The sequence below is a fragment of the Panthera onca genome, chromosome A2 (genome assembly GCF_046562875.1).
Source record: "Panthera onca isolate mPanOnc1 chromosome A2, mPanOnc1 haplotype 2, whole genome shotgun sequence".
NCBI classification, from domain to species: domain Eukaryota; kingdom Metazoa; phylum Chordata; class Mammalia; order Carnivora; family Felidae; genus Panthera; species Panthera onca.
This window is the reverse complement of record NC_138340.1, coordinates 26,308,950-26,418,665: the sequence shown is the minus strand read 5'-3', so window position 1 is coordinate 26,418,665 and position 109,716 is coordinate 26,308,950. Positions and strand designations below refer to the sequence as shown.

General features: G+C 42.1%; 4 protein-coding genes across 16 annotated transcripts; 1 reads left to right on the top strand and 3 right to left on the bottom strand.

The window, feature by feature from the left end:
- The first annotated feature begins 8,900 nt into the window (after positions 1-8,900).
- Positions 8,901-14,683, top strand: PDHB (pyruvate dehydrogenase E1 subunit beta). Its single transcript, XM_060631423.3, has 10 exons — positions 8,901-9,025; positions 9,105-9,158; positions 10,610-10,717; positions 10,808-10,870; positions 10,974-11,009; positions 11,152-11,437; positions 12,257-12,367; positions 12,707-12,798; positions 13,703-13,844; positions 14,141-14,683. Exons 1-10 carry the CDS (start codon positions 8,984-8,986, stop codon positions 14,284-14,286), a joined length of 1,080 nt encoding a protein of 359 aa, XP_060487406.3. The 5' UTR covers positions 8,901-8,983; the 3' UTR covers positions 14,287-14,683.
- A 469-nt stretch (positions 14,684-15,152) lies between these two features.
- PXK (PX domain containing serine/threonine kinase like) lies at positions 15,153-89,454 on the bottom strand. Of its 11 annotated transcripts, none has more exons than XM_060631421.3 (19): positions 89,237-89,454; positions 64,537-64,587; positions 62,587-62,634; positions 54,011-54,197; positions 46,549-46,626; positions 45,944-46,017; positions 45,307-45,381; positions 42,253-42,357; positions 41,595-41,696; positions 39,967-40,128; positions 39,414-39,531; positions 38,077-38,155; positions 35,387-35,435; positions 30,018-30,095; positions 29,398-29,484; positions 28,878-28,947; positions 26,166-26,228; positions 17,686-17,722; positions 15,153-16,431 (listed from the first exon to the last, which is right to left on the bottom strand). In XM_060631421.3, the coding sequence occupies exons 1-19, from the start codon at positions 89,336-89,338 to the stop codon at positions 16,251-16,253; spliced, it is 1,746 nt and encodes a 581-aa protein (XP_060487404.3). In that variant the 5' UTR covers positions 89,339-89,454; the 3' UTR covers positions 15,153-16,250. The 11 variants fall into 11 exon arrangements, with proteins under 11 accessions (XP_060487404.3, XP_060487405.3, XP_060487392.1 ...); XM_060631422.3 differs by having other exon boundaries at positions 26,166-26,225; XM_060631412.3 differs by lacking the exon at positions 17,686-17,722 and adding an exon at positions 20,278-20,310 and having other exon boundaries at positions 16,326-16,431; positions 89,237-89,453.
- A 6,074-nt stretch (positions 89,455-95,528) lies between these two features.
- HTD2 (hydroxyacyl-thioester dehydratase type 2) lies at positions 95,529-99,166 on the bottom strand. Its single transcript, XM_060631404.3, has one exon. It carries the CDS (start codon positions 99,164-99,166, stop codon positions 98,660-98,662), a length of 507 nt encoding a protein of 168 aa, XP_060487387.1. The 3' UTR covers positions 95,529-98,659.
- Positions 99,167-99,231: 65 nt separating this feature from the next.
- Positions 99,232-107,685, bottom strand: RPP14 (ribonuclease P/MRP subunit p14). 3 transcript variants are annotated; one of them, XM_060631406.3, is made up of 6 exons: positions 107,524-107,685; positions 104,021-104,118; positions 103,844-103,928; positions 100,437-100,513; positions 99,800-99,878; positions 99,232-99,343 (listed from the first exon to the last, which is right to left on the bottom strand). In XM_060631406.3, the coding sequence occupies exons 2-6, from the start codon at positions 104,116-104,118 to the stop codon at positions 99,287-99,289; spliced, it is 396 nt and encodes a 131-aa protein (XP_060487389.1). In that variant the 5' UTR covers positions 107,524-107,685; the 3' UTR covers positions 99,232-99,286. The 3 variants fall into 3 exon arrangements, with proteins under 3 accessions (XP_060487389.1, XP_060487391.1, XP_060487388.1); XM_060631408.3 differs by lacking the exon at positions 107,524-107,685 and adding an exon at positions 107,368-107,486; XM_060631405.3 differs by lacking the exon at positions 107,524-107,685 and adding an exon at positions 107,216-107,361.
- Positions 107,686-109,716: the final 2,031 nt, after the last annotated feature.

The following is a 109,716-nucleotide window of genomic DNA, read 5'->3' as shown; positions in this document are numbered from 1 at the left end:
GTTGAGTGAAAGAAGCAGTCTCAAAAAGTTATATACTGTATGATTTCATTTATATAACATTCTGGAAAAGACAATAGTATGGCAATAGAAACAAAGATTAGTGGTTATCAGGGATGGAAGGAGGGAGTAGGCTTCATAAAGACAGTAGGAAGCACTTTTTGAGGTCATAGAATTGTTCTGTATCCTGATAGTGGTTGTCAGCTTCAAAACTCACAGAGCTGGACAGACACACACACACACACACACACACACACACACACACAATTTTACTGTATACTCACTTAAAAATATATTTTTTAAAAAAGCTAACTTTTGTGTAAAGAAAGGCAGATACAGACATACATGCTTATACACAAACAGTCCTCCTCTGTAAATACAGAGAAGAAATGAGTCATAGTGGCTGCTGAGGCAGGGAAAGGAGGCAAAGTGGGGTGAGGTGGGATGAGGGAAGGGCAATTACTTTATACCTTTTAGTACTTGAATTATTTTTCCTACAATGAAATAAATGTCCTACTCAAAAGTATTTTTAAAATTCAAAATAAAACATAAAACATAAGTGCATATGGATACATGGGGAAGGAACATGTAGAAATCATAAGCAATATTTCAATCACAATTGAGATTTATTATAAATCTTTCTTTTATTTTTTAATTTTTTTAATGTTTATTTATTTTTGAAACAGAAAGAGAGCATGAATGAGGGAGGGAAGGAAGGAGGGAGGGGCAGAGAGAGAGAGGGAGACACAGAATCTGAAACAGGCTCCAGGCTCTGAGCTGTCAGCACAGAGCCCGATGCAGGGCTCGAACCCACGAACAGTGAGATCATGACCTGAGCCGAAGTCAGACTCTCAACTGACTGAGCCACCCAGGCGTCCCTCTTTTATTTTTAAACCTCATGTTAGGCTACTACATTGTCCTTTCTAAGTATTTTTCTGTGCATATATAGTTTTAAATAAAATTAGGATTATATTTTAAACTATTTTTATCTGCTTTTTCACTTACTATTATTTTATAAACATTTTTGCATATTATTTGATATTCTTTAAAAATATAATTTGTTATGGGCGCCTGGGTGGCTCAGTCGGTTAAGCGGCTCAGGTCATGATCTCGTGGTCCGTGAGTTCGAGCCCCGCGTCAGGCTCTGTGCTGACAGCTCAGAGCCTGGAGCCTGTTTCAAATTCTGTGTCTCCCTCTCTCTGACCCTCCCCTGTTCATGCTCTGTCTCTCTTTGTCTCAAAAATAAATAAACGTTAAAAAAAAAATTAAAAAAATATATATAATTTGTTATTATGTAATATTTCAACATCTGGACATATCCTAATTTATCTAAATAGTTGACAATTTTTCCTACTATATATTATAGTAGGAATATATATAATATTATATATTATATATATTATATATTATATTTCACATAAGTTAATCAGTAACAACCAAGATTTAAGAGGATAAATCCCTACAAGTAGATAACTAGACCAAAGAAATATGTATATAATGTGTAAACACATTTATTTATATGTTTAAACCTATTTTTAAAGGTTCTTGAGATCTACCAACAAACTGCTTTCCAGAAACAATGGAACAATTAATACCATGTATGAGTGTCCATTTCCCTAAACCTTTACCAGTATTGAATGAACTTTGTTAAACTGTTAGTAATTGAAGGGCCAAGAAACAGGTCACATTGATGCTTTGATTTCTATTCCTTTGGATATGACTGAAGTCAGACATAGTACATGTTTGCTAGTCATTTCTACTATTTTGTGAAGTGTGTATTCACACTCTTTGTCCATTTTCCATTGGGATTTTAGAATTTTCTCATTACTCTTTAGAAATTCTTAATGTATTAAATATTTATATAAATATATTGCCATATTTGTGGTGAAGATTTCCCAGTATATTATTTGGCTTGTAATATTATAAGTTGTGTATGTTAATTAACAATCAATTAAAGAAATATATGCTAATTATAAAAAATCATACTACATAAAAGGTATAAAAAGAAAGGTAAAATGTTTCTTGACCTCTATTAGTCAAGTCTTACCCCTACACCATTTAGTCTTTGTTCACAGTTTCTTATGAATTCTCTCAAAACACTTCCTTATGAGTATATATATATATATATATTTTTTTTTTTTAACGTTTATTTATTTTTGAGACAGAGAGAGACAGAGCATGAACGGGGGAGGGTCAGAGAGAGGGAGACACAGAATCCGAAACAGGCTCCGGGCTCTGAGCTGTCAGCACAGAGCCCGACGCGGGGCTCGAACTCGCGGACCGCGAGATCGTGACCCGAGCCGAAGTCGGCTGCCCAACCGACTGAGCCACCCAGGCGCCCCTATATATTTATTTCTGCATGTTATTTACACAAATGGGATTCCGTTTTTTAGTTCATATCTCCCCTTGCTTGGAGATTGTTTCCAATAAGTACATATTGTATATGTGTGTGGATCTGTAAATGTAGATCTGCCTCACTCTCATATTTTTATTCTTTTAACAGAAGAATGACATTCCATGGAGGTGTAATATGCTTTGTTAAACCAGTTCCCAACTGATGGATATATGAATGCTTCCAGTTTTTCACTACTTCTGGTTTTTTTAAAACTTTCTTTATCCACTATTCATTTGTATATTATATTTTGGTATAGGGCTTCCCACTTTTTTGTAATGTGTGAGGAAGATAAAAATGTATTTGTAAGATACCATAGAAACTGGAGACATTGTTGTTGATAAAATAATTATTATGTCACCAGTCCCTGGAGAAAAAGCATGTCTTCTCTGCTTCTTCCTATAGGGAACAGAAGGAAAGCTTCATTACTGAGACTTTACATGAGAAGTTTGAATTCTGTCATGATCACTTTCTCAAAAGAAGTTGACAGACAATAAGCACATGGAAAGTGCTCAATGTGATTGATATTCAAGGAAATAAAAATTAAAACCACATGAAATATAAAAACACACCAAGCAGGATAGCAAAATTTTAAAAACTGGTATTACCAAATGTTGGTAAAGATCTGGAGCAACTGAAACTTGCTCATCTTGGCAGAAGGAAAATAAAACGGTATCACCACTTTGGAGAATTGTTCAGCATTTCTTGTAAAGTTAAACATATACCTGACCTATGACCCAGAATTTCACTCCAAGAGAAAGAGAAACATGGGTCTACATAATAACTTTTATATGTATATTCATAGCATCTTTATTCATAGTAGCCTCAAACTGGAAACAGTCCAGGTGCCAATAAGATGGGTGAACAACAACAAAAAGGAGTGAACTGCAGACAAACTGATTCTAAAATGTATGCAGTAAGGTAAAAGAACTAAAATAACGAAAATGATTTTGAAAAAGAATAATGTTATAGGAATGCCACTACCTGCTCTTAAGAATTACAATATAGCTACAGTTATCAAGACAAAATGGTATTGGAGGAGGAGGGACAGAGATATAGATCAATGAAACAGAATAGAGTACAGTAATACGTCTACACAACCCTGGCCAAATGATTTTTGACAAACATACAAAAACAATTCAATGGAGAAAGTAGTCTTCTCAACAAAAGGTATTGGAATAATTGGACATTCTTAAGGACAAAGCCCAAAACCTCAACCTAAAACTCATGTCCTACACAAAAATTAACTCCAATTGGATCATAGACTTAAGTGGAAAATATAAAACCATAACGCTTTTATTAAAAAGGAAAAAATCTTTGTATGCCAGTGTTAGGTGAAAATTTCTCAGATATGATAGCAAAAAGCATAATCCATAAAAGAAAAAATTGAAAGATTAGACTTTGTCAAAATTAAAAACTTGTGCTCTGTGAAATATCTTCACAGGATGAAAAGACAACCATAAACAGAAACATATTTGCAAATCACATAACTGACAAAAGACTTGCATACAGAATCCACAAACAGTGCTCTGAACACAACGTAAGAAAACAATCTCAACATGCACAAATCAATCAATGAAATACACGACATAAACTGAATGAAGGGAAAACTGCATGATCAATTCAATGGATACAGAAAAAGTATATGGAAAAATCCAATGCCCTTTCATGTTAAAAACATTTGACAAACTAGAATAGAAGGAAACAACCTCAACATAATAAAGGTTATATATGAAAAACCTACAATTAACATCAGCTGGCTCAATGGTGAAAAACTGAAAACTTTTCCTCTAAGTTCAGGAAGAAGACAAAGATGCCTGCTTTTACCACTTGTACTCAGCATAGTTTTGGAAGCTCTAGCCAGAGCAATTAGGCAAGAAAAAAAAAGGTGTCCAAATTGGGAAACGAAGATGTAAAATTATTTGTTTTTACAGATGGCATTATCTTATACATAGAAAATCCTAAAGATCACACACACACGCGCGCACACACACACACACACACACACACCTATTACAACTAGTAAATTCAGCAAATTTGTAGGATATGAAATCAGCACTCAAAAATCAGTTGCATGTCTATACATTGAGAATGGACAATCTGAAAAGGAAATTAAGAAAACCATTCCATTCATAATAGCATCAAAAAGAATAATTAGGAATTAACTTAACCAAGGAGGTTAAAGATTTAAACACTGAAAACTATAAGACATTGCTATAGATAATAAATGAAAAGATGTAAATAAATGAAAATAAATGAAAAAAAAGACAAAAATAAATAAAAAGACATCCTGTATTCATAAACTAGAAGGCTTAATACTGTTAAGATGTCAGTACCACCTGGAGCAACCTCCAGATCCAAAGCAGCCCCATCAAAATCCCAACAACAGTGTTTGCAGAATCAGTAAAACCCATCCTAAAATTCATATGGAATCTCAAAGAATCTCAAATAGCAAAAGCAACCTTGAAAAAGAATAACAGGGGTGGCTGTTTGACTCAGTCAGTAGAGCATCCAACTCTTGACCTCAGGGTTGTGAGTTAAAGCTCCACATTGGGCGTGCAGCCTACAAAGAAAAGGAAAGAATAACAAAGGTGAGGACTCAACTTCTGATTTCAAAACTTACTGCAAAACTACATTAATCAAAAACAGTGTGATACAGGCATAAATATAGACATGGAGATCAAGAAATAGACTAGAAAGCTCAAAAATGAACTCTCCCATATATGATCAAATGATTTTCAACAAGAGTGCCAAGACAGTCAACAAGTAAAGGATAGTCTTTTCAACAAATGATATTGGAATACCATTTGGATATCCACATGGAAAAGAATGAAACTGGACCCCTACTTTACACCACATATAAAAATTAACTCAAAATTTATCAAAGACCTAAACATAAGAGCTAATACTGTAAAACTCTTAGAAGAAAATATAGGAGAAATGCTTCATGGTATTAAATTTAACAATGATTTCTTAGATATGTTAAATCAGAAACAAACGGAGACCAACCTTAAAAATTTCCCAAACAGACAAAACCAGTTTAGTCGCACAAAGCTTAATTTAACTTACTTTGCAAGGCTAACTTGATCTGGATCATTTCTTACTTGTGGCCATAAAAATGAAAAGCAAAACCTGAACTGTTTCCTAAGGTTAACGTGAAGTAACCACTGAAAATTGTAACCAATCACTGCAAAGAATAAACTCACTGCTTTCTCACTATATAAACTGCTTTATAACAATATGCCCATGAGCCTCATTTCATGCTCTGGTTTGAGTGCTCCCGGTTTACAAATGGTCTTTTTGGTGTGTGCATAGTAAGTTTTTACTAATTACTACTTCAGTGATTAATTGGTGTTACTTGGGCTATCTTGAATCTTTGACATAGGATATAATACCAAAAGTACAGGCAATAAGAGAAAAAATAGATACATTGGACTTCAAAATTAAAAACTTTTATGTAACAAAGGACACTATCAACAGAGTGAGAAGGCAACCCAAGGAATGGGAGAAAATATTTGCAAATCGTATATCTGATAAGGGATTAATATCCAGGATATATACAGAACTCCCATGACTGGGGCACCTGGCTGGCTGAGTTGGAAGAGCATGCGATTCTTGATCTTAGGGTCATGAGTTTGAACCCCACGTTGGGTGCAGAAATTACTTAAATAAATTTTTAAAAAAGGAACTCCTATAACTCAACAACAACAATTCAGTTGAGAAATAGGCAAAAGACTTGAATAGCCATTTCTCTAAGAAAGACATACAGATGGACAATAAACACATGAAAAGACGATCAATATCACTAATCATTAAGGAAATGAAAATAAAAATCATGATGAGATACCACTTCATGCAGATGAGGATGGCTATTAGCAATAAGGCAAAAAAAATAATAAATGTTGGTGAGAACATGCAGAACCCTTGTGCATTGCCGGTGGGAATATAAACTGGTGTATCTACTATGGAAAACAGAATCGCCATTCCTCAAAAAATTAATCATGGAATTAACATATAATCCAGCAACACCACTTCTAGGTATATACCCCAAAGAATTGAAAGCAGGGACTCAAATAGGTATTTGTACACTAATGTTCATAGCGGCATCATTCACAAATCTAAAGGTTGAAAACAACCCAAATGTCCATCACAAGAATGGATAAACAAAATGTGGTACATGCATATAATGGAATATTACTTAGCCTTAGAAAGGAATGAAATTCTGATACATGCTACAGTATGGATGAGCCTTGAAGACATTATGCTAGCTGAAATCACACACACACACACACACACACACACACACACACACACACACACTGTCTGATTTCACTTACATGAGGTAGAGTAGTCCAATTTATAGGGATAGAATGGTAGTTGCCAGGAGCTAAGGGAAGACGGGAATGGAGAGTTACTCTTTAATGAATACAGAGTTTCCTTTTGGGAAAATGAAAAAGTTTTGGAGATTAACGGTGGTAGCGACTGAACAATACTTAAAATGGTAAATTTTATGTGATGCGTATTTTACCACAATAAAAAACAATCTAATTAGAATACGAGCAAAAGACTTGAACAGACATTTTACCAAGGATGGATGGCAAGTAAGCATGTGAAAAGATGTTCAATAATCATTAACCATTAAAGAAATGCAAATTTAAGTCATGAGGGACATTGCTACACATCTATTAGAATGGCTAAAATAGAAAATATGGATAATATCACACGCGGGCAAGGATCCAGAGCAACTGGATGTCTCATACCTTGTTGGAGGTAACATAAAATGGTATAGCCACTTTGGAAAAACATTTTGATATCCTTCTCAGTATTTACCTGAAGAAATGAAAACTAAGGTTCACACAAAAACCTATGAGCCAATGTTCATCGCAGCTTTACTGGTAATAGCTGAAAATGGATACAACCCAAAGGTCCTTCAAAGGGTGAATGGATAAACATACAACTACTGGGCAATAAAAGGGTTCAAAACGTTGACACGTGCAACAATTTGAATGGATCTCAAGAGCATTAGTCTGAGTGACAATAGTAACTCCAAGAGTTACATATTGTACAATTCAATGTACAAAACACTCTTGAAGTAACAAATTATAGTCACTGAGAACAGATTACTGGTTGCCAGTAGATAGGGGTGGAGGAAGGTGTGACTATGAGGTAACATAAAGAAGTTGCTTTGTGGTGATGGAATAATTCTGTATTGTGATAGTGGTGGCAGTTACATGAATCTGTACACGTGATGCAGTTCTACAGGATTATTATGCTTTCCCCAAGAACGCATATAAAAACTGATGAAAGCTGAATAAAATCTCTACCTGAGTTAACAGCATTGTACCAATGTCTGTTTGGGGAATCTGACAATGTACTATGGTTATACAAGATATCAGGCAAAGACAGGTGAGGGGTACATGGAAACTCTTTCTTGCGAGACTTAGTCTTTCAAAAACAACTGTAAGAAAGAAAAGATGAGGGGCACCTAGCTGGCTCCGTCAGAAGCACACGTGACTCTTGATTTTGAGGTTATGAATTTGAGCCCCACTGTTGGATGTAAAGATTACTTAAAAAAAAAAAAAAAAGGAATAAACTATCGATGCACTTAACATGGATGAATCTCAAAAACATTTTCTGAGCTAAAGAAGTCAGACACAACAGTACACTTTGTATAGTTCCCTTTTTTTTTTCAAATTCTAAAAAGGGCAAATTATCATGATGGAAATCGAAACTGTGATTGCCTATGGAGTGATGTATGGGGAATGATTGGGAGAAACATGAGGGAACTTTCTGAGGTGGTGGATATGTGCATTTTACTGTTTAAGTTACACCTAAAAAGGTGGGAGGGGGCCCTTTTTAATAAATCTCGCTTGAAATGACCAAAAAAAAAAAAAAAAAAAAAAAAAAAAAAAAGGTTGGTCAAGCCCACAGAGACTGAAAGGGTTGGATAAAGGACTTTTAGGACTTTCGATGACTGACAACCCAAAGTGACTTGAGGACAAAAAGGGATGGTAACAGTAATTACCTGAGAGGGTTCCTGTGAAAATTAAATGAGCTGTACAATTCTTACCATAATGAATGACACACAAGAGGCCGCTTAACGCACCTATGAAAGCTCTCGTTCGCGTTCTACGGGACAGCGCAGTCCAGGGAAGACCGAGCTCATTCACAAGGGAAAAAGTTCCTACACTAGACTGTGCGCAAGCGTTACTTGGTGCCCTAAGGTTTTCAGTGCCTCAAAGGCTGACCTAACTCTTAAGGTTCCTCCAGCCTTCAATTATGTTCCTCAGAGTCTGACTTTCGGTCCCGTGCTTCAAGGAGCACCACTTAGGGACGTGTCCCCGACGTGCGGCCAGCATGCCAGCAGCCGCCACTCCGGACGAAGTCGATTGGAGTCAGGCCCCAGAAAGAGCTGTAGAACCACCCCACGCGCCACTTTGGTCCCGCCCTTCGGCCCCTCACCCCAGGGGGGATGGGCGGGGCACGCAGGCGCGGCTCCCTGCCATTGGCTAGAGCTGGCGGGGGAGGCGGGGCCTGACAGGACTGCGGCCGCGCTGTGTTGTCATTTGGCGGCGGCTAGAGGACACGGTCAAGATGGCGGCTGTGTCTGGGCTGGTGCGGAGACCCCTTGAACAGGTAGGCAGCGGCACGGGTGCCTCCGCGCGATTCCTGCCCACCTTGCGCCCCCTCTCAGCGTGCTCTCTCTCCCCTCCAGGTCTCCGGGCTGCTGAGGAGGCGCTTCCACCGAACGGCGCCGGCGGCGCTGCAGGTAAGTCGCCTGGACGCTAGCCGGGGGAGGGAGGGGGTCCCTCAGTCCCGGGGAGGAGACCGGGGACGCGCCTGCGCTATGCAGTGAGGGGGGCGGCAGCCGGCCCTGTGGTCTGCGGGTTCCCACGTCCTGCGTGGGACTCGTGGTTCCTGTTTTGTGACCCATCGCCAAGCCCACCGGCATGTCACCCCCTCCAGGCTCATTGGAATCTGTGGGCGACCTGAGTAAACTAGACGCTTCTTCCCTCATCCCCCTTTAAAATTTTTTATTGTAATAAAATATACGTAACCAAATTTACCATCTTAAAGTGTATGTTCAGCGGCACTAAGTTCACTTACTATGTTGTGAGACCATCACCACCATCCGTGTTTAGAACTTTATCATCCTCACCAACTGACACTCTTTACCCCTTAAACACTAACTTCTCATTTCCCCCTAGCTCCTGGTAACCTCTATTGCACTTTCTGTGTCTGTGAATTTATCTATTTTTGGTACCTCCTGTAAGGAGAATCATACAATGGTTGTCCTTTTACGACTGGCTTATTTCACTTAGCATGATGTTTTCAAGGTTCATCCATGTTGTAGCATGTGTCAGAATTTCATTTCTTTTTTAAGGCTGAATAATATTCCATCTTATGCATATACCACCTCTTATTTATCCATGCATCTTTTGATGGACATGTGGGTGTTTTCACATGTGATTGTGAAATATGGATTTGTGAATGATGCTGCTAAGAACATTGGTGTGCGAGTATCTGAGTCCCTGCTTTTTTTTTTTTTTTTTCTTTTGAGCATATTTAGAAGTGGAATTGTTGGATCATTCCTCTTTGAGGAATTCCCCACCACCCCCCCCCCTTTTTTTTTTTACTAGAGGATTCTACCAAGCTGTTTAGTAAAATAACTTGTAGATTTTGAAGGTAGTGCCTGGCACCTAGTAAGTGCTCAAAACATAGTTTTATTTAGTCTTTCTTAATAGTTCTCTGCCCTACACTATACCAAATGTGGAAATAAAACAACCCAGTGTATTTTCTACTTAGGAAACTACCCATGAGCTGGTCTGGCCAGTAAACAGATTTTTAGAATTTTTTTAACTTTTATTTAAAAAATTTTTTTCATGTTTATTTTTGAGAGAGGGGGGCGGGGATGGGCAGAAAGAGAGAAAGGGAGACACAGATCCGAAGCAGGCTCCACGCTCTGAGCTCTCAGCAGAGAGCCTGACGTGGGACTCGAACTCACAAACCACAAGATCGTGACCTGAGCTGGAGCTGGATACTTCACTGACTGAGCCACCCACACACCCCAAGAATTTTTTGAACTTTTAAAGAGAAGCCTGTTCTAGTGATAGTTTTTATATTCTCTGCTGTATGCAGCCTACATAATTATAAGAGAATCTGAGTCGTATCCAGAATGATCCTATAGTTTATTAACTGTTTTTCCCATCCCTGTGACAGGTGACAGTTCGTGAAGCTATAAACCAAGGTATGGATGAGGAGCTGGAAAGAGATGAGAAGGTGTTTCTGCTTGGGGAAGAAGTTGCCCAGTATGATGGGGCATATAAGGTAATCAAGATACCTGAAATCAATATGAATTAAGGTAGCCATTTGCCCCCAGATACACTTAAAAGTAATGAAATCAATGTGTAATTTTAGGTTAGTCGAGGCCTGTGGAAGAAATACGGAGATAAGAGGATCATAGACACTCCCATATCTGAGGTAAGGCTTCCATCAGGAAGCAGACCTTTCAGGGCGTGTCTGTTCACGCGTACACTGTTCTAATTTTTATGGATTTTCACTTGTGTTTGTGTTTTACTTATAGATGGGCTTTGCTGGAATTGCCGTGGGTGCGGCCATGGTATGTGATCCTCTTTATGAATCTCATCCAAAGAAATTTCTTTTCACGTGACCTTTTGAAAACATTGTTTGAATTTTGGAGTGATTGCCACTCTTTACTGCTGTTTCTCATTTTTTTAAGATCTTTGTTTTTGATTTGACAGGCTGGGTTGAGGCCCATTTGTGAATTTATGACCTTCAATTTCTCAATGCAAGCCATTGACCAGGTTATAAACTCAGCTGCCAAGACCTACTACATGTCAGGGGGCTTTCAGTCTGTGCCCATAGTCTTCAGGGGGCCCAATGGCGCCTCAGCAGGCGTGGCTGCCCAGCACTCACAGTGCTTTGCTGCCTGGTATGGGCACTGCCCAGGCTTAAAGGTGGTCAGCCCCTGGAATTCAGAGGATGCAAAAGGACTTATTAAATCAGCCATTCGGGATAACAACCCAGGTTAGTAGAGTGACCCTTGGGTCTCTTTTGATCATTAAACAACTAAATTGAAATCTTTGCCTGGAAGGAACCCTTATAGGCTTCTAGTTAGGCTTAGATCATATAAAATGTTAATGATTTACAGAGACAATAAACACAATTTAAAAGTTGTTTTATTTTTGTTTTCCTGCTGTAAGGGAGCCTGTTAGGTACCTACAACACTGGTTTAATTGCAACAGGTAAAATTAGGATTGGCCAGACTGTAAATGCCAGTACCTAAACCATTCAGGGCTACTGGACATGACAGATATGAGGTCTCCTAATCAGCACAGTGAAACTTTTCACATAATGATTGTTAGTGTTGAAAATACATTTAGTCACGTAGTTACTTTTGTTAAATATCTGTATTTTGCATGGTGCCTGGATGCTCAGTGAATTGAGTGGTTGAGTTTCCAGCTCTTGATTTCAGCGCAGGTCATGATCGCACAGTCATGAGATTGAGCCCTGAGTCAGGCTCTGTGCTGAGTGTGGAGCCGCTTAAGATTCTCTCCTTCCATGGGGCACCTGGGTGGCTCAGTCAGTTAAGCGTCCAGCTCTTGGTTTTGGCTCAGGTCATGATCTCATGGTTCACGGGATCGAGCCCCGCATTGGGCTTTGCACTGATAGTGTGGAGCCTGCTTGGGATTCTCTCTCCTCCTCTCTCTGCCCGTACCCTACTGACACATGCTCTCTCTCTCAAAATAAACTTAAAAAAATTTTTTTTTTCCTCTCCCATTTCCTCTGTCTCTCCCTTCTTGTGCTTACTTTCTCTCTCTCTTTTTTTATTTTTGTATTTTGCAGTGGTGGTGCTAGAGAACGAACTGATGTATGGAGTTCCTTTTGAATTTCCCTCAGAAGCTCAATCAAAAGATTTTCTGATTCCCATTGGAAAGGCCAAAATAGAAAGGCAAGGTAAGAGAACTTAGTACATTTAAACATTATTTGTAATTCAGCCACTCTACTTATGTTGGTCAGATTCGGTCTTAAGTTATTGCTTTTTACTTTGATCAGGAAACTACAGGATGAGTTCAAGTTAAGAATGTGTCATGAGTTGCTCATACGCTTGTGCTTTCCTAAATCTCAGCCCAGTAGATTTGTATTTCATCTTTAGGGAGGCTACCACATTCCTCATCCCACTGGAATGGAGCGGAGCTGAAGATTTTACACGTGAACAAGAGCTGCCGTGGCCACAGAGCAGTACGGCAGCTTTCGTGCCAACCCGGCCTCTGATCTGTGACTGCTCTGTTTCAGGGACACACATAACTGTAGTTTCCCATTCAAGACCCGTGGGCCACTGCTTAGAAGCTGCAACGGTGCTATCCAAAGAAGGAATTGAATGTGAGGTATATGGACATTCATTTATTCTTAAAGAATCAGAAAGTTTCCTTTTAGTTTTAAGATCCAGAAATAGTTAGCCTACTACAGAATTCCAACTCCCCTAAGTGTAAAACTCTTGGTTTGTCACTCAGTTCTGCCTCTGCATGAAGCTGGGAACCCGCTTGCTTTTCAGATACCTAGCTTTTTACCACATAGGTTGGATCTTTTAGAAGAGTACCTGCTTTCTCAAGTGGGGAGCCAGCGTTGGAGCTGGAGGTTGGGAGAAGGGGAAACTTAGAAATCGGTGTCTTACCCTTTCACATCCAGGACCTACCACTTGCTAGTTCTACTTGAACAAGATACATACTCTGAATCTCAGCCCTGTCAGCGGTAAACTGAGGAGAGCACATTTACTGTCCCATCAGGGTGGTTGTGAGAATCACACTTAGTGTGGCGCCTGGCACATGGTGAGCAGTCAGTTGTTATTAGTTGTTTTGATGAGAAGGAAGTTAAAGTCCAGGAGGATAAGTGAATTTTTTTTTTAAGTTTATTTTGTGAGAGAGGGAGAGAGAGAGGGATAGGGGCAGAGAGGGAGAAAGAGAGAGAATCCCAAACAGACCAAACAGTGGTCAGCGGTGGCCTGATGCGGGGCTCGAACTCACAAACCGTGAGATCATGACCTGAACTGAAATCAAGAGTCGGAGGTTTAACCCAGGCACCCTGAGGGTAAGTGAATTCTTAACAGGGCTCCTTGTGGTAGAGAGAAAGACTTTCGTTTTAATTACAATTTATTTTTTACCATTTTGTTCTTGAGTAGGCAGATTAGATTTTCCTAGACCCCGAGATTAACAGGAAACCAAACAGGGAGTGCCATTATGGGAGTGAGACTATCTGTGGCACAGTGGCTCCATAAGGCGTATCTTTGTTTAGGTGATAAATATGCGAACCATCAGACCAATGGACGTTGAAACAATAGAAGCCAGTGTCATGAAGACCAATCATCTGATAACTGTGGAAGGAGGCTGGCCACAGTTTGGAGTAGGAGCTGAAATTTGTGCCAGGATCATGGAAGGTACTTACTTCAGAGAAACTGGTTCTAGAATGGTCCACCTGTTGACCAGAATAGTCAAGTGTGTACCTGGATACTGGATAGAGATCAGAGGCTAAGGGTGACCAAATGCCTCAACTTTCACCTTGTCACCTTGGCATTTTTCCTTTGGGTGAATGTTTAAAAAAACAAAGCCAGAAACAATCCCCGTAATTAGTATTCCTTTAGATTTTCTCTTCTTTGGAGAGCCACACTTCCTGTGCGAAGGTGTTGGTCCTCAGTGGCTTTTCTTCTCTCAGTTGAGCGTCCTTCTCTCCTAGGCCCTGCATTCAATTTCCTGGATGCTCCTGCAGTTCGCGTCACTGGTGCTGATGTCCCTATGCCTTATGCAAAGATTCTAGAAGACAACTCGGTACCTCAGGTTAAAGACATCATATTTGCAATAAAGAAAACATTAAATATCTAGTTTGGACTTGAATTTCAAGTCATTGGGATTTACTAAAGTACGTCCTGATACTTCACCTGGATTATACTGTAAGACCTTATGATTCATAAAGTTATGTCTAAAGCAACAACACAGATGTTTTTGTACTTGGAATAAGTTTAAATGTGCTTGTATGTGGAAAAACTCTTCTCTCCCACCCTAGACTCCAGGGTGGTTTTTTTTTGTGTTACAATTACCATGGTCTTTGAATAAGGCTGATGTAAAATTTCACCCTCTCACAAAGACAACGTATGAATGTGGCAGAGTTCTGCTGAAAGATGTATCCAAAAATGACAACTTGTATGTAAAAATAAAGGCATATTATGTACATTTGCCGTTAGGTTGTTTTGATAAGGAATAAAGGAATTCCTATGACTAATTATATTTTTATATTCTTGAAGTAATAAATGTGGGACAGGAAGAGTCTTAAAATTCTGGAACAAAATTAGCGATTCTAATCACCTAAACTGCCATCACACTTGCAACAGGGACTTGTCCACAGACTCTTCAAATGTCCGATTCTATTAGGGTTCCCATCAAAATTAAACCAAAATTCCTGTCAGGTATTCTTCCCATGGCCAAAAACCAGACATTTGCCATCTGCTGTCCTCTTTAGAAGTTGAGACAGAAAAGACAGGTTTAAGTTAGTTCTAGAAACATAGAAGTGGTGTCTAATTTAGATAGCAAGACAGGATTGTTAGCTTTTAGTAATTAAGAGGGAAAATAGCACACAAAAGAGACATAGGATAGGTGGGAAGGAAACTAGAAATACTGTGTGGATCTATGTTTCTAAAAGCTCCCACAAAAAATTCCCACTTACAATATCTAGCCAAGCTATAGACAACACATTTTCTTGACATAGTTTATTTTAATAAAAAATACAGCTGAACATTTGTCACAGATTAAATGAAACTATACACAATGACATTCTCTCTGCATAGTAACCAACACTGATGTGTGTATTTGAATTTTTAAATGGATTACTTATAATCCTTTAAAGTGCAATTTATTTAAGGGTTTAAGCAAATTGTAGGATAAAGGATCTAATGAGTAACATTAAAAAAATGATATATTTGGACAAATCTTTCAAAAATCAGAACTGATTTCTATGGATGCCAAATTTACTTTTGTTGTAATAGTAACCCCCTCCCCCCAAACCACAAACTTAACTTTATTGCTGAGGATTAAGAAGGTCCTCTAATTGGCAAGAGCTTTTCCTGATGTTAACATCTGTCTCAATACACTCAAACTCAAAGGAACCGTGAGTCAAGAGTGGTTGCCTTAGCAGCCCTGAGTTCTGTAACCACAGCAGTATTCCTGTTAGAACCTAGAGAATGTTATGGACTTGACTTGGCCCCGTCTATTTGAGTGGAAAATGAACTCAGTTGCTCCTCTGACTCCATGACGTAACTATGCTGTGGACTACGGTGTTAATGTCTAAGGAAATAAAGTAGCAAGAATGGGACTTAATCTAAGAAATAACCAGAAAATGCTTTATATAGAGAAATGAACTATGAGGGGAACATTTCTGGGAGTGTCTGATGGGATGGGAGGGATTGCAACACAAAGGTCATTCACTGCTGGCAGTGAATATTGTCATTGTTTTTCTGTCCATTTCCTTAAGTTGGTGCAAATGTTGACTCCAATATGCTGCTGCCCCCAAAAGATGCCCATTAGAGGATGAACAAGACTCCTTTAAAGTGGTAATAAAGGAGCGAATTATTTCTTAAGGCAGAAACGCCAGCCTGACTTTATTCTACTTGGATATTTCCCTCTTGAGAAGCCTCTTAGATGAGCATCTGCAAAACAGTATGTGGCTTTACTGGCTCAGCAATTGTTCATCCGGAAAGAGAGTGCTTTAGGGGCTGGAGGTGGGAGGAAAAAACAAAGAACTTTTCCCTCCAAGTGTAAACACGAATCTTCAGCCGATCTTAGGAGCACTGTGATCACAGGTTTCGGCTTTCCTCAAAGTTCCCTTTTGGAAATTCTGGATGGAGCTGAGTAAGGCCCCTCGGCTCACGCCATTCACAGCCTGGGGCGGGAGCTGTGTAGGCGCCTCTGTGCTCGCAGGAAGCAAGGGAGCTGCTGGTGGCGGAGGCGGAGGCGGTGGAGGTAATGTGGACATCCCTACGGAGGAAAGAACGCGCAGTCAGTATCATCTCCAAACACCCAGCACACAGGCTCCTGCTCGGTCCTGGGTGCAACGAGCTTTGAGGAGACTGCAAATGTTTCTCCCTCAGAGAGACCAAGATTACCCAGTGCTGTATGTTTTTTTTCAAATACCAAACAAGGAAGCTACAAGCATCAAAGGGGAAGTAATTAAAGGTTGCCGTTTCTCCCAGTAATAGTCATGTGGGAAAAGACTGAACAAATATCACAGATTGCACGAAACTCTGCAGAGTGACATTTTCTCTGGGTAGATGAGCCCTAACTCCATTTCCAAATTCTAGCAATGGTCCCAAGAGAAAAGCTCCATTAGCTACTTTAGCCAGGTCCTGGGCAGCACCACCTCTGAGCTAGCAAGTAAAGATAGACATTTGTATGCACAGAGTTGGGCTACCTGAGTAACAGTGACTAATAAAGGATGAACATTTCTTTAGCTGCGCCAGCACACACAATATTTGAAGGATGTGATTTAATGTAAAATGACAAACTGGATTCTCGGCAAGGAGGGGCTGAGTTATGGGCTCCCCAGGGCCATCTGTCTCCAATAGTCATTTCCTATTAGGCTGCATTAAAGAAATATAAAATGCGAGTAACCGTTAACAGTGAAGCAGGGGGCAGCGGGCTCTCTCCCTGGCAATGGTATTCTCAGGGAGGCAATCTTCCTCAGCCCCCTTCCTTCCACTGTGGCCTAACCCAGGGCCAGGATGGAGCTGCACTAACCCTACATCTTTGCTGAAGCAGCAGGAAAGACTCTACCCTAGTGGGCAAGGAGAAGGAAACTGGAAGCGTATCTGAAACTTCCCCTTAGCTTCCAAGCATGTGAACATTTGGCAGTTTAATTTTATAGTTTTGAATCAATGAATGAATTATTCTCCTAGGACAAAATAAAAACGGAGTACAGCCAAAGACCTTCCTTAAAGCACTTGCTTGTGCCACAGAGTTGGTTGCCCATTTCCTGTGACCCTTGCAGCTCTCGGTAACTCCACTATCTTTTTCTGGCCTTACCCTCAGCCCCTCCTAGGGCTACACCAGCCAGACATTCTGGTAGGTAGTTTTCCCCCCTAAGCTGCTACTGAGCTGTGATGGTAAATAAATATACCAATTGCCACTTGAATTTATATGGGTGAGTGTTTCAGGATCACCAATAAAATACTTGGGTAAGAGCATCCTTTTTACCAAATGTGACACATAACAAAGTATTTCATAGAAAACCACTTACCTTCCTTACATCTTTTACCCAAACCTAAGGCAGCTGAAATTAAAAGAATCACACAGATACACACATTCATGCTCTGCAATCTTAGAATTCTCAAATCATGAAAGTACAGCAATACAAATAAATATTAAATACAGACAAATGAACAAAATGTAATTCTCCTTGGTTCCATACAGTAACAACCTAATGAACGAAGTTCTATTATGTGCTCTGCCAGGGTGGATTGTGGACAAATGTTCCCAGCTCTATGTTACCGGGCTACAAAGATAAAAAGGACTTTAAACGCACAAATGATTGCTGAGGTGAGAAGAGCAGCGACGGTGTGTGACAGAAGCATTCCTCTGAAGGGGGTTTTTGGATAGTGGCTGATGAAATACCAGGAGGAGAGGAAATGGTCTCTGAAGGCTCTTGGAACTCAAATGCAGCACCGAGAGAGCCTGGAGGAGTCAGCTGGCAACAGTAACCCTCAGCACTACCCAATGACCGGCAAAGGGCGGCAGAATCTGGACTTGACATTCAGGGCCTGATGTCAAGGAGCTCCAGGGTTTCCGCCTGCCAGCTTTGTGCTTTAACCCTGGAGAAGAGTCACTGCAGGTTACAAGAAAGAAGGCAGGCTCTGGGCTGCGACAGCACTTGAGTTCTTTCTGCTAAAGGCATAGAGCTAGCCATCCAGAGACCAGTTACCCCTCTAGCCCAGGATTCTGGGAGGCTAGAGGCAGGCCTCAGCAGCTGGACTTGGATATGGGTTGCCTCTTGGCACAGAACAAATCTGCCTGGTCTTCACAAGGAGCCAACCCTTGACTTTGGCTTCATCACCAGGCACTCAAAATTAAAAGTGCAAATTCACTATCCCAGAGTTTGGGAGTTGCAGGTGATGTTCAGTACATGGATCTTCATTTTCCAAGTAAAGGCTGACATTGTTAGGACTTTAAATGAATCTCTCAGAATATGTAGGCAGCATAAATAAATACATAGTCCCAAGTGCCACAGAGTAACCCATGCTTGTAAAGCAAATGACCTACTCATCCAATGGTAAAGAGCAGGGTCATGGAGAGCCGGACCAATCCCAAAGGGCCTAATGTCCCACGAGACCCACTTTTCCTCACTGGGCCTGCAACAACCAGGGCAGATCTTGACATGTACTATCAGGGCAACGCCAGACCTCAACTTGCCAGCTCAGAACACTCTGGAAGTGGGGAGGAGGTCTGGGAGTCAGAAGGCCAACGCTGGAGGAAGCAGGAACACAGACCAGGGACTCAGTCTCTGACTGTAAGCCCTACCATGGTTTTTGGCTTTTTCTTTTTGCCTTCTCTATAGTTCACAAGCTTCCTTTAAAGGTTTGTTGGGGCTTAAGCTATAATACATTCTAACAATTAGCAGTATTAATAAGGGCCAAATTCAGAGTTGGCTATTTGGCCTGTGGCAAACCTGGGAACAACTGCCTAATGCCTGAATGCCACTGACTCCTCAGATGTGAACAAGCTCTCCCCACCACGGGTTATCTGATAGCCCTTATCCCCAGGCCATAGACAAGACCAGGCAGATTCCATGTTGGATTGCTTGCTAACTGAATTCACCAAGCGTTGAAAAATACTGGCTTGCAAAAACCCAGAATGAGGGATGCTCCAAAACAGCTGATCTATAATTATACCCAGTTCTCTCCTACCTTACCTACTCTTGGGCAAAAAGACCAAAAATCAACTACTCTATCCTCCCCAGAATCCTATCCACCAAACTAATGGGAACCCGGCAATCCAGCAGAGGCCCTGGAACAGGCCATGGACCGTTGCAGGAAGAGCATATGTTAGACCCAGGGAAGAATGTCTTGCCAGAAACATCCTCACCGGCCTCGTGGGAAGGACATCTGGGGATCCCCTTTCTTTGGGGTCAGTTTTAGCAGTGGGCAGTCTACAGGTCTTGGTAGGTCTGAAGTCCTTTGTGATCCACGAATAGAAGTGGGGAGGCCACGTGGCCACCAGACCAACACCACAGCTGCTGGCTACCCTCAAGAGAGAACAGACAGCAGTGACCCCCTGGAAGCAGGCAGCCCCCAGCTCTTGGCAACTGCCTTTGTCTTCTGCCTCAGATAGATGAGGAGGCTGCACTCGTGTCTCAACTCAAGAATTATTAGGGATGCTTAAAAAAGAACTTTTCCCTACTGCCAGTTATAAAAGCCAGTGAGTTGTCTTCCTGTAACCAAGAACTCAACCGGCTAACACTCTTTCCCTTCATCAGAGTGATAAGGAACCGATATTTTTGCTGCACAAGGACTTTGGGACCCTGCTTTGTGAAATTAAAATATGCCAAAACGCCATGCAGTTGATTTTTAGGTTTTAGGGCTGTGTTTTAAAACTACCATCAGAGGGGAAATGAAGATTTTGAAGGTCAGGGTGAAAATGAAATGAATAATGAAGTCACTTGGGTGCTTTTTAAAGATGCTGCATTTCATTTAAGTGTTCAGAGAAGGAAATCATCTCAAATCTGCTTTCCCATTTGTTCATCACTTCAGTGATCTAGATGCACTGGGTCCCATTTCATATCCAGAAACAGAGCATCTTTAAAGTTAGAGAAATCAGTATAGCTTACTTTACCGAAAATTCACGTTCAAAATGGTGCATGCTCTACTGAAAACAGCAAAGACAGAGACAGAGACAGAGACAGAGACAGAGAGAGAGAGAGAGGGACACAAGTCATTATTCAGCTTTTAGTGTCATTTAATCAAATAGTAAGAGACAGTAAAATATTAGTTTGAATCACATGCTTATTATTCTCACTGCCAAACTAGGCTATATTTAACTGCAAAACGCACTGGACTTTTTTAGAACATGGCAAACATGCTAATAGAGCAACCAGGGAGTCATTTTCCTCTTCATACTCTTTGTTCTGTTTTTCTGAGCCACTTAGGTGCTGTTTTTGTTTACAACACTCACTTCAGAAGACCTGTGAAGGTTCTACCCCGCCTGAAAAGTGGAATGGGTACTGGAAATGCAATTAGTTCTATTGCTAAATAAGGACAGTCTACCAAGAAGTCTATCACTTTTTTCCAATCAAGCCTTCCATAGTCTAAAATGGAGACCTGTCTTTTTAAAGTTGGGAAGAGCAGGAGCACAGGGCAGGTCTAAGGCGAGCTCCAGGCCAGGGATGAGAGGCCCCTCCCCGAAGGCAGCTGGGCTCTACAGGCTGAACTGGTCAGTGAGTGGCATTTGCTTACTTTAGGCCATGAAACCATTAAAAAGAAAAAAAGCAAGGCAAACGTTCTTGTCTTCCTTTTGACTGACTGGATTCCTGGCAAAATGTGAAGGATAATGCCTTCCTGACAGGGAATCCCAGAGTTCCTGATGAACCAATGTGCCCTAGTGTCCAGAGGAAAATCCCTTTGTCTGTGGAGGGGCTGAGAAATGAGGCCCATGAGGGGCTGGGCAGACTGACCACTCACGTGGGACAGCTCTGGGAGGATGCCAGGGATACTGCCCTGTGCCACTTCCACCCGAAACAGCCCACGGCTCAAGGGAGGAGCTTACACGCTTGGGCTGGGAAGTGGGGAAGGGAGACTAAGAGGGCGGGAGAGCAGAGCCAACACACTCTTCAGAGAAGCGCTGCAGGCAGAGCTGTTCATCCCAAAGATGGGAACTGCTTTGTGTATGTGTAGGTCTTTAGAAAAGGGGGCAATTCGTGGGGCGCCTGGGTGGCTCAGTCGGTTAAGCGTCTGACTTCGGCTCAGGTCATCATCTCACGGCTTGTGGGTTTGAGCCCTGCATCGGGCTCTGTGCCGACAGCTCGGAGCCTGGAGCCTGTTTCAGATTCTGTGTCTCCCTCTCTCTCTGCCCCTCCCTCACTCGCGCTCTGTCTCCCTCTGTCTCAAAAATAAATAAACATTTAAAAAATTTAAAAAAAAAAAAGGAAGAAAAGAAAAGGGGGCAATTCTTATGGCCAGAGACATGGATTCTGAGCCTAGATCGGGTTTCAGACTTTAACCTGGCTAGACAGGAAATGTTGGAAACTCCAACATTCTCAATAAATACATTTTTTGTGTGTGTGCCTCATTTATTCTTAACCATCCTTCCTATTATTTAAGCTTCTGGTCACTTTGTGCCCATAAGGCTCTGTTTTCCCTTCTTCAGATCTCCAGATATGAAACTTCTCTTTCCCCACTCTTTCTTACACACTGAGTTTTCTATAAATTGCCAACTCTCTCTTCAAAATTATTACATTAAATTATAAGCTGCAAGCATGAAGGGCTAGAATTCTCTTGCAGGGCATTTATAGCTTATGCTTGGTAGTACTTTACTGCTTATAAAGCTTTGTTTTTGCACGTTACCTAATACAGATTAGGAATTCCTTTAAAAGACAGCTTCAAAGAATGGAAATTACTTGTCCAAGGTCACAGCTGGGAAGTGGCAGACCCACAGCCAGGGTTTTCCGACTCCACTTTCAGGGTTCTTTTCCTGCCACTGGTCAATATTTAACAGCACCCTGCAGTGCACCCAAGGGAACAGGCACCTGATGAAAATTGGTAGGGGTAAAAGAGCAAAGACAGAAGCAAGTTTGGATCCTGGCTCTAGCACCCCCCGCTTGTGTGACCTTGGTCAAAGTCTGTCACCTCACTAGAGCCTCTGCTTCTGTGTCTTTAAAATGGAGCTATAGTAGAAACTACTCTCATTGGATAGGAAGGTATTCATAAGGATTAAAACAATGACTGTAAATCACTTAGAACAGTGCCTAGCACAAAATAAGTGCCTACAATATGTTAGATACAATTATTAAAAACAACAATAATGTAGGGTCTCCTGCTTTACTTAGCCTTCCCAAACCCGGTGTGTATGGAGATTTGGATCTTCTAAACCACTCATTTCTATGAATACAGAGTGTAAACACGAGTTGGTGATATTTACCATGAAAAAAGTCAGGATAAAGAATTTTAAAGCTCTTGAAAGAGTGACTGTCCAGAGGTAGGGAGCATAGCCTTTAGCAGAAAAGAAAGGAATGTTCTCACCGAAAATATAAGGATCCAACACAAGAGTTTTAGAGAATCCCACCCCTCCCAATGGAATCACCACCAAACTCAGGGACATATTTATCCCTCAAGAGGCTCCATAGCAGGCAGGTGCAGTAAGAAATGGGAGAGGCCCCATACTTACGCAATTGTTGGAAAGAGCTCATGAGGGTGACACTCCTTCACTTAGAAACATCTGTCACTTCTGCTCCATACTAAAAGTAACAGGGCTTAAGAATACCCTAAGCTGTCATGTATGTGCTTAAAACTGATACTTTCAGGAAGGAAGGCAATGCGGTCAAACTGAACTTGCCTACACTGACCTATTGTTGAGCACACAGGGCCCCCAGTAGATTTACACTATGCTTGATTAGAAGGGACTGTGAGATGGTCTCCTCTTAATTCCCACATTTTTTGCCTTTGACAGATGAGGTAAACAATACCTAGACATGGAAAATGACTCATCCAAGGCGTCCCAGTAAGGAACGGTGTACCGAGGGCTTACTATACACCCAGTGCTGTTCTAACCCCACACCCAGGAAATGCTCTGGAACTTTGTAATAACTCCCATAGGCAGGCACTGTCATTATCCTCACTGACACATGGGAACACCTGAAGTGCAGGGAGGCCAACAGTCTGGTTCAAGGTCCCAGAACTAGCAAGTGTTCGCCCTTGAGTTTAGGTTCCCCGGCCTGAGGTGTAGTTCTTTCCCAAGGGGCTCCCAGATTGTGTTTTTGAGATGCTACCTTGAGCAAGAATACTTTTTTTAATACTAGCCCTTGAAAGTGAAGATTTTTCCTTCCTTTCTTGAGAAAATTGCATTTGATCATAAAGCTAGAAGACCTATTCTTGACTTGGTTCCCAGGTAAGCATGCCATTTTTTTTTAACCATTACCTTAGCCTAGAAGTAAAGCCATAAATTAGAGCAAATGTGATTCCAGCAACAAGATAGTGCAGAGAGGCAACGAGAAAGATGAGCCCACTGGAGAAGCCTGGCCTCCTGTCCTGGAAGGAGGGGCCAGTCTAAGCAGGGGGCTGACCAGCCAGAAGATGCCACCCCTAGGCTGGGAGTCTGCTCTCTCCCAGCAGAGGCCCTGAAGGCAGAGCAAGCCCAAGCAAATCCAGCAACAAGGATTTACGGAGCATCAGCCATGGGCACAGCTGCATGAAGCTACTACGTGTTTGTGGCTCCCTCATGCCTCGCACAGCACAGAAGCTTGGGACGCTGCTTGCTGGAGGACTAGATTTTCGGGGGGAGATTCTCTGTTGAAGGAGGGTAAATATTGGGAGAAAAAAAAAGAAAATTACCATGGTTGGACCTCAAGGAAAGCATTTGCTTAATTATGTCTATCATTTTGGAGCTCTTGAGAGGCTCTAGAAATGCGACTCCACATGAGCTAGGTCCCTGTCTATTCGTCCCTGTAAGCCAGGGCCAACCACAGTGCCCAGCACATTTCAGCCTCTCACTAAATGCATCGTGAATAACTGAATGAATAAATTCATTGTTCAAGGCCAGAAATGCTGGGTTGACAGGCAAAGGCTAGTTCTCATTTTTAAGAGATGCATTACAATAAGTGCCCAGCAGAGGTCAGAGTACAGTCTTTAGGGCTGAGTTGCTAATTTCATCAACAAAACGTTAAAGGAGATAAAGGAAAGAAGGAGCCAGTATTTGCTGGGAACTTATCACTTGTGCCAGGCTTTGTGCTTGGGGCCTCACATATGTTTTCCCTCTCAATCCTCACAACTCCCTTTCAGAATAGGTATGATCAAAATTCACAGTAACGCCCCCTACCACTCCCACTCACCTCAAAGTTTTTCCAACATTGACTCTCATTACCAAAAATTCCCCCTTTTTCTTCTCTCCTTCTGAAAATTCCCTCGTCTCATGCAAACCTGCTACAGTATGAGATAGCTCCCATTCAAAACACAGGTAAATCAGAGGATTCATGAAAAAAAATCCATATAGATGGAGAATTCCCTGAGGCATTTAAAAATGAGAACTGGCAGTTAACTTCCCAGGACTATACCTAATGCATACAGTAGATGTTCAATATGATTAAAGAGACACCTTATATGTTAAAGGGTTTATGGGTTCTCACTATTCATTCTCTCCAATTTCCTTCAAATGTCTAAGGGGTATGAAATTAATATCCTTTCTTCCAGAAAATGGTTCAACATGATCTGGGCAGTGGAGCTCCAGAAATTTCTGACCAGTCTATACAACTCACCCCTACACAAGACGGAAAAGACGAGACTCTCCCTTGATCAATATTTGGGGGCTTTCTTGTAAAATCTGCTGACAAAGTCAGCCAGGGAAAAGAATGATCATTCCCACGAGCCAGGTACTTGGCTCCTCAAAATGGGTCCTGGCCCAGAGCACTCCCCAGCAAACCACCAGTAACCATCCTCGGTCAGCAAGAGGAGAGACCCACCAGCCAGAAGTAAGCTGAGTAAGAAGTTTGTACACTCTTATAGCAGAAGTTTGTAAACTATTCCGTTTATGCTTGCTTGTCATTTTCCTAAGAAGGTCAATTAGAAGTATTTGAGAGCAGATGGGTAATGCTCTTGATAGCTCCTGGGTACCGCCTTAATCCTTGATGAACATGGAACTGTCAGCTCATAAATCAAGCCCAGGCAATGACCCTCCCTTCAGACAGCTGCAGCAACTCTTCCATGCACAGCTGACAAGCTCTGAATGGCAGAACCAGCTCCTCTGACATCGAAAACATCTGGTTCCTTTAAGAAGTGAAAAGAAATATGACTGGTATCCCAATGTGTTTTTATGAGGCTAGCAAAATGGTCAGGGAAGAGATATTAGTTCAAATAGGAAAGAGGGAAAGAGCATCATGAGACTATTCCACGAAATTGGAGATTATTTTTATAAATATTCCCCAAGATAAATTCTTTCTACATTTTTCAAACAAAACTCATCATAATCTGATTTAATTCACAAAGGCAAAACAAAGGCCACAAAAATATTCCCAGGACTAAACGTGTTACAGAGCAGAACAGAGCACCAACAGTTATCGGGAAATCAGAAGTTCGGTGCTTAGGTCACTACCACACCTGGGCATCTCACCAGTTCTGCTCTGTGACCACACAGACATTGTGGCTGGGCTCCCTGAGGAGACAGCTCTGGCAGAACAAGGCGCCTGGGCAGCAGAGCAACTGTTTTGTTCAGCTCAGCATGTACCGAGGCGAGCTCTGATCTGAGGAGCCCTGCGTGAGGCTTTTCAGCAAGAGAGCTGGCTAGAAGCAGAGGGTGGCTACTGCCTCTGAAATCAACTATTCCACTCCCTGTGAAGTCTGAATTTGAAAATCTAGACCCTCAGCTCTTCCAATTTGCAGTCCCACTGCTTTCTCTGGAGGAGGCAGGTACTGTCTGACCCCTGACACACTTGGGCCCAGGCAGGAAGAGAAAGGGCCCCATTCCTCCTCCTGCTGGGTCAGAGGATGGCAGAGGGTTACTTTGCCTCCATCACTCACCTGCTGTAGAGGGTGGAGTCGGTGATGACGGGGATGTGAGAGGTGAGCTGGCCCCAGATCCTGCTAAGAGAAAACACAGAGAAACCCTCATGGGGACAAAGACGGACACCTAAAATCTGGCCTGAGCTGGGACCCACCATTGCCTGAGAATCTGCACGTGGCTTAGTGGGTGGGCCTTATGGTAAAAGATGAGGGGGGACAGGGAATTCAGAGGCTGGAGTCAGTGACCACAGGCTATCACTGCAGTGTAGGGCATGCTTCCTCCCCAGGCCACTGAAGGCTCTTTGCCACCCACTGCTCCCCACACTCTGCCTGGTTGAAAACAACTTTGAGCTGTCAACGACTTGTGCAGTTGGCTGTAGTATCTTTTCCTGACCCAGCTTCTGTCCCTGGATAATGAACGCCAAATGACAATGGCCACAAGCAATACAGGGGACAGAGAGAAACAGAGAGGGACAGAGCAGTCCAGTGGAGGCCTCTCCAAAGGAAGTAAGAGTTCCCCACAGCATCCACCTAGCAATGTTCTCTGTAGAAGTTCCATTTCATCAATTAGGTAGGGTCAGCCTATTCAGTGTGTGGGTCTCCCAGGCCTCTTCTTAGCTGAAATCCAGCAAATACCATTATTTACATTAAAACAATATGCATATTCCCCATATTCTCAAGTTCTCAGCATCTCCCCATTGCTCAGAAGTCTCCAGAGAATATCCTCCTGGCCTGACATAGAAGTGGCCCAATAAGCAGATAGAGGCTCCTACATAAGCCCTTCTGTGGCAACATGAAGGCTGTCCCCTGACACAGAGGTCCTATGGAAGGGTTAACCGAGGCTCCAGGGGTGGCTGTGATCATGTCCCTGAGAAGCCTCCAACCATCACCTCACCCACTGCCCACAGGACAGGTTGGACATGGCATGGACGCTGGGCATGAGGAAAAATGTCTGAATTAAACCGCACCTCCCTCAAGCCGAGTGGCTTTTCACTATTCGCAATATGCTCTCACCACCCTGTTTAAATATGAGAGGTGTTTTACTGAAAAAGGAGGCAAAACCCAACCCATCCTGTCTTCCCACTGCTTTGTTGTGCCAGCATAGATTTTAAAGGGGAAAAGACCAAATCTGTGATTCCAGTGGGGTCTGGAGATAATGTTTACATTTCTGCCAACTGCTACTTGGCTTTCCTGAACACCTTGAGGGTGCGGTGGGGTCTTGGAGTCCTTGGAATCTCATCTGGCTGCATCTGGCCCAGAACCTTGCAGGCAGGCCGGGCCTCGGGAAGGTGGAGGACCCTGAGCCAGGCTTTCTCTGCTTGGAAAAAATTAGTTGCCGGACAGAATGTCTGTCAGACATGCTGGTTGGAGACATGAGTTTCAGCCTAATGATGACAAAGACTGGCCCATGTCCGTTGCATCAACCATGGAGAAAAGAGACCTCCAGCTCTGGAATTACCCGCCAGCCACAGCAGCTGCTGTATCTGAGAAGCAGGCCTTCATCCTCACTGGGGCTTCCCGCCTCTCTTCCCTTCTGTGGCGGCTGAACGCTGCAGGCAGTGGTATCAGCACATTCTCCCCTCTTCCTGGAGTGGGTGACTTCCAGCCCAACTCTCCCAACTTCCAGCCCCTCCCACACTGCCTGTGATCTCTGGCTTCGGCTGGTCTGGCCTTCAGGTCCTGTGCTCCCTGGCAGCCATCTCCTCACTGACTGTGCAGAGACCTGAGAAGGCATGAGTTGGGAACACCCTCGATGTCCTCCCTTCCTTCTACTTTTAAATGTCTCTGCCTCTTCACCCAGCCCTCCTGGCTCCTACATCCCAGAAGAGATGGATGGGCTTCCTCCCTGGTGAGACTGACAGTTGGGGTCCTGCAGCTAACCTCTTGGCCTTCCAGCCCCCTACCATTCTCTCATACAACTTCAGCTTCTCTCTCTCTCTGCTTGGCCCTTCTCCTGCCTGAAAGTATATGCAGCTATCCCTGAACCTAACAAAACCTCCCCTTCCCTTGGCCCTCCGGGCTAAGCCAAAGCTGCTTCGGGTTAGATGAAGCCTTTCCTTCTCTATGTGGAACTCTACCTCGGATACATGCATAAGGTGGAAGGGGAAAAAAAAAAAGATTCAAAAAGTGCATAAGGTGGAAGAACTGGCAGTCTCCAAGGGATCATTTAATCTGGCTCTGATTTCCAAAGATGGAGACATTAAGGCCCAAGGCCAGCAGGGCTGGGCAAGGGGTCACCAGGAGTGACAGCTAGGACTGCCAGTCCAGGATAGTCCTCTCTGTACCACCACAGTCCTTCTGGAAGGATGCTTCTTGCCATCCCCACACACTGTTGAGTCCATTCCTTAACCCACATATGAGGGCACATCCTCCCACCATGTGGGGACCGAAGTACAGGGCAGGACTCAGGGTTGTTTCTGTTCATGTAGGTTCTACTGACAAACAGGAGGCCTTGTGTTGTAAGTTGAATTGGTTTTTCAACCATGGCTAATGCTCATCTTTGGTTGATCAAGTCTCACTATCAATGAGGAGGCTGTGTTACCCCATAACCTCAGAGGATTCTTCCAGCACTTGAGTCCTGTGAGCCCATGCATGTTGTCACAATCCTTCACTAGGGGCAAGGTTCTTCTGTTCCCTACACTGCCCAGTCTCTGGCCACCAGAAACCAAAAACGACTCCAAGTCCTGACCTTTGGGTCCTAGGGCCCCACGATAATCTTTAACCAGTTACCTGAATTATTGGAGTTGCTATATTTTGCTGAATACTCTTCACTGTTTTCAACAGCAGACCGTTTTGACTTCTTTAAAAATAAAAGAGAGATGGGGAAAAGTAAAGCATAAACACACTGAAGCTGAGAGTTAGAATACAAATATTTTCCAGGCACAAAGTTAAACTAGCTACATACAAGGTCATATTTGACCTCATAACTTAATACAGTTAAGAAGCCACAAGCCACAAACAAAGGGGGAACAAAACCAAGAATGCTGAGTGTACTTTCTCAAGCCAGTCATTCTCCTCAATTACATTAGGCTGTAATCAGCCCAGCAAGCCAGGAAACTATATGGTCCATTTCTCTGCTGATATTATATGGCTCTTTTTTAAAAGCTGCAAACCAGTCATCTGGAACTAGTTTTAGCTTTCAAGGAGACATAGCACAAAATCTTGTCTTTAAACATGCACTATTAACCTAAGAACTTTCTTCACATGTAGTCAAGAATTCACAGAGAGAATTCAGAGACATCAGGCTTACCTTTCGAGCTAAGATCTTTCTCTTTTTCCTCTCTTCTTCAGATCCATGGTGAGACTGAGCTCTTGTCAGTCTTCGATGCTGGTGAATCTTTAAGAGACCACAATTCACCACAAAGTAAGTATATCCTATGTTAATGAAAATCTCTAACATGTTTTGCCAAATCAAATTATTTGGATGAAAATTCCTTCCTTGCTCAGCCTGTCTGCCTCCAAGCTCGGGTCTGGATGTTTGGGAAAAGAGTATGCCAGAAGATGAAGACCTTTTCCATTTTTCCCCGTTCCTTCCTGCCTTTCCCTCTTCTATAGAAGACAAGTGTGGCTCCTAGCACTTTTAGAGTAAGGACCACATGTGCCCCACCACCATACTGCCTGCCCCAATCAGAAATGCTGACCACCATTTATAGGCATGTTTGTTTTCCCCATAAGCTGAGCACCTTGAGGGAAGGACTGTGAAGCATCTGGCTCTCTCACAGCATTGAGCATGGAGTCCAGTTCAGAGTGAGGATGCAAGAAATGTTTATGGATTGAACAGCCAGTCAAAAGTAAGTCACTGTGAATACTATGGCACAGGATGTGAAAACTGAAAGATGAAAAAACAATAAGGAACTACTAGCAATTTACCTGCTTCTGTTCTTCAATTAGTCTTTTTTCTATACATTCTTTGGCAATTCTCAATGCCTCTTTTAACTTTGTGGGAATCTGAAGGAAGAAAAAGTACATAATCCACTGAGTTAAATGGCCAGAGATGTTCTCAAGTCCTGGTTTTGATAAAGGAGCAGTTGGTTATCATGAAGGAGGGCATCTGGAATAAAATCAGTTACAAAATACCCACTTGAATACTATCCTGAACACCTCTGGCATCCCCATCATGCTTATCTCATTACCATTTTTAAGCAATATATAAAATGCATAAATAAACATGTTTCAAGTAATTCAAGTAATACTCAATGGACTCCAAATTGCCAAAACCATCTTGAAAAAAAAAGACCAAAATTGGAGGCACCACATTTCTTGATTTCAAAATATAATACAAAACTACACAAATCAAAATAATGTTATACAGGCTTAAAGACAGATACACAAACCAAAGAGACAGAATAGCCTAGAAATAAACCCTCATGTGTACAGTCAAATGATCTTTGACTAGGGTGCCAGAAGGGGCATAGTAGAGAAAAGACAGTATCTTCAATAAATGCTGCTGGGAAAATTGAATATCTACATGTAAAAGAATGAACCTGGACCCCTACCTTATACTATATGCAAAAATTAACTCAAAATTGGACGAACGACCTAAAAGTATAAAAGTCCTAGAACAAAACAAAAGCTTCATGACACTGGATTTGACAGTGATTTTGGACGAGACACCAAGAGCAAAGGTAAGAAAAGCAGAGACAGACAGATGGAACTTTTTAGAAACTTCTGCACATCAAAGGAAGCAATCAACAGAGTAAAAAGGAACCTATGGAATGGGAGAAAATCACTGGAAATCCTATATTTCATAAGGGATTAAGAGCCAAAATATATAAAGAACTCTTAAAACTCAACAACAACAACAAAAGCAACCCAACTAAAAAATGGATTTGTCACAAAAAAATAGATTATACTAGAATAAAGCTGAAAAAAAAAAATCAGAAAATCTAAGGGGAAAAAAATGGGTCAAGGGCCTGAAGAGACATTTCTCCAAAGGTTTACAAATGGCCAACAAGTATACGAAAAGATTAATCAACACCTCTCATCATTAGAGGGCTGCAAAAGAAAACCATGATGAGATCTCACCTCATACACATAGGATGGTCACCACCAAAACCAACAGAAAATAACGAGTGTTGGCAAGGATGTGGAAAAATCGGAGTCCCACCACACTGATGGTAGGAATGTAAAATGGTGCAGCTGCTGTGGAAGACAGCATGGAGGTTTCCAAAAAACTAAAAACGGAATTACCATACGATCCAGCAATGCCACTTCTCGGTATATATATCCAAAAGAATTGAAAGCAGGATCTTAAAAGAGATACTTGCACACCCAAGTGCATTGCAGCATTATCCACAATAGCCAAGAGGTAAAAAATGCCTAAATGTCCACCAACAGAGGAATGGCTAAACAAAATGTGGTTAAGACACACAGTGGAATAGTATTCAGCCTTTAAAAAGAAGGAAATCCTGTCACATGCTACAACATTGATGAACCTAAAGGACATGACTGAAATAAGCCAGTCACAAAAGAACAAATACTGTGTGCTTCCATTTCATATGAGTTATCTGAAATAGTCAAAGTCCTAGAAGCCAAAAGTAGAATTGCATTTGCCAAGGGCTGGGGATGGGTTAACGGGGAGTTGTTTGATGGGTCTTGGGTTTCAGTTAGCAAGATAAAAACATTCCAGGGATATGTTACACAACAGATGTAAATACAGTTAACACTACTCAACTGTACACTTATAATAAAAAATAAAAAATATATACAGCTTATTGGAATGAACACACACACACAAATTCAAGTAATTATAATATTTTAATATTTTGTAACTTCAGAGGAATTTTCTCTGTGAAAGATTTACTTTCTAAATTTCCCAAGAGTAAGCTTTTTCCTGCCAGAAGATACTCTTAACTATAGCCTGGTACCTGGTATGCTTCTGAGCCTGTCATCTCTTAATTTATTAGTTTCTCAAGCCACAAGGAGCTCAGGCCTGAGAAACAAGACACCTGGATCACATTGAACTTTTTTGTCTCTATTATTCTTTTAAAAAATGTTTGAGTAGGTAATAGGGTTCAAAATTCAAAGATATGAAAGGGTACATACACAGTAAGAAGTCTGCCACCTAGTTCTCCTTTATGGAGGCAACCAATGTCACCAGTTTCTTGTGTCTCTTTCCAGAAAAAAAGTGCACATACAAGAAATTAACCTTGGTTTTTAAAATCACGTTGTCATTGCTGCACAGATGCTCTGATTCAGAGAAAGAACAAGGTCTAATAATAATCCTGGGCTGGACTTTCAGGGCTTGGAAGGACATGTTTATTTACAAGGCTGAATATATTTCCTGAGGAGTGTCAGTGAAGAAGAGAACTTAAGAGTTTTTCTTTCCTACTTCAGATCCAAATAAGCTGTTTTTGTTGGAACTCCTTGGACTGGCAAAAAACAGGACAGAGGAAAGCTTCTTCCTCTCCTGTACAATCTTCTGATCCCATTGTTTTTCCTAAATTGAATTTAATAATAGTATTACATTTTCTTTTAGAATATGCAGAGGAGAAAGAATCAGCCTTCATTCTACTGCCCAAAGCAAACTCAACCATGAGCACTGAGGAGAGCCAGGCCCTGAACCAGGCGCTCACATAGATCATCTCAGTTGACCAAGGACAATAAACAGGTGTTACTCATCAACTGTACACACTGAGTAAACATCAACTCAAAGATTAGGCCCATAGATGACTGGATCTCAAATGGGGGTAGTCTTGCCCCCTCCTCTCTCCAGGGGACACTGGACAATTTTTGGAGACCTTTTTTATTGTCACAATGTGTGGGGTGGAAGTACTGCTCACATCTAGTGGGTACAGGCCAGCGATGTTGCTTAACCTCTGACAATGCACAGGACAGCCCCCCACAGCAAACAACTATCTGGCCCAAAATGTCAAATGTCATGTCTGAGAAAACCAGCCTCAGATTAATGGCTGGTATGAAAAAAGCACAGTAAGGCATCAACCTGAGCTTTTTCTCTCCATGATACTACACAACACTGCTACTTCCCAGGATATTTCCTTCCTGCCTTTCTCTAGACACAAGTATTCCTTTTTTTTTTTTTTTTTTTTTGACACAGATATTCACACATTGTATTTATATCCTGCTTTTTCCCCCTAAGCCCAAATAATCATTTTCCGTGCTACTACATGTCTTTATAAGTTTGACTTTTGGGAGTACCTAGATGGCTCAGTCAGTTAAGCGACTGGCTTTGGCTCAGGTCATGATCTCACAGCTCATGGGTTCAGGCTCCCACACTGGGTTCTGTGCTGACAGCTCAGAACCTGGAGCCTGCTTCAGATACTGTGTTTCCCTCTCTCTCTGCCCCTCCCCTGCTCATACTCTCTCTCAAAAATAAATAAACAGTAAATAAATAAATAAAATTTACTTTTATTAGATAAAAAACATTTTATTAAACAGATGTACCACAATTATTAAATTATTCCCTAATTGTAAAACATTATGATTGTTTTCAAATATTCACTATTATAAATACTGTACCTAAACTAAGTAAGCTTAGGTAAAATAAGTAAGTCATGGGTATATAATATACAGCATAGGGAATACAGTCAATAATATTTTAATACCTTTGTGTGGTAAAAGATGGCAACTAGACTTATCGTGGGGATCATTTCATAACGTATAAAAATATCGGGCGCCTAGGTGGCTCAGTCAGTTAAGCTTGACTATTTTGGCTCAGGTCATGATCTCACAGTTGTGACATCAAGCTCTGCATTGGGTACCATGCTGACCATGGATTTTGCTCAGGATTCTGTCTCTCCCTCTCCCTCTGTCCTCCCCTGGCTTGTGCACATGTACACTCTCTCTCTCCCTCTCTCAAAATAAACATTAAAAAAAAAAGATTCTCCCTCTGTCCCTCTCCCCTGCTTGCACTCTCTTTAAAGAAAAAAGGAAAAAAAATTAAAAATATCAAATCATAAAGAAAAAAGGAAAAAAAATTAAAAATATCAAATCACTTTGATGTATGCAAACTAAGAGGATATGGTATGTTAACTATATGCCAATAAAAAAATATTGTACCTTCTTTTGTTCGCTTTAAAAAAGCACTAACTTGACACACAAATGGCCAACAGGTAATGAAAAGGTGCTCAACATCACTAATCATCCTGCAAATGCAAACCAAAACCACAAGAGGTATCACCTCACATCTGTTACAATGGCTATTATCAAAAAGATGAGAAAAAACTTTTAAAAAAATTTTAATGTTGATTTATTTTTGAGAGAGAGACAGAGTACAAGCAGGGGAGAGGCAGAGAGAGAGGGAGACACAGAATCTGAAGCAGGCTCCAGGCTCTGTGCTGTCAGCACAGAACTGACGCAGGGTTCAAACTCGTGAACCACAAGATCATGACCTGAGCCAAAGTCGGACGCTCAACTGACTGAGTCGCCCAGGCGCCCTGAGAAATAACAACTTTTGATCAGGATGTGCAGAAAAGAGAAACCTTGTACATTACTGGTGGAGATGTAAATTGGTACAGCCACTAGGCAAAATAGTATGGAGGTTTGTCAAAAAATTAAAAATAGAACTACCATATGATCCAGCAATTCCCCTCCTGGGTATATATCTGAAGGAAATGAAAACACTAAATTGAAAAGATATACACTCCCATGTTCACTGCAGCATTATTTACAATAGCCAACATCTAAGCGTCCATCAACGGGTGCATGGATAAAGAAAATGGGGGTATATACAATGGAATATTACTCAACCATAAAAAAGAAGAAAGAAATCCTTCTATCTACAACAACATGAATGGAGCTTTGTGGTATTATGCTAAGTGAAATAAGTCAGAGAAAGACAAATACCATATGATCTCACCTATATGTGGAATCTAAAAACAAAACAAAAACCAAACCCAAACTCATAGAGGACAGATTGTTGACAAAGAACAGACTTGCCAGGGCTGGGGAGGGGGAAGGGGGCAGATGAAATGGGTGAAGGGGCCAAAAGGTACAAATTTCCAGTTCCAGAATGAGTAAGTCATGGGATATAATGTATAGCATGGTGAGTATTATTAATGTATTGTATAGTTGAGAGTTGCTGAGACTAAATCTTAAAAGTTCTCACCACAAGAAAACTATGTATAGCGATAGATGTTAACTAGGGTTGGTGATCATTTCATAATGTACACAAATATCGAATCATCATGTTCTACCTCAGTAATTTTTTTTAAAAGCACGAAGTTTCAAAATCAACTCATATATGTCACAAACCAAAAAAATGATACGATTTGCTTTACCTTAAACTGTGGCTTTTCAGAAGTGGTTAGTAAAACATCACTGAATAACCTGTAAAGAAAAGAAATAAAAAAAAGTTTTCATAAGCCAGGTGTCCTCTCAGATCAAAATGGAATGAGACATCTTTAGCCCATGAGGTTCCCACCACATCTCTCGGCCCTAGCCCAATCTACCAGTTTGTTCATGCTTATCAACAAACTCAAAGGAGTTTACAGGCCACCCAGGCTGACCTCGGAAAAACCTCAGAACCTCCTCCCCCACCCCCGCTGCCCCTATTCCCTAATATTAGAGGGGCTATACCAGGAAGAGACTGGGTCAGCCCTGTACTGAAGGTTATTTCCCCACCTGTGGGACAGAAGACGTCTCCTGCTATACAGCAAAGCAATAATGCTTTAAAAAAATCAGTTTTGCAAATCCTTATATTATTATTTCATTATATTACTATATTTATTATATTGCAAATAATGTACACAGTAGATATTGCTAAACAGAAGAACCAATTTCCCACACCCGCCCCCGCCTTTTTTTAAAAACTAGAGGAGGATAAAACTCTTTCTCTCTCCCCCTTTCCTTCTTTCCCCTGTTTACTCTCTCCCTAAAAATAAAATAAATAAGTCTTTTTAAAATATTGTGTTACTAAAAACAACAGCATGAGGAATTCTGAACTGCTTTGACTAAAACAGTTGGGAGAATTTAAATGGCTGCTTGGATAGTGCCCAAATGGCTGTACGTGATTCTTTCCTTGAGGAGTCTCCCCTTTTCTAAAAAACAGGAAGTATGTCACAAGTAGAAATGACACCGTTTACTTTTCCCCACAGTGCTCCTGGGGTGGCTCTGGAGGTGTCTGGAGGAGACATAACTCTCCTGTCCAGGCCACAGGTCCATTTACTTCCAGAAAACATGTTTTAACTGAACATAGCTCACGCGTCTTCATATATTCAAGTATTCTTCGCAAGGCTGAAGGCCACACGGTAGAAAGACTTAAGTGAGGAAAAAACAATTTGGATTCACTTTAGCACTGGAAGACGGGGTGGAGAATGGAAGAGCTTCGGGGGGCGGAAGGGGGGGCTGCAAATGCAAATCCAAGTAAATCAACATGGATACGGGCTGTTCCCTAACCACAAATGCATTTTCCTCTACCAGTTTGTGTGAAAATTATTTTATTTCCCTAACTGGATCTATTCTTCTGTATTCACATTGCTGTTAAAGGAGGATGCTTGGGAGAGGGACATGCCAGTGTCAGCAGAACTTTAATATGTCACATCCTCAGGGCAAGGGCTTGGGCTGCTTGCCTCAGCACCAGCTTCCTTGGGGCCTAGGACGGCACCTGGGCTATAGCAGACCCTCTCTAAACACGAGGAACCTGAACTTACCACAACCTCCTCTGAGTTCTGGCTGTATGCACTTCCAGCTAAGTCCTGCCCTGTTCCCTACATTATTGTTTCCTGAGTACATGTGTTCTACAGCAAGCTGGTACAGACAAAGCACTGGGCACACTGCATGGCATGTCATGTTCACAAAAGATAAGCTGAACCAGTATTAATCATAATGAACATTTGAAAAGCACTTATTGGGGTGCCTGGGGGGCTCAGTCAGTTAAACGTCCGACTCTTGATTTCAGCTCAGGACATGACCTCACAGTTCATGGGTTCAAGCCCCAAGTCGGGCTCCGGGAGTCAAGCTGACAAGGTTGAACTTGCTTGGGATTCTCTCTCTCTTTCTCTGCCCCTCTCCTACTCACATGTTCTCTCTCTTTCACTCTCAAAATAAATAAATCAACTTTAAAAAAAAAAAAAAGAAAAAGAGAGAGAACTCCTTTAAAAATAAAATAAAATAAAAAGCACTTATTAAGTACCTGGCACTTTATTAGGAATCATCTCATTAAATCCTCCCAATAACCTTCTGAGGTGGGTCCTATTATCATCCTCATTTTACAGATAAGGAAACTCAGCTTCTAGGCAGGAAACCTGCCAAAGGTCACCCAGGTAGAAGTGGTGAAGCTAGGTCCACCCCCATAACCCTTAGAGGTTATGTCTAAGCCTCAGACACATTCTACTTAACCACCTGCTGCCTCTCTAAGAAGGGATAGAAAATATACTGAGAGGCAAGGCCCCAAAGTACTATTTCAATTATCTTGCTTAACTATTCATAACCCAGTTTAAGGGAGAATGCCTTCTGAGCTCTAAGCCCCTAGCACAAGGTCTGGTACATGTCAGATGTTTAATAAATGTTACTCAGGGAACAAAGGAACAAACAAGTGCATGGGAGGCAAGAAATGTGCTACCCTCCTCTTAGAGTTGGATCCACTGAGGCCTATGACTTGTGAACCAGTCACAGCTGAGGGCCAACTGGTGTGCTGAAACAGGGCCATAAAGGACAGCGCTCGAGCAAGCCCTCTGTCAGGATTTCCTAGGTGGGGGGATGCCATGTGTACACACACACGATGCTAACACCGACAGGGAGAGACACGTGTGAGAGTGTGGACATGAAATCAGAGCTATCAGACTACGGTAGCAGAGAGGTCACGAGGAAAGGTCATGATATCATGCTGCAAGTGACCAACAGCAAGCAGGTCACTCTAACTCTGCAAGGACCACGATTGGGTATTTACTATGGTACCAAGCACCTGGGTTAGTAGGCTGGCGTTCGACACAGTTATGAAGATTACAACCAAGGCATATGATTGACTTACGGCATCTGTAAGAGCCGGGAGACGGTAGGCATGCCATTTTTACAGGCTTCACAAGACAGCGTAGACTCCAACACGGCCACTTGAAATGAACAGATACACATTTTAGTTCCACAGAACATGCTGGCAAATCCACTTGGTGATGAAAAGTTTGACACCACTTCGCAACAACTGTCTGCAGGCTGATCAGGATGGTGTCAAAACTCTTCACGCACAGACAGATGGCATACACGGGGGAGGGGGATGTTGGCACCATGGATGTTACCGATGACTCAAAATAAATGGTTCAGAAACCACATGCTGACAGAAAGCTAAATATATCTCAAAGATAATTGGAGGAAGGACTCAAGATATCATTCATAAAAGTGTTTGCTCTCTTAAAAGAGAAGTAAACACCACACAGAAAATTCTGAACTTGAAAGACATTTTGCTGCTTGTGTGCCTTTAATCAAAACCAGCACACAAAATGCCAACTGTTGATACCTCATCATCCAACACCTTGGATGATATATAAACAAAAGCAGCCAGACTTTTCTACTCACAGGTCACTGTTGAGTTTCAGCTGTTCAAACTCAACACAAAGTCGTCTCAGGGCCTGTTCTTTTGAGCCACCTCATTTGACACAGAACTAACACTTGGTGGAGGCTTAGCTTGCAGATCTTGAAGACTTGGGGGTCCAGGAGCTACCCTGCCCTCCCTTCTCAGTGCTCTAGCAGTGAGTTCTGAGCTGGCTGTGGAGGGCATGAAAGGGTCCCTGGATGAGTGTGCATCAGTTCCTACATCCCTCTACCAAAGGTGTCTCCCACCTGGCCTCGGACTCTCCTCGGTCCCCTCAGTAATGCTGGAAGAACTCCTGGATCCAATTTTCCAGGCATCTGTCTACCTGCCTACCCCTCCTCACGCTCGTCCTGCCAGGCTTTTATTTATAAGAGGTCCAGCCCCTGGTTCTCTTGTTCCCTGCAGGTCCCACTTCGGCCTCAGTCTGGCTCCCGACACCTGCCCGAGTCGAAAGGCTGCCTTCAATTTGCCTGCTCCTGGTTTCTGCTTTTCTATCAGACTCAGTCCAGCCATACTTCTTTTTACAACCTACTTTCAAAATTCTAAAAACAGTTACAAAACATCTCCTGAGGTTTCAGATAGCCTGACAAATGGACAAGCCATCTGAATTTTTAGTGAAGTGCATGTAAATAAATTGCTCAGACTTTGTTGAATTTTAAATTGGATTTGATTGACTGTGGAGCATGCCAACTTCCTCTGGGTCCTTCCTGGACTCTGGAAAGGGGGTGAGTAACTCTGCAGACTACCAGGGCCCAGAAGACTCCTTCAAACCCCATACTAACCCACAGCCATAGACGGTGCAGGAGGGAAGGAGTCTACAGGCACTGAGTCTGGCGGTCGTCCATAAGTCATTTCATACAGTAAGTGGCCAAAGCAGTGGACGTCCACACTTTCCAATGTCTGTGGAAGACAAGACAGCAGCAGCGTGGTGATCCTTCAGTTTGGGTTTGTGAATTCCAATGCTCCTTTCCTACACTTCCACTGAGAAACATGGCCCAGGGGCAACTCCACCCACAACTGGTAGTGAAAACACAACTCCAAAGCCTTTTGCAAAAGCTCACAAGGCATTACTTTGACTCAAGATCTTGGTCCTACTCTCCACTGTTTTCCAGTCAGTGATTCTACATCTCTCCGTGTCCCATCTACCATTTCAACAAGGCTCTTGGAGGTACAGTGATGCTCTGTAGGAGGAAGAGGGCTAAGAGGCATGGCCTACCCTGCCTGTACCTCTCACTGCTTAGTGCATATTTCTTACATGCGCAGATCATGGGTCCTGCATGGGGGCAATTTAGACCAAAAAATGAACTTGCTGTTTTGTTACTTTTAGCAACTTACATTGATTTTCCTGAACTGTGAGAAATAGGATCGGTAGAAGGAAGGAAGGCCCAATAAAGAATTCTCAAGGTCTAGCAGCCGACAAGTGTCACCATCTAGCATCACATTGGAGGCATGCAGATGCCCATAAGGGAATCCCTTGTCATGTAGAAACTTCAGTACCTATTAAAAAATATGTATAGGTTACATTTTCTCCCCCAATTCATTCAGCTATGAGACAGGTTAAATTTGTATTTTAAGTCAATACATTGTGAAGCAAAACCAAAGAGGTCACTGAGGAGATTCCTAAAGAAAAATGCCACTTCCATCCATTTCTTTGGAGAAGGCGATGATGCTGAATGCTTTCCAGCTATGAGACACAACAATAAGCTCCCTCATTTCCAAACAACAGAGGAGCAGTCTGCATATACTTGGGGTTAACACCTTTGGTGCCAAAAAGCTCTACTTTAAGCACTTTCTGATCTCAACGGGCCAGCTCTTTTCAGGCCACAGTCTTGATCCTCCTGCACAGATGAGTAAAGCTATCATGTCAGGGCATTGGCCAAAGTTATTCAGGAAAAGAGTCTGAGCTGAAGACATCTCTAGACCAATCTCTTCTCAGAATATACTGGGCTGTTTATTAACAGAAACATATGACCGGCTTCCACAGAAAGAAGCAAACTTTTCCTGCCATTTAATAAACAGTGGCTCATCCGGTAATCCAGATCCCTAGATAAACCCCCACAAAGACCTTGTGAACTAGAGCAGTGCTAGCCAAAGGGGGTGCCCAGGGTAATCTACTAAGGACTAGAAGAAAATGATACAACTTCTCCCTTTTCTCTTTCTTTTTCTTCCTTCCTTCCTTCCTCCCTTCCTTCCTTCCTTCCTTTCTTTGGAGCACGCACGCATGTCAGCAGGGTTGGGGCAGAGAGAGGGAGAGAGAAAGAATCCCAAGCAGGCTCTGTACTGTCACCATGGAGCCTGACACAGGGTTCAAACCCACAAACTGTGAGATCATGACCTGAGCCAAAATCAAGAGTCGGACCACTGAGCCACTCAGGTGCCACTTTAACTTCTCCTTCTTCTTGTTTTGTTTTTAATCTCCTTCTTTCCTAACTTATAATGTACAACATATATTAGTAGTAGGGTACGCATATAATAGTTAAATATATGTAACATCGGCGGGGGGTGGGGTGGGGTTATGTTTAAATTATTTTCACTAATAGGGTCTCACAATCCAAGGAGCCTGGAGAATACTGATGTAGAAAGAAAACGGGAAAGCCTTTTCATGCTAGTTACACTTATGCAAGGGAGCCATACGGTTACATATTGACAAAACAAAACCAACAATATTGGCACAAAGATAAAGATCAACCAAACATAACACAAAAGTTGGTATCTGCACAGTAAAGTTCTTAAAAATCAGACACTAAATTCCAATAGCTAAGCTTTGGTAATTTTGTAGATCTAAACTGCTGTCTTAGGTCTCAAATATTTGCTTTTTGGGATAAAATGGGACAATGCCATCAGTTTATAAGTGATCAGACAACTTAAACTATTTTGGATGTTGCCTAAGAACTTTCCCAAAAGAATACAGTAAACTGGATGAAATTCCAATGCAGCTTAAACAAATATTAAATACCTCTTACCTCTAATATTTGCCGCCCATATGTTTTTATTTGCTGGAGTTCAAGGCCCTGGATCTTCTTAGGGTTGCAGTACTTCTTTAGGAATGGGTCTTTTGGTTTTGCCTTTGGAAAAGAACAAAGAGCACATAAGAAAGCAGCAGAGGGTTTACATTCTGCACACAGCCTCCTGGAACAGGGAGGAGTCTGAGCAGCTGGTGGTGCCTGATGAGATCAACTCACAGGAGGTGGTTTTTTAAAATACAAGGGTCTGTACAGTTGATAGAAAGAAGCTGACCTGGGTTCCATCCCTTCTCTAGTCCAGTGAAGATCAAACAGGTCTTGACCTTGGCAGACCCCAAAGTCCTATTTTCCAACTTTCCTGAGATACTGCAGTATTGCTTTCTTAAGTGAAAGACACAAACTTCAAAACTGACCTAAGAAAGCAGCCTACAATGTAATGGACCTAAGCATTGTGTGTCCAACCTTCTTCCATGTGGGGAAAGGAATGCTCTACCAGACTGGGCAGTTTTATTGCTAAAGTCAAAATAGATTCCAAATAAAATCAAAATTAAAATAAAGCCCCCAGGGCCTAACTTCTGGAAACTTAAAGCTCAAGTATCAACAACAGGTTCTGAAGGGACTTGAGAACGTCCTTATGATCATGAACTTGCACAAGTACCTTGTAGATCAGGTCCTTCAAAGTTCCTTTTTCATTAAACATCCTAATAAGCAATGCTGAGGATTCATTAGCTGTGGCAAAGGTGACCCGATAGATGTAAGGGTGCTGCCAAAACAAGAAAGAAATTCACGATTATTCACATCAGTGTCTAGGTCCTTTGAGATAAGAATCTGGTTACATAGAGACAAGTACCATTTCAGCTGTGTAGTTGCACATAAATGTGGGGATGTCCCTGAACACATGGCATTTTCTTACAAGATGATCAACTAGCACCTCGTTCTTTATTTTTTAAAATGTTTATTTATTTGGAGAGAGACGGAGCGTGAGGGGAGAGGGGCAGAGAGAGGGAGAGAGTGAAAATCCCAAGCAGGCTCCCCGCTGTCAGCACGGAGTCCCATGCAGGGCTCCATCTCACCCCAAGCCGAAATCAAGAGTCAGACGCTTAAGCGACTGAGCCACCCGGGTGCACCTGGTTCTTTAGATGAGAGAAGGAACATAAACAAAGGGAGGTGGCTAACCGGCACGGTGAGCTCTACATGTGAAGGTATCTGCCTGGGTATGCACATTCTCAGAACCCAGGCAAAAGGGTGGAAGAAAGAGAAAGTCTGAGTTTGGGGGACAGTGGTTTTAATATTCTGCTGCTGTAAACTGGTAAAGACTATAGCCAAATCCTAGAACAGCCAAGTGAGGACCAGGGTAAATGTGTCTTTATTCACAGCTTTGCCTAACATTTCACACTGCTGTTCGGTACCACGCCAGGGAATGTAAAAGCCAGAAAACAAGCAAAAGCAGCATCCTTTGGCATCTTAAGCCCTTATCAAAAGCAGCTTGCAAGAATCTTCCGATCCTTCTACTGGAGTGTGCAATATGACGATTCACAGGGTATTCCTGAGATGGGGACACTGAGTCAACCAAGTGGGGTGAAGAGTGAGACAAATTATTTAATGACTGAAAGGAAAGTCCTCGTATGACCTGGAATTTTGGTTACATGAACAAAGTGGCTTCAGACAGATATTACAATAACCATTAGCTCAAAGGAATAACATTAAAATTTAAACCCTTAGGAGCTGAGCTGTGCAAGGAATCGGGAGGCAGGGGTTGAGTGGGGTGGGGATGGAAGGGTGTGTCCAAAAAATACAGTAACTGATCATGAAGTTTCTCCTGATCATCACATCAAAATGATTGATGTTGACATTCTAACAGCTTTATTGAAATATAACCGCACATACCATTAAAATTCATCTATTTACAGTGCACAAGTCAATGATTTTCAGTATATTCAGAGCTGTACAAACTACCACACAACCTAATTTTAGAACATTTTCATCACCCCAAAAAGGAACCCAATGAATAAAATAAAAATCTTTGAGTCCATACGATATAAACAGAGGGGAGAATAGGAAGCTCTTCCTTAGAGTGCCAACTCATAAACCTAAGAAGAATGATGAAGTTGGAAAATCTCAATGAGGCTAAAACTAGTGGATTTGGTAACAACAGGATATTTATACAGTCTCAAAATATCTCCTTTATTAATTCTTATCATCTTATGAAAATAATTAAGGATGGGTACAAATGTTTAGCCTGAATTGTTCACTGTGGCTTTTTTTTTTTAAATAAGAACAAAAAACTGGAAGTGGTCCAAATGTCTAGTATAAGATTAGCTGAATAAACTGAAGTAAAGCCAACGACAATTCTATGGAGCCAGAATAATGATGTTATACTACATGTATTCAACATAAAAGATGCGCATGGTATACCATTAACCAAAAAATCAGGTTTTAAAATAATATGTATTTAATTTTTCAAAAATAACCATATAAAGCTCTAGAAAAGCAACAACTACACATTTTGGTTCATGCTTCTGGTTGGTTGGGATTACAAGTGAGTTTTATTTTATTTTTGCTTTTCCATGTTTTCTCACTTTCCACAATTTTAACATGCACCACTTATCTGTACTACCTCCTTTTAAAAAACCACAACCATTAAAAGAAATTTGGAGGGGCGTCTGGGTGGCTCAGTTGGTTAAGTGTCCAACTTCGGCTCAAGTCGTCGTGATCTCACAGTTCATGGGTTCAAGCCCTGCCTGAGGCTCTGTGCTGACAGCTCAGAGCCTAGAGCCTGCTTCGGATTCTGTGACTCCATCTCTCCCTCTGCCCCTCCCCTGTTCGTGTACTTGTTCCCTAAATAATTAAATAAATAAATAAATAAATAAATGTTGAAAACCAAAATTAAAAAAAAAAAAAAATGGAATTGAATGCTGAGAGCCTGTGTCACACAACTAATCGCACTCAAAGACCACAGCATTTTTCTTGGCTACATATCACACTTCATTAAATGCTTGGTTTTGCTAGCCTGACAAGACCTTCTATCTTCAAAAACGAACTTGCCAACCCACCTAGACAGGTCAGCATAATTGTGCTCATGAATGACTCAGTCTAGGGTCCTACATCCTCATGCAGACCACAGATAAAGAACATCAATACTAACTCAATTTTCTGGCCAGATTAGTCTTTTCCTGAAGACATTCTGCATATATTCTGAAACATATTGATGTGTTTTTTTCCACTAAAGGCCTTGGATCAAAATGTACATTAGCATAAACAATACCAGGCACTCCTAAAGGCCAACTATTTGGCCTGTGAGAATAGTGACTCAGACAGCAAAAGAGCTCTTGTGCTTCCCCATACCCAGCCTATCTAAATCTATATTAGTTCTGTTTTCTCAGGCTAGAAACAGATCTTTCAATTCCATGGATATAAACATCCTCATCAAGAACAAAGTGGGTGCTTTCCTACTCTGACATTTGTTTAAAACACACATAACCATTTAAATTATCATGTTTCATGGTTTGTGTAGATGTCACGAATGCCATTTAAATGGCCTCTGAACTATGGGAGTAGCCCTGAACAATTTCAGTCTGAACTAAAATCCACTCTACCTCTCCATTCCGTTGAGCCTACAGAGTATTTCCAGCTCGTCTGTCCATGGTCACCTACAAGAAAACACTGTGAATCTGTCATCAGTACGTAGAATAATAGAAGGGCTTGTACTCACCAAACAGGAAGGTAGAAGTTTGATTAGACACTGAAAATCTTTATCTGACAGATACTTGTCGGGACCAAGGTCAGCCTGAAAACATGGGGGGAAATATTAGGGTGTTGCCTTAGTAATCAAAAGAAAAATTCCTTGTTACTCTTTCCCTTTTTTCATTTGCCCAAATATATGACTGTAAACCAAAGATGAAAACCACACTAAGTTTTGTTGCCTCAAGGCTTTTCTGGAGCGGTAGAATATAAACATATATGTACCAGGATTTAACTACACTCTTACCAAATTCCATTAACCAAATCACTAGAACTCCCAAAGTGAGAGATATAACATAAAGTAATGTTCAAGTATGTCTTCCTTAAAACAAACTGCAAAATTGCCAATCCTAAAGAGGCTCCAGAAGTATTTTAAGCTGTTCCTGTTTCTTTCCAGATGTTTACTAGTTGATCAGATAATATCACATCCATATAACCAAATGAATAAGCAAAGTGACTCAAAATGACTCTCTTTTGTTGTGGGACTGAAGAGGCCTTATACATCATTCAGGAGCACAGTACAGTTTCTTAATTCTCTTTTCCAATATCTGCTTTCATAAACCCAGCTAAAGTCCCTGAAATGAGACTGAAGCAAAAAACCAGCTTACCCAGCTTAACACTAGCCGTTCCTTTGGCTGATTTTTAATCTTCATCAAGAAATATTTCTTCCTTATTCTCCAACCTGCCATAAAAGCAGAGATGTATTTATAGCATATCATTTTTACACCAACAGAAATATCATCAACTAAAGAATAATAAAACTTAAGTTTGGTAATACTATCCACAGTAACACAGGCACCAGCAAAATGACCATTTGGTAATGTTGACATGGGAAAGACTGTACTTAAGAAAAGCAAAACAAAACAAAAAGTCCAGAAACCCCACCAAAAAAACCACCAAAAACAACGGCAAAGAAACTATTCTATTCACGGGAATAGGAAAACTTAAGTTAAAGTTTAGTGAGAAAGAGTGATGGCAAATGAATGAGGGCCCTAAAAGTATACAGTACTACCCTCCAAACCCTCAGGTAGTGCTTTGCCCAAGATTCATGAAGTATAAAAATTATGGACTGCACCTCCAGGCAGTCAGAAAGCAAAAAGAAAAAGAAATCACCTGCATTTAAGAGCTTTCTCAGGATACAGATAGGAAAGTGTGACAAAGAGTCCAGTTCTGTGACCTGTATTAACAGACTAGACATATGCCAGTTTCTCACCTATGTCTTTCAATGGCTCTACCACCTCCCACTTTGGTTCTGATCGGAAGAACATGGAAACTTGCTGTAAGGCAATCTCTGCAAAGACATTTTAGAAACTCATCAGGCAAACCTATTATGAAAGTACCATATGCTTAAGATCTTATTCTAGCAAATGAAATCCTTATGGTCTATGACCTTCTTAAAAAACTTAATTAAAAAAAAATCTGCAGATATAACTGCAATGTAGGATTCTAGATTGGATCCTGGAACAGAAAAAGGACATTAGTGGAAACACTAGTGAAATCTGCATAGAATCTGTAGTTAATAGTAATGTACCAATGTTGATTTCTTAGTTTTGATAACTGTGCCATGGTCATGTAAGATGCTAACATTAGCGAAAATTCGGTGAGGGGTGGTATATGGAAACTCTCTATACTCTATAAGTCTAAAATTATTCCAAAGTAAAAAGTTTATTAAAAAGAGTAATTATTAATGATATAAAAAAATACGTAGATATTTTTTAAACTGAAAGATCTAAAATACCTAAACTAGTTGGCATAAGCCAGGACTTCATTATATGCACCAGGCCACAACCCAAGCACAAAATTCAAAATGTGATCTGAGGTCAGCTCAGAACAGTCTTTATGTTGCTCCAAGTGATATTTATCCTGTCTTCATTCCTCATGGAATTACAGCTTTCACCAACAAAGAAGCGATTAGCCTTAAATATATATTGGAAATAAAAGCCAGTGTTTTAGAAAAACATCTATGTACAGCAACAACACAGTTCTATTGTGGGAAGTTACCATACCCCTGTTTACTGGAAAAATAATCCATCCTTCTTTTGTGTTCATGTATCGTAAGAACGTTTCCCCCTTTTTTTTTTTTTTTTTGGGACAGAGAGAGACAGAGCATGAACGGGGGAGGGGCAGAGAGAGAGGGAGACACAGAATCGGAAACAGGCTCCAGGCTCCGAGCCATCAGCCCAGAGCCTGACGCGGGGCTCGAACTCACGGACCGCGAGATCGTGACCTGGCTGAAGTCGGACGCTTAACCGACTGCGCCACCCAGGCGCCCCTCCCCCTTTTAAGAAGACAATGAGAAGAGGAAGTTCTTTAACGTTCACTGTATTAAGAAATTATCAGAACAACTGTGCCTTTTTACATTTCCTGCAAAAAGCAACATCTGTAATTTGCTATTTTCCCTCAATGCAATGAGAAAATGAAGCCACTCTAGATCCCTGAAAGCAAACAGCAACACTGCAAGTTCACTGTGGAATTTCACCTCCACCTAGCATGAATGACATTCCAGGCACACTGGTGAGGAATGAGAGATTCGGCAAAAATGCTCTCCATATGCCAGAATGACCTAGTCTGGAATTACCATGCCAAGCATTTGGCAAACAATGTCATATATTTTACGGCACATTATGAGTTAAGAGATTCGGGGAAGAAAACAATTGACTCGTTTAGTGACTCGATACATAAAGTGTTGATGCTATCCACACAGAAGAAAACAAGACATGATCAAATACAAAACTGACTCCACCTACATTTGTTCTAACTACCCCAAAGTGACAAACCATCTGGAGGGACCGAGTATGGCAGAAGCATATAAAATTTTCATAATCAACACTGGGACCTCTGTACCTCCTCTATAATTAATGTTGATAAAAATGTTTCAGCATTTCCAAAACAACTTGAATGTAAACAATCGTTAAAACAACTTCAACATAACTTAAAAACACATTGTTTTCAGTGAAAATCATTATCAACTTTGAGAAGGATCATGAAAAATAATTTTCTAAATGCAGTACAATGTGATTCTAAGAGCTGTAAAGGACAGTTCATTCACAACCAACAGTGACTCATAATTTCCCGCAAAATCCTTATTCAACATTTATCGTATGCTACTACATACCACATGTTGTTCTAGGAATGGGGGAAATAGCTGTCAACAAACAGAACGTGCTGAATTTGTTACTGATAAATTGAGGACTGGAAAACTGATTTTTTTTTTTTTACCTTAGAGAATCAGGAAATTGCAGAAAGGACATTTTCTTTCCCTTGAACTATGACTTATTGTGAAGCAAATCACATACCTACACTTTCAGTATGAATCCCCTCCCTCCCCAGATTCAGGCAACGCACTTCAATCGTAAGCATCTACTCCTCTGCTTAGAAACATTTACTAGCACACCATTTCCTAACAAAATCAAGGCCAAGCTTCTTTTTTTAAACTAATTTTTTTTCTTAATGTTTTTATTTATTTTTGAGACAGAGACAGAACATGAGCAGGGAAGGGGCAGAGAGAGAGGGAGACACAGAATCGGAAACAGGCTCCAGGCTCTGAGCCATCAGCACAGAGCCCGATGCGGGGCTCGAACTCACAGACTGTGAGATCATGACCTGAGCCGAAGTCGGATGCTCAACCGACTGAGCCACCCAGGCGCCCCAGGCCAAGCTTCTAAATCTAGTGTTAACTCAGCTCTGGCTTTAACTTATCTTTCTGTCTTTACCCCTCCACAACATGTGGTACCTAGATTTGCCTGCCTTGACCCCCAGAAGACTGGCCTGACCCCACCCCTCTGCATTTTCCATTCCTGTCCTTCAAGGGTCAACCCAAATCTGCTGCTCCCCTAGCCAGGTCTCCCTGGGCCCTCCATCCTCTGTACATTCCCAGAGCTACAAGTGTCCTTCTCCTATGGGATTCACCATGGACTGTCCTGAGGTATGGCTACTCTCTTCCATTAGACTGTGAACTCCAACTGGAAGGCTATGTCTTAGTCTGGGCAAAAGCCCACAGCTACATGGAAATATTTTTTTCTCTCCTGGAGCACTGGCCCTTGCCTCTGGCCTGGCAAACTTCTACTTATCCTTAGATCTCCACGTAGGTATCAACTTTTCTGGAAGCCTTCCTCCACCTTCAGATCTGGATCATCTGCCCCTCTACCCCTACCCTCAAGATGCTGCTCCATGTCTACTCTGCCATAGCCTTCACCTGTCAGTCTCCCTGCAGAAGTGCCTTGGGGTGCAGGTAGGGGACTATATTTTCCTCAATGCTGTATTTGTAGCACCTGACACAGAGTAGGCAATAAATATTTGATAAAGCAAGAACTAAGGGTTCAATATGTGTTCAATGGATGTGGATGCTCTCTCCCATTAGAACACGAAATCCACGAAACGAAAGGCATCTGCTCTCATTTCTTGAACACTGACTGACACCTGGGGAAAAACTGCATGCTCAGGAAATGCTGATAAACCAGCCCCAGGCAGGAAATGCACAGCAATGCCTTCAGGCCCACCCTGTGCTTCCCACAGACCTCTGACTTCTCAGCTCAGAATATTCCAGTTGCCCCCAGTATGTGCAATCTCTGAGCTCCTAGATCCCAGCTCCATGATGATTACAGGGAACAGCCTCCTCCAGCCCAGCAGCTGGGCTCCAGATCCCCCATCTACTACAGCAGGAGTAGTAGAGGAGGTCTACAGCAGGAGTAGATGTGTGGAGGTCTGCACAGCGGACTGCGGCCTACAACTTCCCAAAGCATCCTGCTCTCGTTCTGAACACAATCCACACCCCTACTTGAGCGCACTACTGCCTGACCTACTCATAGGGTTCTTGGGTAAAAGAGGGCCTGTCCACTTCCTGTCCACTCCCCTTTCCCCTCTTCTTGTTTTATAGATCAGGACCTGAGGTTCACAGAGGGGAAATGCTACAAAGCTGTCACAGGGATCCAAGCTCCTCATCTCTGGTACAAGTGACTTTTGCATGGACATTAAAAATGGACATTAAAAATCCCCTATTCTGAGGAGGTTTGAGGTCTGAAGCAGGAAGATGGCTACACTGCACTGAGGCTTTAAAAAATGTTTTTTAATGTTTATTTATTTTTGAGAGAGAGACAGAGACAAAGCACGAGCAAGGAAGGGGCAGAGAGAGAGACACAGAATTCAAAGCAGGTACCAGGCACCCTACACAGGGCTCAAACTCGCAATCATGACCTGAGCTGAAGTTAGATGCTTAACTGACTGAGCCACTCAGACAGGTTTTTAAATGATAGAAGCGAAAGAAAGAAAGAAAGAAAGAAAGAAAGAAAGAAAGAAAGAAAGAAAGAAAGAAAAGCATCTTGTTAGATGAATAAGGTGAGGTTTGTGTGGAGTGGGGCATGTGTGTGTGCGTTTTCCAATACAAGCCCCTAGTGACTGGGAAACACCTGTTTTCCCTATACATTGGCTGGCCCTCAATTAGACTTGGTAGTAACACAAATGGACACCTTTGGAATTTAAATAAAAAGTCAACAGGGGCACCTTGGTGGCTCAGATGGTTAAGTGTCCAATTTTGGCTCAGGTCATGGTCTCACAGTTCATGGGTTCGAGCCCTGCATCAGGCGCTGCACTGACAGTGTGGAACCTGCTTGGGATTTTCTTTCCCTCACTCTCTGCCCCTCCCCTACTCATACTTTCTCTGTCAAAAATTAAATAAACTTAAAAAAAAAAAAACTGAAACAAAATACAAATGGACATCTCATAACTCCCCCACAAGAGCACTAAGGACCTGTATTTCCTTGGTCATCTGGAGAACACCAGGAAAAGAAGGAAAAGATCAGCAATCCCAGGCTGGAGACCCAGAGAGAGAGGAGCAGCCGCTGGTGTCCTGAAGCTCCTAGTTACCCACCACCTGGACACTGTGGTGGCATCAGAGTCCCCACTCCAACAAGGCATCTTCAACCTCAGAGCAAGAGACAGCAAGAGTGGTGTTGGTGACTTTGGCCACATGAATGCAGCATGCACATCCTGCTGAAGTGGAAAGGGGTGGTGACCACAGACCATTTGGAAAAGGATAAGAGGTGGAGACATTACCCAAATGAAAGGGGGAAGTGGCCCTGCTTCGAGAGGTGCCACATGGTGGAGGTATGCAGAGTGCCCTCAGGAACCACAGGCCATGCTTTGAGTTTCAGGAAGCCTGGACCAGTCCACCTGGCTTTCCAGGGACTGGCTGTCAAGCTGGTACAGGAGGCTGCCTGGGCTTCCCTTTCCAGGCTGCTAGTGAGTCAGCCTAGAGACAAGACAAGTTCTGACAGTTTCATTCAAAAGGGGCAATAAATCAGCATATGCTCTGCAAACAGCCTCCATCCCCTAGTGTTTCATTCCAGGACTGTGCCGCCTTCTTGAGCACTTGGGTTCCAGTGGGAGTCTCTAGCAACCTTATTATACCTCTGCCCACATTTGCTTTGGACTCCTGACTGTTCTGCCATACAGGGGGAAAGGAGAAAGATCAAGAAAAACAGTAGCATGTGAGGGGTACAGTAGTAGGAAATACAGGGATCAGATCATCTTCCAGGGGCAAAGCAGCATCTTAACTGGAAAACAGACGTTGTATGCTTGTACAGTCATACGAATGTGCAGCCCTAGGTAAGGCCTTTCCTCTCAGGTGATCTCTCATCTATGAAATGAAAGGGTTGGTCTTGACATGCCTGCTCCAAATCTTTTCTAGCTCTGACCCCAGGTAATTCAATGTACTCCTGGTACAAGCTCCCTGCTCGTAGGGAGCGCATCTTCCTTGCACCTGCACCCCCGACACCCGGACCTGCACCCAGCACACAGCACAGGCAGAGCAGACAGTGAGAGCCTATGGGATGAACGGCATCATCCTGTAGGCACTGCAACTTGATGCCTGCCCTCAGGAGCACATTAGCAGACACTCTCAGGAACTAAGTAGACAAACCAATGAACGGGGCTAGGTGAAGCCTGATTTGATAGCAGTCAATCCAGATGGTTTGCCATCTGACAATTTTGGGAATGATCGAGGTGAAGCATGGTGACTGAAAGCCATGAGAGATGCCACACTGAAAGAATCTAAGCTGTCCTGGGAGCCCCATCCTGTGATGTCTTTTCTCCTGTCTGAACCAAAAAACAACTGGGGGAAGAATAAAAGCCTTGTAATAACTTAATGTTCAATTTTGTAACTTAGAGTAAATGTGAGTTTGAACTAAACTTTCCTTTATTGGCTACATTCTAGAAAGGCATTTTTACCTCTGCAGGTACTTCCATGAGAAGAAAGGAGGTACATCAGAGGCTTCTCAGACTTTAATGTGCATGCAAATAACCTGGGGACCTTGTTAAAATCAGATCCTGATCTGTATGTAGGTTTGGCATGGGGCCTGAATTCAGCATTTCTGACAAGCTCCCAGTGATGCCAGTGCTGTGGGTCAGAGGACCACACTGTGAGTAGCAAGGCCCAAGGGCTGTGGTTTTTAAACTCAGCTGCATATTGGAATTTCTTGGGGAGCTTTCCAAACCAGGAGCCCCCACCCCCATCTGTAGAGATTTTGATTTAATTGGCATGAGGGCAGCCTAGGCATCGGGATTTTTTTAAAGCTCCCTGGATTGAGTTTATTATGCAGAAAAGTTTGGTACCTGACAGGCAGCCCTCTATTTCCCTCTCTCTGAAACAGGAATAAAAGTGCCTCCTTCTAATTACTTCAAAAGCAGTGTCTTGAGGACATGAAATGTAATGTGTGAACAATCTATTCTCTTAGCAAGGAAATCAGCTTATTAAAAATACGCAGAGTTCCATTGAGACTCTAAGCATGGGTCAGCTTTAACAGCTCAGTCAAATTCTAGTTTCTGGCTCGGTTCTACAACAGTTTCCATGGGTCTCTTCAAGGCCACCCCAAGGCATATTGAATATTTAATCACTCCTTCTGCTGACAACAGGCTTAGGTTATTGACGCTAGCTTTGTGTATAACTGGAACCCTTTCCACCTCAGTCCCCTGGTTGATTTGGGGAAAATTTGGAAGAGCTCCTTAGGCTTTGCACTGAGTGGGTCTCTGGGAACAACTGGGAAGACACAGAGAGGACCCTTCTGAACCACTCAGTTTAAAGTAATTCCCAGATAGGGTGCCTGACTGACTGGCTCAGTCAGTTAAGCATCCAACTTCAGCTCAGGTCATGATCTCACGGTTCATGGATTCGAGCCGCTCATCGGGCTCTGTGCTGATGGTGCAGAACCTGCTTGGGATCCTCTGCCTCCCTCTTTCTGCCCCTCCCTTACTTGAGCACACTCTCTCTCAAAATAAAATAAATAAACTTAAAAAAAAAAAAAGTAATTCCCAGGAAAGTAGACATGCTATATACTGTAAGTACGAAAGGAGAGCCAAATTAAAAATCAAATTAGGTTATTGTGGATTATTTACTTTCTGTTCTGCCAGGGAAGATAATAAAAGACTCCAAGTACACACACACAATAACTTCTCTTTCATATTCTTCTGTGCACACATTACACACATTTTAGAAGTAATTATTTTCTTCTTATACTCTTACAGTAAATTACAATCAGGCAAGTATTAGTAAAGGAATAATGCCCTATAACAAATGTACACGTGTCCCCGTTTGGCAGGAGAGTTTCTCCCGCATGTCTTCTCCAGCAAAGAACAGTGCCTCTTTAGTCATGCAACCATAGCTCAGAGACCCCTTTGCTTACCAGTGTAGTTTGCAGAATAGTTGTTTGGATCTAAAAACTTCTTAACCAGCTCACAATTAGACAAGACATGATTTGTGGTGATAACGTTGAGATAGTTCTGAAGACCTTTCTGCCTCTCAGCTATGAATTCACGATCCATGTTACCAATCAATTTTTTGGGAGGAAGAGGTAGACTTAGGCCTGCAATCTTTAATTAAAAGAGAAAAAGTATTATACTCATGCCATCCCCAAAGAAGATGCAATATCAGAATCCTGAGCCGCCATATTTCATTAAGATGTATCCTAATTTCAGAGGGATGATAAAATGTGAAAAACTGCAACTGAGAATTGATAAAATGCTGTATTAAGCATAGGAACTTTAAAACTTAAAAAAAAGTGTTTTTCTTTTTACCAAACGTATACATGAATGTAATTTTAAGAGTCAAATAGTTTTTTTTTATTGTTAGCAGTCCCATGACACTCTCCCCTGACAAATACCTCTGCCAACAGGTGACCTAGCCATTCCCCGTTCCCTGAGACAGCCGCGTCCAATTCTCTGAGCCGATCTTTTTGGTATAGGGGAACGTTCACTAGGAATTTTCATTTTTAGGCATTATCTATTAATTTCCTATTATGGATTAAGTTCTCTTTCACAATCCTAATCTCATCCCATGCACAACCTATTCCTAATCCCTCCAATATAGTTATAATTTTTACTTAGTGCAATATCCCTGCTTACTTTAGGTTAAGTGATATTCACCTCTGAGCCAGAGAGCCATGCTTACTATTCCTTTTTATCAACTGGTCATTTCTGTTTGTTTGTTTGTTTTAGTTTTCTATTCAACTCCAAACTCTCCATCTAAGCATCTTCTCAACATACTCAGATACAAAAATACATCAATTCATCTTTTTGAAGAGTCCCTGCTCCAGGCAGGACTGGTGGTCCCCACTTCTGCTGCAGAACTGGCATCCTGGGACATCATGCTAGGGATGCTTTTGCCTTTCTCCCGTGAACCCCATTACTATACCCATACCTTCTTTTTTTGTAGAGAATCCCTGATTTTTGGTGGAGATACTCTCCGGTCAGCTTCCTAAAAATGGTGCTGCAGAGGTCAATTTTTTTGGAAAAGTTGCATGTATAAATGTCTTTATACTACCCTCACACTTGAATGACAGAGAATCTTATTGTGGAATTCTAAGTTGGAAATATTTGTTCTTCAGGATTTCTAAGAACTACTTCATTGTCTTCTAGCTTCCAGTGCTGCTGTTAACAGTAGATTCTTGCTGCCATTTTTTTTTGTTTTGTTTTGTTTTGTTTTGTTTTGTTTTGTTTTGTTTTGTTTCCCTGGAAGCTTTTAGGCTTTTCTCTTTGACTTCAGTTTGTGACATGCACGTGCCTCTCTGCAGGTCTATTTCTAGCCTCTGTGCTGAGTATGTAGCCCTTTCTATCTGGAAACGCATATCCTTATGAATATCTTTGGTATTTTCTTGTATTAGGTCATTATTTCTTCCCCTCCATGCCCTTTGCTTTCTTTTTCTGGAACTCTTATTCCAGTGTTAGACATTCTGGACTGGTCCTCTATTCTTATCTCTTCACTCCTATTTTCCACTTTTGTTAAACAACCTTTTTTTTCCCTACTGAACAAATTTTTGGGGATATTTCCTGTATCTTGCGGCTCTTCTAAAGAGTTTTCATTTCTACTATCTTTTTTTAAGTACTCTTTTTTTTAACAGTATCCTGAATATAATGCAATTTCTTATCTCTCTGAGATTATAAAAAATAATTTTTTTTTCTGAAGTAGCTGTAATGTTCCTCTTGCTGTATATATTCTGCTTCCAAAAGTTTTTTTTTCTTTTTTTCCTGTTTGTTTTCATTGTTATCTTTCAAGTTAAAAGTGTTCCTTAGGAACCTGGCAATCCTGGGATGCCTGCTCATACTGAAGAGCACAGCAACAAAAGCTGACTAGAAGGGCTCAGTGAGTGGCTGGGACTTAACTGCTGTGGGCTTTATTTTAGCACGTGACCTCATTCAGCTGTTTCATTGGGAGAACCTGTGATCTCCATACCTTTAACTCTTTCCTCTTAGGTTGGGCAGATCCCCCTCCTCCCAAATCTTCCAATCCCCTGCCTGGAGGGTCTAGGTCTGACCAGCAATGTTCTGTGAGCTAAAAGGAAGAAGGTTTTTGGAAGGGGGCAAAGTTGGGGGTGAGAGGCAGTGCTGACATGTACTGTGTAATTATTTTTACTGTGCCTGCATCTCCCAGTCCAATGTTCTACCCTTTCCAGATAATAAACTTCCAATCTTCTGCTGGAGGGAGAAGGGCAGCAGGTGTAAGTTGCTAGATGGGGAAAGATCTGGGGATCTGTTTCTTAAACATACTCTCAACTTCTGATTTCAGCTTGACCTTGCCCCCCACTGAAGGCAGCACCTTGTGCTAAACCTTTTGGAGGTTCTGCGGTATAAACTGAGACACAATGAGGTTATCTATCTGCCTCCCAGCTCAGAATTCTGCCTTCCCATATCTACTTAATTAGCTCTCATCCACTGGATTTTCAGCTTCAAATGTTTTGTTGTAGCTTTATCCTTTCCTATTCTATTTGTCCTTGACTGTGTCTGTGTGTGTGTGTGTGTGTGTGTGTGTGTGTGTGTGTGTGTAAGATCAACTTACTGCTGTTTTAGAGTGGCTTCAGAAGGAAGGAAAAGTAAATACAGGTGCTCAATCTATCATTTTCCAGATCCCTTAAAACTTTACAAGTCTATTTTTTATTTTATTTTTTAATGTTTATTTATTTTTGAGAGAGAGAGAGACAGAGCACAAGTGGGGTTGGGGTCAGGGATGGGGGTGGGGGTGGCGCAAGGAGACAGAATCTGAAGCAGGCATCAGGCTCTGAGCTGTCAGCACAGAGCCTGATGTGAAGTTTGAACTCATAAGCCGTGAGATCATGACCTGAGCTGAAGTTGGGCACTTAACCAACTGAGCCACTCAGGTGCCCCATTAAGTCTATTTTTGAAACTTAACAAAGCATCAGATTGGTATCTTAATTTAATGAGCAAAATCACTTTCAAAGAGCAGTGGTATTCTACACTTGTGCTTAGATTAGAGCAGCCCAAGTGACATGCATATTGATTGAGGGGAATGTCTAAAGAGAAGAGCATCTTGAATTCAGACAAGGATGCAATGTAAACCACCCATGTGGGCAAACCTAACTTAGCCTGTGTATTTTTCAAACAACACCGAAGACCTTGAACTTGATATTGGACAAGATGAAAAGGTTGGCTGACAATCATAAATTGCCTATTTCTCCAACATAATTATGAAAATGTGTCAGAGCATACTTAGAATGAATTTTCTATCATGGCATAATTAGCTGCCAGCTAAGACACATAAATTTCAGGTTATTTTCCTCATTCATACAATTCAGCTTTACCTAATAGCAGTTTCTTTATTAAAGCATACTTAAGAAGAAAGCACATCACTCAGCTAGTACACATCCAAGTGAACCACCTTATTATTACTGTTATTATTATTTTTGTTCTAGAGCATTGAGTAATATAATCAAAGGTACTACTAAAAACATAACTTTTTCTTTTAAAAACTTTTATTAAGTTGCAGAATATAATCTCAACAGCGTGTGTATGTGTGCGTGCGTGTGTGTGTGTGCATGTGTAAGTCCAGGGATATGGATTATGCATGCACCAAAAAAATGTCTAAAAGGACTGCCACTACCACCTTGAGAACAGCTAACTCAGATTGGGTTGGTCAATCAATGTTTTCTATACTATGAAATGTTTACATTTCTCATTTACTATTTTTTTTTCAATTAAAAAAAAAAGAAAAACTCTTGCTTATAAAGCTGACCATATATACAGCAAGGGTTCTTAAAAATTACCATAAACCAATATCTGCCCCTTCCCTTGCACTACCTGCCCAACATCTATCCAGCTGAATCCCACATGACTCATGACAGAAAGAGTCACATCTGACATCATCAGATTCAAACACCAACAGGGCTATTGTTTGAGTTTGATAAAGTATTTGTTTTGAAAATGAGTTTGATAAAGTATTTGTTTTGAACTTTTTGGCCTTCAAGCTTCCACCAATCTATTTGTTCAAGCTTAATTTCATTTTAGGAAAGAAAATGTATTGATCTGCCCCAGACATCCTATCAGCCCTTCCAAATCATCAGGTGAAACAAAGTGTTCTTTGCCAACAGTTGGAATTACAGTATCCCTGCTATGCCAGTCTGTTGGATAGACTAGAGGTTTTTTCCTACTCTTCCTTAACATCTCACAATAACTATTTCTACAAGCATTAGAAGTATGCAATGTGTGTGTTATTTTAAAATCTTGCCTTTCAAAAAAGATTAGCATTCAAGAGACACTTACTTTGTCTTTCAGCTTTCTCCCAGGATTTCTAAAATGCTTGACAATTACAGAATATAAAATTTAGAAGTCCAATGACCCATTAGAAGGGAGGGAAAGAGAGGTGCCTAGGTAGCTCAGTTGGTTGAGCATCTGACTCTTGATTTCAGCTCAGGTCATAATCCCAGGGTCGTGGGATTGAGCCCTGCATCGGGCTCCGTGCTGGGCACAGAGCCTCCTTAGGATTCTCCCTCTTTCCACCCCCCCTCAGCCCCTCTGCCTGCATATGCTCTCTCTCTCTAAAATGTAAAAATTAAAAAGGGAGGGAAAGAGAATACTAGCACAGAGAGCAACTGAGTCACTAATCTAGTGATTTCCTACACGCCTCCAACATTGATAGCTTCAAGCCATGACACCTCACCATCCCATTTTCGATAGCTTTCCTCTTTAACGTGCCCTATGCATTTCATTCTTGAGTTTCTTGTATATGGGGAAGAGAACAAGAAAGCCAGTAGAGGGGCGCCTGGGTGGCTCAGTCAGTTGAGCATCCAACTCTTGATTTCGGCTCAGGTCATGATCTCATAGTTTGTGGGTTCGGGCCCTCTGTTGGGCTCTGTGCTAGCAGCACAGAGTCTGCTTGGGATCCTCTCTCTCTCTGTGTGTCCCTCCCCTGCTTGTGCTCTATCTCTTTCAAAATAAATAAATAAATTTAGAATAAAAAGAAGGAAAGAAAGCCAGTGGAGAAGTCCCCAAAGTTCCATCCATAACACCTGCAGAGTGACAAGGCAAAGGGGGAATGATCACCAAAGTGAAGTCTAGAGCCCATAATCTGGCCCATAAGTAGAAACCTCCAAATTATATGACAAACTATGTGGCAATTTTAACAAAACTAGCTTTTGTCTGGAGGAGTGACCTTCAAACTTTGAATCTGTCAATTTCTCACTTTCAATATCAGATCTCAGTGGTCTGCAAATTGCCTTCAATCATATTCCAGTGAGTGTTCTAGGGAGTTCTGAGCTCTCGACAGACTCTTAACTTGTCCCAACACTCCCCCCTAACCCCCTCCACCGGGGAACACAGTAGAGTCTCTCCCTCTCCTATGTCAGCAGTGGGAAGTAAAATTCAAATCACAAAACATTTATGCTACCACAGACCTGAGAAGTCATCTGGTTCAACCCCTTGTTTCAAATGGGGACAGTGAGGATGGAGAGGGGAAATAACTGACCCAAGGTCTCCCTGCCATAAGGGGCAGAGTCTGGACTCCTTCCCAATCTGGGCTCAGTTCCCATCATTTCAATTCCTGCTCCTTTCCTTTATGTTGTTGTGTGTGGTTTCCCTAGATGGTTACTAATTTGATGTTGCCTTTAAAAGAAGCTAGTGAGGGGCACCTGAGTAGCTCAGTCAGTTAAGCATCCAGCTCTTGATTTCGACTCAGGTCATGATCTCACAGTTCATGAGTTGTGGCCCCGTGTTGGGCTCTGTGCTGACAGTGCAGAGCCTGCCTGGGATTCTCTCTCTCCCTCTCTCTCTCTGCCCCTCCCCTGTGCACTTGTGTGCTCTTTTTTAAAAAAAAAATTTTTTAATGTTTATTTATTTTTGAGACAGAGAGCACGAGTGGAGGAGGGGCAAAGAGAGAGGGAGACACAGAATCTGAAACAGGCTCCAGGCTCAGAGCTGTCAGCACAGAACCTGATGTGGGGCTTGAACCCACCAACTGTGAGATCATGACCTGAGCTGAAGTTAGATGTTTAACCGACTGAGCCACCCAGGCACCTCCCTCTCTCTCTCTTTCAAAAATAAATAAACATTAAAAAAAAATAAGGTAGTGATTCTTCTTCACTATTACCACAAAATATGCTCACTATAAAAAGTTGGGAAAATGAAGCTTTTTTTAAATGTTTTGCTTATATAGCTTATATGAGCTTGTTTATAAAGAACTTGGAAAGTACAAAACAGTATAAAGAGCCAGAAAAAAAACATAAGCCATAATCCTGCCACCTGGGGATCACCATTGTTAATAGTTTGGCATATTTCCCTCCAATCGTTTTTTTCTAAACATTTCATGTAATTATATTATATTGCATGTATAATTTTACATCCTGTTTTTTTTTTTCATTTTGGCATTTTTCCTATTGGAGTCAGACAACTCCACATATGTGTATTATATTTCTCTTTCTTCAGCAGGAACTCATTTATCCGTCAGAAGGGTAATCAGACACTAAAAATCACAGTCACAGTTTTATTCTGTGGTTTTGAGAGTCTTTTTGGTCTGTTTTATGAAGGTTGTTTTGAAATTATTTTCTTGCCAAAAAGCTGTGTGTACTTTCTTCTGTTTGTTTACTTGGATCTAGAAAAACCTCCCACTGAAATGATGTCTGGCCATATCCTGCCCAGCATAAGCCAACATCAATACATGTGGATATTTGCATTTGAAATAAAATGCACACTGAAAGTGCCTATTTTAAAAGGGAAAATTACACTGAAGCAAAAATAAAATTCTATTATATTAAAAAGGCCATCATTGAATAGTCATAGAGATTCAACCTTACATCCCCTAAGCAAGAACAAATATGAGATAAAACCCTTTCCTCCCATCCCCATTTTTGGGGGCTGGGCCTAGGCAATTTCAAGTTCAGAAACCTTCCTCCCATAAGACTTACTCCTGGCTGAATGACACTGTACGAAGATCACTGGGCAAAGGTTCACTTGTGCATTGTGGTGAAAACACACAGTAGGCCCAAAGTTGGCTCCCAGAAGCTCATGCCAGGGTGGAAATGTTGCATGGAAATGTCTAGAGAGACTTGTGGAGAAAATCCACTGTTGGAATACACTGCATTTCGGTGCCTCATCTACAGTGCCACCACAGACCCAACTTTTGTCTAAGCGGAAAGGCTATGCTATAAAAATCCATAAACCAATTAAACCCATCAATGAGTAGAATCTGATCTCTTCCAATATTTTATCTGGAGATTTAAATTGGTCATACTATAATTAAAATTTAAAAAGACAACATTTGGCAAATGCATAACCATCTGCCAATTACATAAAGGTCTGTAGACAACTCAGGCCAATTCTACCAGAGAGAAAGTTAAGCATTCATGTTTTCAGCAGGGCTGTAAATAATGGTAAAGTTTGGATACTACATTTGCTACTTTCCTTTTGAAGGAAAGGAAGCATTTTGCTCCCTGCCAGCCTGCAGTCTGACTGACTTTTGTGGGCAGGATCAGAGGTCACTCAGAATAATATGTGATGGCTCGTTCACCAATGAAGGGAGTAGTGCTTCACCTCCCAGCTGAGCTGGTCACAAGCCACGTGCTCTGGCTCAGATTTATATTACCAATCAAATCTGAGATATGACACAAGCCCAATGGTCTGCAGTAACCCACGGCACTTGAAGACCAATCTGCTGAATGGAGACACGAGTGCTATTGCCACTACTCACTACGGTGCTTAAGCCCCTCTAGGACCCTTCAAGCACATCTGTTTCCAGAAAAAGGCTCTGCAGCTCATTTCTCTGTCCATTATGGCCACCAAAGTGGGAACATTTAAACCAGAGGGATTTAGAAATATGTATTTAAGAGAAAAAAGTTACGGGGAACCTGGGTGGCTCAGTCAGTTGGTTAAGCATGTGACTCTTGGTTTCAGCTCAGGTCATGATCTCGTAGTTCATGGGATGGGGTCCCAAGTTCAGCTCTGCTCTGACAGCACAGAGCCTGCTTGGGATTTTCTCTCTCTCTCTCTCTCTCTCTCTCTCTCTCTCTCTGCACCTACCCTGCTCATGCTCTTTATCTCTCAAAATAAACATTTAAAAAAAAGAGAGAGAAAAAATTACATTGAAAAAGACTGAGTCTCTATTTACTGCTGAGTATTGATCTGCAACTGACTATGCAGCCTAGTTCAGTGGAGAGAGTCTGAGACAGTCCCAGCTCTAAGTGAACAAGTCCAGCAATTTAGTTAGTCATTCCCAATCTGTGCAAAGGAGATGATACACAGCATCCATGGCTGTGGTAAGGATGCAGTCTTGCATAAAGGTACTCACTTGCAAGGTGACTATCATAAATCACATGTTACCAAAGTTTATTTTTAGAGCCACACATCATCTGTTTAAAGTATAAGTCTATCTCCTCTGCCAGGGAAATTTGCTGATTTCTTGTTCCTGATATTGTCATTTCCAACTAATTTCTAAGACAGCCCAAGCAATGAACGTGTGTCATTAGTGTTTTCAAATACTTACCTGCAAGCTGTTGTTCAGCAAATCAAAGTCACTGTATCTCCTCACAATCTGTAAGACAAGACAGTGGTGTTTTCATTTGGCAAAGACCATCTCTTTTCATTTCCTTATTTAATATTTACTGACATTCTAGAGCTCAGGCATTTGCACTAAGCGTAGGAGGGCTCATACCTGGTACTTAACTTGCTTAACTAGACAGGCCCAGAAAACAGACCCAGAGTTGGCCGGGTCATACAAAACTGGTTAATGCCAGCCAAACACACAAGATGCCAACAGGTAAGAGAGAATGATTTTGTTTTCAGAGTGAATAGTCCTTTCAATATCCTTCTCATTAACCAGGCATCTGGAAAGATGAATTAATGATTTACCCAAAAAAAGTTTTACTGAACATGAAATCAAAGTAAAAGGAAATGGATAGCTTTGAGGCCATTTCATCCTTGCCCTGGATAAAACTTCCCCCAGTTAAGATCCCACCATTCTAGAGACAGGACTGCATCTGCAGGCAGAGAGGCCATACCTCTCCCAGATTCTCCGCATTTCCCTCCCAGCAGACGTCCACCTTCCATTGTCTATACATTCTTTCTTAGTTCTGCTTGATGCCATTGATTGGGCCAGAATCAAATTCCACTAGTTCTTCAGGCTCTGGGCAAGGAAATTATTTTGCTTTTGAATGGTTTGACTTCAACTTTTATTGATGATTCTCAAATATTAGTGAGCAGAATTACCTGCTGATCATCTAGGACTCCACCCTCAGAGAATCTCTTGCAGTAGGTCCAGGGTGGGGCCCAAGAGTCTACATTTTTGTTAAGTATCCCAAGGATTCTAATGCATTGCATCTAGAAAACTGCCTCAAGGATTCATTCTTCTGGTAGGACAATGCTGTTGCCCTGCTTGTTGAATATACATCAGAGAGTTAAATACAAGGCCATCCCTGATAAATACAAAGGAGCAAAAGGTAGCACAGTGGTTAATCACAGAGAATATGCAAATCCCAACCCTGTTCTGTCACTGATCAGAGTGTGACCTTGGACTAGTTACTTACCTCTTGAATGTAAAATGGGGTAATACAATCGTATAGAACTGTTTTTAAAGGTTAGGTGAATCAATGTGCTTGAACCAGTGCCTAGAAGAAATGCTCACTAGATGTTAAATAGTGTAATTATTGAAACAAAAAGCATTTGAAATTTCAGGCAAAGGGGAAAGATCAAGTGTGGGCCACTGTGGTCCAAGACTGCTTAGGGTGAGAGAAAGTTCAAGCCTGACTCACAAGGTAAGATTTTTTTTGTAGATGAGAGAGGAGGAGGGTCATTATAATTACCTACTAGGCTGCACAGAAATGGCCCCTATACAGAAGTCAGCCACCCTCTGAAAGTCAACTGACATAGAAAGGACACCCGGATCTAGGTAGGAAGTTTTTTCTTTTCTTTCTGAGGCCACCCCTGAGGAGAGCAGACCCTGGGGCTGTAAGGTAACCCTCACCTACACACAGTGAGGGAACTGGCACTAGCATTTGCCCATGAGAGGACTTGGGAGTCCATGAAATGCAGTGTCCAAGCTGTACAATATCCAAGGTGCTATCTAGCCTTTCTACCTGATGAACTTAACTCTAACCTTCCCCACCCACACCATGGCTGCAGGGGAGGAGGTGTGAATTACTAAGAACAAAACCAGGAATCTGCCTACTATCTATCTATCCTACTCTGGGCCAAACTGGGGAACAAATTCATAGATACTCTCTGTGGTAACATCATACACAAATTAAACCAAACAACTGGAAACAGAAAAGCCTTTTATATTATAATACCTATCTTAAAGCTGAAGGTTTATATCTAAAAGAAACAGGATTCATACTTAACCATGTTTTGGTTTTTCCAGATTTTTAGATGCCCCGAGTCAGACTTTTAAACATATAAACATTTTTCTAAAGACAAAAAAAAAAAAAAAAAAGCTTACCTGCCAGCTGTTTTCTACAGAAATTCCTCTTTGCACCCGAATGATATATTCCTAAAAAAGAGGGGGGAAAGAGCCTCAGTTATAAAATACCCAAATCAGAGGATCAAAAATATAAGTGGAAATATCAGATAAAGTACACTTCAGAACAAAGAAAATTACTAGAGACAGAGAAGGATATTACATCAAGATAAAACAGTTATCCACCAGCAAGACATAGAAATCTTAAATGTGTATGTACCCAACGCCAGAATTAGTACAAACTGATGGAACTGAAAGAAGAAATAGACAAATCCATGATTATAGTTGGAAACTTCAATACCCCTCTCTCAGCAATTGATAGAACAATTAGAAAACCAGGAACAATATAGAACTCAACAACACCACAACAATACATCAAACCAGCAGATTTAATTAGCATTGTTGGACACTCCATCCAACAACAGCAGAATACACATTCTTTTCAAGAGGATATATAGATGGCAAATAAGTACATGAAAAGATATTCAATATCACTAGTCACCAAGTAGATGCATATTAAGACCAGAATGAGATATTACCATACACCAACCAAAATGACTCAAACACACAAAAAATAATACCAAATGCTGACTAGGATCCAGAGAAAGTGGACCACACATGCATTGCCAGTGGGAATGTAAAATGGCACAGTCACTCTGGAACACAGTTTAGCAGTTTCTTGAAAGATTAAACGTGCAAATATCATATGACCAAGCAATTGTACTCCAGGGCATTTATCTGAGAGAAATGAACATTTGTGTTCATACAAAGATTGTACACGAAGGGTCAGAGCAGCTTTATTAGTAACAGTCCAAAATTAGAAAAAAAAAGTCAAATGTCCTTAAGCGGGAATGGTTAAACTTTGTTACATCTATATCATGGAAAACCACTTAGAAACAAAAAGGTGTGGTTCATACAACTTGGATGAACTGCCAGAGTTATGCTGAGTGAAAAAGCCAATCCCCAAAGATTATAAACTACATGACTCCATTTATATAACATTCATGAAATGACAAAATTATAGAAATGGGGAACAGATTAGTGGCTGCTAAGAGTTAAGGCTGGGGTAGTAGGGTGTGTGGAGGAGGGAAGCAGGTGTGGCTATAGAAAGTGAGGTGCTATGGTTTGAATGATTGTGTCCCCCCAGAATGATGGTATTAAGAGACAGGACCTGAGGAAAGTTCTTAGGTTGTGAGAGTGATGCCCTCATGAATGGGATTAGTGCCATATCAAGGAGGCTCCAGAAGGATTCTTTGCTCCTTCCATCATGAGGATACTTTGAGAAGGTGTCAGCTACGAACCAGGAAGAGGACCCTCACCAGAAGGCAACCACGCTGATATCAGACTTCCAACATCCAGAACTGTGAGAAATAAATTTCTGTAGTGTATAAGCCGCACAGTTCATAGTGTTTTGTTATAGTAGCCTGAACACACTAAGATATGAGAGATATTTAAATCGATATCTTGACTGTATCAATGTTAATGTACTGATTGCCATACTGTACTACAGTTTTATAACACATTACCATTGAAACAAATTGGGTAATGGATACATGGGATCTCTCTGCATTATTTCTTACAACTGCTTGTAAATCCACAATTATCTAAAATAAAAAGTTTAACCTTAGGCATTCAAAACTAGCTGTGGTAGCAATCGGAAGACTAAGATCCAGAGGCACCTGGGTGGCTCAGTTGGTTAAGCATCTGACTCTTGATTTCAGCTCAGGGCTCAAGTCATGATCTCAAAGTTCATAGGTTCCTGCCCCACACTGGAGCCATGTTAGAGTGGAGCCTGCTAGGATTCTCTCTCTCCATCTCTCTCTGCCCCTCCCATGTGTGCTCTTTCTCTCTCAAAATAAATTTAAAAAAAGAAAAAAGAAGACTAAGATCCATGAGTTTCAGTGTTCAGAGTTTCCATTTTATATGCTTCGTCAGCTAGAGAAGGCCATGATTAAGAAAACAGGTGAAAGGTGGAATAGAGATGCAGTGATGGCATTCCAGGTCCAGTGACCCCCCAGACCGGCCTGGTTATTAACATCTATCTCCCTGCTCCGGAGCAGGGAGAAGGGAGGGTATTAAAAATACACATTCCCAGGCTTTGCATCAGACATACTAAATCAGAATCTCTAGGCTAGAAACCTAGGAATTAGATGTTTTTACAGCCTCCCCAGTAATTCTTACTAATAAGTAAGCAGGAAACACAGACCTAGTCCAGCCTTCTGCTTATATACACAGGGAATCATGATGAAGGTATAGATTAAATCATATAAAGAATGTTAACATTTTTTCCTCAAATATTCAGAATCATTTTAATATCCTTGGATGGTATGATTTACTTGTAGTCACTACTCAACAAATGCTTATCAACACAGTATTCGGTAAATCCTTTCTACCAAATTAATTTTCATTTAAATAGGTTATTTAGAAAACAAAGCCAAGTAAGCATTGTTAACCTGGTAAGTGGATTTTAAGACAGATCATATTACACTATCATTCATTTCCATTCTGTTTATTTAGCAAAGGTTGATGAAGTTCACATAGCAGAAATTCCTGTCTTCTCAGGAATATATAAAAGATGGTAATTCAACAATATCCACTCAATTATGAGTGAATCAACTGTGTATCTGGAATCTATGTTTAGCTGGTTTCATGTGGGGATATAAAATAAATGTTTTAAGAGTTATTTGTGTGGTGTGACAAATCTCTTAAGCAACATGCTAATGCAATTATTTCTGAATACATAAAGAGAAAATGCTGAAACCATATGACATTCTTACATTTTGGGGATCAATCCTTTAGCTTGGAAATTTTCATTTTTTCCAGAATTGTCTTACTGGCAAATTTTCTGAGCTTTTAACATTCTTAGAGTAAAGCTGAAATTAGCACATATAACTGAATACTTCCAAACAACTACATCATAGGCAAGCTCTTTTCAGGTCTAAAATTGAGGGAAAATGTTAATTCTCAAAAATACTTCTAACATTTATTATTTCACTATGATTTACCAGAGGAATAATAGTAATTTTAAAAATTCCAGTTCAATGTTGGGCACTTGGTAGGTGCTAAGTAAACACCGATGTCTTGCTTTATATTCTTTGAGTTTGAGGTTCAGACCTGCGCTTTACAAAGATGTTGCTGCCAGTTGCAAACATCAACTAAGCACCCACAGTGTTCCAGTGCCTGTGCTTCTTCCATGCTGGGGTGTAAGTCTGAACAAGGAACATACAGTTTTGGGGTGTCTGGATGGCTCAGCTGGTTAAGTGTCTGACTTCAGCTCAGCTCGTGATCTCAGTTTATGAGTTCGAGCCCCTCATTGGGCTCTCTGCTGACAGCACATAGCCAGCTTCAGATCCTTTGTCACCCTCTCTCTCTCTGCCCCTCCCCAGCTTGTGCTCTCTATCTCAAAAATAAATGAACATTAAAAAAATAATAAATAAATGTTAAAAAAAAAAAAAAAGAAATGTACAGTTTGACCCCATTTCTTGCTTTCTTCTTCTTCTAAGATCCCGTTTGTCAGCAATCTCCACACCCAACACGGAGATAGATCAAACTCACAAACCCAAGATCACATGCTCCAACATGTGTTGGAGGGTCACATGCTCCAACAACCAAGCCAGCCTCGCGCCCCTCCATTCCTTCCTTCTGAAGAAACACAATTTAGATTTTTTTTTAAACTTGTCTCTAAATATGTGACAAGTGTATCTTGTCTCTAAATACGTGTCTCAAAATACTTGATTTTGGGGTCAGGAGCTTGAGACCTACACTGAGGGTAGAGTTACTTAAAAAGTAGAGTAGAATAAAATAGAATAGAATAGAATAGAATAGAATAGAATAGAATAGAATAGAACAAATAAAATTCAGAATTTCCTGAACATATATTTGTGCCAGAATAGGTTATATACCATTCAACTGGCAAACATCTTCCTATTGTACTCCTTTATATATGTTCCCTGCCCTTTATTCCTCTTCCCTCTCCCTCAAATTGACAGTAACAATTATGTGTTCTAGTCTTCCATGTGCCTTTTTTTTTTTTTCTTAAGTTTATTTATTTATTTTTGAGAAAGAGAATGTGAGCTCAGGCTAATAGTATCCTCGCTAAGGTATTCCTGAAGCCTCTTTACTGATACTCTATAAATTTGTCTATTATTGTGATTAAGATTACTATATTGTCTTTAAAAAAAACTTGTTTACAAAATGGCACATAATAATGATTGGAAAAGCATTTGGCAGAAGGGAAGCAGTAACTAAAAGATAATGCCTGGGTCATGGTGTCAGACTGTGGTAGCCAAAATGATATCCTCATTAATGTTCCTGCCAAGACATTCTTTATATTTAGGTCCGTGATCTCCAAAGAAGGTGATTCTTCTGACTCAAATGACATTTAGCAATGTCTAGGGACATCTTTAGTTGTCGCAGGGGATGGGGGAGTGCTACTAGCATCTAGTAGATAGAGGTCAGAGATGCTACTAAACACCTACAACGTACAGGACAGCCTACTCCCACCCCCACACCCACTCCCACCCAAGGACTACCTGGCCCCAAATGTCAATAGTGCCAAGATTGAGAAGCCTGGATTCAGGTGTATTGATAAACCAGTAATGCCAGTCCCTGAAGGCCTGGGATGCAGGATGGTGCTAGGGTTACTTCTGCCATCATCTGCCCTTGGCCATAGCCCCTGGCCCACTGGTACTTCACATACAACACCATTTGTAATACACACATGTCCACCTAGAGTTTGCTTAGTTACTGGCAGCCTCAAAGCACACCCATTGTGTAAAAACACATTAAGGCACATTCAGGTTCCACTGTAGCCCCCAGGTCCCACCTGCCATGTGGTAATAGATACAGAAAGACAGTGGGTGGGGTGCCTGGATGGCTCAGTCGGTTAAGCAGCCGACTTTGGCTCAGGTCATGATCTCGCGGTCCATGGGTTCGAGCCCCACGTCGGGCTCTGTGCTGACAGCTCAGAGCCTGGAGCCTGTTTCAGATTCTGTGTCTCCCTCTCTCTGACCCTCCCCTGTTCATGCTCTGTCTCTCCCTGTCTCAAAAATAAATAAAACGTTAAAAAAAAAATTTTTTTTAAAGAAAGACAGTGGGCAATATAAGGTGATTTTGCTCAGAATATATATATGTGTATATATGTATATATATATATGTATATATGTATGTATATATATGTATACATATATATGTATGTATATATATGTATACATATATATATGTATATATATATGTATATATATATGTGTGTGTGTGTATATGTATATATATATATCCATATTTTTTTAAAGTAAATTGTACCCCCCGTCTGGGGCTCGATCTCACAACCCCAAGATCAAGAGTTGCTCTACTGACTGAGCCAGCCAGGTGCCTCTGCTCAGAAATATTTTTATTCCACTTCAGTGAAACAAGGTGGTCCCTAACTACAAAACATTTGAATTTTTTTAGCTTGCCTGATACCACCATCCACTTGACCAAAAGGAAGTACTTTCACCTCAAATCTCCAATTTGTAAACTAAACACAGCACAGCTGTCCACTGCTTGCAACCAAGCTGTAGCTCTTATTAAAGCAGAGAGGAGAGTGCCCTGGAGACTAATAGAAACCCAACATTTGAAGTCAGGCCTCCTCCTCCCGAGCTGGAGTCAGCAGCCCAGAATCTTCCAGTGAATCATTCCCATCTTTACCACCGTCTCCAATGTGGAACGGAAACTGCAGCATGTATAAAAGAGACAATAAACCGCCAAGGCCCATCAGGCAACAAAGGGAGAGCTAGGAGCTGCGGGGTGCGGCCCTGAGTCACACAGATCTCGGCCTGCCACCAAACCCTGCCATCTGCTGCCACTTCCCCCAAAGGGCCCTCTTCTTGCCCCTCCTCACAATACCACACCCTTTATCTTGGCGGGGCAGGGTGGCTACCTTGTCAAGCCCTGGCGTGTGAGCATTGCGCTGGTCAGTGTGGTCTGGTGTGAAGTTCTTCAAACTGGAAAGGCATCAGGACCACGTAATTTCTGACTTAGTTGAGGTTAGAGAAGAGAGATGTAACAAAATGAGGACCGATCTGGTTCTAGGAACCTTGCTAAGCCCCTTATTCCATACTTCTCATTCCATCCTCACAGCTGCCTAGAGGGGAGATCTCAGTCCAGCTCAGCAAATTAAGTGAGCTGTCCAAGGTCGCACAACTAGGAAGCAGCTGACTGGGAGTGTGACCCAAATACCTGATTCCCAAGACCTTCCAACCTGCCAGGCACGGCCAGCAGTGCTCAATGACCTGGCCGGGGGGGGGGGGGGGGGGGCTGAGTTTTTCCTGTAGCCCTGAAAGATGGGGGTCCTCACTAATTTGTGGAACTCAGGTGGTTCATTTCTAGTAATGTCGATCTGTTGACTCCTATCCTGAGGGGGGCAGGGGCAGGGTTGGGGCTGTTGGTTCCACAACTGTTGATTAACGCTTCCTACATAGGCCATTTTCCAAGCAAGCATCCCCACTGGCATTTTGTTTTCTGAGTTCCCAAAAAAGTATTGAAGATTTCCCTGCACAATAGCTGATATCCAAAGATGCCTTGGCTGGATGACATTTTAGGAAACACTGAGGAGGAAAACTTATTTTGAATCTGTCTGGCCCCAAATGACCTTACTGAGACTATAAACACAGTTCATTTTGAAAAAAAAAAAAAAATGTGTTAAAGGAGCTAAAACCAAAACTTCAGCAAACCTTCAAACCAGATTAACCCAGTTAATTCTTCTCCTTTCCCTTTTGGCATAGATAAACAGGTTTACTCAGAGACTCAAAGTACAGAGAGACAAAGGCAGCTGTTTGGAGGTATTTTACATGTCAGTGTCCCCACATCACTATATCTAAAACAGAGGGTCCCAACCCTGCTTACTGCATTCTAAAATCACCTGGAGAACTTACACATTTTTTTTTTTTTTTTTTTTAGAGAGAGAGAGCACAGCATTAGGGGAGAGGGAGAGAGGGAGGGAGGAAAAGAGGGAGGGAGGGAAAGAGAGAGAGAAAGAGAGAAAATCTCAAGCAGGCTCCTTGGGATCATGACCTGAGCTGCAATCAAGAGTTGGACACTCAACCAAGACACCCAGGCACCCCAAATCACCTAGAGAACTTAAACAAACAAACAAAAAACCATACCCATGGTTCAGCCCTACCTCCCAGAGACTCTAATTTAGCTTCTCTGAGAGGAAGCACAGGCATTAGTAGGGCCTAAAAGTTCCCGGGTGATTGTAATGTGCAGCCAGGGGTGAGAACCATGGTTCTAAAACTTCTTAAATAGGAAGCAGCTTCACACTGCAAAAATAAAAACCCTCTCAAGAGAGGAAGGAAACTAATGAACCAAGCACCCACCAAACCTCACAGCCTCCTCTATCCCCACCCTCCTTGCCTCTTCAAGGGTACAGTATGTACCTAACTTGAGCCCTGCGGGGGTCCCCACACTGGGCCCTGTAGTGGTAGAACCATCGAACCATCTGGCGATGGCCCTTTGAAGCAAGTAAGGAAGAACCATTACCCTCACTTTGCAGCTGGGGGCAATGAGTCTCTGAAGGGATAAATGCCTTGACTAGAAAGTTATAGATCTGGGATAGGAGGCCAGGTCTCCACTACCCACTAGCCATATCACTCCTCTGTATTCATCCCCAAATCCGCTTCCTCCTGGCACTTTCCCTTCAAAGGAAGGCCCGCAAAGAATGCTGAGCACATGTGAGCTCGCTAAACATCCAACACTGTCCTTTCCCTGCTCAGGAACCTTTCAGGCTCCACTGGCCACAGAATAAAACCCAACTTCTTAGCCTAGCTTCCATGTTCTGCTATCACCTAACCACAGTGTCCTAACCTGTTCCATCTACTCAAACCTTCCTCTACTCAGTCAGACTCTGGGTACCCTAAACACTCCTTATCTACTCCCCTCTTCGCAGGTCAACACCTGGGAAGGCTGGCTGTTTAATCACATTACTGCTATTTTTGTCCTATATCTACCTGTGTCTGGGGAAGGCGGGTAGGTGGGGGTGGGGGGGAGGATCTCTCCAACTGAATTAAATTCTTCAAGGGCTAGGATCACACATTTCTTTGTATTGCAAACAGCACCCACCACAAGGTCAGGCCAATAAGAAGTGCAGCAAATACCAGTTGGTGGGCATTTGTTAACTGATTGCTCCTTTGGGAAGGAAGAAGCATGTTGCTCTTTGTCACGTGCATGTACATCGAGGAAAAGTCAAAGAGCATGCTCAAGAAAATCTCCATGCGGCTGCGGGTATGGGCAAATAGGTGAAGGGGATTAAGACATACAAACTTCCAGTTATAAGTCACAAAGACGAAAAGTACAGTATAGGGACTATAGTCAATAACAGTATAATAACATCGTATGATGACTATGCTTTCCATGATAAGCACTAAGTAACGTATAGACAAGTTGGATCACTATGTTGTACCCTTGCAACTAATATACCATTGTATGTCAACTATCCTTAAATAATAAAAAAGAAAAATATTTTTAAAAAAGAAAGTCTCTGTGGATCTCCCAAGCCCTGATTTATTATCCCTTCAGTGGACTCAATATTCAACCCCATGGTATCACACAGCACAACAGCTGCAGCTCATGGGCAGAGGGCAACATCACCCTGAAGGGACAGCGAGGTTTCTGGGGAAATTCTCAGTTGCAGGACTTCTGCTCAGCTCACCAGCTACCTGCCTGGCTGCTTACAATTCTTAATATTTCACTTAGAATTAATGATTACTCCTTACTCTGCTAAGTATTATTTATTGTTTCATTTGTAGATTTCCAGTGCTGAAATGTACCTTTGTTTTATTATATAATGTGCAAAACCTGCCCCAAAACAAATGAAAGCATTAGGGTTTTTAAAGGCATTTGATGAATCTCCACTATCTTAACCTAAATTTGTGCAGGTGAGTGAAGCCAACTGTATCTCCTTTTCAACCAAGTGAAATAAACTTCATTTAAAATCTAACTGAATCGGGGCACCAGGGTGGGTCAGTCAGTTAGACATCCGACTCTTGATTTCAGCTCAAGTCACGATCTCAGTTTGTGAGATGGAGCCCCATGTTGGGCTCTGCGCTGAGAGTGCACAGCCTACCTGGGACTCTCTCTCTCTCTGCCCCTCCCCAACTTGCGCGTGTGAGCGCGCACTCTCTAAGTAAGTAAGTAAGTAAATAAATAAATAAATAAATCTAACTGAATCGTAGAACTGTGCGCTTTACCTTTATGCAAAACAAGTTCTCCGGTTTCTATTCTGTGTTCACAGAAGGGACAAGGAACACATCATAAACTTGCTTTGATGCCTGCAGTGAGAGCCACCGCCTTATTTAGCATATGCTTCTCCCTTCTCCAGGCCTTTTGAAGTCCATGGTCTCCTCTGCGGGACAGTCTCCTGCCCAGCCAGGGGAGCTGCTCGCCACACCCAACTTCAAAGACAGCTGATGTTCCAGCAAGGAGAAACACTGCAAAGAAGCACTCAAAAATCCTTTTGGCCTCAGACATGACTACAGAATAGATACCTTTTAAACAGCAGCTCCTATACCATTCTATAGTACAATGACCCTTAAATGGCACCAAAGCAAATTTACATAATTTGCTAAAATGGGAACCCATGAATTCCATCTTAAGTCAAAGCAAAGGGGAAAAAAAACTCAAAAATCCAGGGCTCAATTAAGTAGTAATTAAAAATGAAATATGACCTTCAGTAATCCTCACATTTCTTGGGCCGACGCCCTAAAAGTGTAGAAACAGAAGCAGTGAACATAACCTCAGAGAACGAATCACGACATATTTCACTGGCTAGAAAAGACAGAAAACACTCAAACTCTGATCTGGTTGGAAATAATGATTTTAATGTGGGCTCTGGTATCCGAGGGAGGCCCCCTCCTCAACCTTCACGCCCTAAGCTGGTAACGACCCGAGTACTTGCTGGGAGTGAAGTGTTCCTCCTCCTGGGGCCCCTTCCCTGCCTGCCTCCATGTGCTACTGCCCCAAAGTCAGGCTGCTGGAGTCCTTCTCGAGGTTGATGCGACTGATGACTAGCCACACTGTGCGCTCCTCCCCCATCTTTCCCCATGCCACAACCATCTCCCAGGGGAAAGGGCTTGGCTTCCCAGTCACAGAGACCCAATTCAAAGCCCAACTGGCCCTTACTAGTTTTGTGACCTAACTTTGCTGCATCTCTGGGCCTCAGTTTATTATCTACAAAATCGTACCCTTCCAACAGGATGGCAGTAAATATTAGATGAGGTTGCACACGTACAGCATCCAGCAGAGGCCGGCTTTATAACTTAGTTTTCTTTTCTGCTAAGAAATAGCAAGCATAATAAGGTGTGTGCAGGTGACTACACCATGGCCCAACTCAGTAAGCACAGGAGATGGCCAAAGCTCTGTGAAGGGCACCAAGGGAACAGCATAAAGGAACCCTTCTCTTTGAACATAGGAAATAATGTTATCAGTCTCTGATCTCTGACAATGAATGCCATTACTCTAGCCTCTCTCGTCCCACCTTCTATGCCCACTTTTATTATTTTTTTAGATTTATTTATTTTTAAGATTTTAAGTAATCTCTATACCCAATGTGGGGCTTGAACCCAGAATCCCATGATCAAGAGTCACATGAGCCACTGACAGAGCCAGCCAGGCACCCCTTCTAGGCCTTTTTTTTTTTTTTTAATGTTTATTAATTTATTTGTGAGACAGAGAGAGAAAGACAGAGAGAGAAAGTGGGGGAGGGGCAGAGAGAGAGAGGGAGAGAGAGAATCCGAAGCAGGTTCCATGCTGTCATCGCAGAGCCTGACACAGGGTTCGATCCCACAAACTTTAAGATCATGACCTGAGCCAAAATCAAAAGTCAGACGCTCAACTGACTGAGCCACCCAGGTGCCCGTTTGCCCACTTTTAAAGGGGCTAAGTAAAAAGCCTTCCCCTTAAAGAGCCTAGATATTAGCAATAAGACAATGGATAAGCTATTTATGGCTTAACTATATAGTGGAAGAATATGCAAGCCTTTAAAAGAGTATATTAAAATAAATTTTCATTACACAGGGCAAGGTGTACATTATAATGTTAAATATTTAAAAAGGATAGAAAACTGTGATAACATTGATAGGAAGACAGAACTATAACAAATGTTAACAGTAGTTGTCTCTGGAGTGAAATTATGTGTGGTTTAAATTTTCTTAGCTATTTTTTTCATATTTTTCAGGTTATCCTCAATGAGCACATATATTACTTTCCTAATCAGGAAAAATAATTTTTCTAAAAGTTCCTTGGTTTGCTACACATGTAATTTAAAACATGCTACTTTCAAATAAAGAAGCCTGAGTGGTAAGGATTGAAATTGTCTGAGCTCGGATAAGGGCACAGTATGTTATCAATGATAAATGCAAGCTATCATCTTTTTTTCCTTTGGCAAGGGAACTTTCAGTCATTTCATGCCTCACCAGCATCTTTACTGTACTGGAGAGAGCGGAAAAACAGAAGATGAAAGTCAAATAAGTTAATTATTCTACTAGAATCAGGAGTGGTAAAATATTTGGTGGGAGAGGAGCTTGAAACTACGGGGAATCAAGGCAGGAAAGTCCCTACTGGTTTCCACAGAGTAGAACTGATCACTACCACCAAGGATGAGGGAGGGTTGACTGAACATAAATTTATTCTACCTCGCCTGAAAACATCATCGTATTCTCCTGAGATGCTAGTTCCAATCATAACCACGTAGGTGACTATACACACTATGCCACCATCGATCTCTTCAGAGCTGAAGGTAGTAACCGCTATGTTTAGGGGACACTTATTCTTCTGTCCCTCAGCTTATCCCATCTCCCAGGATTGCCTGGAGGTACCTGCAGCTACCTCTCTTTCACAAGAACCTCACCTCTCTGAGAGGGACAGATGCCTTAAACAAGGGCACTCAGCTAGGAAGTCACGAGACTGGACTCCACCCTAGGCCTGTCTGACCCAGGGACACAGCAGTTCCTACCTCCTTCTATGGCCTTAGGCAGGATGCTTACACATCATACACCCCTCATTTTGATGGATAGAGATCAGCTAAACAGGCAGAACCAGTCCCTCAAGTGAGGAAGAAGCCTGGAAAGACGGGCAGATTAAGTACGGGAATTCGGGCCTGGGTAACAGCAGTTGAAATAGCTGCAGAGCTCTCAAAATACCTCCTGGCCTAGTCTCCTGACTTTACTACCTCTGCGCTAAGCAACCCACCTCCTCCTGCACGTTCACAAACTGCAGTCTATGTAAATCTGAGCTGAACGTAATCTGGGCACCGCACAGAAGCTGTGTACAAATATGAAAAAATTATTTTATCTTCCCGATGCTACATAAGCCCCACCGTGAACATCAGGCAGGTTCTGAAGAAGCAGAGAGGAACATTTTTATATGAACATACCTAATGTGGATGTCAGGTTTATGGAGTGAGTCCCCAGCAATGTGAGTGGTGGTTAATTTCTGTTGTACCAAAATGGAACAGAGTCTTTGACGAGGGCTGTTTATGTTTCCGCACTATGCTCCTACTAAACTCTAACAACAGCTGCACTTCTTTCCTGTGCTTTACTATTAAAAACTATGAAGGCTCTGGGCCTCAATGGTCACAAAGCCCTACTGGTCACAGGGCTAGCAGGTTCTATGCTCTAGCTCAGCTTTTCTTACTTGATTCAGCAGTTTGGAGACAGTACTGACCTAAGTCTGTGACATCCAATACAGTGGCTGCTGTGCACATGTGGCTAAGGGACTGCATTTTTAATTTTATTTAATTTTATTAAATTTAAGTAGTCTAAGTGGCTACCTATGGCTACTGGACAGTGTAAACTATTTGCAGATATAAACATTAGAGACTTGTGAAAATATAAGCATACGAAACATATACGACTTGCTTTTTTCTCCATTTAACATAAAATGAATCTCTTTCCATATTAGTAACCATACATCTGGATGTTGTTTTTAATGTCTGTATCTGGGCTGTTCAATATAGTAGCCACAAGCTATAGGTAGCTATTGATGACCTGAAATGTAGCTAGTCCAAATTGAGGTATGTTGTAATTGTAAAATGCACACCAGGTTTCAAAAACTTTGTATGACATAAAAAACATAAAACATATTATTAGTTTTTATATTGATTATCTATTGAAATAGTATTACTCTGGATACATTGGGTTAGGAACAGATTATATAAATTAATTTCACCTGTTCCTTTTTGCTTTTCTAATGTGGCTACTAGAAAACTTAAAATTACCCATGTGGTTTGCATTACATTTCCATTGGACAGTTCTGCCTTAAAACCTCCACCGCATGTAATGAACTAACTCCACGCCTCGGTAACCAGGATGGGAGAACTGAGAAAATGGTAATCCAAATCAGTGTCTGGTTCTGTGGCTCAAGGGAGGACCCCTAACTCCTCCTCACCTAGGCCTGGGCTTAGTGGAGCCATCAAACAGGTCCACTGCCCTGAAGGTCCTAATAACAGATCAGGTTGGGGATGGCTCAAAGTCCACTGGCCTATAAACCATTCTGCCACCCCCAGCCCTATGGCCTGGAGGAAGTTACTGACCCTCTATGCATTCATTTTCTCCCAACTAAAAAATGGGGATAATAGAGAATTGTTATGAGAATCAAATAAGAATCTAGAAGAGTTTGGCAATTCCTTATTAAGTTAAATATACACTTATCGTAAGACTAAGCAACTCCATTCCTGGATACTGGCCCAGGAGAAATGAAAATATGTCCACACAGACTTGTACCCAATGATCATAAGATCACTATTCACAATAGCCCCAAAGTAGAAATGACCCAAATGTCAACCAGCTAATGAATGCATAACAACTACTGAGCAGTAAGGAGAAACATGCAACATCATGAGAGAATCTCAGAACTTTATGCTAAGTGAAAGAAGCCAGACACAAAACATTACACCCTATAATATGTATTTACATATAACATTCTAGAAAAGGTGAAACGGCAGTAACGGAAAGCAGATCAGTAGCTGCCAGGGATCAGAGGAAGGATACTGACTGCAAAGAGGCATCAAGGCAATACGTGATGAATATGTTACAGTGGTTGCCTGGGTGCAGCATTGGTCCAACTTAGGAAATGAGATAAGTTAACATAAAGAGCTGACCACAGGGTTGTGCACCTAGTAAGTACTTAAACAATGCTGGTTGTTAACATGGCAAGTACAGCTGCCTTTTCAGTACTACTCAAACTTTCTAGAACCAAACTCAGACTCATGATCTTCCTGGTAAGACTAGCTACTGCTCACTTACCGTGGACTATTTCTCTAATCATTTCTGGTGCCTTTGTTTCCCTCATGGCCTCTACCTAGTAGACCTCTCTGTTGTGTTCCTCCCTCTCTCCAGTCCTTCTCTCCCTCCTGCCACTGATCTCATGTGGCCTTTTTAACCCCACTGCTTCATTACCTCCCTGGACTCTCCTCTCCCCTTCCTTCACTCTTCTCATAGACTCCTACTGACTGCCAGCAAACTAGGCTTCCTAAAATACCTCTTCCACATGCTACAGACCTGCTCAAGTCTTTCACTGCTGTTCGGACCCCTTAGCCTAACCTCCAAGGAGCCCCACAACGGGTGCCAGTCTCCCTTTCCCATCTTTTACCCCACACCAGAATCCACCATAATAGACCCTTTGGGAATGAACAAAGGCAGGGAACCCGTCTGTCTTTCAACCTGCACCCCCAGTGCCTAGACTGGTGCCAGCAACAAGGGCCATACTTACAGCAGTATCTGCTGAATGAACTCCTGAAGTCTGCAAATACAACCTGGCCTCAGAGAACACAGCTAGTCATGCTTCAGGTTTTTTGGTTTTTCTGTGTTTTTTTTTTTCTTCACATTTATTCATTTTTTGAGAGAGAGCGAGCAAGAGCGGGAGAAGGGCCAAGAGAGGGAGACAGAGAATCCAAAGCAGGATCTGAGCTTGGAGCAGCCCAATGCAGGGCTTGAACTCACGAACAGTTGAGATCATGACCTGAGCTGAAATCAAGAGTCTGCCGCTTAACTGACTGAGCCACCCAAGTGCCCCTGCTTTAGTTTTTACACTAAGATCTTTCTGGTGGATTAGTAACAGTTTAGAACAGGATGAACAACTAGGGTCTCTGGAAGGATTTACGTGTTAAAGGCTTCTGTGTCTAGTTATACTTTTTAAAAAATACATCAACAAAACAATTTAAATATTTTCTCCCTTTAACCCCGAACAGACTAAGAGCTTCCAAGTGTACATGCAGAAAGCATGGGGGCAGTCATAGAGATGAGTGTGTTCATGGTTTCTTTCGTTTAGCATGGTTTGGGCCACTACATAGCTTTTTAATTGATTTTGCTCTGAGTCATACTTGGTTTCATTTACACCTATTAATGGACCATGACTAAAGGCAGGCTTTAGGAATGCCAATGGTAAAATATGAGTTAAGTGAGAAGTTAGTGAGAAATATGAGAAGTGAGAATCATCATAAAATTGGTGATTCTGCAAATTGTCTGAAGATGCTCATTATCAGTGCCTTAATCTATATTCACCTTATCACCATTCTCACCGCTGCTGTTTCAAAAAAAAAAACAGTGTAATTCAGATCACAAAATTATGTTAATTTTTAATAATGTAACGATCTGAATAAAATATATTTTTAATTCAAAATCACATCCAGAGGTTTGTTTTTTTGTTTTTTGTTTTTTACAATTCAGGATTACTGTGAAAGGAGTCTGCAAGTTCAAATGCCTGGGGAGTGCAGATTTAGAAGCCATTCTCTGGAACGCTGTGAAGCCCAAACTCCCAGGGGGACCCAAGTGGATGGAGGCACTCACACCGCACCCTCACTGCTCCCGGGCACACTGGCACTTTCAGTACCTTATGTCCCCTTCTAGCAGGAGTAAGCTCCGTGCTTCATTCATCTTTTTATCTTAATACACGACCCAGTGCCCGGCTCGCAGAAGACTCCTCGTGGGTGCTTGCTGGCATCCCCAACACCTTAGTGGCTTTCCAACAAAGAAACTGCGTGCTTCAGAGAGTGAAATGCACCCAGACCTGATGTATGTGCCCACAGACTGACTGCTGGTACGTGGCACTTAGGGGAAAGGAAGTTGGCAGGGCTCTACAGAATATAACTGCATTTCTCAGGAAGCAGCATTCTGAAGATGTCAGCTGCCCCCCACCCCCTCACAAATGTCAGCTGGCATGGTCACTTGGCAGAGTAAGTGGCAGGGGAAAGAACAAAGCAGAGGGCTTTCTATTTTATTTTGTCACCCCGCTGCCAAAGGTCAAATGTGTGTGCGCCAATGCTGGTGATGAACAAAAGCTGGGAAGTGAAGAGCTGAAATGGGCATTTGCCCGGGGTCCCCTTCCCTTCAGGCCTGGCCTCCGGGAACACATCTGCCAGTTCAGTGGCCAGGCCCCGTGGCCTGCCCGTTTGCCTCTTCCAGCTCTGAACATCAGCAGCCAGCTCTGCTGCCAGGCAGCCGCCCTCAGGGGACCCCATGCAGCATCCCCCCCACCCCAGCCTGGCTATCAAAACGTGTCCCTTCAGAATGAAAAAGAAAAAGGAGGCAGGGGAGTTGCTCTTTGACATGCCACTGGTCTATCTTGCAATTTGTTAGCAAAGTAGTCCCGGTGAACAGTGAGAAAAACTTTCAAATGAAGAGTTCGCCTTTTTCCATTCAACATACTTGAGCGCCTAACAAGTACTGGTACCTAAAAAGTTACTAGTGCTCTGGCAAATACAGAGGTAATACACTACATCAAAACAGCTGATACTTCAGTGCTGAGTTCTGCTCGGAATGTTCCATGTGTGAGCTCAGTGAATCCTCACAGCAGCACTGACATACTCTTCCTATCCCCACTTTACAAAGAAACAGGCTGAGGAGATAAAGCAATCTGTCCGAGGTCGTTCAGGTTTTGTCTCTTTGCTCCTGCCTTACACTTCCACATGTGTGGGAGGGAGATGATATAAACAGAAAACAAAGTAGTAAGAAATAACAGGTATGTAAAACGCTGGCACTTTGGGGACCAATAAAGCTGAATGGGCATTTCAAAGGAAGGAAGCTACAGCCCAGATAACTGCAATCATACAACAAATTCATTTATTCAACAAATATTTATTGAATGCTTACTATCTATATGCTAGGGAATGTGCTTGTTTGAAATAGAATCAAAATAATGATACATAGACACGAAAGGCTGGATTTAGAGGGAAGGAAAAAAAAAAAAAAACCTCAAAGAGAAAGACATGGACAGACGCAGAACAAGCTGCCGTCTGACCCTTACCATCTAAGGAGTGGGAAGGGGCACAGGTGTGTCCTCCTCGCACAGATGCTCAGAGGCCTAGGAGCTCCTAAGTAAGGCCTGCTCACCACTGCATCCGAGCGCTGACCACAGTGCCCATTGGAGGGCCGGAGCTCACGAAGTACCACGAATTAACAAGCAGAAGGCTGCTAGCAGACGTGGTGACCTACATGGTCGCATGCAGGGATGCCTCAAACATGGCAAGGTGTCACCCAGCTATTCCCTGTGCTCTGGTGGGACAGTTGGTACTGTCATGCCTGCCAGACCCTTGGCCTGACTAGAGGTCTGGTGTGAGCAGGCCCACTTCAGGCTCCATTTCCCTCTGCGGGACTAAAGTGCACCAGTCACCTGTCACCTGGGGGAGGGGCAGGCTCAAAGGAAGACCTGATGAATGAGGCTGCTTTCCCTTTTCACCTCTACAGGTGGTTCTGATGTTTTAGATCCAGGATTACCCCATACCAACACTCTATTCATTCCCTCTTCCCACCCTAAACCAGCCTCAACTGAACTGAGGAGAAATGACCAGTTTCTGATGAGCCACACAAAAGAAAGCAGCTTTGTTTAGATGTCATAAACAGAGAGCTGGCCAGGGCACAAACGCCCTGCTTTCCAGCACAGAGCCCTTTGCCCTTCCCTTGCGCTACTCCAATAAGTCATCTGGGCACCTACAACTAAATGCACGAGGCAAGGTGCAACCCAGAGCAATTTCTGTCACACCAGCAGGACATAATTGATCTATTGTTCTAAACCCAGGGTTCCTTAAAGCAAGGTGCAATGTTTAGATGTATGCTAATTCTCCAAGTTTGCAGCTTAGGAATTCTTACCCTAAGATTCAGTGCCTAAGAGCAGGCTTCAGGCTTCAGTGAGGTTCTGGGAGGTTATCTAAGCATGTATATGCACATTTATGGAGAATTTGTCCCTCTGATAACATCGTGAAAGGAGTTAAACCCAAAGAGGTAAAGACCTTGTACTAAGAATATGTCCTCAGTTTAGCATCCTGCAATGTTACTAAGACTTCCCAGGGTGACTGCTGAACGGTTTGGGGCTTCCTTTTGGGGTAATGAAAATGTTCTAAAATTAATTATGGAGATATACAACTCTGTGAATATACTTATATTGAGTTGTATATTCAGTGGGTAAATTGTATGGTATGTGAATTATATAAAGCAGTTACTAAAAAAAAAAAGAAAATGGGGGGCTGCCTGAGTGGCTCAATCGGTTAAGCATCTGACTCATGGTTTTGGCTCAGGTCATGATCTCATGGCTCATGGATTCAAGCTCCACGTTGGGCTCTGAGCTTACAGCACAGAGCCTGCTTGGGATTCACTCTCTCTTTCTCTCTCTGCACCCCCCTCCCTCAAAATAAATACAATTTTAAAAAAATTGGGGCACCTGGGTGGGTCAGTTGGTTAACTGTCCAACTCTTGACCTCAGCTCAGGTCTTGATCTCAGGGTCGTGAGTTTAGGCCCTGCATTGGGCCCCATGCTGAGTATGAAGCCTACTTAAAAAGAAAAAAAATTTTTTTCTGGAACACTCCTGTTGCAATGGATTCCTCAAACTAACACTATGTTAATAGAAGCACCCTCTTAGCCACGAAAAAATAACTACTCATTATTTGAAGACAACGGTAGCAGTAGCAATGCAGTTCCCCTTACTCTGTACTCTTTTAGGAAGAGGAAACACTTGATAGCTTACTCTTCAGTGGGAAATGACCAGGCTCACCCCAAATTTGGTAGTTAGCAAGATCAGCTGGAGACTAAATGGTCAATCTGCACAAACTCTTCCCCTCTAGTAGTCCAAGTGTTTACCCCCAAATGCTTGCCCCTTAGTCCTTAGTCAAAAGTTTCAAGCTGAAAATGAAGGGCCCTGTCTTCTCCTCTAAAGACAGCCATACCTTAATTTCCCTTACTATGTGCATATTACTCGTGAGAGAAGTCACTGACAAGGATGACTTCCAGTTAAGGTGAAAAAGCAATGGAAAAAATCTATTACCCTCCCTTCTACAGCACTCCCACACACTCAAGCACTTCTGAGTTCTAAAACCATGCTCGACCCCAGCTCTCCTGTCTCCAGGATGCCAAGCTAGAACATAAAGGAGTCTCATTTCATGGGAAGCTGCTTAGAAACCTCTAGGAGCTTGAAAAGAAACCACTACCTGCTTGCAGTAGAAAACAGGTTTGTTTTAGTTGGCCCAAATGAACCCATTTAGATCATCAATCAACAATCTATATTTTGGAGCACCTGGGTGGCTTAGTCGGTTGAGCGTCAAAATCTTGGTCTTGGCTTAAGCCATGGTCTCATGGTTTCATGAGTTTGAGCCCTGCATCAGGCTCTGCGCTGACAGCATGGAGCCTGCTTGGAATTGTCTCCTTCTCTCTCTGCCCCTCCCCTGCTTGCTCTCTGTATCTTTCTCAAAATAAGTAAAAATAAACTTAGAAAAAAGAAAACAAAAAAATCTATATTTTGAACTCTTTTTTAAATGTTTTTATTATTTATCTTTGAGAAAGAGAGAGAGACAGAGCCTGAGTGGGGAGGGGCAGAGAGAGAGGGAGACACAGAATCAGAAGCAGGCTCCTGGCTCTGAGCTGGTCAGCACAGAACCCAACATGGGGCTCGAACCCAAAACCACAGGATCATGACCTGAGCCGAAGTTGGACGCTTAACCGACTGAGCTACCCAGAGGCCTCTCTATTTTGAACAATCTTAAGATCACAATTCATATGGAAGCTGTGTACACAGGGGTGGATAGTTACAATAATCCCCTAGGGAACAAAACACATAAGCTCTTTTCTCATAAAATAAATTTCAGCCCCAGAATCCTATGTTTCTTCCAAATAACTATAGCTGGCTTCTTATTTGTATTCCTACTACAAGAAATCTTGCTAGGGGGATAATTCTCAAAAGAGATGATAAATGGGGATTAAGTATTACCAACCCCTAAATCACGCTGCAAAAAATTGACTTCTTCAATAGGAACAGTTTACTTACAATCTCTAAATTAACTAATTACCATTATCTAAAAGGTTCCAACTCAGACTTCTGCAACTGCATCTATCACAAGTTTCAAAGACAAGTGGTGAAAAATATATAACCAAGTAGAAGACAAGTGATTAGATTCCAAGAAAATAACTCTTATTATCTTATTATAATATGAAAAAGTGCTGCAAGTTAACTACCATGTAGTCTGCATTTACCTCTGCGAGTATCTTCAAGGAATTTTTTTTTTAAGTATTCAGTATAACTTGGAATTGTAAAGAAACATCCAGGGGCGCCTGGGTGGCGCAGTCGGTTGAGCGTCCGACTTCAGCCAGGTCACGATCTCGCGGTCTGTGAGTTCGAGCCCCGCGTCAGGCTCTGGGCTGATGGCTCGGAGCCTGGAGCCTGTTTCCGATTCTGTGTCTCCCTCTCTCTCTGCCCCTCCCCCGTTCATGCTCTGTCTCTCTCTGTCCCAAAAATAAATTAAAAAAAAAAAAAAAAAAAAAAAAAAGAAACATCCAAATAGTATTCCAAAACGAAGCCCAGATAGATCCTGATACTGAGCACTGGATTGCCTTAAAATGTCAAGCTCAGAAAGCAATGAGGTCTGCTAATTTGACATCGCATTTGAATAGGTATTCTGATGATGTATGAATAGAGTTTAAAAGACTATAAAATAGGTCACTGCTTAAAAAGCTGAGGCTCAATAATGCAAGTCACAAAAGGAACTTCAAAACCATCTGTGTTATGACAGGTAAAGACTCTGACTTGTCTATACCTTGGAAAACGGAAGACCTCAGAATCCTATAGAACAAAAGCTCCGTGAAAGCAGGAGCTGTCTAGCTGAACACCAGATCTCCAGCATGTGCCTGGCACGCAGTAGGCACTCAGCACATTTTTGTTGTATTAATGAGTACTGTTGAATAAATAAACTCTTCAGGAATAGTTTCCAAAAGTCAAAGGGTCAAGGAGAGTAAAGATTCTCAGTAAAGAGCTCAACATGTAATATTATCTTTCCCACAGGTTTTTTAAAATGTTGTTATGCCTCAAATATCACTAAAATTATCTTTTGTTTCTGAAGAACAAAGTGCACCAACTGCGGAGGAAATGGGCCCTGATTCAGATGAACCTCACAGAGAGTATTTTAAAAGGAGAAAACTGAGATGACGCACTATCACACTACAGCATATTGACCAGCATATTTGATAACAACCCTCTCCAAAACTGTCGGGTTCCTCTGGTTTCTATTTCAGCTAGGTAAGCAGTTTTTCAGTCCATTTATTTTAAAAGTTTTCCCTTTCCCATAGCCAAGAACTTCTACATTTCCCTTGTCTTCTCTTAGTCCCTGCAAACTTTCCCATAATTCACCTGTGTGGCTTTTTATTCAAATTCCTTTTGTTTGGAAAATCCTTCCCTTTCCTCCCATCCCAGGCGGAAAGCATCCTCCCTAAGTACAATCCCTTCTGATTTTATGTAAGTTTCATTTCCTTGCAGCAGAGGCCTGGTCTATTTCCTGAAGCCAAATTCATTGTGCTCCATAAAAGTGAAGATAAAATCATTCAAACCACAGTCAGGAACAGAATCATCTACCAGTCTGTGGTGCCCTTTCTGCCAATTTCTCATCCCAATATGACTTTCTGGTGGTGACCTTGTGTTCCTTTCATCCTGGCATCTCTATTTTCTAATCCACAGAATTTTCCCCTCCCAAGTCCATAAATTTTAAATCATACGCAACCTAAAATTTTCTGCTATAAATTCTGTTTCCCAAAGTTAAACAACCTTGATAAATGAAAGGAACTATGGACAGAAATTAGCTGATTTACAATAATAACATTTTAATGTGTTTAATCCTTTGGATATTATTTTGCCAAGGAGTAAATAGACAGAAGAAAAGAAATGCACAAATACTTCATAAAGACTATTTCATTTGATCTTTGTAATAACCTTGGAAGGCAGGCAGAACAGGCATTTATTACCCCCTTTAGAACAATAAACTAAACATCAAAAAGTTTACTTTTCTGACTTGCCCAACCAGTGTCACAGACCAACTAGTATCTGCCCAAAACCATATTAAGGTCTTGCCTCTTCCAACTCAAAGGCCATCTACTATATACTCTCTGTGTGTTTCTATCCTACAGCCAAGGAGCTACTTCCTAGATATTCAGCATTTCAAAGAGAGGATAGCCCTCTGGCTTCTGGGACACCATCTCCCTTCAGCTAACAAGCAGGAAAGCCACCTTCAACTTTCCCAATAGAAAACAATGCTCTTTTCTCTCATATACCACCATTAACAACTACTTTCCAACATAATTTCCAACAGTTCCTGCTTTAAAGGGCCTTACTCATAATGAGCTAATAATCCAGAAAATCTGCATCAGCATATGATTTTCTCAATAAAGTTCAGGGCTGATGCAACATTTCTCAGTCTGCAATTCTACAGCTAAAAGGACAAGAACACAGAACAGTCAAAAATTACGCAAGACAATGTTAACAGTTTTTTTTACTCCACCACATCTGCCTCTATGGGTCTCCTGTGAGTCATTGTCTTTTGTGTTCAGTCATCATTATAGGAACTCCCATTCTCTAAATTATTTTATTTCTTAAAGAAAAGTTCTGCAATAAAAATGGAATCCTATTACATCTTTCACCTTGCTGAAGCACTGACCCCTTAACTTAGCACCTTAGATGCCATGTTGTTCCAATTTTCACCACTACCATTTTACACAAACAAAAAAGAGGCAAAGTAATGTTGCAATTCATTTATTTATTCATTCAACAAACACATACGAAATCCTATCAGATACCGGGGACTGGGACCCAAAAATAAGCAAGTATCCCTCCTCTCATAACCTGGAGAAGAGGAAAACTAAAAAAGTAATTACAGAATAAACTGATCTAGGGTAAGGTGGAGGGGAGCACAGGGCTTGGGGCAGTGGCCTTCATGGAATGCTTCCTGGAAGAAGTGATCTGTGAGCATTTATATAAGCATCTCTTTACTTTCAGCACAAAATAAACATAAAACACTAACCCTACTCCCTGAAAGTTTATAAGATTTACTTGCCAAGAGTCAAGTGAAAAACCTAATTTAATAGCATAATTTATTCTTGACTACTTGCCCTAAATTTCGACCCTTAACCTATACTCCCTTCAGCATAAATTACAGAGGGTACAAATTCTGCCATATACAGTGCCTTCTCACAAGTCTGTAAAACAGGATTAAAGATATGCACAACAAAATAAAACGCACTTTTAAAAAATACAACCATTTCACTAACTGGAAATAAACACTTTGAACAATCCAAACCCTACAAAGCATGGCTGTCGGAAGAGGAAACTGAGGTTCAAAAAGTCCCACTTTAATACAACAGAATAAAAGATCTCTTTGAAGTCACCAGAACAGCTTGAACAAAAAGAGAAACAGAAGGCTATTGTGGGGCTTTAGCCTCCAGATGATGAACCCCAAACACACTGCAATGGTAAACAAACAAGCCTCTGAGCCGGAATCTGATTTGGTGACCTGACAAAACATTACAATTTAAGGAATCTCTCTCTCCCCATTATTCCCCAAAGTTCCACTGGCTAGCAGCTCGTTTTCTTGCTGGTTCCTAGGTTTATTGCTTGTAAATTATAATGCAGTATGCTTTTCAAAAAAAAGGTACAGGCGAATGAAAACAACCCTGGTTTTAAAGACCTATAAAAGACAGTATATGTAACAGAAATAGTGTTTACTATGAGGACCTATTACTCCTTTATGCCACTCCAGTGGATTTTAAACTAAAACGAATGCTACCACTGCCCACTAAAGAGCAGGTTACAGGAGAGAAGCAGCACACTCGTACACCTGCCTCAGCAGGACCCCAGACTGCCTCCCTCACCATTTCCCGGTGCTTAGGCCAAGTAGCTGCCTAGAAACTGGGGCTGCAGACGCCAACCACTTATATTCTGCCACCCCAACAAGTAGGCTCTAAAGTCATACTTCCATTTGGTCAGGCACATACATCCTCATCCTCACCACTCAGATCCCCAGCTGAAGCCAGAGAAACTCAGCGGCCCCAAGGAGAAGGCTGGCGGCGGGCAGAAGTGGAAGAGGGTCCCGAGTGACCCCTTTACTCCGCCAGTCCAAGGTGGGCCCGGTAATCCAACATCTACAACTCGGAGCGGCACCGCCGAGCCCCTCGTCCAGCTTGGCCCAGGGGGCTCCGATCTCCCACCCGAGACCCCAGCAGACCTCAGAGTTCACCTGGGCCCCGGGGCCCCTGACCCAGAACCGCCGCCACGCCACTGCCCTCCTGGCCTGGGCCGCCAACCCCTGGCCCCGGTCCCCGCCCGGGAGACCCTGTCCGGCCCGCGCCCGAAACCCTCTCGCGGCCCGGGGCCGCCCCGCGCCGCCCGCCCAACCGGCGGGCCGCGCACCGTGTGGGACTGCAGGCTCTGGCTCGCCTCGATGGCTGCTGTCAGCGGCACCGTGTCGTCCAGCAGCACCTTGCCGGCCGGCGGCTTCTCCATGAAGGCCATCCCGGGACGCTCGTCCGCCACCACCTCGACACCAGGGGCAGGAACCAGAGGCGCCGACTCCCGCCGCCCGCCCGGCTCCGCCGCCGCCGCCGCTGTCAACACGCGCCGCCCCACGCGCCGCCGCCACCCGCCGCTCCCGCGGGGTCCTAGCGCCGGCCTCCCCGCCGCCGCTGTCAACACTGGCCGCCCTTCTCGCCACCGCCTCCCGCGGGGTCCTAGCGCCAACCTACCACAGTCACCTCTGCCCTCGACCCCTGTTTTTCAAGCTCTGCGCATCCGCTCGCGGACCCAGTATCCTTAGCACCGGCCTCAGACCCGGGACATTCCACCCCTAAGCCATCACCTCCGGAGATCCTCAGATCCGAAGACACCGCGTCCTGAGCCCTGCGATCCAGGAACCCTCAGGCCAAAGATTGCCAAACCATGCCTGGCAGTGTTGGGCTTCTCACTTTAGGGCCTCAGAAGCTGGGAATGCCAGACTTGAGATCTTTAGAGCTGTACCTCTCCCACCCAGGCCTCCCGGGCTCAAGGATCCTAGGATCCAGAAAAGGGGCCTTCAGGGTGAGCCCCTCAGTCGGAGCCCTGCAGATCCAGAAACCCAGAAAATCCAGGTTTTACTGAACCTATCCTAGCTTTTCAGACCCAAGAACCTAAGAGCTGGGTCCTCAGAATTGGACCCCACAGTTGGAGCCTTTGGACTCCAGGACCCTCAGACCTGAGCTCTTTGAACTGGGGATCCTAAAAACTGGGCCTCTGTCCGGGACTCCAACCTCCACCTTTGTCCCCAGCCACAAAGCCTTATCAAAAAGAAAACCATAGGCCCCTAATGGAGTCACTTATGCTAAACCACATCCCCAAACCCAGGGCTAACCCCCCAACCTAACTGCAGTTTCAACCTCCCCCAGAAATGTAGTTTTAACCCGGTCAGTCAGGAATTTTCTGGCCAGCACCAGTGAAGTAATCTGTCACACAGACCTAATCCATCCCCCCAAAGGAAGATAAGGTAATTTGCATAAGACCCCCTGCTCTTCCTCTAAGGGAAAGTCACCTTACTGAAATAATCCTTTCTTTTGCTAATAACCTTCCTGCCCCACCATCCTTCCTATAAAAACCATCCATTTTGTACAATTCCTGAGAGCCTCTTTCTACTTACTAGATGAGATGCTGCATGATTCATGAATCACTTAATAATGCCTATTAGCTCTTCAAATTTACTTGGCTGCATTTTGGCTTTGTAGCAGCCTTCAACCCTGAGAACCCTCAACCAAGATTCTGTAGACTTGGGGTTTTCAGTGCCACTGTACTGGCTCCAAGAACCTCAAACCCAGAGCCAGAGAACTTTGAGATCAACTTCTCAGCTCCAAATTAGTCTCCACAGTCTTTCTGAACCCTAGACCACAATTCTGGCACTCCCCCTCCCTCCCCCCACTTCACCCACCCGGAAATCCCACCCACACTGCTCTTTCCCAGGGCTGCATCCCCAGACAGTGGAAACAGACATGGAACCAGATGACCAGGATCTCCAGGGCTCTGGTATTCACCAGCTGTGTGACCTTGAATAAGTTACCCAACCTCTCTGAGCCTCAGCTCCCTATCTGCAAAATGGAGATAATAATACCTGTATGGAAAGGTTGGGATGTGGAATGCAGTAAGACAGGATGGGGCTTGGCACATTTTGCTCAACGATATTAGTTAACTTCCTTCCCCTACAGTTCACAGAATGGGGAGTTTCTAACTCTTAAATTTGCCTCCCCTACATTTCTGTATTTCAGACAAGAACTTAAAAGTTTTTGGTAACCCCACCACCACCATACCACCACCACAATGGGACATGACAGCAAAGGCCTCCACAGTATCTAAAGAATACCCTCTCCAAATCTTGAGCTTATAGAGATTGTTGGGCAAGTAGCCACGACAGACTGAACATGTGAAAAGGGAAAAAAGAACTTCATGATTCGGTCCTAATATAATCAGAATTCTTCCTGCATTCCATTTTTGTCTCAGCGTGTTTAAAAGCAGCAGTCTATTAAAAGGCAACCAGATATGATTTAGGGATGAGTCAACTTTTTAGTTCCACTTTTTTTTTTTTTTAAGGTAAATGGATTATTTCATTGCCAGAATCACAGAAACCAAAATTCTGCTTTAATCATTATTCCTGTCATGATGTGGACCAACTAAGACAAGACTCTTCTCAAATAATGCTGGTGGGAGTATAAATCGGTCCGACCTTTCTGAAAGGCATTTATCCATTCAACAATAATTTATGGAGTACTTACCATGTAATAGGTACCTTACCTGGTGGAAGGGGCTAGAATTTGACAATACATATCAAGGGCTTTGAAAATGTTCTCACTCAGTAATTACACCTTTAAGAGGGTATCCTAAGGAAATAATCAAGAGATCAGTGAAAATAAATATCAAGAAAGGATAAATACCTAACAATAAGGAATTGGACAAATCATGGTACAATCATAAATAGAATATTTTGCAATGATTAAAAATCAGATTATTAAAAGCTTTTAATGATGTTGGGAAGTGATCTTGATGCGATAGTAAGTGAAAAAAATATGTATTTTTTGTATGATCCCAATTTTAAAAAATGCTTATATAGAAAAATAACAAGTGAACAAAATATGAACTGAGGGCTCTAGGGAAGTGGGATCATGATGCCTTCCATTTTATGCTTTTCTGTTTTTTTTCAAAATGTCTCTAATGAAGGTATTTTACTTGTATATATCTCTCTATATATTATATATATAACTTGTATATCTCTCTCTATGTATATATATAACTAACATCAAAATGTCTCTAATGAAGGTATTTTACTTGTATGATCACGAAAAAAATAATATTCAGCTGAATTGCAGAGGTTGCAAAATAACAACTTTGTCTAAGTTTTCCTCACTAGGAAAAGGAAACTGAAACAAGAAATCAGATATTTGATGGAATGAAGCCAGAGACTCTCAGTCAGACTTTCCCTTTCTCTGGAAATTCTTGCCTGAAGTAAGCCCCTCAGAATAAATACTAGGGTGAGCTTTATAATTTCATTTTCATCTGCCCATATCAGTACCTTGTCAGTGATCCCCTGAGGATCCTAGACATAAGTAGGTCCCTATTGTCTGGAAACCAGGCCCCAAACCCTGTGACAGCTTTTGGAGTGGCTCAGGCTGAATGTGGGGAAACCTTTCCCAGGCCAGGGCTGATCTAAATCAAATCAGCTTTGCTTCTGGTCTCGGGCCAGGTAAAGCTAGTGACTTCTGTGGTACCTTGGTTTTTGCCCCATGCACAACTACTCAGGCTAGCAGGGAAAGAAAAAGATTTATATTTCTGTATGTTGCCAGATGTTTAGATGGCCTACAGGTTGTTTGGCAACTTGACGTTTGGCCAGAAGATAATGAGAATGCTTTACTGAGGATGCTTCTAGACCTGGCAACTGCTCTACAATCAAATCATAGAAGCTTGTGAAAAACTCAGTGCTTCTTAAGCAGCATTGCCTCCCAACTCAAAATTATTGCATTTCTTTGAATATTGATGACCTGTATAAAAAACAACAAAATTTGATCAAACTCACATAGGATCATTTTTCTTTCCCTTACGTGTTGATATTTTCCATCACATCATGGAGGAATTTTGCCCAGGGTTTAGAAGGTCATATGAACTGTTACAGCTAAAAGCCACCCTGGAAATTGATTGTGGCCTAGAAATTGCCTGTTTGTGGTGCCTCCTATTAATCCTGTTCTATTTACATAGTGTCAACATTAGTTTTGGGTTTTCTTATGATTTTGAACTTAAATGGTTTCTTCTAGTTGATTTTGCCCCAACCCAAAATTTCTCTGAAGATGTTGAGAATTCTTGTGTCTGCTGTGTTTGTAATCCAAATGAAGGCAAGCCAAGAACAAAGAAAGTGAAACATCTGGGACCCTGGAGAGACTGAAGTGCAGCCCAAGAGTAATTTCACAGCACTCCCATTCTGCTCAGATAGAGCTGGTTAATAAATTATGCCAACACATGAGGCATTCAGAGTGCTACAGCTGCTCAGAGTGACAGTCAACCCTTGGTAGAGTAAGTTTTAATATAAAAACTTAGTAGATATAATTTAATAGCAATTTTCTTTGGGAGTAAATTGGGTCTGTGAATCATACTCTAAGAACATAAAAGAAAAATGACTAATAATTCAGCACAAAATGAAAACCTGTGGTTACCTAAGAGGTACCAGTGTGCATTTAGCAATTTCTTCTTCTAGATGAATACACAGGTCAGGTCTACAAGATGAATGGTGGCTGTGGTGAGGCTTTCTTCCCGTTGCTACTCAAGATTTGCTGCTCAGAAAAAGAAATGAGTGGCATCTCACCAATATGGAAATGTTTCTAATAGAATATAAAAATCTGTTAAGCAATTTTCCAGTACATTAGGCTGAAATTGCTTAAGATGGGTATATCTTTCTGTAGCAATCAAACATTACATAAATTGCAGTCTTACAATGCCCCTATGTGGAAAGTGCTAGTACAATTTGGCCTGCTATCTTAGTACTTTTGTACTTCCTTCCACTTGTGACCTAGTACAAGCAAGGCCACCTCTCAATTATCCAAGAGAGAATTTCCTAATATGAGGGTAACCCATGCTTTTATTAGAAGACTCATTCTTTCTGGCATCTCCTCCAGGGCTCGACATGAAAAAGACAACCAGCCAGTTTCTCTTATAACTAGCTTTTACAAACCATGAGTGGTTTGAGAAAATCTCTGAGTAAAAACAGTAAGTCATCACTTACAGAGTAGTAGTCCCTTCTCACCTCCTTCTCAATTCCAACTTTTTATTGATTTACGGAGATCAAAGAAGACTATGGGACCCAGCAAGCACAAAGGAAGGAAGGAAGGAAGGAAGGAAGGAAGGAAGGAAGGAAGGAAGGAAAAGAAAAAAGAGAGAAAGAAAAGAAAGAAAGGCAAAGTGCTCATATTGAGAAGGTACTTTTGAATTACACAGTATAAATCAGTTACCAGTCAGATCTGGTACATTCCCCTTCCCCCACCATACTTGGCCTACACTTAACTTTTCACCTTTAGAATAATGATTTCAGTAATTCTGCTCTAAAGACAATCACTGAGTGTCAACTGAGAAAAACGGTAGGTGATGGTTATGGGTGGAAGCCACCAAGTAACAGTGTTTAGGATAATGCTACAACTATAGCAGGGAATGAGATCTAGCACATTTTGAATATAAAAAGAATTCTAAACAATGGTGGTTCCAAACACTTTATGCCACATAACAAGATACTATTATAGAAACTGACAGTGCTCCAGTAATGGGATTATAAGACCCACAGGGAGATGGAAGAAAGAAATGCTTTGGAGCCAGGCAGGTTCCTATTTGCATCCCAGCTCCACTGCATGCTAGCTGTACAGCCTTGGGCAAGTCACAGAGCAGCAGTCTTGTTTCCTTGCCTTTAAAATGGGACATTAACTTTAATTCACAAAGTTTTCAAGGATTAGAGTTAATGTAGAAAATTGGCTCCTTGGGGTGCCTGGCTGGCTCAGTCGACAGAGCATGCAACTCTTTATTCTCAGGACTATAAATCTGAGCCCCACATTGGGTGTAGAGATCACTTAAAAATAAAATCTAAGGGGCACCTTGGTGGCTCAGTTCAACTTGGTTTGGGCTCAGGTCATGATTTCGCGGTTTCCTGAGTTCGAGCTCTGCGTCAGCTGATAGCATTAAGCCTGCTTGGGATTCTCTCTCTCCCTGTCTTTCTCTGTCCCTCCCCCACTTGTGTTGTCTCTCTCAAAATAAGTAAACTTAAAAAAATAAAATAAAATCTTAAATTAAAAAAAAGAAAAAAGAAAATTGGTGAAAAACAGTAAAAAGGTAAAAAAATAAAATAGTGAAAAAATGGTAGTTACTAGTATTAATGATCACATCACGCTCCATTTCTGGACCTATACTTCAAGACTGCTGCTAGTCCCAGAGAGTGAGTTCTACAGGAAGATGCAGTCTTGGCTTTGAGTCTGTATTTTGTTCAAGTTCATATATATATATGTGTGTATATATATATATATATACATATATATATGTATATATATACACACATATATATATACATATATATATACATATATATATGTATATATATACATACATATATATATACATATATATATATATATGTTTTTTTGTATTGATAATGTTGTTTTTAATATAATTTATTGTAAAGTTAGCTAACATACAGTATATACACTGTGCTCTTGGTTTTGGGGGTAGATTCCCGTGATTCATCCCTTACATACAACACCGGGTGCTCATTCCAACAAGTGCCCTCCTCAATGCCCACCACCCATTTTCCTCTCTCCCCCGCCCTCCCCCATCAACTCTGTTCTCTGTATTTAAGTCTCTTGTGGTTTGCCTCCCTCCTCCTCTGTAACTATTTTCCCCCCTTCCCTTCCTCCATGGTCTTCTGTTAAGTTTCTCAAATTCCACATATGAGTGAAAACATTTGATATGTCTTTCTCTTTTTATTACACTTAGCTATCACACTTAGCATAATACCCTCCAGTTCCATCCACATTGCTGCAAATGGCAGGATTTTATTCTTTCTCATTGCCAAATAGTATTCCATTGTATATATAAACCACATCTTTAACCATTCATCAGTTGATGGACATTTAGGCTCTTTCCATAATTTGGCTATTGTTGAAAGCACTGCTATAAACATTGGGGTACATGTGCTCCTATGAATCAGCACTCTTGTACTCTCTGGATAAATTCCTGGTAGTGTTATTGTGGAGTCGTAGGGCAGTTCTATTTTTAATTTTTTGAGGAACCTTCACACTGTTTTCCAGAGGGCTGTACCAGTCTGCATTCCCACCAACAGTGCAGGAGGGTTCCCATTTCTCCACATCCTCAGCAGCATCTGTGGTTTCCTGAGTTGTTCATTTTAGCCACTGTGACTGGTGTGAGGTGGTATCTCCATGTAGTTTTGATTTGTATTTCCCTGTGATGAGTGATGTTGAGCATCTTTTCATGTGTCTGTTGGCCATCTGGATGTCTTCTTTAGAAAAGTGTCTATTCATGTCTTCTGCCCATTTCTTAACTGGATTATTTGTTTTTTGGGTGTTGAGTTTGGGAAGTTCTTTATATATTTTGGATACTAACCCTTTATCCAATATGCCATTTGCAAATGTCTTTTCCCATTCTGTTGGTTGCCTTTTAGTTGATTGTTTCCTTCGCAGTGCAGAAGCTTTTTATCTTGATGAGGGCCCAATAGTTTGTTTTTGCTTTTAATTCCCTTGCTTTTGGATATGTCGAGCAAGAAATTACTGCAGCTAGAGTCAAAGAGTTTGCCTGTTTCTCCTCTAGGATTTTGATGGTTTCCTGTCTCACATTTAGGTCTTTCATCCATTTTGAGTTTATTTTTGTGTATGGTGTAAGAAAGTGGTCTAGTTTCATTATTCTGCATGTTGCTGTCCAGCTCTCCCAGCACCATTTGCTAAAGAGACAGTCTTTTTTCCCTTGGATACTCTTTCTTGCTTTGCCAAAGACTAGTTGGCCATATATTTGTGGGTCCAATTCTGGGTCCTCTATTCTATTCCATTGGTCTGTGTGTCTGTTTTTGTGCCAATACCATACTGTCTTGATGATTACAGCTTTGTAGTAGAGGCTAATGTCTGAAATCATGATGCCTCCCACTTTGGTTTTCTTTTTCAACATTACTTTGGCTTTCAACATTCCGGGTCTTTTGTGGTTCCATACAAATTTCAGGATTGTTCTAGCTTTCAGAATTTCCATTTTGTTTTTCAATGCTGTATCAAAACTTCAGCTTGTGTAGTCTTTCACCTTATAAATGAGTCTTCTTCAGGTGCACCTGAGCCTGCACATGTTGTCTATTCTGAAGCCCATGGGAATGGCATCATTGCTTCTCACATTGATTTTAGTATTTTCATCTCACCCATCACCAACTAGTGTACGGTACAACACCTAACAGTTTAAAAATATTATTTATACACATCACTGCCCTCTAGTGCCCAGAATGACTTTTTCCAGTAATCTGCTTAACTTCTACCTTTGATGTAAAAACAAAATCTAGTTACTGATCCACCAGGAGAAAAACCTTTTGCCAGGAAAAGTGAGTTGATCCCTCCAATTACACTTGATCTCATCTTCCTGATCAAAGCATCTAGCTGTAGAACCGCTCTATAAAGCTACAGAGCAGAAATGGATGCTGTACTACAGATTATGTTATGTCGGCTGCATTGGGGATGATCACTCAGTACTAACACATTAAGCGCATTTCCTCTTTAGTACCCCTCAATTTTTTTTTTTTGATACTGTTTAATTTTCACTACCCCTCAACTCTTTTAAGAATTTGGCCTCCAGTGTTCCTTATACATTTTATTTCTTACAATATGTTTACAATAAGCATGTATTATTTATAAAGGGGAGAATCCACAGTATTTTCAAGGGAGGGAGAAAATAATCTGGATTATCAAAACAAATTTTGCATTCAAACTAGTCCAGGTTTAAACTGATTGACATCCTGAAAAATTAGCTTGTCATCTGTTTAGTTGTGGGCCAGTTTGCTTTAAACTGAGGAGAATCTGTAACCTCAGTGACAGGGGAAAATGGATGACAACAGTGGCTACTTTACAGGCTAGACCTGGTACTTAGAGATTTGCATCTATCATCTCCAACAATCCTGTGTGGTAGGTGTCCTTATCCTCGTTTTATACATGAGATTGACAGAGTTTACATAAATGAGTCCAAGTGTGTGCATAAGCCGTTCTCCAATAACAGGAAAACCATCTGGAAGACAAATGCCACTGATGATGGAACAAGGTGCCATCGTGGTATAAACGGGAACAAATACAATAAACTCTGACCTGGAAACTACTCAACAGGATCTAAGAATGCTGACTGGTAGAAGGTAGGTGTTCAAAGATGACCTGACTTCTGTTGTTGTCCTCAATAACTAAATGCTAGTTATAAATTAAGTGAGGAATTTACTCTCCACAGACACAGGCAGGTTTGTGTTATCCAAATGTATATCTAACTAGATGTGAAATCCTAAAAGTAGAACCTTCAGCTAAATAACCTTCCCAATAATTTTTCAATTTTAAAAACCTAGACAGATGATGAATATACTCAAGTCTGCGTGAAGCATAAAACTGGATTGGACAGAGGACTTTTGCACACCCCTCTCCCTGCTCCCTTTCCCCAACTCAGGCTTCTGGGTCTATAAGCCATCCTTCAGTGAAGAGCAGCAAAACCTATTTTCCTCAGAGGCTCCTCACGAACAGTACCACTAGCACCTGAACATGCATCTTTACACACGTTTCAGGATTTGGGAGTTTCTGGGACCATAACTTTAACCAAGCCTTCCATAACAGTCTTTTTACTTTCTATTACAAAACACGACACTGCAATAACAGCAATGAACCGCTTTAGCTTTCTCACTTCTGCGGAAGCTAAAACAACTTCTCCAACATATAAAGGGGCTGGAAAGCTAATTTCCTGTGAAAGTAAAACACAGCCTGGCCCTGGCATTTTAGTTCCCAGGAGAGCTGAAATAAGCCCATTGATCAAAACTCCATGTACAATTGTCTTTCCAAACTTGGTGTGTTTTGCAAACTCTTCATTTAAATGCAAAGGATTGACATCCCCCGTTAATTCTGAGAAGGCGGCCACGTCCCTCTGTGTGAAGGCCCTGGTGAGTTCAGCATGGTCTCCAACTCGGACATGCATCTGCTCAATGTGCCACCTACTTGGCACTTGCCGGCTCAGGCAGATTCTCCTCTGAAGCCCACCCCACCAAAGACGATAGCTGCAAGTTACTGGGAACATCTTCAGCACTGTCAAAGTCCAGCAATCGGAGCTTTTCGACTGCTTCAGTCTTCAGATGTGATTCTGGCATCAAAAAGTACCTTTTGAGAGCAGAGGAATGTTTCTGACAATGAAGACTATTCAATCCAACACTAGCTCCCTACTGTTACCAGATAAGGCAAGAAGAAATGGAGAAACCTGTAAGAGAAAGAAAAAGTTAAGGAAATATTGGGAAAAGACTGCAATGAAACACGGGGCATGTGGAAACAGGCCTAATTTCACGGGGTAAGCAAAGCTGATGCAGCAGCATTCTAAAGAGCATCCTTAGAGGTGGCCTTAGATAAATAAGTGATAGTAAGTTCAGAAACAGTGTTCCAATATTTAAGGCACTAGGCATTAAGCAATAAATGAAAAGTTAAGACTTTTCCACAAGAGCTCTAAGTTTCATCCCCAAACATCTCCCATAAAATCTAAAATCTAAGTGCTCTGTCTCACACTTCCAGAAGCAACAAAGTCCTTATCCCTCCCCACCACTCCCAGCTGAATAGTGTCAGCCATACTAGATTTATGCAGGCACAAAAATGGAACATGTATTAAAAAGCAGTTTCATCCCTACTCAACCTGGTTTGGAATATGTGAAGGAATGGGCTTTACCTGAATCACTCTGAAAGCACATTTCTTGCCTTTATAGGATCCCAACAGAGTCAAAGAGCTCCACAATTTTACAAGACCACTGTGGAAAGATCAAGAATGCATAAAGATTTGTCGCGGTGACATCTCCCTAGTACCTTCATGACGGTCCAGGCAGTTAAATTAGGTCCAGAAAACCTAATTTAAATGAGAAAACTTCAAAAGTAAAAGCACAATATGTTATAGGCAGAGAATACAATGAACCTCAATTAGGAATTTTTTAAAAAATTTTTATTTATTTAAGTAATCTTTACACCCAATGTGGGGCTCGAACTTATGACCCCTAGATCAAGAGTCGCATGCTCCTCAGACTGAGCCAGCCAGGAGCCCCGGGAATGTTTCTAAAATACACATCTCTGAGTTTGCAACCATGACCATCAATTGGGAAACACTACAATTGTAAGCAAATCATGAGTTTTCCTCTGTATAGTGTAAGCTCGGTGGATGAATGTTCATATCCTTCCCAGTTTAAACTTCTAAAAGCTGCTCAGGGTTCACAATGACAAAACTCTTCTCATACTGAGAGGAGAGCATTTTTGCTATATTTCTCCACTCATCTCTCTGCTCTGTTATACCACAAATATGCCACCATCTGTTGTACCTGCTACATATCCTCAAGATGGCTGACAAGGTCTTTTCTTCGTAGGTCAGGATGTCCAAGGGTAAGGCTGCATCAACCTAGGTATGGAATAATACTATTAGGAGACTACTGTCATCATTAATCTTTATTCTTTTAAGTAATCTCTATGCCCAGTGTGGGGTCTGAACTCATAACCCTGAGATCAGGAGTCGCATGCTCCTCCAACTGAGCCAGCCAGGTGCCCCTGTCATCACCATTCTTAAAGTCTAATAACTAATCCTGTCAACTGCTTTTCTCCTCCAAAAAAACAGTATTTAGTAGTGGTGTAGTACCGGTCCTGCTTCTTTACAATTCCCTGTCTGGAATGTTCTTCTTGTACCTCTTCATACTGCTAGTGACTCTTCACCTTTCAAGTCTTTGTTTAAACTGTCCTATCCCTGGGAGCTGGGTCAGTTGGTGGAGCATGAGACTTTCAATTTCAGGGTCATGAGTTCAAGCCCCACATTGGGCACGAAGCCTACTTAATAAAAGGTCTCGGGGCGCCTGGGTGGCTCGGTCGGTTAAGTGTCTGACTTCGGCTCAGGTCATGATCTCACCGTCTGTGAGTTCGAGCCCCGCGTCGGGCTCTGTGCTGACAGCTCAGAGCCTGGAGCCTGTTTCGGACTCTCTGTCTCCCTCTCTCTCTGCCCCTCCCCTGTTCACGTGCTGTCTCTCTCTGTCTCAAAAATAAATAAACGTTAAAAAAAATTAAAAAAAAAATAAAAAATAAAAAATAAAAAAATAAAAATAAAAGGTCTCATCCCTGATTCTCAAGCTTAAGCTCCATTGCTTGGTATGCTCTTTCACATATAGGAACCACATACTTCCTCGCATAATATTCATCATTCTTGCCAGTAACTGTTCAACAGAGTTTTCTACTAAAATAATCAAGACTATTCATCGATGAGGCAGATGCCCTGTCTGTTCATGGCTACATCCTCAGGAACCAGGTATTATATCTGCCATATAGAAGGAATAGTTTTTCCTTGAACTTTTTATTTTGAAAAATTAAAGTCACAGGAGGTTGCAAAGAAATTTACAGGAAGGTTCTATGCACCCTTCAAAGCCTCCCCCAGTAGTACAATATCAAAACCAAAAATCTAGTATCGACCAGTTTATTCAGATTTTACCAGTGACATACGCACTCATTTTTGTGTATTTGTGTGTGTGCGTGTTTATGTGTGTACTTCTACGCAATTTTACCACATAAGTAGTTTCATGCAACCACCAGCACAATCAAGATAAAGAATTATACCATCACCACAGGGCTTGCTCCTTCTACCTCTTTTTAGTCACAGCCACTCCTCCCCCCAACCCCTAACCACTAATCTTTCTCCAGATTATATAACTGTTATTTCAGGAGCATTACATACATGGGATCATCTGACTGTTACTTTTTGGAACTAGCTTTTCACTTAACATAATTCTCTGGAGATTCAGTTACACTACTGCATATATCTATAGTGTGTTTCTTTTTATCATCGAGTATATTCCATGGTATGAACATTTAACTACTCACCCACTGAAGGACATCTGGCTAACTTCTGCTTTTGGGCTCTTACAAACAAAGCTGCTATAAGCACTCACATACGAGTTCTGTGCAAACACTAGTAAGTTTTTACTTCTCTGGGACAAATGCCCAGGTGTGTAACTGCTGGGTAGTACAGTAGCTGCATGTTTAATTTTTTCTTTTACAAATGGTGTTCCAAAGTGGCCGTGCCGTTTTACATTCCCGCTAGCAATGCATGAGTGATCCAGTTTCTCTGCATCCTTGCCAGCATTTAATGTTATCACTATCTATAAAATTTCAGTTGTTCTGCCAGGTGTGTAGTGATATTTCCTCGTGTATTTTTTTTAAAATTTTTTTAATGTTTATTTATTTTTGACAGAGAGAGAGACAGAGCATGAGTGGGGGAGAGGCAGAGAGGGAGACACAGAATCCAAAGCAGGCTCCAGGCTCTGAGCTGTCAGCACAGAGCCTGACGCGGGGCTCGAACTCACAGACTGTGAGATCATGACCTGAGCCGGAGTCGGGTGCTCAACTGACTGAGCCACCCAGGCACCCCACTCACCGTGTATTTTTTAAAATATTTTTTTAATTTGAGAGAGAGAGAGAGCAAGCAGGGGAGAGGGGCAGAGGGAAAAAGAAAGAGAATCCTAAGTAGGCTCTATACTCAGTGCAGGGCCTGACAGAGGCTAGATTCCACGACCCTGGCATCATGACCTGAGACAAAACCAAGAGTCGGATGCTCAATCGACTGAGCCACCCAGGTGCCCGTTTTTAATTTGCATTTCCCTAATGGCTAACAATGCTGAACTTTTCATTCATGTGCTTCTTTGCCAATGGTACATTTTTTTTAGTGAAATGTCTATTCATGTCTTTTGCTCATTTTCTTTTTGTTATTTATTTTGAGAGCAAGCGAGCATGTGCCTGACCGGGGGGTAGGGGCAGAGAGAGAGGGAGAGAGAATCCCAAGCAGGCGCCACACTGTCAGCATGGAACCCGACACAGAGCTCAAACCCACAAACCATGAGATCACAATCTGAGCCAAAATCAAGTCGGACCCTTAACCAACTGAGCCACCCAAGTGCCCCTGCTCATTTTCTAATTGCAATGTTTGGTTTCTCACTATTGAGTTTTGAGAGTTCTTTTCATATTCTAGATATGCAGGTTGCAAATAGTTCCCCCAGCCTGTAATATGTCTTTTCATCCCTTAACTGAGTCTTTTGTGGAGTATATGTTTTTAATTTTAATGAGATGCTTACCAGATGGATTTGATAAAACATATGAATCAGAAAGTAATTTTCTGAGTCATCTGCCTTTGTTCTCTCTCAAAATTCTACTATTTTCAAGAGAATGCTAAAAGAGGACTACTCAATGTGCTGGTCTGTGATAAAATAAGAGGCTGTATCACAATGTAAATCAACAAGATTGCTAAGCACATTGTTTAGTTCAGCTGTTCTTTTATTTTTTTTTAGTAATCTCTACACCAATGTGGAGCTCGAATTCACAACCCCACGATTAAGAATCACATGCTCCTCTGATGGTTTCAGCTCAATTTTTCACATAAGGAGACTTTCTCAGTAAAGGAAGTGGTGTGCTGATTCTGCTGCGAGCCACAAATCTTCACAATGGGCAAAAAAACTATCTGCAGGTTGCAGATCTGGACCATACCATGAGTAGTATTGGCCTAAAACAAACATTTGTCTAACAAGTTCCTCATCAAACAGAAGGCATATTAGAACAAACCTACCCAAAGTATATTTCTGAAAGTCCACTTCTGCAATTTCAAATATGGTTACAGTTCTAAAAAAGTATTTGGAAAAGCACCATTTTAGTATCTCTTACAAAGATCTAAGGAGTGTTCAATCTACTAAGTGATTCATACCTCCCCAAACAGGTCCTTCAAGGCTGAAATAAGCAGCTGTTTGAACTGTGCAACATTCAGTCCAACCCCATGGTCTTGAAATTCTCTGTAATAACATTAAAAAGGAAAAAATGTATTTCATACTATTCAGACTCATAAAAAAGTAATCAAAAGTAGAACTTAGGAAACTGAACTTACAGACACACTTTCATATAGTGGTGCTCAGAGGGATTTTTGTAAACTATTCTTTCATATGTAGTGGCTGGAGCTGGCATCTTTTCCAACACTGACCACATCTAGAAATCAAGTCAAGAGAGCTAGAAGTTAGCAAGGTACAAGCTATTTTTCACTTTTTTAATGACAATCTGACCCATCTTTATTTTTTTAAGTAAGCTCTACACCCAATGTGGGGTTTGAACTCACAATCCCAAGATCAAGAGTCACATACTTTACCAACTGAGCCAGCCAGGTATCTGACTCATTTGATTTTTAAAAGAACTCCTAGTATAGTGGGGTGCCTCAGTGGCTCAGTCAGTTCAGCATCTGACTTAGCTCAGGGCATGATCTCAGAGTTCACAAGTTTGAGTCCCATGTCAGGCTCTGTGCTGACAGCTCAGAGCCTGGAGCCTGCTTCGCACTGTATGTCTCCCTCTCTATCTGCCCCTCCCCTGCTTGTGCTCACACTTGCTCTCTCTCTCTCTCTCTCTCTCTCTCTCGAAAATAAATAAATAAACTTAAAAAAAAAAATAAGATAAAAGAACTCCTAGTAGAGTAACTAATCTAATTCTGGTCAAACCAAAGTTACCCAGACAGACACAAAGTTTCCAGATTTTATATATGCCAGACCATTGTACTCTTAAATTCTAATGACATAATCCCAATGAACGTTTATCATCACTTAGTACCTAGCTCTATGCTAAACGCTTCACATACTTTAGGTCATAAGTCTTCAAAATGATCCCACGAGGTAAAAGCTATTATCACTCCCATTTTTGGGAAGAGGACATTGAGGCTTAGCAAAGAGAGGGAACACTTGCCCAAGGGCACACAGATTCCAATGGCTCCTGAGTCCTCTCAAGACCACTCTAGTAGGATGTCTCTCTTTTATTTTTGAGAGACAGAGAGAGAGAAAGAGCAAGCAAGGGAGGGGCAGAGAGACAGAATCCAAAGCAGGCTTTAGGCTCTGAGCTATCAACATAAAGCCTGACACGGAGCTCTAACTCATGAGCTGTGCAATCATGACCCAAGTTGAAGTCAGGCGCTTAACCAACTGGGCCTTCCAGGCACCCCTAGTATATCTCTTAAAAACAAAAAAAAAAATTGCATACAGGAATAAAATCTAGGATCTGAAGGCCCTCTTCTTGTTTACTCTCAGTCCACACAGTACATGAGCAGGAGAATGAGAGGTGGTAGTTCTGCTGTCCCATCACATGCTGGGTTTGCCTGTTGTCTGTCTGGAAGCCATGTCTGCACAGGGCTATTTCGCAAACCCACAAAAGACCAAGCTTAAACAGCAAGGGGTTTAAGAGGAACTCCTGGAATGGACCTCGATGTCATTCCTAACAGATTTGGATCTTTCAAGAACACAGAACATGCTGATCCCCCTGTGGAGAATCCCTGTCCTTGGCTCCACTCCCACCTCACTCTCCCTCTGCATAGCCCCTACTCATTCTTTGAATTTTAGCTTACAGGTTACCTCCTCTTCTCGGAGTTTCACCTCAAGGAGGCCTTCCTTGACACCCTGTTCTAAGTTAGATTCCCTTGTTATGCAACCTCTTAATACTGTTTAATATCTGGTTCTCCACTAAAGGAACCAGGAAACTGAGGTCCAACCAAGGAAAGGGATTTAGCAAAGGTCATAAAGCTCTAAACCAGCATTTACAAAAACCTATGCATCAGGCTTAGTTCCTACTACTCCTAGATGATATCCCCAGAGAAAATGACAAGTCAAGGTCAAGGAGCTATATCCAACCACCCACTTAATAGTTACTGTGTCTGGCGCCGAGTATGTATTCAATAAACACTTACTGAATGGTGATGTCTTAGGCCTATATGTTCAAGGCTATCTTCTGTTTCAACACTGCAGAAATAACTACCTGATGATTCTTTCCCAATCATTAGAATCTTCCCTGACTAGAAGAACAGGAAGAATCACTTCATTCGTTGTCTCACACATGATAGGTGTTTTTTAAGAGTTACTATCAGCCTTGATAGAGTTGGCTGCCTGAGGTAGGGGAATGAGATTGGGGCCTGGGGCTCAGGCTGTCAAGAACAATGAAGACTTAAGGAGTATTCTGGAAATGGACCGTGATAATGGTTGCACAGCAATGTTAACATACACTTAAAAGTGATAAATTTTATGTCATATATATTTTACCAAAAAAGACTTAAGGAACAAGTGTTTACTGAGCAGTCACCTCCACATAGCCTGAGCTTCAGGGTCAGTGACAGTATTGCCCTCTGCAGGTTATCCTGATATTAAAGGAGAGGATGTCAGGTAGCCCTTCATACAGCCTGGCATATCCATCAGGCTCAGCACCATGAAAGCACTTCCACAGCCATTGCTATCATAATCTTTGAAGCCAGACTTTGTAATGGCTGCAAGGATGCTCATCAAATGACCTACTAGTAACAGATGTCCCTACTTCCACCTGCTTCGCCCCAGCACCTCCCAATCTAGTTTCTACAGAGCCAGGATGAGTCAATTAAAAGCTATTCAAGCCGCGGCCATTTCTCTGCTCAAAACCTTGCAACGGTTCCCATTTTACTCAGAGTAAAGCTAAAGGACCTACCGGTCCTGCAAGGCCTTACCTGATTTGTACTCCTGCCTCCTCCAACCGCTCTGATCTCATGTCCTACCATACTCCCCTACTCAACCCCTTCCACCAGAGGCCTCCTAGCTCTTTCTCATACACCATTTCTCTCCCGCCTCTGCGCCTGGCTCCTAGCTTTAACGCAGGCTGGGAATACTCTTTTTCCAGGTAGCCAGGTGGCTCGCTCCCTTGCTTCCTTCATGGCTTTGATCAACTCTCCCCCCTCGCTTTGGTCTGGTGGTTATCTAATACGGCAACCCCTCCAGGCTCCTGCTCTAGTTTTTTCTCATAGAACTTACTACGCCTCTAACACAACTACGTAACTCATTTATTCTCTGCTTGTACTTCCCTCCTCCACCCCAACATAACGTACACTCTGCAAGAAACAGGAATATCTTGTTCAATACTGTTTCTCAAGAATCAAAAACTGCATCACACACAGTACACATTAAATACTTAAGGCTGGGGCCAAATCAGTCATTAAAGAAAAAAAAAAAAAAAAGCTCAATCATGCACTGTTGGGCACTTCGGTTGTTTTCAACTTTCTTCGACCACCATCCGCCACTTATTTAACGCCCACCTGGCGCCGGGCGCATGCGCTCTGCACACATGGTCCCGCTCGCTCCTCGCAGCCACCATCCCCTACCGAGACCCCGCAGCACAAACCCCCAGGGAGGTGCGCGGCGGAACCTCCCCAGCCGCACAGTGTCCCAAACCCCAGCAGATAGGTACTTCAGAGTGCCATGCGCCGCCCGCCGCAACTCCCGTCTTGCGCACGCGCGCCTGGCGCACACGTCCTAGCGTCAACAGCGTGGCCGACTGAGTCCGATCCCGGCGAACTACCGCTCTGCTATGGTCTTCCACTTTTCTGCTCTCGGTCGGACTAACCTGGCGCCTTCCTGAATCCCGTTCCTTGCAAGACTCTGCCAAAGCTCGGAGCTCCCCCGCAGAGGCCACACCCTGGGCCCGGGAAACTCCGGGGATGTTTACGTTTGGCTCCTGTTTCGCCCTCCGGAAGCGTGACGTCTAGGCGCGGATATGACGTCACCGCGCGGAGTTCTCCTAAGAACCTAGGGATAACTCGTGATCGGTAGCTGAGACTGGCCGAGCTCAGTGCCCCCTGGTGCTCACTCCAGAGAATGCTCTATGAGCGAATGTCTGAATGGGGTTGGGACTCCGGATGTGTTTATTCGGTCCGGGAGCTCGCTTCATAGTCATTCATTTATGCATGCGTTCATTCATTCAACTTTATATATAGCAGCTCTTCTGCTGAGCATCTGTCAAGCACTCCAAGGACGCTCTCAATGTCCCTTGTGGCTCCCAGCATACAGTAGTGTATCTATCTGAGTTGGTCCAGATGGTCCTGTCTTCAAATTTAAGCCAGGTTTCATCTGTGCATTTATTCAATAAGTACTTGCTGAGCCCAGCAAGTACTTTTGGCCCCGTACCCGTAAAACAAATAGTGTTTATATTTAATAATTAATAATAATAATAATAGATGATAATTATCAAGTATTTTCTTTGGGCCAGGTGCTATGAAAAAAAACTTTTCAGATGTTATTTCGGGGAACTCTCACACAATCCCAAAGTAGCTATTATTACGATCATCCCCATTTTAAAGGGGTAGAGACTGCGGCAAAAGAGGCTGTTACTTGCCCAAGATCACATGTTTATAACTAGTGAGCAGACGGTCTGACTCCAGATGGTGCTCTCCATACTGCACCGTGCCACCACCAGTTGTGTGTTATGAGTCAGGAGTGCGTGGGGGAGAGGGGTTGGGGCTGCCATAACTTGAGTATGAGCCCCATGAGGATGGGGATGGTATTGTTTGTGTTGGCTCACCACAGCATTCCCCTGCCTGACACTCAACGTATGTTTAGTGAATGCAGTAATTCATAGATGGGTGTGCTAATTCTACTTCCTTTGGGGGCAAAGGGTTGCCCTGCACAGCCAAAACTGAGCCTGAGTCAGTTGAGACCTTCTCTCTTAATGTCTTTTCTAAAAATTCCACTGTCTGCTATTTCCCGAAACTTCAGTCTTTGGCTATTGTCGTGTTCTGCAGTCCTGCAGCTTCTGCTTCCCTTCCTTCTCCCCTCAGAGGAGATAGAACTTGTTCCAGATGGGGGGAGAGATAGAGGAAATCAACACAGACCCCACAGCCAGTGGTGTTTTCTTTTTCTTTTTCTCTTTCTTTCTTTCTTTCTTTCTTTCTTTTCTTTCTTTCTTTCTTTCTTTTCTTTCTTTTTCTCTTTCTTTCTTTCTTTCTTTCTTTCTTTCTTTCTTTTTCTTTCTCTTATAAAGTTTATTTATTTTGAGAGAGAGAGAGAGAGAGTGCCCGTGCACAAGATTGGGTGGGGGGGCAGAGAGAATCCCAAGCAGGGTCTGTACTGTCAGTGCAGATCCTGATTCGGGGCTCGAACTCATGAACCACAAGATCATGACCTGAACTGAAATCAAGAGTTGGCCTTAACCGACCGAGCCACCCAGGTGCCCCTGGTATGAGTTTCTGAAGTGTCCTTCCAGAGATACAGTAGGGGGGCTTTCCCTTTGTAACAATATATCTGAACATCACTCCTAATCATAACACACAAGCCTGTCTCGGTCTTTATAAAAGTTGCCTAGCATTGCACTGGTGGCGTCAGTTGGCTCAAGATGGCCATTCTGGACACTCTGTTTCTGACACGTCAGAGCAAAGTTGTTGGGGATCTGAGAGTATTTTATGTTCCTGGAAGTGATGGCAGCTGAGAAAGAGCTGAGTCCATACTTCCCCTCTTCTGCTGTGTTCTTCAGCTCCCCTTCCTGCCTTGTAAACTGCTGCCAAGAGTGGCTTTTACTAAAACTTTCATAACTTTAGGAAGAGAAGTCAAGAGAGAGGCCCAAGTAGGATCATAGCCACAAATCTCCATCAGCCTCATGGGAATCATATCCACTCATGTCAGCAGATGAAGAAGGTAGGACAAAGTGGGGTGCCTGGGTGGCTCAGTCCATTAAGCGTCTGACTCGGTTTCACTCAGTCATTTCACAGTTTTGTGAGTTCAAACCCGCATTGGGATCTGCGCAAAGTCTGCTTGGGAGTCTCTC

Bases quoted from the DNA above. Each gene is read 5' to 3' on its own strand.
- PDHB (XM_060631423.3), top strand. From the start codon at position 8,984: ATGGCGGCTGTGTCTGGGCTGGTGCGGAGACCCCTTGAACAG. The intron at 10,871-10,973 runs GTAAGGCTTCCA...TTTTACTTATAG, and splicing joins TAGACACTCCCATATCTGAG to ATGGGCTTTGCTGGAATTGC. The intron at 12,799-13,702 runs GTATATGGACAT...ATCTTTGTTTAG, and splicing joins AAGAAGGAATTGAATGTGAG to GTGATAAATATGCGAACCAT.
- PXK (XM_060631421.3), bottom strand. From the start codon at position 89,338: ATGGCCTTCATGGAGAAGCCGCCGGCCGGCAAGGTGCTGCTGGACGAC. The intron at 42,358-45,306 runs GTGAGTACAAGC...TTGTTTTGGCAG, and splicing joins AACTTCTACCTTCCTGTTTG to CACCCTTACATCTATCGGGT. The intron at 29,485-30,017 runs GTAAATTGCTAG...GGTCTCTTAAAG, and splicing joins TAATTGAAGAACAGAAGCAG to ATTCACCAGCATCGAAGACT.
- HTD2 (XM_060631404.3), bottom strand. From the start codon at position 99,166: ATGTTCCCAGTAACTTGCAGCTATCGTCTTTGGTGGGGTGGGCTTCAG.
- RPP14 (XM_060631406.3), bottom strand. From the start codon at position 104,118: ATGTGGTCAGTGTTGGAAAAGATGCCAGCTCCAGCCACTACATATGAA. The intron at 103,929-104,020 runs GTAAGTTCAGTT...ATGTTATTACAG, and splicing joins CACTATATGAAAGTGTGTCT to AGAATTTCAAGACCATGGGG. The intron at 100,514-103,843 runs GTATGAATCACT...TTCCATACCTAG, and splicing joins TGAAGGACCTGTTTGGGGAG to GTTGATGCAGCCTTACCCTT.